Source organism: Bos mutus, chromosome 10 (genome assembly GCF_027580195.1).
Source record: "Bos mutus isolate GX-2022 chromosome 10, NWIPB_WYAK_1.1, whole genome shotgun sequence".
Classification (NCBI taxonomy): Eukaryota; Metazoa; Chordata; class Mammalia; order Artiodactyla; family Bovidae; genus Bos; species Bos mutus.
Window position 1 is genome coordinate 4,420,216 of NC_091626.1, and position 144,179 is coordinate 4,564,394.

At 42.5% G+C, this 144,179-nt stretch overlaps 2 protein-coding genes and 1 pseudogene across 7 annotated transcripts; all 3 read left to right on the plus strand.

The window, feature by feature from the left end:
* The first annotated feature begins 566 nt into the window (after positions 1–566).
* LVRN (laeverin) lies at positions 567–78,868 on the plus strand. 4 transcript variants are annotated; one of them, XM_070377206.1, is made up of 21 exons: positions 10,869–11,176; positions 22,526–22,668; positions 22,885–22,932; positions 23,965–24,104; positions 28,692–28,818; positions 38,100–38,254; positions 39,538–39,651; positions 49,219–49,362; positions 50,382–50,447; positions 50,541–50,606; positions 51,253–51,425; positions 52,986–53,062; positions 53,432–53,571; positions 57,971–58,026; positions 61,645–61,798; positions 63,278–63,372; positions 65,302–65,409; positions 66,580–66,747; positions 66,962–67,099; positions 75,229–75,304; positions 77,866–78,868. In XM_070377206.1, exons 1-21 carry the CDS (start codon positions 11,100–11,102, stop codon positions 78,004–78,006), a joined length of 2,406 nt encoding a protein of 801 aa, XP_070233307.1. In that variant the 5' UTR covers positions 10,869–11,099; the 3' UTR covers positions 78,007–78,868. The 4 variants fall into 4 exon arrangements, with proteins under 4 accessions (XP_070233306.1, XP_005902012.2, XP_070233307.1 ...); XM_070377207.1 differs by lacking the exon at positions 10,869–11,176 and adding an exon at positions 18,685–18,889; XM_070377205.1 differs by lacking the exons at positions 10,869–11,176; positions 49,219–49,362 and adding an exon at positions 567–1,395.
* On the plus strand, positions 53,580–61,738 carry LOC138989357 (large ribosomal subunit protein uL15m pseudogene; annotated as a pseudogene).
* A 154-nt stretch (positions 78,869–79,022) lies between the features above and the next one.
* On the plus strand, positions 79,023–116,481 carry ARL14EPL (ARF like GTPase 14 effector protein like). 3 transcript variants are annotated; one of them, XM_070377209.1, is made up of 5 exons: positions 79,023–79,591; positions 80,915–81,029; positions 106,471–106,572; positions 109,426–109,565; positions 115,357–116,481. In XM_070377209.1, the coding sequence occupies exons 3-5, from the start codon at positions 106,480–106,482 to the stop codon at positions 115,577–115,579; spliced, it is 456 nt and encodes a 151-aa protein (XP_070233310.1). In that variant the 5' UTR covers positions 79,023–79,591; positions 80,915–81,029; positions 106,471–106,479; the 3' UTR covers positions 115,580–116,481. The 3 variants fall into 3 exon arrangements, with proteins under 3 accessions (XP_070233310.1, XP_070233311.1, XP_070233312.1); XM_070377210.1 differs by lacking the exon at positions 80,915–81,029; XM_070377211.1 differs by lacking the exons at positions 79,023–79,591; positions 80,915–81,029 and adding an exon at positions 102,217–105,556.
* Positions 116,482–144,179: the final 27,698 nt, after the last annotated feature.

The following is a 144,179-nucleotide window of genomic DNA, read 5'->3' on the forward strand; positions in this document are numbered from 1 at the left end:
CACTTCCCAAGCTGGGAAGAGGCTCCGGGACACCCTGGACTTTGTTTCCAACCTCGCACTTGTTGCCTGGACCGCGTGAGTCCCGAACTTATCTAGAAAGCTAATTTAGGGCCAAAAATTTGGTTCCGGAAGTTAGTTCAGACAGAGGGACTGTCTCTTGGAGGATCATCTCAGAGCGTATCCTCTAAAGTCCCGGTCCTTAAGTCGCCACCTCGGCTCCTAGCCCTAGAATCCCCAGGTTGGGGGCGGCAGGTGTGCAGCCCGAAGCATCACTACTGTCAGGGAACTGAGGGTCCTCTGTAACTGTCTCTTTTGCGACAGCACTCGGTACCACACCGGGGCACCCTCAACAAACCCCATGAATCCAGATACCCCCGTCAGAGATGCCCCCTTTCCAGTCTGGTCCGACCGCGCCGATTCTAAAAGCCTCTTCTGCGGTGTCCTTCGCTGCGGACTCCAAGAGGCGCGCGCGCTTGTTTGCGCGCGTCCGCCTCCTCCCCCGGCCCTGGCAGGGGGCGGAGGGTGGGTGGGCAGAGGACCTGGATCCGATTAGCTGGGAGGGGAAGCTGTGGTCCCAACCACTCTCTCGTGTGTCCTCGAGGAGGAGGGAGGGACGGTGCTCGAGAGGAGGGGCAGGGGTCCGATCACCGAGCGCTCAGGCCCGGGGGTCTGAACGCTCACGTCTCCCCCACCCTGGGCCGCGGCCATGGGACCCCCTTCCAGCTCCGGCTTCTACGTGAGCCGCGCCGTAGCCCTGCTGCTGGCGGGGCTGGCCGCCGCGCTCCTGCTGGCGCTGGCCGTGCTCGCCTCGCTGTACGGCCACTGCGCGCGCGTCCCGCCGTCGGAGCTTCGGGACAGCGGGGCTCCGGCTGCCGCGCCCTCCCTCCCCGGCAAGCAGGAGCCGACCTCGCAGCCCGGCCCCACTCCGGAGCCCGACGTGGCGGCCACCCGGAGCAGCTGGCGACCTCCGGGGCCCTGGGACCAGCTGCGCCTGCCGCCCTGGCTCGTGCCCCTGCACTACGAGCTGGAGCTGTGGCCCCGGCTGCGGCCGGACGACCTCTCGGTGTCCGCGTTGCGCTTCACTGGCCGCGTGAACATCACAGTGCGCTGCACCACGGCCACCGCGCGGCTGCTGCTACACAGCCTCTTCCTGGACTGTGAGAGCGCGGAGGTGCGCGGACCCCTGTCCCCGGACGCTGGAGACGCCACCGCGGGCCGGGTATCTGTAGTGGAGATGTGGTTCGCGGTGGACATGCAGTACCTGGTGCTGGAGCTCGGAGAAGCCTTGCAGCCCGGGAGCCTCTATGAGCTGCAGCTCAGCTTCTCCGGCCCAGTGAGCCAGGACACCAGGGAGGGCCTCTTCCTCAACCTCTACACGGACCAGGGTGAGCGCAGGTAAGGGCAGACCGGCCTGGGCCTCGTCGACCCCCGGCTCTAGGGCCCCCGCGCAGGCTGCGGGTCTAGCTGCCTCGGGGTGCATCTCTTGGCCCTTCGCAAAGATCGCCAGCCCAGCCCTCACGACGTTTTCTTCTAGAGTCAGAGGGTGAGCGCCTCCTTCCTCCCATCCCTCCAGAAACTGCTCGGAATAAAAGGCTTTGGAGACTGTGGTGCTTCTTCCGGCCAGGTTTCAGCCCCCATCCTTGCCCATCCAGATTGTTCCTATCGTTGACCCTTTTAATTTTCTTGTTCTCTTCAGAGAATCCCTTTACCTGTAATTCAGGACGTTCTCTAACCCAGATTATCCTCAGGGCAATGAGTAAACCCTTTGCTACTCAAAGTTTGGTCCGCGGACCAGCGATAGGTGTACCGTCTGGGAGCTTGTTAGAAACGCAGACGCGTGGGCCCAATCTCACCCAAGGGGATATGCATTTTAACGTTGGTCCTCGGGTGATTCGCCCGCGTTAGAGTTGAAGCTAGGCGCTGGACCACCCTTGAGGCTCTTCCTCCTTAGCGTCCTTCTACGCTTTTTGTGCTCTGCCTCTGTTAACTGGAGGCGCCCTAACTGCTGCTCTTGCAACAGAGAGACACGTCCGGGCTGTTTGTGCATCGCTTTTTCTTTTTTTGCCAAGGTTCTCCCAAAACTTCAGAATCACCTTTCATTACTGCCCTCCCACCCCTGCCCGGCCCCCGCGTGTCGTTTTGCTGGTGAGCAGCGGGCATCCCCTGCTCTTTCACCGCCTCTGTGTCGGCGCTCAAGTAAAAACAATGACAGGGATTGCTTTTCAAATAAAAGCTCCCCTCTGAGCCTGCAAGCCCACAAAGTGTGCATGTGTGTTCTCTTTACACTCTTCTGCGATAGTGTCTCCCGCACGGAATGTTTCCAGCTTAAGAATTGCCTCTTGCCACGCTCTGGGACCCCATCACTGACCTCAAACAAGCACCAGAAACTGATTTTTTTCAAACTCGTGAGCTCCTGCTTAACTCACGTACTCGGGGAACATTTGCGGTTTACACAACTGCATGTACTTTTCCCTTTATTATTAGAGAAAATGTTCTCAGATGTTCTCTGAGGGAAAGAAACCCACTAAATTACCCCCTAAATCTTCTGAACTATTTTCGAAACTTCAGGGGTTTAAAATAAATTTAACAAGCTGGCCTAGGTGGGTGTGTAATCTCTAAGTTTTGTTTTTAAGGACAGCATGCTTGATTTTTCTCTTAAAAATGCATCAGTGCTTGAGGAAAAGTTCTGAAAAGTTTCTCCTGAGGATGCGTTCCTGCACTTACGGGGCTCTGGAAACCTTTTGAAATAACTGAAAAGGGGTGCTTTTTAAGCACACCTGTCTGCCAGTGTTTTGTGCTTCAGTAAATTTTCATCTGTTCACCACTCTCTTCCTTCCTCCTGTCTTAATGAGGCTATGGCCAGGACAAACGACCCTAGCAGACACAGGAAAGGAAAGTCCCTTTTCATTTTTCTGTGGTGCTGGCAACTCTAGCGGTAACTAGAAACCATATTTTGAGAGCATTCAAATTCAAATAAGCAGAAAATTAATGAAGTCCTACAGATGTTCATAGACCTATAGGTGGGGTTCTGGAACTGTGGCATCTGAGAAGAGCAGTTGCCTGGAAGTTGTTCTCGAGTCTCTGCCTCTGAAACCAGGAAGAAGATAATCCTGCAGTTGCACTTGAAACCAAGGTCACAAAGAACCTGAACAAAACGATGACTTGTGAGGGGGCACAGTTGGAAGCCCAATAGGCTTCAGTCTTAACTATGTGACTTGAGCTAGTCTCTTCACCTCTCTCAGTTGCCTCATTCATGTAATAGACATAATACATGTCAATCTTTAGAATGTTGTGAGAGTTGAATGGGAAAAGGGGGATCCTGACTGGTATATTACTAGTGTGTGAGATGAGTGCAATTGTGTGGTAGTTTGAGCATAGAACTGGACATGGAACAACAGACTGGTTCCAAATAGGAAAAGGAGTACATCAAGGCTGTATATTGTCACCCTGCTTATTTAACTTATATGCAAAGTACATCATGAGAAACGCTGGACTGGAAGAAGCACAAGCTGGAATCAAGATTGCTGGCAGAAATATCAATCACCTCAGATATGCAGATGACACCACCCTTTTATGGCAGAAAGTGAAGAGGAACTAAAGAGCCTCTTGATGAAAGTGAAAGAGGAGAGTAAAAAAGTTGGCTTAAAGCTCAACATTCAGAAAACTAATATCATGGCATCTGGTCCCATCACTTCATGGGAAATAGATGGGGAAACATTGGAAACAGTGTCAGACTTTATTTTGGGGGGCTCCAAAATCACTGCAGATAGTGACTGCAGCCATGAAATTAAAAAAACGCTTACTCCTTGGAAGGAAAGTTATGACCAACCTAGATAGCATATTGAAAAGCAGAGATATTACTTTGCCAACAAAGGTCCATCTAGTCAAGGCTATGGTTTTTCCAGTGGTCGTGTATGGATGTGAGAGTTGGACTGTGAAGAAGGCTGAGCGCCAAAGAATTGATGCTTTTGAACTGTGGTGTTGGAGAAGACTCTTGAGAGTCCCTTGGACTGCAAGGAGATCCAACCAGTCCATTCTGAAGGAGATTAGTCCTGGGTGATCTTTGGAAGGAGTGATGCTAAAGCTGAAACTCCAGTACTTTGGCCACCTCATGCGAAGAGTTGACTCATTGGAAAAGACTCTGATGCTGGGAGGGATTGAGGGCAGGAGGAAAAGGGGATGACAGAAGATGAGATGGCTGGATGGCATCACCGACTCGATGGACGTGAGTCTGAGTGAACTCTGGGAGTTGGTGATAGACTGGGAGGCCTGGAGTGCTGTGATTCATGGGGTTGCAAAGAGTCGGACACGACTGAGCGACTGAACTGAACTGAACTGAACTGACCGGTATATAAGCTATGTAGTGGTGGCCACTATCATTAGCTCGGGTATTATTATTAGGCACAATCTCCTGTTATCTAAGCATGAAACCTGCCACATTACTGATAGATAAAATTCTAAGACTATTTCTACATGTGAAAAAGTTGCCTACTGTCTTCACATTTTTCTTGGGTGTCTCTAATTCCAGCCTCAGTGATTGGGACATGTTTACTTCTGTTTCTAGATGGTCTCTTATCACAGTCCAGACAGGCTAATGTTTTTAAATAATTTTACTCAACTCTAAGGGAAGAGAGATGCGGCTTGGATCCCTAGGTCAAGAAAATCCCCTGGAGGAGGGCATGGCAACCCACTTCAGTATTCTTGCTTGGAGAATCCCATGGACAGAGGAACTTGGTGGGCTACAGTCCATGGGGTCACAAAGAGTCTGACACAACTGAAGCAGCTTAGTGAACACACACACACACACAAGGAAAGAGAGAAAGTCAATCCAGGAAGTACAAAGAGCATCACTATTTGATACTTGTAAAGTTTAGGGAACGATTTTCTAGCTTCAGAAGTTGCTGGGGATGCCTTCTGCTCATTCTCAGCCTTTTTCTACTTGACAGGTGACTTTACGTCTCTGCCAGAGGATCCATCTACTGCATGCCTTGGACATGTGCATCTTCCATGTGTGCAAGGTTGAGAGCAAGATCCAAACATTAATGTCCCTCTAAGCAGGATTTCCCAAGCTTCATTTGCTGGCATCTGACTGTGTTCAGATTTTGCTGTATTCACAAAACTCTGGCGGTGTGTGCTCAGTCACTTCAGTCATATCTGACTCTTTGTGACTCCATGGATGGTAGCCCACCAGGCTCCTCAGTCTATGAGATTTCCCAGGCAAGAATACTGGAGTGGGTTTGCCATGCCTTCCTCCTCCAGGCGATCTTTCCCACCCAGGGATCCAACCTGTATCTTCTGCTGCATTGCAGGCAGATTCTTTACTGCTGAGCCACCAGGGAAGCCCATCTATGCCCATATTATTTGCTTAAAACGTTTCTTGATTTAAGCATAAATGTTAACTAGATTTATTGAAGCCACTCTGTATCATTATTATAGATGAAAAACCACTTGAAATTTATAGAAAGGAATGGCACAAATACAAGAAAACAGAACATTGTTAATATGTTCCACCTATTATTATTGCCTGCTGAAGGATCTGAAGGCTTTGAATAGGAAGACTGTTGTCTCTTGGTTAAAAAGGGAAATTAGAATTAGTTATTCAAGACAAATAACACCAAGCCAATGCTTTCTCTTGACCAAATCAGAATGATTCGTAAAACTGAAAAAGGACTGACTTTATCATGTGTGAGCCTGATCTATGGAATAGTGTGTCTGAGGGTTACCAAAAATCTTTCTCCATCTATGCTTTGGGAAATCTTGCATTGCAGTGTGGTTCACAATTCAAGGTGTATCAGAAGCCCTAGAGGAGCTTGTTAAACATGCAGAATCCAGAGGTACACCCTCAAAAATGCCAGACCAGTATGATGATGTTCATAGCAACTGTTTTCACAGGATCTATAAGGTAGAAGGAACCCAAGTATCAATTTATGGATGAAGGGAAGAAACAAAATGTGGTATATACTCACAATGAAATATTTTTCAGCCTTAAAAAGGAAGGAAATTCTGACCCATGCTACTACACAGATGAGTCCTGAGGACATTATATAAGGACCTAGAACAGTCAGATTTATAGAATCATAAAGTAGAATGGTAGTTGCTAGGGGCTGGTGTCATGGAGAGTTTTTGTTTGATGAGTATAGAATTTTAGTTTTGCAAGATGAGAATTCTGGAGACTGGTTGTACAACAATGTGAATGTACTTAACACCACTCAATGTTATACTTTAAAATGGTTAAGATGGTGAATTTTATGTGTATTTTTGACCGTTTAAAAATTTCAAAAGCAAAAAATTTCTAGAGCAGTGAGTTTTGAGTGAGGGTTTGGAAATTTGTATTTTTTAGCAATTGCTGCAGATAATCATCTTTTCATGCTTATTTGCCATCTTTATATCATTTCAGTGAAATGGCTCTTCGTGTCTTTTGTCCATTTTCTAATTGAATTGTTTTGTTTCTTTACTCTTGAGTTCTGTTATTTCTTTATATATTCTACATCTGAGTCCAATGTGAGATATATGGCTTACAAATATCATTCTCCTAGTCTGTAGCTTGTCTCTTAATCTTCTTAGCAGGGTCTTTCAGAGAGCAAAAAGTTTTAATTTTAAGGAAGTCCAGTTAATCAAAAATGTTTAATAGAACATGCTTTTGGTGTCATGTCTAAGAATTCTTTTTTTTTAAGAGAGAGACTTTTTTTTTTAAGAGAAGTTTTAGGTTTAGAACAAAATTTAGAGGGAAGTATAGAGATTCTTCATCTATCCCCTGCCCCAACACATGCATAGCTTCCCCCCGTGACCTGCTGCTGCTGCTAAGTCGCTTCAGTGGTGGCTGACTCTGTGCGACCCCATAGACGGCAGCCCACCAGGCTCCCCCGTCCCTGGGATTCTCCAGGCAAGAACACTAGAGTGGGTTGCCATTGCCTTCTCCACCCCCATGATCAGGCAATCATTAAAATGACCCTATTTTTAAAAAAACTAAGGTTGCATCTATAGAAATACATAGTTTACCCTAGGGTTCACTTTTGGTGGTGTGCATTCTGTATGTTTGATCCAATGTATGACATATCCATCTTTATGTTATCACACAGAGTATTTTCACTGCTCTGAAAATCCTGTTCTCTGCCTGTTCATCTTCCCACCATCCACTCTGCCCAGCAACCACAGATCTTTTCGTTGCCTTCATAGTCTTGCCTTTTCCGTATGTCACATAGTTGGAATCATACAGAATATCAGCTTTTCAGCATGGCTTCTTTCACTTAGCAATATGCATTTAAGGTTCCTCCAAGTCTTTTTATGCCGCAGCAGCTCATTTCTTTTTAGTGCTGAATAATATTCTGTTGTCTGGATGTACCATAGTTTATTTATCCATTGACTTACAGAAGGACATCTTGTCTGCTTCCAAGTTTGGCAATCACGAAAAAAACAAAACTCTATGGCCAGGTTTTTGTGTAGACATACATTTTCAACTCCTTTAAGTAAATACCAAGGTGCATAATTGTTGGGTCACATGGTAAGCATGTGTTTAATTTTGTAAGACACTACCAAAGTGTCTTCCAGAGTGGAGGTGCCATTCTGTAATCCCAACAGCAGGGAGTGAGAGTTGCTTTTGCCCCATATTCTTGTCAGCATTGGATGTGCCAGTGTTCTGGATTTTGGCCTATATTCTAATAAGTATTTCGTTTTCATTTACATTTCCCTGATGACAAATGAGGTAAAGCATCCGTTCATATGCTTCTCTGTATAGTTTCTTTGGTGAGTTATCTGTTGAAGTCTTTGGCTCATTTTTTAATTGAGTTATTTGTTTCCTTTCTAAAATTTATTTTATTCAAGTATAGTTTATTTACAATGTTGTGTTAATTTCCGCAGTACAGCAAAGTGATTCAGTTACACATACATAGAATGGAGTTGTCTTCTTTTTCTTCCTTGGGTGTGGGAGGGACTGCGCTGAGAAGCTTGCAGGATCTTAGTTCCCCAACCAGGAATTGAAACGAGGCCAAGTCAGTGCAAGTGAGTCCTAACCATTTGGACCACCAGGGACTTCCCCCTTGTTTTATTATTGTTGAATTTTCAGGAGTTCTTTGTATATTGTAGATAACAGTCCTTTATCAGATGTGTCTTTTGCAAATATTTTCTGCCAGTCTGTCGCTTGTCCTCTTTTTCTCTTTATATTGCCTTTCACAGAACAGAAGTTTTTTACTTTCAGTGAAGTCCAGCTGATCAATTATTTCTTTTATGGATCTTGTACTTGGTGTAGTATCTTAAAAGTCATCACCATACCAGGGGCATTTAGACTTTCTTCTGTGTTACCTTCTAGGAGTTTTATAATTTTACATTTTACATCTAGCTCTATGAACACTGTGAGTCAGTTTTTATGAAGGGTGTAAGGCCTGAGTGTGGTTGTCTAGTAAGAGGTTTCCTTTGCTCCGTGGTTTTGTCTTTGCCTCTTTGCCAAAGATTAGTTGACTCTCTTTCTGTGGGTCTATTTCTGGGCTCTCTATTTTAGAAAGCCCAGAAATATTTAGAAGTATTTCTGTTGCTACTTCTGGGCTATTTTATGCCCTTGACCTACTTGTCTGTTCTTTTGTCAGTACCACACTGTCTTGATTATTGTAGCTTTAAAGTCAGTCCTAATATTAGGTAGTGTAAATTTTACAACCTTGTTATTTTCCTTCAGCGTTGTGTTGGGTATTCTGAGGCTTTGTTTGTTTGTTTTTGCATGTCACTGTAAACCTGAGAATCAGTTTGTCCTTAACTTGCTAGGATTTGAATTGGGATTGCATTGAATCTGTAGATCAAGTTGGGAAGAAATGATATGCTGATAATATTGTCTTCAAATCCGTGAATATGAATTTGTTTCATTTGTTTAGTTCTTTTTAAAATTTCACAATCAGAGTTTTCCATTTTTTCTCTACCTAGATCTTATACGTATTTTGTTAGATTTATACCTAAGTGTTTCATTTTTAGGGGCACTAATGTAAATAGCTGGGCTTCCCTGGTGACTCTCACACAGTAGAGAATCTGCCTGCAATGCTGGAGACCCAGGTTCAGTCCCGGGGTCAGAAAGGTCCCTTGGAGAAGGGAATGGCTACTCACTCCAGTATTCTTGCTTGGAAAATTCCATGGATAGAAGGGCCTGGCAGGCTACAGTTCAGTATTCTTGCCTGGAGAATTTCATGGACAGAGGAGCCTGGTGGACTACAGTCCACAGAGACTGAATGACTTAACACTTTTACTTTTTCAGTGTAAGTGGTATTGTGTTTTTAATTTCACATTCCATTTTTTCATTGTTGGTATATAGGAAACAAATTGACTTTTGTGTATTAACCTTGCATCCTGCAAATTTTCTATAATTGCTTATTAGTTACAGGAGGTTTTTGTCAATTCTTTTGGATTTGTAGAAAACCCAGATTATGATGTAATCTGCAAATAAGAGTGTTTTATTTCTTCCTTCCCAATGAATACACCTTTTATGTCCTTTCCTTGACTCATTGCATTTGTAATGACCTCCTGTACAGTGTTGAAAAGTGGCAAGAGGAGACATCCTTGTCTTGTTCCTGATCTTAGTGGAAAGCTTCAAATTCTCACCATTAATTGTGCTGTTAGCTGTAGATTTTTAGGACTGAGTAACACTTTCACTTTATCAAGATTAGGCAGTCCCCCTCTATTCCTACTTTACTGAAAAATTTAGTCATAAATGGGTGTTGGAGTTCAGCAAATGCTTTCTTTGCATCTATAAAGTGGTGATCACGTGATTTTTCTGTCTGTTGATGTGCTGAATTATACCAATAGATTTTTTTAATGTTGAAAGCAGTCTTGCATACCTGGGATAAATCTCACTTGATTGTGGAGCATAATTCTTTTTATGTTTTGTTGATCTGGTTTGCTAATATTTTGTTGAGGAGTTTTGCATCTGTGTTCAGGAGGGCCGTTGGCCTGTAGTTTTCTTTTCTTATAATGTTTTGTTCTAATTTTGGTGTTAGGGAAATGCTGGCCTCATAGAATGAGCTAAGAAGTATTCCTTCAGTTTCTTTCCTCTGAAAATGATTGTAAAAGAATTGATATTCCTTAGGTGTTGGTAGAATTTACCAGTGACTCCATCTGGGCCTGATGATTTCTGTTTTGAAAGGTTATTAATTATTGATTCAATTTCTTTAATAGATATAGGCTTTCTCAGATTGTTTCTTTTTGTATGAGTTTTGGTAGATTGGTTCTTTCTAGGAATTGGTCCATTTCATCTAGATTATCAAATTTATGGGGATAAATTAGTTCATTCCTTATTATCCATTTAACGTCCATAGGATCTGCAGTGATGTCTCCTGTTTAATTTCTGATATTGGTATCAATATAATGGGATAAATATATACCATGATTATTACTCTTTTCTATTTTTTGCCCTTGTTCTTTATACTTATTTTTCTCTTCCACTGTTTTTCTGCTTTTCTTTACTATGTTGGATTTTCCAATCTATGAACATGAAATAACAGTTCATTTATTTAAATCTTTAATTTATTTCATCAGCATTTTATCATTTTCGGCATATAAATCTTATACCTGGTTTGTTAGAGTTTTGCCTAAGTATTTATTTTTACTTGAACAATTATAAACCGTATTGTACATTTAATTTTAGTTTTCATGTATCTGTTTCTCCAACATAGAAGTGCTGAGTTTTGTGTACTTATCTTATATCGGAGGACTTGGTAATCTCACTTGAAATATCTAGGAAGTTTGTTTTTTTAATAGATTTCTTAGGATTTTCTGTGTAGATCATCGTGTCATCTGCATATAGAGGCAGTTTTATTTCTACCATTCCAATGCATATGCCATTTCTTTTCCATTCTTATCTTACTTTGCTGGCTGAAATTTCTAGCACTATGTTGAATAAAAGTGGAAAGAGTGGAGATTCTTTTCCCTAATGTTAGGGAGAAAGTTTTTAGCCTTTTACCATTAAGTATGATTTTAGGTGGAACTTTTTGTATGTGCTCTTTATTAAGATGAAAAAGTTCCTGTTGAGTCATAGTATTTCTGGCTTGCTTTTTTTTTTTTTTTAATCGTGAATAGGTGTTGGATTTTGTCACACATTATCATTAGCTGTCACAGGATAGAACGTAATGGATAATGGAGCACACAGCAAAATTAGCAAAAGGGCACCTGAGGATCTCAGAGCAAGACCCTTCTTCCCTTTATGGTGAGCATGGTTGGCAGTCAATGTGGCATCTAATTTATATACTAGAAATGGCTTAGGCCAATGGGCCCTGATTGTGCAAGTTATCTTTGTGATTGATTTGAGACCTGAGGAGATGTAGAATTGTTTACATGGGATAAGGATATTGACTAGGAAACTGAAGAGGAGCCACTATGCCAGGGATCAAAGTAACTGTGTTGCAGTGAATGCTGTGGAGTGGTTGTGCAAGGCATGGTTCCAGAGGGAGCTGCAGCCAGGCTCAGAGGACTGGCCTTGCGAGCAAGAGCCCAGATGAGCACCATGCTATCAGTGAGAACTACTGGACCTTGACTGTCATGAAGGAATCGTTTACAAGTCATACCAGTCAAGAGAATGCAGTTAAACCAGTATGGTAAATCCAAGAAGTCCTCTCCTTTCAAGAGATCTCCTCTTTCTCTGCTGACATTCGGGTGTGGGAGAAAGCATCTTAGTTCTCCTGGACTTAGGAAATAAAAGATCTCTGGAAGGTAATTTGGATTTTGAATGACTATCCCTGCAAACAAGACTGTTTTGAAATCAGTAATAATGAGTAACCTATAATTGGCAAACTTGCATTTTTTTCCTCTACCAACTTTTAGTACAGGGGTTCCAGAGTATGAAGTCATAGGACAAGATTACTTTACATGTCTGAGTTTTGGTAACTAAATTTCGACAGTTAGTTCCCTTCATGTAAAATAAAGGTTTCCTCCAACATGAATGAGTAGAGCTTATAACATTTGGATTCATCCAAGCTTTCTAAACTGTTCTTCTCCATAAAACAATATTTCATAACAGTTTCTTCTGACCTTTGGAAACTATTGCAGAGAATACTTATGCTAAATGCCAGTTTCTCAGCTCATGAAGCTTTACTTAGCCATCTGATAACAGGGATATTATGAAAATTGAAGTAAAAAACATATTCTTTTCTTGCCCGGTAAGTATGAGTCACTCAAATGGCCTTGGACTACAGAATGGCTAACAGGTTGTGTTTGGCTGTTTTAAAGATGTAAATTGGTCTTTTCTAAAATGTCTTTCTGAGGGCAAAATTGGCTACAGCAGTATTGAGAATATTAGGGGACCATGTTCCACTTATACCTCTTGAAGATGAACTTGGCCTTCCCTGAGACGCTTGCCCATAATCACTAATCCCAATTAATAAATATACACCTTTGGGGTCAATTTCATGGGAGTGATATTTTGCCACTACTAGTTATGAGAATTTTTAAATATGCATCTCTTCATTTACTGTGTGCAAGATTTATGTTAGGATAGGGTGGACATGAGAAGCATGGAATCTAACTCCATGAAAAGCAGTTTAAAACCATGACAGTACAAGAGCCACCTCCTTATTCGCATAAGTAGATTGAGAGGGCTTGCTGCTGCTAAGTCACTTCAGTTGTGTCCAACTCTGTGCAACCCCAGAGACGGCAGCCCACCAGGCTCCCCCGTCCCTGGGATTCTCCAGGCAAGAACACTGGAGTGAGTTGCCATTTCCTTCTCCAAAGCATGAAAGTGAAAAGTGAAAGTGAAGTCACTCAGCCGTGTCCGACCCTCAGCGACCCCAAGGACTGCAGCCCACCAGGCTCCTCCATCCATGGGATTTTCCAGGCAAGAGTACTGGAGTGGGGTGCCATTGCCTTCTCCGATTCAACTGCATAAATGTAAAGATGTTAGTGGCTTTATTCAGTGATGCATAAATCAGGCAGTATCCCATCTGGCAAATAGAGAAGTGCCCACAGGAGCGCTTAAGAATGAAAGGTGTACTGGCAGAAGTGGGCAGAACAAAGTTATCCTGGCAAAGAGCTGACTGTTTACGGCAAGGTCATCTTTCTTCGGGGAACAGCTAGGGTCTATCAGACACATAACCTCACTAGAGATAAGTAGGGTAATTCCAGGTTGAATGGTTTAAAATTCCATTCCTGGGAGAGGCTGAGACTGTAATTAAGTGTTCAAGTCTTGGTTTGGTAATGTGGGCATAGGACAATGACTCCATTTTGGGCCTGTTATCTTGTTTTCAACAAATAAAATCTTTTAAGTTTACTGTGAAGAAAATGGCCCCCTTTTGTTTGAAAAAATCTGAAGGTCAAATCTACATTAGAAATGACAACCCTTGCGTAACCTGCTCATGGCACTTTTGAGAGAATGTACCCTACATGGGCCATATACCAGTGATCTTCTCCCTGTATTCCCGTTCCAGCTTTCTTTACTATTTACATGATACATCTTTTTCTAAAGTTTTACTTTTAACCCATATGTGTCTTAATAATAAAAATGAATTTATTATCAAAACATAGTATTAGGTCCTTTTTTTTTTTAGTTCTACCAGTTTGTTGTTACCAAGCCATCTTCCTCCACCCTCTGCACGCATGCTCAGTCATGTAACCCCATGGACTGCAGCCCGCCAGGCTCCTCTGTCCATGGACTTTTCCAGGCAAGAATACTGGAGTAGATTGCCATTTCCTTCTCTTGGGTCTTAAAGTCTGACAATCTCTGCCCTATAATTGGGGTGTTTAGACTATTTGCATTTGATGTAGTTATTGAGTTGATTGGACTTAAATCAACTATCTTGCTATTTGCTCTTTATTGTCTAAACTGTTTTTTAATTCTGTTTTTCTCTTTTTTTTGCATTAAGTAGGTTTTAGTATTCCACTTAATATTAACTCAGCTAATTAGTTATGTCCTTTTGTATGTGGTTGAGGTGGGAAGTAGGGAAAGAGGATAGCTCTAAGGTTTATAATATGTGTCCCAAACTTACCACAGGCTAAAGTCAAATGAAATTACTTCTCATATTATGTATCAATTTTAGAAGCATATCCTTTCATTTTACCCACCCTCTACTTTGGGCTATAGCTGCTACACATTTTACTTTTACATAGGTTATAAACCCCGCCATATACTGTTACTGCTTTTCCTTTAAACAATTAATTGCTTTAAGATAAATTTTTACAAAAGAAAAAAATTCTTTTTATTTACTTACATATATACCATCTGCAGGGCTCTTCATTCCTTTGTACGTTTCAGTTTCCATGCTGTATTATTTTGCTTCCATCCAGAAGACTTTACTATTTCTTCAAGTTTAGGTGTACTGGTGATACATTCTCTTGGTTTGTGTCTGTCTGAAAATGTCTTATTTTTCCTTCATTTTTGAAAGATATTTTTGCTCAGTATAGAATTCTAAATTGACAGGTTTTTGTTTTTAATTTCTGCACTTTAAGGATGTTACTTTATTGACTTATGAATTAAATAGTTTCTGAAGAGAAGTCTAGAAACTTTAATTTTTATTCCTCTGTATAAGATTTGCTCACTGAGATAATCATATGATTTTTCTTTTTAAATTTGTTAATATGGTAAATTACACTGACTGATTGACTTTCTAATATTAAACTAACATTCTACTGCTGTGGTAAATCCCACTTGGTCTTGATGTATTATCCTTTTTATGTTTTGTTGCAGTTTACTAAAATTCTGCTTATAATTTTTTATCTTTGCTCATGAGACATGTAGACTTGTGGTTTTTTATGTTGTCTTACTTTTTTCCTTGCAATGTCTTTGTCTGGTTTTGGCATCAGAGTAACACTGGCTTCAAATAATAAATTTGGAGGTATTCCTTCTTTAATTTTCTGAAAAAATTTATGTAGGATTGGTATTATTTCTTTGTTAAATGCTTGGTTGCTTTCCACCAATGAAGCCACCTGGGCCTGGAGCTGCTTTGTGGGATGGTTTTTAACTACAAATTTGTTGTTGTTCAATGCTTAGTCATGTCCAGCTCTTCCTGACCCCACGGACTGCAGCATGCCAGGCTTCCCTGTCCTTCACCATCTCCCGGAGTTTGCTCAAACTCATGTCCATTGAGTCGGTGATGCCGTCCAACCATCTCAACCTCTGTCATCCCCTTCTCCTCCTGCCTTCAATCTTTCCCAGCATCAGGGGCTTTTCAAATGAGTCAGCTCTTCACATCAGGTGGCCAAAGTATTGGGGTTTCAGCTTCAGCATCAGTCCTTCCAATGAATATTCAGGACTGTTTTCCTTTAGAATTAACTGATTTGATCTCCTTGCTGTCCAAAGGACTCTCAAGAGTCTTCTCCAGCACCACAGTTAGAAGGCATGAATTCTTCGGTGCTCAGTCTTTTTTATTGTCTATCTCTCACATCCATACAACTGAAAAAAACCATAGCTTTGACTATACAGACCTTTGTAGGCAAAGTAATGTCTCTACTTTTTAATATGCTGTCTAGTTTTGTCATTAATTTTCTTCCAAGGAGCAAGCGTCTTTTAATTTCATGGCTGCATTCACAATTGAAAATTAAGATCTTTATTTGGACAAATTAAGATGAGGATAGCATGATCAAAATCAATCATTTTGTGCAGGTGTCTTATTAAAGAGTGAACTGTGAATTGAAAAAGACTCCAGTTATTTTTTATGCTAAGAAATCTGGCACAGTCCTCAGGGTATGACACACAAGAGAGAAATTGAGTAATATTAGGGAAGAATTTAAAAGTCTCAAGACAAGTGCCAGGCATATGATATGGTTGGTGTCACAGAGACAAGAGGTCACAGTTCATTATCCTATAGAGGTGTTGAACCCATGTATTTTCTGTGGCTGAGTTGTTTTCTCTGGGAGATGGTTTACTCTGCAGGGTTTTAGAGCTTGTATCTTTGAAAACAAGTGTAACTAGCATATTGAAAAAGCATACCTCATATTTCAGCAAAAATGCAGTCGTTTTTCTCTCACTCTCTCTTTACAGTTTTGTCTCTGGAGTATTATCTCCTGCCTGAATCCTCTAATATTATATATATATGAAAATGCAGGTATCCTCAGTCATGTCTGACTTGTTGTGACCCCATGAACTGTAGCCCTGCCAGACTCCTCTGTCCATGGAATTTTCCTGGCGAGAATACTTGAGTGGATTGCCATTTCCTTCTCCAGGGGATCTTCCTGACCCAGGGATCAAACCCACATCTTTTGTGCCTTCTGTATTGCAGGTGGATTCTTTCCCACTGAGCCATTGGGGAAGCCCCACATGAATACTCTAGCAACCCATAATTGTTTACTAATTCTTAAGTAACAGAAGATCTATGCTCACTAAGTTACAAACATTATCCAGATGCAAAAAAATTTAGAAAATCCAGTCTTGGATGATACTCAAAACTCTGAACTTCAGTTACTATTAAATCTCCCTTTTTCTCTCTCCAACCTTACTTCTCGGAGCTTGGGCTAACTTCAGGATGGAAGCCTGCAGTGAGATAGAGGGCGGTGGTCCTTCCTTCCCTCCACCTCCTATTTTGAGACCCCCACTCGACCTGAGAGCTGTTGTTTCAACCCCACCAGGTCCTGAGAGGAAGACAGGGAGAGGCAACACATGGGGCAGCTCTGACTCAAACCGGTACTCTCATTGTTTGGTCTCACTCTGGTCTAGCACAGGCCTTTTTCCCTGGAGATGTCATGTTCCCAGACTCTTCAGAGCTTTCTCACTGTTTCTTTTTCTCCTACAATTCTCTTGTCCTTGCAGGATGCTTCTTGTATTTCTCTGTTCTGATGGTCACTTGGGACTCCTTCCTCAGGCCCTAGATACACAGTACTGCATCTCCAAACTCCTCCAAGTGGCTCTATTGGACAGAACCCAGGCAGTCTTCATACTGGCTCACTGTGTGTGTCAGGAACCACAGCTCTTCCAAGGAACACTCATACATCCCTTGCCCAAGCCTGATGTGGGTGGCAAGACAACACTCTCCTAGTTTTGCCTCCAAAACAGTCGGTATAGATTCCTACCTGATAGGAGTTCGACTCCAGCCAGTGTCAATTTCAGCTTTCTCAAGAGTGAATTAGTCTCTCTCTCAGGGCTTTCCTGGTGGGTAAAGAATCCGCCTGCGATGCAGGAGACCTGGGTTCAATCCCTGGGTTGGGAACATCCCCTGGAAAAGGGAATAGCAACTCACTCCAGTATTCTTGCTTGGAGAATTCCATGGACAGAGGGGCCTGGTGAGCCGCAGTTCATGGGGTTCCAAAGAGTTGGACGTGACTGAGAAACTAACACACACACACACGAAGTCTCTCAGCCTTGGGAAGCACTTTCTCTGCTCTCTGAGGGATTTTTTTCTGCCTAGCTCAGGCTTAGAGAGTCGCTGCCTGAATGCAGGACGACTTGGCAGCACAATGTCCCTCCCCATCAAGGAATCTTTTCTCTGATCACTCTTGTCTGTGTTCCCTGACCCTTCTTCTGTGTCCTCAGTGGAGCTGAGAATCCCGAGATTGGCTCGGAGGCTCTTGAGGCCATTTACTTTCAAAATCTCCATAACACGGTTTGGTGCCTTTCTTTGAAATTTTACATCTATTATGTTCTGTCGTCTGGTGGAACCTTCAGTTTTAAGATCGTATTACATAAGTAATAAACAAACATGATTCATGGGCCGATCCTTGAACCACAGTCCAGTGGTGTACCATCTGTCTTTACTAAACATTCTGGTTTCTGAGTTGTTACTGTGTTTAAAAAAAAAAAAAAAATCAGGGCGGGGGAAAATGCTCCAGAGCATCTTATTTTATCTTTAACCAGCCATGCTATTTAGCACTTCTTAACTAGAGCTGTAGGCAGACAGCGTTCATGAAATAATTTGGAGTGAAATATTGTACTGAATGGGTGTGTTTTCTGTGAGAGTAGATGGATCCCCAAGGGCATTGCGTATCTTGCCTGCTAAGACTTTTTCCAGCACAAGAACGTGGTGAGTCCACAAATCTCTGGCTGTACAAGAGGGCAGGAGAGTGGCTTTGCAATACTGAGCCACTGGGAGACAAATCCTCCAAAATTAACTCTCTCCCCAGCTGACCACTGTAAACCCAGACTTCATAGGCACCATAATAGCATGGTTCAGTGAGGTTTGCAGGGAGGAGAGGGTGGTGGAGGTTCTGTTTTCTGAGACCAGGATATCCTCACAGGGTTGCTTGAATCCAAAGCAGAGAGAGAAGGGAAATAAATATCAACCTTGGGTCCTGATGTGGCATAACCAGATTGTGTGTGATGCTGGCTGGCACTGACCTTTGCGTTTAAGAATTAGCCAGAATGGCTCTACGTTGTAAGGCTTTCCCCCTTTTTGTTTGTTTGTATGAAACCAGGGAGGGAAATAATTGAGTAAAACCCAAGTGTTTTTCATTTCACTTCTCTGGAGACCTTAATCACGGAATTGGAAGGACTCCCTTGATGCTTGATTTGTTAACGCAGTGACTCCCTAAGCTTGTGTCTCCTAGTCTTTTTGAACCTGCAGCTCCTTCTGGTGAGCATGAAAGTTCCCCACCTCCTTGAAGAGTCTGATTTTCTCCCTCCTCCCCACCTTGCCACCTCCTTGAGATTTGCATGTTTTGGGAAGTCATGGCAGCAGAAGAGACGTTACCAAGCTGTATTTTCTATAGTTTCCATTACAAAAACAACAGGCATGTGTTGGCTTTCCAAATATATAAGCGTGTATTACATAACTGAATGTGCTTTTTCACCTTACGTTGCACTTTTCATGCTGACAGATCACCATTTGTACAAAGTATCCTGCTATTTCAGAAGGCTCATAGATCTTCTGAATGAAGGTCATGTGTGAAAGCTCCTGAGGGGGCTGTTTGTCACCATCCCAGATGGCTCAGTCATGGCCACCTCATGGGCTCTTTTTTCTCTCCCGTTGGAGTCTTCATCTCTGCTGGAATCAGTTTTAGAGCTGTAAGTGGACTTACGGACTCATCTAGTCCCATCCCTGCATTTTATAGAACTGGATGTTCAGAGCGTTTAAGCAGCTTTTCCAACATTACAGCACTACGTTTACACTGCAGGTCCTGAGCCATGACTCAGGTTGCTGAATCCCCTGCTCCATTTTTCTTTTTACTGTATTGTTCGGTACTTGAATCTTTCCCATCCTCTTTAAAGTTTATCCCATCCCCTTTAAAGATACCAACCAATACTACAAAGCAAATAAATGCCAATCTGGCATGTGGCAAACTCTACAAAAATATTTCATATTATTCTGTATATATTAATATCAAGTTTCCTTTACTTTGTAGTAACTCCAAGGCTGAGAAAATAGTTGCTGTGAACCCATATTTTTGCCAAGTTTTAAAAAATCGTACAAAGGAAAAATATATAATCCCTAATTTCTGGTAGTTTAAAATTAACTGGGGAGACAAACATGGTTTATATTAAGCTTATGGCCACCTATGATCTCTGGAACCCCCCCCTTTTTTTTTTAATTTACAATGTTGTGTTTAATTTCTGCTGTATGGGAAAATGATGGAACCTTTTTAGATACATTTGTAATTAGTGATTTCCAACTCTCCACCCCAATCTGTAATTTATCCCTCCTTGAATTTTTCTGTAGTTCATCTATATCAAGAACAGTTTGTGAGAGTAGAAGGAATAGAGGAGAATTCACAGATCATTTATTGCTAAATTCAGTTACTAATAATATAAAGCCTCAATTAATAATGAAACAGAGATAGTGGAATTATTTTCTAGAAGGGGAAACTGAGGTTCGGCAAGGGTAAGTAACTAGTTTAGGGTTATCATTACGTAGAGCAGAGTCTTGGAACCGAAGTGGCTGCTGTCAGAGCCTCAAATCCTTTCAGCCTGTGAAAGTAAGAGTGTAATAAAGTTGGAAAAAGCAAATAAAGCCAAATAGGCTTGTTGAAAATTACAGTTTTGTCACTGTGACGCTGGGAGCCCATCAAACTAGCTGATGTGAAACGTTTGAACGTGCCCCTGTTCTGTGCGCTCTTCTGAAAACTGTGTAAAGTTTCATGTGAACAGGGCTCTTTTCATGGTGGAGGAGGCATTTACAGAGGCGGATGATGGGTGGGCTGTGCTTTCAAGGTATCTGTGTTGAATTCACCCTTTTATTTATCTAAAAACTGGGCTGGAACTTCCCCAGTGGGTCCATTGGTTGAAACTTTGCCCTCCAAGGCAGGGAGTGTGGGTTCCATATCTGGTTGGGGAACTAAGATCCCCCAAGCCTAATGCCCTAAAAACCAAAACACAAAAACCGTTATCATAATGTCGACTACAAAATGCACAACTGGAGAGTTGCAAGTTAAGTTTTATTGGGGGCAAAATGAGGACTGCCGCTCGGGAGACAGCACATCAGAGAGCTCTGAGAGACTGCTCCAAAGAGGCAATGGTGGAAGGTCAATATATAAGATTTTGGTGAAGGCAAAGTTCAATACAATCAAGCGCTTACTTTACAAAAGGCTTTCTGCTAGTCATGAGGAGCTGATGTCACCATGAAGGGATTTAGTGATTTTCTAGATACGAAGAGATGCAAGGATTGGGATCATGAAATCAGTTCCTGAAAATATCTAACTAAAGATCTAAACTATCATAACTAAAGCTTTGACCAAGTTAGCATACTAAAAACAGAGACATTACTTTACCAACAAAGGTCTGTCTAGTCAAAGCTATGGTTTTTCCAGTAGTCATGTATAGATGTGAGAGTTGGACTATCAAGGAAGCTGAGGGCTGAAAAATTGATGCTTTTAAACTGTAGTGTTGGAGAAGACTCTTGACAGTCCCTTGGACTGCAAGGAGATCCAACCAGTCCATCCTAAAGGAAATCAGTCCTGAATATTCATTGGAAGGACTGATGCTGAAGCTGAAACACCAATACTTTGGCCACCTGATATGAAGAACTGACTCATTGGAAAAGATCCTGATGCTGGGAGAGATTGAAGGTGTAAAGAGAAGGGGACAACAGAGGATGAGATGGTTGAATGGCATCACCATTTTGATGGACATGAGTTTGAGCAAGCTCTGGGAGTTGATGATGGACAGGGAGGCCTGGCATGCTGCAGCCCACAGGGTCTCGAAGAGTTGGACATGACTGAGTGACTGAACTGAACTGAACTGAAAGATCTGTTCCACCAGATTCCCTGGAGCACAGAGCGCCTCACTCCACCCTGAACTCCCCCCGCAGTTGCTGAAGGTCAACAGCTGCAGCTGCACAGGGTTCAGTCTCCACATAGGCATTTGGCAAATGCTCTTGTTGTTCAGTCGCTAGGAGGTGCTCTTGGGAAGTGCCAATTTGTAGTTGACAGTAACAAATTCCTTAAAGACTTTAAAAATGGTCCACATTTAAAAAAAAAAAAAAGAAGAACTGGATCTGAAGCTGGAGTGACATTAGCATGAGAGACATTAAGTCTCAGCACCTTAGGAGAAAAAAAGGAATTTAGCATCCGTAATTGTCACCTGAAAGCAATTCCCAGGTCACAGAGTCTTGGAAAATGGGCTGATGAGACTTCAGATTTCTTTGGAGGAGAAAGTACCCATGGTCTTGTCAGCCTCCAGCAGTGTTTACAGAGGGTGAAACTGGCAACCTCCATATTTCCTCAGGGTACTCTTGTTCCTAAGCTTTTCCCCGTAAATCACCAGTCCACTGTGGGATAATGTCACTTTGGAATTTTTCCATGAAGATGCAGGAAGGAGCGGTAAGGATCCGATTGTTGTTCTTGTTGTTTAGTCTCTGGGTCGTGTCTGACTCTTTGTGACCCCATGGACTGCAGCACACCAGGTTTCCCTTCCTTCACCACCTCCCGGAGTTTGCTCAGATTCATGTCCACTGAGTCGGTGATACTATCTAACCGTGGCATCCTCTGACTGATGGAGACTGATGCTGAAGCTGAAACTCCAGTAGTTTTGCCACCTGATGCAAAGAGCCAACTGATTGGAAAAAGCCCTAATGCTGGGAAAGATTGAAGGCAGAAGAAGAGGGCAGCAGAGGATGAGGGATTCGATAAATCCACCCATATGCAAATGAAAGTTGTTTTGTTCAGTTGGGATATGTCTATATTGTTTAGCACCAAGGGTATGCAAAATAAAACCTTTTAAAATTTCCAACCAGGAAAAAGAAGGAACATGTGAGAAAAAGATAAAAATATAGACATTCTTCTTCTGACTTGCACTTTGGTGGGGAATGAAAGCTAGACCATCCCCAAAGAATTAATCCTAGTTTAAAAAAATCCTTGGTTCTCAAAAGCCTGGCATTGCATATTTGTTCCTATTTTGTTTGTAAAAGGTTTTAAAGGCATATGATGTAATGAAGTAAATGTTATTTTGTGGTTGAAAATTAAAGAGTTCTTTTGTATTTTAGGTCTTACAGGAAATCTCAGGGGTAGTGAGAACTGGAATTTGTGTATATTATGGGAAGGGGAATAAGGAAGATGAGGGGAAAACGTTCCAGCTCCTTTCTTCAGATAATTTTAAGCCATAATCCATCTCTCTCTCTCTGTGTGTATATATATAAGTATATATACACATTTGCTTCCCTTGGTTTAAGATAAAAATAAGTAGATTTGTCCCCCAAATATATTTCAGGGCCCTGTTAGCATCTCACATGGAACCAACATTTGCCAGGAATGTTTTTCCTTGTTTTGATGAGCCAGCTCTGAAGGCAACTTTTAATATTACAGTCATTCATCATCCACGTTATGTGGCCCTTTCTAACATGCCAAAGCTAAGTAAGTAATGTTTTCTATCATCTTGTATCTATATGTAATTATATGTTTATATAAATATATACTTATATATTTTTATATGTGCACGTATATTTGTGTATTACATGTTTTATATATATGTGTGTGTGTGTGTATTTAACTCTGTAATAGATTTTACAACAGTAGATTTTCTTGGCAGTGTATTGAGAACGTATTTTAATTATGGTATATTATAACCAGAGAGGGCGGCCACCCGGGATACGTGTCAGCACCCACATCTTGACGATGGTAAATCCTGATCCTTTTTGTATTAGGAGCTGGGAACATTGTACTGTTTTCATACATTGGTATCCTGTCTGCCCATTAATTTGGGTTTCAGTCTTGTAATCATTCATGATAGCAAGCTAGTGGACTTAGTCTAAATCTGGTACATAGATTTGGGTTTTTTGTTAGTTTCAGGTTTTTTTTTTTTTTTGCTGTTAGCTCACAGCACTTTTTTTTTTTCTTTTGGTTGAATTAGTATGCAACTTTTAAAAATTCTGATATTTCCCATAAAAGTTAAAATTCTTAGTTTTTTGGGAAGCTCAGACCACCTAACAGCACTGGCCCTGCACTTCCTACATGCCAGTCTGGTTGCAGGTGAGAAGAGGCTGCCCCTGTGGTCCCCACCCCGCCCTGTTCTGCACATCAGCCTGTTCACACTGAGCACCCGGCCTGCTCAGGCCTTCCAGTTTGTGATTTCAGGTTCAGAGACCCCAGTGGGACTCCACTGAGGACCTGCCCCAAACCTGAGAATGGCAGAATTATACCTTGCTGACCTGCCATGGAGAGGCCGGCTGGAGTAGCAAACAGCAGTGGATGGAAAGAGAAAGCAGCTCACGGGCCTGACTGACAGCTGCTCACGGATTTGCCCTCCACCCAGACCACATTATTCATGGTGCTAATTCAGAACCAAGAATCGAGTCCTTGGTGGTGATGGTTTAGTAGTCTACCAAGCTCCTCTGTCCATGGGATTCTCCAAGCAAGAATACTGGAATGGATTGCCATTTCCTTCTCCAGGGGATCTTCCTGATCTAGGAATTGAACCCTGGTCTCCTGCATTGCAGGCAGATTCTCTACTGACGGAGCTAGGAGCGAAGCCCGACACTGTCCTTAGGCCTTCCTAATAGATAGCTCGAAGGTAGAGAAATCCGAGCCACTGAACCGTGGGGAGAGGTTGGGAAGATGGTAGTTGAGTGGTCGTCGAACTTGGCAAATTGTTTCAAACTGTGTTCCTTATTGCTCATTTACAGTGATTTGGACTAAAATCAATTTCTTTAGGTCAGTCTGAGAAAGAAGATGTGAACGGAAGCAAGTGGACTGTTACCACCTTTCACACCACGCCCCACATGCCCACTTACTTAGCTGCCTTTGTCATTTGTGACTATGAGCACATCGGCAGGATCGAGAGGGGCAAGGAGGTGAGTGAGGGAGGCCCTCCAGGTGCGGGACGTTTGTGCTGGCTGCGGACTGTTCGCGCACTCCTTCGCCTCGGGGGCTGGGCCTGCACCCCCCGCGGACCTCTCCTAGTTCTTCCCCCAAGCCCTGTCACTGCTCTGAGCAAAACGCTGCGGAGCGGAGCGCAGCCCTTCCCTCTGGGGCGGAGGGATTTCTATGGAAGGTTGCGCCTCACGTCCCCTAGACGCAGGTTCTGAGCCCCCTCTTCCCAGGCCCTCGCTGCCTTTCAGAGCACAGAGAGAAGAGGGCAAGGGGCCACACCAGCATCTTGAAACTCAGGTTATGTGTTGTATACCTTGCCTACTTGCTCCTGATGCCAGCTGAGGCAGCTGCTCTGGCTGAAATGCTGCAGGCAGGTTAATCACCGTCCCTATGAAGGACCAGGCCTGCTGGGTATGAACACTAACCCAGAGTTGAGGAAGTAGGTGCTCTGTCCTGGAACACCTAGTTTTCACCCAGTTGTACCCTTGTTACATAATAATCCTTTGGGAAAATATCAACGTGATTGTAACAGTACTTTATGGACTGGAGAAGGCAATGGCACCCCACTCCAGTACTCTTGCCTGGAAAATCCCATGGATGGAGGATCCCTGGTAGGCTACAGTCCATGGGGTCGCTAAGAGTCGGACACGACTGAGCGACTTCACTTTCACTTTTCATTTTCATGCATTGGAGAAGGAAATGGCAACCCACTCCAGTGTTCTTGCCTGGAGAATTCCAGGGACGGGGGAGCCTGGTGGGCTGCCGTCTATGGGGTCACACACACAGTCGGACACGACTGAAGTGACTTAACGTAACTTAACGTCACTCCCTATGCTAGAGTGTGGAGGTAGGTAGGGCCAGTGCCTTAGGCCCAGTTCTTTCTAAGCAAATGGACCTCATCAGGCTAAGGCTGTCTCCTGGGCTGGTGAACTTCCCGGCTTGTGCCTTTGGCTTGTGCAGATAAGGAAGCTGTGGATGAACCAACTCTTATCACCAGGGGAGAATTGCTCAAAATTCCTTGTCCGAAGGATGAATGAATAATCTTGCATTAGATGCAAAGGACAGCTCATTATCACCCTCAGCTGTTGGCTCCAGCCTGATTTCCCTTATTGAGTAATCACTGGTAGATCCTTGATATTCACAGATAGAACTTGGGCCAAGTCAAACATTCATGACGTGTATTGATAAATGCACTCAGACACGGTGTGGAAGCCTATGCTTTGTACCTGACATGAAGGAGTGACTGGGGCTCGCGAGCGATGGAGATGGCTGTAAGCATCCGCATCTCCGTTGGCTTGTTGCTCTCAATGCTGCTGCACAGCATGAATAATTCTTACAAACGGATGGTGTCTGTTTCTTCATGAAAGGTCACCGTGAAAAGAAAGCTGCCATGGAAGCAAAGAGAAAATGGAACATGCCTAAGAAAGTAATGGTCTTAGCCAGAAAATTGAAATTTGGGATGAGTTTATCAGTGGAATGTTGTGTTTGGCTATGACTCAGTTCTGGAAAGCTAAGGAATTCACCATATACTCTACAAGAACCAGACTGTACTCTTGGAATAGCATCCAGACTCTACAAAAAGGACTCCCTAAATAAGAGAAAAAATTTAGCAAAGTTGAAAATGTGGTTCATGCGTGGCATGAGGATAAATATAAGACACGCATAACTAAGGTTGGAAATGAGAAATGGAATATTTTCTGCTCTATCAGTAGAGAGGGATGTCATAGTCGTCAGCAATTGCAGCCTTCCAGTGTGAGCTGGTGAGCCCTGAGGGAACTCAGGAAGGAAAAGAATAGCTGTCATCTAGCAGCCATTAGATGACAGCCATTCCCTAGAGTGAGCCCCAAGGAAGCTCAGGATGTGAAATACACAGGATGTCTGCCACAGATAGCTGAGGTACATATCAAAGGAATGATTCCAGTGAGCCCAGACTCTTGCATCTTCCCATACATAGAAAGTGCTAAATTCCTTAACTTGGGATGTCTGGGGCTTTTTTCTCTAATTAACAGTAATCTTTTGATGTTCAGACTACCTGCCCTTTGTTGCAGAACTTCTATATAATCTGACTCCTCCCCTCGCCTCCTCAGAGCAGTTCTCTCTGGTTGCTTGAGATGCTGTCTCCCGGGCTTGAAGCCCTAAAAATTTCTGCCATAACTCTCAACTTTTAGGTTGCTATATTTTTTCACTCGACAGTTACAGCAGCCGTGAAGGGACGTGAACCGTCAGCTACCTGGGACCGGTACCCTGTGGTTTTCACACCTTGAGCTTCCTGGGGCTGCTTCACCATGGGGAGTGGCTACAGTCTGATGGCTGCTAGCGGCCAGGTGCTCTTTACCTTCCTGTGTTCTCTCGGGGCTCCTCAGCTCGTTCGGGAGGGCTGCAATCATTGACGACTGTAACATCTTCGTTTCCTGATACAGCAGGAAATATTCTGTTTCTCAGAAATAACATTTTGAATTTATCACACATGTGCACGTGTAAAGAGATTTTTCCTTTAGAGGTTGAGGTCTGCTGGGTCTAATCAGGACCACAAGGACACACTGGTGGGCTAGATGTGATTTTGAAGGAACTTTTTCTTCAAAATGTTCCGCACGTATTTGTGATCCTCACTGCCCTGCCCCTCCCCAACAGCTTGAAATCATCATTTGCCTCCACTGTGGCTTAGAGTGGTCATTTGTGGGAGGAGGCTTGTAAACTGGAAATTTATATACACACTTTATGACAGCCTTCCCTCCCAAAAGGCTACAGTTAATATGTGTGTATTATCCTGAATGTGGTGACTGTTGCCTTCACTCAGCAGTGTGGGCTCTGGTCTAGATGTCCTCCTGGCTTTGCCTTGGAGGTGAGAGCTTGAGACAGGGCAGGTGCCGGTAGTGGAGGGGCAGGACTGAGGCCTTGGGGTGGGAGGAGGCTGGAAGAAAGGAGAGGATCCAGGCGGGAGGCTTCTAAAACACGTACCGAAGACCTCATGTCATTCAAAAGTCACAAAACGCAAGACAAACTTTCCAGCAGAAATAAAAGCAAAGACAAGTGAACGTCTGGTTGGGGGACAGCGATCTGCAGATATCGTTGTGCTGCTTTTCGTTTTCTTCACATTGTCTCTTGTGTTTTGTAGACAGCTCTTTCTCAAATTAACTGCATTCACAATCAGGACGAGTATCTTAATTCCCTCCTCGCTAACTTTCATTCTAGAGTTAGGTGTTTCAGATGTGTTTTTAAGCACTGACACCAGCAATTCCATTTAAAAGTGCTCAGATGGTATTGTTGAAGGAGTACCATGATTTCAAAATAAAATGACAATGGATGGTAAAACAACATCAAATTAGTCACCGAAATAACACAAACAAGTTCAAGCACCCAAATAACAATACAGTCACGCTAAACTAACAAAACATGGCAGAGATTTCTTTCCATCTACTGCTAACACGGAAGTGTCATATACAGAGGATATAATTTGCTTGCTTCAGTAACTGTAGAAGTCATGAGACTTTTGATGAACTTTTTAAAATTGAGGAAATTAACCTTATTTCAAATTTTGAAAATAAGATGGGACTATTCATGTTTTGGGAGCTTCCCGTGTGGCACAGTGGTAAAGGATCCACCTGCAAGTTCAGGAGATGCTGGTTCAGTCCCTGGGTCTGGAAGATCCCCTGGAGTGGGAAATGGCAACCCACTCCAGTACTCTTGCCTGGGAAATCCTATGGACAGAGGAGCCTGGTGGGCTATAGCTCATGAGGTTGCAGAGAGTTGGACATGACTGAGCACACTTGCACTCATGTTTTTTATTAACAAATCATTTTAAATTTGCATGATTCACATTTGTTTCATATTTTTATACTGTGTAACCCCTGCTAACTGCCCAACTCTGTTTTGAATCACTGGAAATATGTCCTGAAAAGGGAAGCTAGGATCCAAAGGGCCCTTTTGCTCTAATATAGAATCCATGTTTTCTGTGGGGGTAGATAGCACTCCCCAGGATTTTTTTTTTTAATTTATTTTTTATGTATTTTTGGCCATGCTGGGTCTCCGTTGCTATGCAGGCTTTTCTCTAGCTGCTGCTAGTGGGGCTGCTCTCTCGCTGTGGTGTGCGGGCTTCTCATCGCAGTGGCTTCTCTCGTTACGGAGCTTGGCCTCCAGCGCGGCTCCCAGGCACCAGAGCACAGGCTCTGTGGCACACGGGCTTAGTTGCTCAACAGCCTGTGGGATCTCCCTGAATCAGGGATCAAACCTGCATTGGCAGGCTGACCCTTTACCATTGAGCCACCAGGGAAGACCCCCACCCCCACCCCCTGCAACCAGGATTATTTTTGAATTATAAAAGTTTTACACATTATTGCAAAAGATTGAAATAACACACTTTCTGGAGAATCTCTGTTCCCAACTTAATGAATAGCCTCCAGGGCTTTTCTCATTGCATGGACACATGTAAACATTTTATCATGCAACTTCTTCTGAAAAGATAACCTTTGGCTCCAGAGCATCAGGAAATCCGAGCAAGCAGGCTGCCACTTTCCAAAATCACTGTACATATTGCTTTTCCTAATCACTGCTTAATTGTTTCTGTCTAGATACGCATCTGGGCCCGGAAAGATGCCATCGCAGATGGAAATGCAGATTTTGCTTTGAACATCACAGGTCCCATCTTCTCTTTTCTGGAGGATTTATTTAATATCAGTTACCCTCTTCCAAAAACAGGTGAGGTATCTTCCCTTACAATGTGTTTGATTTCCTATTATGGGTGCTCTAGGTTGAGATCAAAAGATACCTAGATGGGCCTCCAAGGACCGGTTGGCATTTTATTGTTTTTGCTGTTTTGGAGTCAGCCCTGCTGGCTTCCCATCATTGTGTCCTACACGTTCCTAAACACGCAGAGGCCTGTCTGCTCCTTCTCTGCATGGTGCCGTGTGACTAGCTGGTGCTCAGAGGGCTCCCGGCTTCAGATCCCTCCTGGGTGCTCACTGGTGGCTTACCTCCTCCAGACCTTGCCTTCTTCCTGGCTTTCTGCCCTTTCATCTCACACCGAGAGCATGCAGTGCAATGTTCTGGATCCTTTTAACCGCTTGCGTGAATTACTCCAGTTCCCTTTAGGAAGGTTTTGTTGTTTTTTTCAAAATATGTTCTTTAGCTGTGAGTCATTGGATTAGGACTTGGGGGTCCCATCAGTGAATTTTTATTGTATAAAATTGGAATCATGTGTGAACAGAATATGATCCTCAAAGGAATATGTAAACATTTTGTTTCTCGTAGATCGGTATGGAATGTCCTTAAAATTATGTGAGCTGCTCAGCTCAGAAAGTTGTTCCATGTTTTGTCTCTCTCGCTTGAGGGTATCATGTCAGTGTGTTTTGTTCCTCTGAAAGGCTATTTAGTTGAAGTCTTGAGGGAAAGTATACTTGGCCTTTACTGGCAGACAGTGGAAGAAGGTGGGGAGTAAAAATTAGGGCGCTCCAGGCTCCCGAATGCTGCATAGACAGGGCCTCTGCCGCTTAAGCCTTCTGGCTGAGGAGGGACGGGGAGTGAAGGAATAGGGGCCAGCCATGGCCTGCTCGTGGATCCCAGAGGTTATACCCATCATTTAGAGAGTTGGAGGCAGGGACTTTCCTGGCAGGCCAGTGGTTAAGGCTCTGAGTTTCTACTGCAGGGGGCACAGGTTCGATCCCTGGCCAGGGAACTAAGATCCTCGATTCCCACATGCCACGCAGCACAGCCAAAAAAAACTAGAAAAAGAAGGAAAGAAACAAAGACAGTTTGCAGCAACAGGAATCTGAGCATGGAGACCAAGTTTCTGGCACTTCTGTGGCCAGAAGATCTCAAGATGACCCTTGTCTAGGCAAGAAAATTTCTCTTTATCTTTATTTAGATAAGGAGAAGTCCAGAGTTATTCTTGATATCCTCGTCGGTCAAAACATCTCCTCCATCCAGTTAAGTCACCTCCTTATTATCTCCACCTCCACCCACTTCTTCCCCATCCCCCTCATCCTCCCTAGTTCACGTCACCAAAGTCTCTACCACAACTGACCTTGCTTTGACCACCGTCCCTCCTGTCTCCTCCAGTTCATCTTCCACACTGAGGCCTGAGGGATCTTTCCAAAGCAAAATCTGATCATGTTATTTCCCTGTTTAAAACTCTTCTGTGGCTTCCCAATGCCCTGGGGATAAAGTCCAAAGTTCACACCCTATCTTAACAGTGCATCTCTCGCCTACCTCTCGGGGCTTTTGACAGTTTCTCAGAGAAGAAGGGCTGCTCTAGCAGCATCTCTGTCCTCTTCTACACTTTCATCTTCTCCTCCTCTCGGTCAGGCTCTTGCACATTCAGTTTGCACATCCTGCCTTTCCTTTTACCCAACTTGTTGATTCTTATATTTCTCAACACAGTGCCTCCTCCTCCAGGAAGTCTTCCCTGACTCTTTCTCTCCCAAGCTTCCACAGCATCCTGTGCATCCCTGCATTCAAGTTCTTGAGCTGCTAGATCCTAATCATCTCTGCATTAGGTCAAGGGCAAGTTGAGGGTCAGGGTCTGGACTGTCCTTTTTAAGTACCTTCTGAGCCTGTGACTCTGCTTCTCTCAGAATTGTTGTTTAGTTGCTAAGTCATGCCTGCCTCTTTTGCAACGCCATGGACTGTAGCCCGCCAGGCTCCTCTGTCCATGGGATTCTCCAGGCAAGAATGCTGGAGTGGGTTGCCATTTCTTTCTCCAACGGATCTTTCCAACCCAGGGATCAAACCCACGTTTCCTGCATTGGCAGATAGATTCTTTACCACTGAGCCACAAGGGAAGGCCCTGTCTCAAACTAGTAAAGAGTAAGCTTTTTTTTTTTTTGGTGGGGGGAAAAATATGTTCAATGAGTTCCATAATTCCATGTAAATTCTGGCTAGATTACCAGCTCCTGGAAGTCAAGGTTATGTTGGCACTTTTTTTTTCTGTATCTTTCACAGCATCCGACCCAGTGTTGCTCTATGAGCTCGCGTAGGTGGTGCTTAGTCAAAACTGCCTTTTGATGGATAACTGATTACAATAGAGTTTCTCTATTCCTGGATCTTTAAGAGAAAGATGAACCAATGTCTCCTGATTACTTTGACTTTTGGTTGAGTCATTTAAAAACAAAACAAAAAAACTGTTACAGCTGCTGGTGGAGTTGGCTGTTTAGGTTGTTATAAGCTTTAAAAGAAAAAGTGACATCATGATGCTTTTAGGAGTAAGTATAGGTGTTTAAGATTTGCAAACTTATAAAATAGCAACTTCCCTTTTAAGTTTTTATTTTTTCTTAACTTGTAACCATCTGCTAAAGCTGAAACTCTAGTACTTTGGCCACCTCATGCGAAGAGTTGACTCACTGGAAAAGACTCTGATGCTGGGAGAGATTGGGGGCAGGAGGAGAAGGGGAAGACAGAGGATGAGATGGCTGGATGGCATCACTGACTCGATGGATGTGAGTCTGAGTGAACTCTGGGAGTTGGTGATAGAGAGGGAGGCCTGGCGTGCTGCGATTCATGGGGTCGCAAAAGTCGGACACGACTGAGCAACTGATCTGATCTGATCTGAACCATAGCAGGCTAATGATATATATTGTACATCTCAGCAAAGTTTGTATTTTTGAAGCAATAAAACTCAGTTCAGTTCAGTTCAGTTGCTCAGTCCTGTCCAACTCTTTGCGACCCCATAACTGCAGCACGCCAGGCCTCCCTGTCCATCACCAACTCCCGGAGTTCACTCAGACTCACGTTCATTGAGTCAGTGATGCCATCCAGCCATCTCATCCTCTGTCGTCCCCTTCTCCTCCTGCCCCCAATCCCTCCCAGCATCAGAGTCTTTTCCAATGACTCAACTCTTCGCATGAGGTGGCCAAAGTACTGCAGTTTCAGCTTTAGCATGATTCCTTCCAAAGAAATCCCAGGGCTGATCTCCTTCAGAATGGACTGGTTGGATCTCCTTGCAGTCCAAGGGACTCTCAAGAGTCTTCTCTAACACCACAGTTCAAAAGCATCAATTCTTTGGCGTTCAGCCTTCTTCACACTCCAACTCTTACATCCATACATGACCACAGGAAAAACCATAGCCTTGACTAGACGGACCTTTGTTGGCAAAGTGATGTCTCTGCTTTTGAATATGCTATCTAGGTTGGTCATAACTTTCCTTCCAAGGAGTAAGCGTCTTTTAATTTCATGGCTGCAGTCACCATCTGCAGTGATTTTGGAGACCAAAAATATAAAGTCTGACACTGTTCCCACTGTTTCCCCGTCTATTTCCCATGAAGTGATGGGACTGGATGCCATGATCTTCGTTTTCTGAATGTTGAGCTTTAAGCCAACTTTTTCACTCTCCACTTTCACTTTCATCAAGAGGCTTTTGAGTTCCTCTTCACTTTCTGCCATAAGGGTGGTGTCATCTGCCTATCTGAGGTTATTGATATTTCTCCCGGCAATCTTGATTCCAGTTTGTGTTTCTTCCAGTACAGCGTTCCTCATGATGTACTCTGCATATAAGTTAAATAAGCAGGGTGACAATACATAGCCTTGACATACTCCTTTTCCTATTTGGAACCAGTCTGTTGTTCCATGTCCAGTTGGAACTGTTGCTTCCTGACCTGAATACAGATTTCTCAAGAGGCAGGTCAGGTGATCTGGTTCCCATCTCTTTCAGAATTTTCCACAGTTTATTGTGATCCACACAGTTAAAGGCTTTGGCATAGTCAATAAAGCAGAAATAGATTTTTTCTGGAACTCTCTTGCTTTTTCCATGATCCAGCAGATGTTGGCAATTGGATCTCTGGTTTCTCTGGCTCTTCTAAAACCAGCTTAAACATTAGGAAGTTCACAGTTCCATTGCTGAAGCCTGGCTTGGAGAATTTTGAACATTACTTTACTAGCATGTGAGATGAGTGCAATTGTGCAGTAGTTGAGCATTCTTTGGCATTGCCTTTCTTTGGGATTGGAATGAAAACTGACCTTTTCCAGTCCTGTGGCCACTGCTGAGTTTTCCAAATTTGCTGGCATATTGAATGCAGAACTTTCACAACATCATCTTTCAGGATTTGAAATAGCTCAACTGGAATTCCATCACCTCCACTAGCTTTGTTTGTAGTGATGCTTTCTAAGGCCCACTTGATTTCACATTCCAGGATGTCTGGCTCTAGGTCAGTGATCACACCATCATGATTATCTGGGTCGTGAAGATCTTTTTTGTACAGTTCTTCTGTGTATTCTTGCCACCTCTTCTTAATATCTTCTGCTTCTGTTAGGTCCATACCATTTCTGTCCTTTATCGAGCTGATCTTTGCATGAAATGTTCCTTTGATATCTCTAATTTTCTTGAAGAGATCTCTAGTCTTTCCCATTCTGTTGTTTTCCTCTATTTCTTTGCATTGATCGCTGAGGAAGGCTTTCTTATCTCTTCTTGCTATTCTTTGGAACTCTGCATTCAGATGCTTATATCTTTCCTTTTCTCCTTTGCTTTTTGCTTCTCTTCTTTTCACAGCTATTTGTAAGGCCTCCCCAGACAGCCATTTTGCTTTTTTGCATTTCTTTTCCATGGAGATGGTCTTGATCCCTGTCTCCTGTACAATGTCACGAACCTCATTCCATAATTCATCAGGCACTCTATCTATCAGATCTAGGCCCTTAAATCTATTTCTCACTTCCACTGTATAATCATCAGGGATTTGATTTAGGTCATACCTGAATGGTCTAGTGGTTTTCCCTACTTTCTTCAATTTAAGTCTGAATTTGGTAATAAGGAGTTCATGATTTGAGCCACAGTCAGCTCCTGGTCTTATTTTTGTTGACTGTATAGAGCTTCTCCATCTTTGGCTGCCAAGAATATAATCAATCTGATTTCGGTGTTGACCATCTGTGATGTCCATGTGTAGAGTCTTCTCTTATAAAACTCAAGTTGTCTATAAATCATAAAGTGGTGACATAATTACCATAATTAGTGAGACTCTACTGAGTAAATGAAAATCACCTACTATTTTCTAGGTGCTCTCTGAATGCAGAAGCAGTAGATGGTAGAGGCTCTGTTCAGGTAGCTGAGTTCGCAGATAGCATCTACATGTTAAAGACAGAAGAAAACAAATGCGAAGGAGGAGACAGCACTGACTCATAAAGTCAGCATGAAGTCTCAGCAGAAAGAGGACTGTGTGGCAGAAACCAACATAGTATTGTAAAGCAATTGTCCTTCAATTACAAATATGTAAATTTTAAAGAAACAGTTAAACAAAAAAGAAAGGACAGTAGGTGGTAATGGGAGTAGCCCAAATATATAAAGAACACCTACAGATTAATAAGAAAAATACAATAGGAAAAAAACAAGTAAAAGATATATGAATAGATGTTATACAGAAAAGGTAAACACATGTGGCTAACAAACTTTTGAAGAAATATTTAACCTCATTAAGCAGTCTGAGAAATGAGTACCCAAGATCACAGTGACAACCTATTCAGTTGTCAAAGAGTAGACATTCTCACAAATACAAGTGTTAGAAAGTGACACTGTTGAAAGGAGTATCAGTTGTTACAACTTAAAAACCTGTTTGTTGTCTTACAATGTTGATCATCAGAATACCTTAAAACCCAGAAATTCCATTCCTAGATATATCTTCAAGAGGAATTTGAGCACATACATGCCAGAAGACATGTGCAAGAATGTTTGAAGCTACACTTTTCATACTAGTGTCAAACCCAAAGCAGCCAAAGTGGTCACTGATAGAATGGATATGGGTCATTCACACGATGGAAAACTATCCAGTAGAATGGGAAACCCAGGCTGAGGCAACTAAGTATGTCGAAAGATAATGGAGCATTACCTGTTGAGGATATATAATGACCTGAATGTTTCTTACTATACACTGTCAGCTTCAACCAAGTGTAAACTCAACTAAATTACTGAGCGTAGCATAGCGAAAGCATTCATGAGGCAAATGTAGCATGGACTATAGCGATGATATTTCTTTCACTAGCAAAGGAAAATTTCAAAACTTGTATTGTTCTAGTGTTAGAAGTAACAAATGATCACACTGTAAAAAATTTGGAAAGATAGGGAAAGCACAAAAAAGAGAAGCAAAATCGCTTGGAATGCTGCCATGCAGAGATGACCATGGGTAACATTTTGATGTCTAGTTCTTTGTCTCAATTTCCATCTTTCTCTGTATTTGCTTCTTTGTTTTTAACAAAAATGACACCATGGAATTGATATTGTTCTTTGATTAAAAAAAAATTAACAATATAAAGCAATATGATCCAGGTAACCGTTCTTTTTTATTGTCATTTTAACTCATAGGCTGCCTACATATCAATTTGACAAAATAATTTATTTAATCTTCAGTGGTTGAAAATTTGGACTGATTTTTCCTTTCCTGAGGGGGAGGGGGCTGCTTTTAAAACATGAAAGAAAACATAAGGATGTGTTTACAAATATCCATGCTATTTGGCTTAGTAGAAATTGCAAAATTTGAAAGGTTAGGAACATTTTTAAAAGTTACGAAGCATTTTGCTGGACTGCTCCAGAAAAATTACCAGTTCACACCCTCATCAATAGGCTATGTGTCAGTTTTCCTATACCTAATTGTAAATTCTAGCCAATACTAATTATTACATTTGAAAATGTATTTCATACATTTGAAAGCTTGTTATATCATTGTTTTAATTGTTGCTTTTGATACTAATGAAGCTGAGAATTTTAAATAAGATTTTTGGGTGTTTGAATTATTTCTTTATTGAATTGTTCACGTTTTCCTTTTTGATTCATCAAAGTTCTTTAAGTATTGAAAAAATATTTTCTAGTTGTGATATAGGCTGCAAATATTTACCCCAGTCTGTGTTTTGCCTTTCAAATTTGTTTGTGGTGTTTTTTTGGTGCACTAAAATATTTAATTTTAAATAGACTTAATTTTTTAGAACAGTTTATGAAAAAAGTGTGCCCAGAGTGTGAAGAGTCCTCATATATCTCCTCTCCCTCCCCTTCCCCCCACCCCTAGTTTCTCCTCTTGTTAACATCGTACATTGGTGTGGATTTTTAAAAATTATAATTGATGAATCAGTACTGATACATTTTTATAACTAAAGTCCATAGCTTACATTAGGGTTCACTCTTTGTGGTGTTGTACAGTTCTGTGAATTTCAAAATGTATATAGTAACGAGGGCTTCCCCCGTGACTCAGCAGTAAAGAATCCTCTTGCAGTGCAGGAGACACAGGGGACATGGGTTTGTTTGATCCCTGGGTCGGGAAGATCCTCTGGAGGAGGGCGGCAACCCACTCCAGTGTTCTTACCTGAAGACTCCGTGGACAGAGGAGCCTGGTGGGCTACAGTCCAGTGGGTCACAAAGAGTCAGACCTGATTGAAGTGACTGAGCGCATAGTAATGACATATGTCTACCGTCACAGTATCAGACGATAGTTTCACTGTCTTAAAAATCCCCTGTGCTCTACCTGCTCATCCCCTCTTTTCCCCCAATCCCTGACAGCCACTGATCTTTGTACTGTCTATATAATTTTGCCTTTTCCATAATGTTATGTACTAACTGGAATCATACCATGTGTAACTTTTTCTTTTTGGCTTCTTTCACTTAGTGGGCTTCCCTGGTGGCTCAGCTGGTAAAGAATCTGTCTGCAATGCAGGAGACCTGAATTTGACCCCTGGGTTGGGAAGATCACCTGAAAGAGGGCATGACAACTCACTCCAGTGTTCTTGCCTGGAGAATCCCCATGGACTATGAGGTTGCAAAGAGTCTGAGACGACTGAGCGACTTTCACTTTTCTTTCACTTAGTAACATTAAGTTTTATCCATGTCCTTTCATAACTTAATAGCTCATTTCTTTTTATCACTAAATAGTACTCTGTTGTATGGCTGTACTGAACTGAACTGAACTGAAGTCGCTCAGTTGTGTCCGACTCTTTGCAACCCCTATGGACTGTAGCCTACCAGGCTCCTCTGTCCATGGGATTTTCCAGCCAAGAGTACTGGAGTGGGTTGCCATTTCCAGTTTATTTATCCATTCACCTATTAAAAGACATCTTGATTATGTCCAAGTTTTGGCAGTTACGATTGAAGCTGCTATAAACATTCACGTGCGTGTTGCTGACTTCAGTTGTGAACTCATTTGGGTAAATCCTTAGGAGCTCAATTGCTAGACTGTATAGCCAACCTATGTTCAGCTTTATAAGAAACTGCCGAATTGTCTTCTGAAGTGGCTGTACCATTTTGCATTCTCACCAGCAACGGATGAGTGTTTTTATTGTTCCACATCTTCTCCAACATCGATGTTTTGTTTTGAACTGGTGTGTCATGGTATCTCGTTGTTTTAATTTGCAATTTCCTAATGACATGGAGAAGGCAATGGCACCCCACTCCAGTACTCTTGCCTGGAAAATCCCATGGACGGAGGAGCCTGGTGGGCTGCAGTCCATGGGGTCGCTGGGAGTTGGACACGACTGAGCAACTTCACTTTCACTTTTCACTTTCATGCATTGGAGAAGGAAATGGCAACCCACTCCAGTGTTCTTGCCTGGAGAATCCCAGGGACGGTGGAGCCTGGTGGGCTGCCGTCTCTGGGGTCGCACAGAGTCGGACACGACTGAAGCGACTTAGCAGCAGCAGTGACATATGGTGTTGAGCATATCTTCATCTGTTCATTTGCCATTTGTGTGTCTCTTTAGTGAAGTGTCTCTTTAGTGAACTATCTCTTTAGATCTTTTGCTAATTCTGTAAAGTTTTTCTCTTATTTTTGAGTTTCAAGTGTTCTTTGTATATTTTGGATATAGGTCCTTAATCAAAACTATTTAATTTTCATACAAAGCAATTTGTTTTCTGACTCTGTCTTCTCTATGTCTTTAATGCCTTTCTCCTGCCCCTTAAGTTATAGATATTCACTTGCATTTTATTTCAGTAATTTTATGATTTCATTTTGAGATGTTGTATCTGGAACACTCAAATCTTTAGAAAGAGATGATTCATTTTCCCTCCATTTAAATCCACTTAGATATAATTGCTTTGCCTACTTTTGACAACCGTGCAATGGAAAACTGGGGACTCTTGATATTTGACGAGTCGTTATTGTTGCTGCAACCAAATGATAAACTAACAGAAAAAAAGATCATGATCTCCTATATTGTCTCCCACGAAATCGGACATCAGGCATGTGGTAAAATGTTCTTTCTTATTTCACACGAGAATATTCTCCAGCTTCTGTACCAAAAGCAGCAAAAACTCCTCAAACTATACCATACACCAAATTTTAAAAAATAACTTGAAAAGTGGTCCAGTGAGTGAAAACAAGGAAGGATCTATGTAATCAGATCCTGGGTGGATTTGAACTTTTGGTGATAGATCATGGTGATAAGAAATCTCAGAACAGTAGCAGGTCGTATATTCAAAGAGTAATTGTGTGCCACAAAGTTCTCTTCAGGAAAAGTAAACCAAGCAGACCTGTGATCATCTGCTTTTCATTCCATCTTAAAATAGAGATATTCAAAGGAGTCACTAGAAGATATCCCATTTCATCAGTAGATTGTCACAAACTTTTTTTTTTTTTTTTTTTGCAAGAAGTTACAAGTTAAAGGGTTATAGTCAATATACTAGTATCACTGAGGTGACAGTCACCTAAACTGTGAAATTATCTTCTTGTTATATGGACCCCTAAGAAGTTTTGGAGAGGAGTGATTTCCTGTGATTAAATTATACCCTGTTACACAGTCAACACATATTTTCACAAGTCTTGATCATCACTCACAGTGTCATTTTTTATTATAGCCTAAGTGACACATTGTTTTAGAAAATAGGGTGCTAACTATTAGTACATCACAGCTATTATAAGAATTTGGTTAAAAACCAGGGTGTGGATTTGTTGGTTTTGGAAATTATTGTGTTTATCTTTCCTGATTCTATTCATCATCATTTGACACTTTCCTTCTGTTAAGCTCAAACAGAAAATAATTATAACTGGACCACTTTGCAGAAACAAATACTTGAGTGATTCTTACATGGTGCAGATCAAATCATGTCCTTAAAACATAATCAACTGCTTACAGCAAAATTCTGATGTAGTCTGTTTAGAGTATGAGATGCTGTCATTCAGTAGGTGTTAAGTGAACATTCAGGCCTTCTACTTTGACTTAACTTTGGAGTAAAGTGGACAATTTAAGAAATGCTATTCTAGCTTACTTTATTTCTCAGCATCACAGTTTTAAAGCAAAAATTGCTTCCAGTCATTGGATGTGAAATTTTACAGAAAAAAACGAATGACTTCATGTTATTAATAAAACAACAACATGATTTTGGAGTCCTGTTTTCAAGTTTTATCACTGATAGCAAATTACATTTAATTTTGTCTTTGACCTTACATTTATTTAACATGTAATTACAATAAATATTACTTAAATTGAAGTTAAGATTGTTCTTTTCATCCCCAACTCCAAAAGTGGTTTGGAAACTTGGTTACCATGAATTGGTGGAATAATATCTGGCTCAATGAAGGTTTTGCATCTTATTTTGAATTTGGGATAATTAACCACTTCAATCCTAAACTCCCAATGGTAAGTATGTCTGTTAAATTAATTTATAATTTTTCTTCTAATTATAATAGTAGTTAATTTTCATTGTTGAAAGTGTGTAAAATACAGAAAAATATAGAGATAATAAATTATCTGTAATATCAGAGATGCTCAATGTTGTGTTTTTGATTTGTTTTCTTTTGTCAGGCTTTTATTATTGTAAATATTCCTAGAAGAGAAAATTACACAGAAATGTGTAATGCCCTTTCTGCTTCATACTATATCAAGAGCTTTTCCACAGGTCATTAGATCATCCTTGAAAATAAGATTTTTAACAGTTTCCTAGTATTTTATCATATAACTTTATAAGATGTGTCTATATGAATGTGTGTGTGTATATATATATATAAAATATTTTCCCTACTGTTAGATTTTAGGTTATTTTCATTAATTTCTACCTAGACTGAATTTTAAAGCACTTGCAATCAGTAATCTACAACTTTAATAATAAGTAATATGCTATGTTATATTACCCATAATGTAGCTGATACTGCATATGATACTCATAGCTGACATTGTATCTGTTATAGCTGATAATCTTTTGCTATGTTGAGTAAATAGTAACATGGAAAATTAATTTATGTGTATGCAAATCTGAATTGAAAGTTATATTCCAATATTTTATTTAGAGTAGTTAGGTAATGCTTTCAGAATGGCATGATAAAGCTAAATTGATTTAAGTGTTTAAATGTTTAGATTTAATATGATCTTTTGACACAGACCTCATTTCTTCACACCAAGTAAGGGTTTCTTTCTTCCTCTCTGTTCCTGCCTCCTGCCATCTCTCTGATGCTCAGAGCTGCTCTTTCTGCTGCTTTTTGCAGGTCTTTTTTTCCTCTCCCCTCCCAAGTGTTTCCAAGGCTCTACTTCTAGCCTCTTTTCTCCTCTCCATACCCTTGCTCATTAGAGTGTATTGACGCTTGACATGCTGATTTCCACTGGTCAGATCCTTACAGGCTAAATTTATTCACTTTGAAGGAGAATCTAAGATTGTTCTTTCTATTATTATGAAAGTGAAAGTGAAAGTCACTCATTCGTGTCCAACTCTTTGTGACCCCATAGACTATATAGTCTGCCAGGCTCCTCTGTCCATGGAATTCCCCACTCAAGAATACTGGAGTGGATTGCCATTTCCTTCTCCAGGGGATCTTCCCAAACCAGGGATCAAACCCGGGTCTCCCTCGTTGCAGGCAGATTCTTTACTGTCTGAGCCATCAGGGAAGCCCATTAATATATTGGTTGTAAATTTTTCCCTCTTTTATGAAAGGAAGAAGATAGTAAGTAGATGATATTTATCTTTTGTTTATTAAAAATTTGGCAGAATAAAAAATTGACAGACCTCTGTTCGCCACACAGAAACTTTAAAAAAAAACTTTTTTTACCTATTCGTGAAATTGTAGCTTCTGAGGAGCACTGATGTAGCAGTCTTTTACTGCCCCAGTTCCATGCCACTTTGCAAGTTCAGTTCAGTCGCTCAGTCCCATCCAACTCTTTGCGACCCCATGAACCACAGCACGCCAGGCCTCCCTGTCCACCAACAACTCCCAGAGTCCACTAAAACCCATGTCCATCGAGTCAGTGATTGCCATCCAACCATCTCATCTTCTGTCGTCCCTTTCTCCTCCTGCCCTCAATCTTTCCCAGCATTAGGGTCTTTCCAAATGAGTCAGCTCTTTGCATCAGATGGCTAAAGTATTGGAGTTTCAGCTTCAACATCAGTCCTTCCAATGAACACCCAGGACTGATCTGCTTTAGGATGGACTGGTTGGATCTCCTTGCAGTCTAAGGGACTCTCAAGAGTCTTCTCCAACACCACAGTTCAAAAGCATCAATTCTTCAGCACTCAGACTTCTTTATAGTCCAATTCTCACATTCATACATGACCACTGGAAAAACCATAGCCTTGACTAGACAAACCTTTGTTGACGAAGTGATGTCTCTGCTTTTTTTAAATTTAATTTTATTTTATTTTTAAACTTTACATAATTGTATTAGTTTTGCCAAATATCAAAATGAATCTGCCACAGGTATACATGTGTTCCCCATCCTGAACCCCCCTCCCTCCTCCCTCCCCATACCATCCCTCTGGGTCGTCCCAGTGCACTAGCCCCAAGCATCCAGTATGGTGCATCGAACCTGGACTGGCATCTCGTTTCATACATGATATTTTACATGTTTCAATGCCATTCTCCCAAATCTTCCCACCCTCTCCCTCTCCCAGAGTCCATAAGACTGTTCTATACATCAGTGTCTCTTTTGCTGTCTCGTACACAGTTTGCTTTTTAATATGCTATCTAGGTTGGTCATAACTTTCCTTCCAAGGAGTAAGTGTCTTTTAATTTCATGGCTGCAATCACCATCTGCAGTGATTTTGGAGCCCCCAAAAATAAAGTCTGCCACTGTTTCCACTGTTTCCCCATCTATTTGCCATGAAGTGATGGGACCAGATGCCATGATCTTTGTTTTCTGAATGTTGAGCTTTAAGCCAACTTTTTCACTCTCCTCTTTCACTTTCATCAAGAGGCCCTTTAGTTCTTCTTCACTTTCTACCATAAGGGTGATGTCATCTGCATATCTGAGGTTATTGATATTTCTCCTAGCAATCTTGATTCCAGCTTGTGCTTCCTCCAGCCCAGCGTTTCTCATGATGTACCCTGCATATAAGTTAAATAAGCAGGGTGACAATATACAGCCTTGACGTACTCCTTTTCCTATTTGGACCCAGTCTGTTGTTCCATGTTCAGTTCGAACTGTTGCTTCCTGACCTGCATATAGGTTTCTCAAGAGGCAGGTCAGGTGGTCTGGTATTCTGTCTCTTTAAGAATTTTCCTCCTGCCCTTTGTGGACATCCTATAAAATGCCCACCATCACATAGTCCAGCCACTCTACAGTACCTCTGCTCTTCCTCCCCTGGGCTAGACATCATTATATAGATCTGCAGAATGAAGTACTGAAAGGTTAATTGACTTGGCCAAGGTCTTTTGCCTGGTTGAGGTGAAACTGTGATTACATTCCAGTGATCTGGGTCTAGGCTGAAGATGAGGATAATGATGATAATAAATATTAATAAATAATCAAAAATATTATTTAATGCCATTCACTGAGCACTTGGGACTCAACTGCCTGGTGGAGTGAGTCTTATACATACATCATCTTAATCCATCTTCAAAATAATCCTATGAGTATAGTTATTTTCTATCTTCTATTGAGGAAACTGAGGGTGTAAGTATTAGGTAAGTCGTTCAAGATCTCACAGTTGTTAAAGGTCAGAGATGAGATTCAATCCGAGGTTTCTTTAGCTGCAAAGCCCGTGTCTTTAACCCTAGGGAGAAAACTCCTGGTCGTGTCCTCATTCTCAAGGGGCTTATAGTGTGTGTGAGCGTGTTCATTATGACTCTTTTCAAATATGTAAACTATATATATATATAGTAAGTCTTAGTCCTTCCATATATGCTACACCTACAAAATTGTTTAAATCTCTTTTATAAAGTAGCATCTACACGTGGTTAGTGTTGTCTGTAACTATTTTGAAAGCATTTGGTTATACCCCAAATTACCTCTGTGTTGAGAGTCAATATGGAAAGACATTCCAGTCCTTAAAACAATTAGATTCAACTGTATGTCCTTTATAGACTATACTATAAATATCAATCAGTTACCTTTTAATGCAACAAAAATGGCTAAGATATTATCATTTCTGGGAAACATTGATGAAAACATGTTACCAATGTTTTTGAAGCTAAGATGATAAGATTATCCTCTCATACCATTTAGTTTTATTTCTTTTTATCATTGGTTCTTAATCACTGTTTTCTGAGTGTACATTTCTCAATCACTTGTAGAGCTGAGTGAATCATAACCCTTGCCAGAAGAGTATCGGATCTTGGAGCTTGAAAAAATTGCCATGAGCTTTGTTTTTGAAAAGCTTAAGGCTTTGTTTCAATGGTCTTTAAGAAATCAGAACTTTAGCTTCCTTTGAATCAGTTGTTAGATTGAAATTGAGTAAAGAGCATCACAGAAACATGCAGAAACAGATTTCCATTTTTTCTAATTCTGGTCTAAGTTCAGCTGAAAGTTATTAACATACAGGATGAATGGGTCATGATCAAGCATTCAGAACATTCCAATTGGTTTCTTGACCCGTGAAGCTCCAGCTCTAACATTGCTCAATTCAGTTCAGTCGCTCAGTCGTGTCCGACTCTTTGCGACCCTATGAATTGCAGCACGCCAGGCCTCCCTGTCCATCACCAACTCCCAGAGTTCACCCAGACCCACGTCCATCGAGTCAGTGATGCCATCTAGCCATCTCATCCTCTGTCGTCCCCTTCTCCTCCTGCCCCCAATCCCTCCCAGCATCAGAGTCTTTTCCAATGAGTCAACTCTTCGCATGAGGTGGCCAAAGTACTGGAGTTTCAGCTTTAGCATCATTCCTTCCAAAGAAATCCCAGGGCTGATCTCCTTCAGAATGGACTGGTTGGATCTCCTTGCAGTCCAAGGGACTCTCGAGAGTCTTCTCCAACACCACAGTTCAAAAGCATCAATTCTTTGGCGTTCAGCCTTCTTCACAGTCCAACTCTCACATCCATACATGACCACAGGAAAAACCATAGCCTTGACTAGACGAACCTTTGTTGTCAAAGTAATGTCTCTGCTTTTGAATATGCTATCTAGGTCGGTCATAACTTTCCTTCCAAGGAGTAAGCATCTTTTAATTTCATGGCTGCAGTCACCATCTGCAGTGATTTTGGAACCCAAAAAAATAAAGTCTGACACTGTTTCCACTGTTTCTCCATCTATTTCCCATGAAGTGATGAGACCAGATGCCATGATCTTCTTTTTCTGAATGTTGAGCTTTAAGCCAACTTTTTCACTCTCCTCTTTCACTTTCATCAAGAGGCTTTTGAGTTCCTCTTCACTTTCTGCCATAAGGGTGGTGTCATCTGCGTATCTGAGGTTATTGATATTTCTCCCGGCAATCTTGCTTCCAGCTTGTGCTTCTTTTAGTCCAGCGTTTCTCATAATGTACTCTGCATATAAGTTAAATAAGCAGGGTGACAATATACAGCCTTGACGTACTCCTTTTCCTATTTGGAACCAGTCTGTTGTTCCATGTCCACATTGCTACTCACTGGCTTTTCTGCATCCCTCTTCTGACTGGTCTAAGGGAGCAGCAGATCTCTTGGAGGGAAAGGGCACGTAGGGGCCTTGCAACCAGTCAGGTCTCGCTATGTTTTTATGATCACTGTCAGCTGAGGCAAGTAGTCGAACACTTCTGAGCTTTCATTCCTCATCTGTAAGAAAAAGTTTCACGCAGTCATTCAATAGATTGAGTATTTAGTGGGTACTGTTGTGACAGCCATCATTTACTAAGCATTCGTTATGTGCTTAGAGTGTATTATGTACAATATCTGATTCACTCTTCTGAAGAACTAATGATGATGATGATGATATAATTACAGTAGTGGTTAACCCTTATTGAGCATATTCTATTTGCCAGTCTCAGTGCTAAATATTCTATATAAATTAATTTAGACCTGATAATAATCCAGTGAGGACAGTGTTCACCCCATTTTTAGAGGTGAAACTGAATTTCCAGAGTGATGAAGTTAGTTGCCTTTTATGAGTCACACAATCCCTAGGAGGCTGCAGTGGGATTCAGACCCAAGTAGGTCAACTCCAGACCCTATGCTTTCAACTTCAGTGATGTTCCATACAAATTTCATAATAAATACTGTTACATTTCTTAGGATAATCATAGATATGATAGAAATAGGTTTGTCCTCTGGGATCTCACAGCTTGCATGAAGAAAGAAATGGAGAGTGTACAGACTTGCTTTATCCAATCATTATCTGCAGTAGCTAGATAATGTTTTTTAAAAAGCTGATATTGCTTTTTACATAGAGTTTCCCTTCCACAAGACCAGAACAGACTGGGACAAGCATCACCTTATGGAAGGCCCAGAGTAGAAAAACCCGAGGAATGTTGAGTAAGAGATGTTCGCCTCACTCATCACAGTTATCTTGTGTGATTGGGAAGAAACGAAGAAGATTATGTAAACCTTATGCCAGGCAGGCGCAAGAGAGAAAGACAATCCATTCTGAAAGAAAAATATGGAAAAGGTTATGTGTACAAAAGTATTCGTTAATACATTGTCTATAACAGGAAAAAAAAAAAAAACTGGAAACAACTTAAATGCCTACCCAGTAGGCAAATGATTAAGTCAGTTATAGTCCATCAACCTGAAGGGGTATTATGCAGCTGTGCATTTGTTTATTTTAGTGTTTTGCTTTTGCAAAAGTTATATCTTCCCTGTGAGAATCATGATTAAGTTTGGGGTTATTTCTTTCCAATTTATATTTGTTTCATTTACAATACAGCAGCCATTATTAGGAATAGTTATGAAGATAAGACAGCAAAATTTCTAAATGAATGTGATAATAAGTAAATGAACAAGACAAAAAGTTTTTACAACTGTAAGAATGAATAAATAGGGGGAAAGATTAGAAAGAGCTGGATTAACAGCATTCTAATGGGAGTTATTGCAGGGTGTGTACTTACGGGTGTTTTTTATTTTTATTATTTTCTTCATTCTGTTTATATGAACACAGGGATCGACAGTGCACACTCTCAAGAACTCTTAGGTGTTAAAATAATAAAACCTATACTTAACGAGTAAGGTGAGACTTTATGCAGGTGTCTCCTCTAAATCTTTGCTACTCAAAGTGTGGTTCTTGAGCTATATACCAACATCAGCATCACCTGGTCATTTAGTAGAACTACAGACCCCAGACTTCCCTGGTGATCCAGTGGTTAAGTCTCCACGCTTCCACTGGATGGGGCATGAGTCTCCATCCCTGGTCGGGGGAACTTAAGATCCTGCATGTCTCAAGGTGTTGCCAAAAAAAAAAAAAAGCCCAGCCCCAGCACGGACCAACTGAATTAGAATACAATTTGACAAGATCCCCAGGGGATCCTTATGGTCAGTAAAGTTTGACATGCGTTTCTCTAGATGACAGGCTTTCTCCTTGTGAGAAAAGCTCAGTTTGATGATAACGTAATCAAAGTATTCATAAATCTAAACATAATATGCTAACTAAAGAGGGTTGGTTGACACATTGGCAGATAGCAGTGGCGCAGAGTTTGAAAGCTCATCTGACACTGTTGAGGGGTGAGGGAGTCAACTTGGGACCACAGAGAGAGTGCCCTGGGAGCTGGGACTCCCGTGGTTTCCAGGTGCTCGCCAGGATATGCCTCGGCTTCCCCTGCAGCGTCTCCATGGCCCTTTCTTTGGCTCTGTTTTTGCATGCACCTCTTAACTCTTCTTTGGTTTTCCTTCAGAAAGAAATGGCCCTGGTCATGTGTCTAAGAGAGATCGAATCTTTTGGAGAGTTCTAGACCTTATTAAAATATAAATAACTGCCAGTTTCTCTGGTGGCTCAGAAGGTAAAGAATCTGCCTACAGTGCAGGAAACTGGGGTTTGATCCCTGGATAGCAAAGATCCCCTGGAGAAGGGAATGGCTACTCATTCCAGTGTTCTTGCCTGGAGAATTCCATGGACAGAGGAACCTAGTGGGCTGAAGTTCCATGGGGTTGCAAAGAGTCAGACATGACAGAGCGACTAACACTTTTACAGTAAAAAAAATTCCTAATGCATGAGCTATAAATTACTGTATCCAGTTTATAGATTTATTTTGATTTATTTCTAATAACTAATATTACTACATCATCATCACTGTGAATTTGTAAATTTGGCATTGCTTTTGGTTTACAAATGTCCATGTAAGAGACTGATACATTTTAAGGGATTACTAAAGAATGCTCAAACTACCGCACAATTGCACTCATCTCACATGCTAGTAAAGTAATGCTCAAAATTCTCCAAGCCAGGCTTCAGCAATACGTGAACCGTGAACTTCCTAATGTTCAAGCTGGTTTTAGAAAAGGCAGAGGAACCAGAGATCAAATTGCCAACATCCGCTGGATCATAGAAAAAGCAAGACAATTCCAGAAAAACATCTATTTCTGCTTTATTGACTGCCAAAGCCTTTGACTGTGTGGATCATAATAAACTGTGGAAAATTCTTCAAGAGATGGGAATACCAGACCACCTGACCTGCCTCTTGAGAAATCTGTATGCAGGTCAGGAAGCAACAGTTAGAACTGGACATGGAACAACAGACTGGTTCCAAATAGGAAAAGGAGTACGTCAAGGCTGTATATTGTCACCCTGCTTGTTTAACTTATATGCAGAGTACATCATGAGAAACTCTGGACTGGAAGAAACACAAGCTGGAATCAAGATTACTGGGAGAAATATCAATAACCTCAGATATGCAGATGACACCACCCTTATGGCAGAAAGTGAAGAGGAACTCAAAAGCCTCTTGATGAAAGTGAAAGTGGAGAGTGAAAAAGTTGGCTTAAAGCTCAACATTCAGAAAATGAAGATCATGGCATCCAGTCCCATCACTTTATGGGAAATAGATGGGGAAACAGTGGAAACAGTGTCAGACTTTATTTTTTGGGCTCCACAATCACTGCAGATGGTGACTGCAGCCATGAAATTAAAAGACGCTTACTCCTTGGAAGGGAAGTTTCCACCAACCTAGATAGCATATTCAAAAGCAGAGATATGACTTTGCCAACAAAGGTCCGTCTAATCAAGGCTATGGTTTTTCTAGTGGTCATGTATGGATGTGAGAGTTGGACTGTGAAGAAGGCTGAACGCTGAAGAATTGATGATTTTGAACTGTGGTGTTTGAGAAGACTCTTGAGAGTCCCTTGGACTGCAAGGAGATCCAAGCAGTCCATTCTGAAGGAGATCAGCCCTGGGATTTCTTTGGAAGGAATGATGCTAAAGCTGAAACTCCAGTACTTTGGCCACCTCATGCGAAGAGTTGACTCATTGGAAAAGACTCTGATGCTGGGAGGGATTTGGGGGCAGGAGGAGAAGGGAACAACAGAGGATGAGATGGCTGGATGGCATCACTGACTCGATGGACGTGAGTCTGAGTGAACTCCGGGAGTTGGTGATAGACAGGGAGGTCTGGTGTGCTGCGATTCATGGGGTCGAGAAGAGTCGGACACGACTGAGCGACTGAACTGAACTGAATAAAGTTACCAATAAAACTGTAGAGGATTAGAACCACCTAGAGATGCTGTTCCCTGGAGGACCTGTCTGGGTGGTCAGGGACCTCCTTACGTAAGGAATGTGTTGGGTTGGCTAAGAAGTTTGTTCCATCTTATGGAAAAATCAAACTTCTTGGCCAACCCAATAGATGGCTGTCTTGGAAACCACATTAACTTTTTAAATTGATTTTTTAAATTGAAATAAAAAAGGAAACCAAGTGGGAAGGAAAGTTTCACAAAAGTTTAGTTATTCAAGGACTCCTGACTTATTTGGCACATTGTAGCCCAAAGAGCACTTCTCAATTATTGATTTCTTCCGCTCTTCAATGATAGTTTTTCTGAAAATATTTTAGGAACATTGAACTTCCTGTTTCTGTGATGTCTCAGAAGTTAGTGTGTCTCAATGTTTTCCTTTTAGAATGAGATCTTCTTTTCTAACATTTTACATGGTGTGCTCAGAGAAGATCACGCCCTAGTGTCTAGAGCCGTCTCCATGAAGGTGGAAAGTTTCACAGAAACCAATGAAATAGATGAGCTCTTTGACTTAATTACTTACAACAAGGTAAAACAGTTTCACGTTTATATTTGTGCTGCACTCTTGCAGAAAGCTACATAAAATGGATTCTTTGGGTTCTAGACTAATGTGCTACTACACAATTTTGGTACAAAGACCTTAATATTATTCGGTAGATGGATTTCAGAAAACGTGGTTAAATCAGTTCTTATCTAGTAAATGTTAATCTGTAATAGGTGGTCAATGCCATCTACCTTTTTTAATATAGACAGACAGCTGGATACTTTTAAGGTGAACTCTTCTGCCTGGTGGAAATTTGTTCTTGTGTTACTGAAAGAGAAGTACACACCATAAAAGCTGTGAGTTAAGTTTTATTCAGGAACCTCACAGAGGACTATAGCCCAGGAGACAGCCTCTCAGAGTATTCTGAGAAACTGTTCCAAAGAGATAAGGGAGGAGCCAGGATATAGCTGAAGGCTTGGTTTTGTTTTGTTCCTGGGAAAAACACCCAGTCAGGTATAAAAAGACTACTGCTAGTCACAAGGAACAGACATCTCAAATGAATACTTTTCCTGCTTTTCTGTGTATGGAAGGATGCAAGAATCTGAGGCCATTGAAAATTTTCTTTAGATATGTATCTGAACTATCTTTGGATTAGCATATTCAAAACAAAGAATGCTTCCTAGTTTTCTCCATCCTGAATCCCCCTGCCTGCCCCCTACACCCACCCCGGGACATTGTCAGTAGGCAACCACAGCGGCTAATTGCTGATCCTTGTGGAACTGGAATGACAGGCAACATTTATTTATTTATACTTGTCGTGTGAGTATCTCAATTTAAAAAGTTTTCTGTACCCTGAATTCTTATACGTAGGGCATTTTCTCATCTTTTATCTAGTAACTAGTGACAGTTTATTTTATTAGCACATTTTGGGTTAACCCAGACATTCAACTGAGGTATACAATGCAATGAGGAGCACAGCCCAAAATCTTGCGTACCAAAATGGAATGTGTCAGTATTTAGATACTGAATTCTGTTCAAATGATGGACAACTTCTTATGTCTTAGGGAGCGTCTCTGGCCCGGATGCTTTCTAGTTTCTTGAATGAGAAAATATTTATCAGCGCACTTAAGGTGAGTTTACAAAATTGTTGTTACCTAAAGACGGTAAACATGAATTGCTTTGGCAGGTTATTCATCTTAACCTTACCTTTTCTATTTTAACAGTCATATTTGGAGACGTTTTCTTACTCAAATGCTGAGCAAGATGATCTATGGAGACATTTCCAAATGGTAATTCTCTCACTCTCTGCGATGTGCTTGCTGTGTTGTGCTGTAAGATCGTGAGGCCATGTGTGTGTGCTGATGCCACAGGAAAACCCCCTTCCCTTGTCTGCGACACTCCTTTAAGTCAGAGGTTACTTCTGTAGTCTTCACCACTGTATTCCCAGGCTTCCCTGGTGGCTCAGATGGCAAAGAATCTGCTTGCAGTGCAGGAGACCTGGGTTCAATTTCTGGGTTGGGAAGGTCCTTGGGAAGGTCCCCTGGAGAAGGGAATGGCAATCCACTCTAGTATTCTTACCTGGAAGATCCCATGGGTGGAGGAGCCTGGTGGGCTATAGTCCACAGCATTTTGAACACAACTGAGCGACTGCTAACACACACACTATGTTTCCAGTGCCCAGAATAGAGCCTGCATATATTAGATCCATAAAAATTGTGTTCAGTGATTGAATGAATGAGTGAAAGGATGAACTAAGGAACCACTCATATATACAGAGATGAACAGAATTAAATTTGGTGCAGAAATTCCCCACTGGGTTTTACTATATAAATGAGAAATACAATCACTACGTATTGATAGTTTCTTTTAGGAGTTGGCTACCTCAAAAGATTTGGATGGTAAATAACCGCTTTTGTGATGTTTTTTTTAAAACAGGCCATAGATGACCAGAGTAAAATTCTTTTGCCAGCAACAGTAAAAAGCATCATGGACAGTTGGACACACCAGAGTGGTTTTCCAGTTATCACCTTAAATGTATCCACGGGTGTCATGAAACAGGAGCCATTTTATCTTGGAAAGGTTAAAAATCAGACTCTTCTAACCCACAAGTAGGTAGATTTGCTCCTGTCTTCACCTTCCTTGGGGTTGAGCTCTGATCAAAAGGAAGCCAGCCTATGGATGAGGAAGCATAACTCCCACTGGGTGCACACCCTTCCATGAGATGACCTGGGGATGGTGATGCAGTGCTCCATGCCGGATGCTACTGTGGGCTAGGACGGGGCAGAGCCCCTGAGGCCCTGAGCAAGGCCAGAGGCCTGCCTTAGGCATTCTTGCAGTGTTCCTCCCCTGGGACTTAGGGCCACACCCACAACCAAAGCTTTGAGTGCTAGGCATTCTTTTTTGTCCTTTAGACAGAGGTAATGAATTACTCAGAATTCTGTGTGAAAGCCAGTAAAATAGAATCTGAATGACCTTATGTTAATTAAGAAAAAAGGGGATCTGGTTGCCAGGTCATCTTCCCTTCTCTAGAAATGGAACTGAATGGTAACCACATCCTTGAGGAATAATTCTGTGCATGTATGCCCACACGTGTGTGTGTGTGCTTTTGTAACCATACATAAAATATTAGTTATAGATCCCAAATTCAAACCTTAATCTTATTTAAAATCTCTGAGTTTCAGTTTCCTTATCTATAAAGCAAATGTAATAATACAAACCCCAGGGGATTGTTGTAGAAGTGAAATGAGATAGTAAGTATACCGTGGCTTAGCATTACCACTTTCTCCTTCCGTTTCCTTTTCTTCCTTAACTTCTTAGATAGTTTTCAACTGTTTTTGATAAAGGGTTTGATTCTCAGATCACATTGTATTAAGTATAAGCACAAATGAGTAATTTATTTTCATGTACCATCACCAAAAGTTTCAGGTTGTCCCACTCTTTCTTTAAAACTCCAGGGGAGGACATAGATCTGCAGGTCCCTTCTCCCTGTGATATTTCATGACTTTTGAGAAGAGGTGGCCTTAGCTATCATATGAACAAAGACTCTCAGTTCAAAGTCTGAGAAGCCAGACGTGCGAGCATTTGAGCAAGATTGGAAATATTGCCTAAATTCCAAGTGTGCCTTCAGATGACTAATGTCCTCCTCGTGGTCAGTGACTTCATCCAGGTCACATCCACCAACACGGGGAGAGTGCCAGCATTCAGTGAATATGAATAATCTGGCTGATTGCTGTTGAACACTTTTCAAACTGGGAGAAGACTTGAGGTGGAAAAGCATTTTGAAATGTTTGTCATGCTTTTTCTTCTTAAATGATTATTCAGTTTTCTTGGCACAGATAGCTTTGGGTATGTCTGCAGCATTTGAATGACCCCTGAGTAAGGCCAGATGGCTGTAATTGAATATAAACAGGCTTTGAAAGTTTCAGATACAGGAGAACCTTAGAAGCTACCCTGAGTTGCAAGAAGAAGCAAATCTGTGAGGCACAAGAGAATAAATAAATAGCCAAAGCTGGCTTGTGAAACAACAGTGAACAATTCTGAGGTCATATCCACAAGGAATGACTGAAGAATTTGAGTTCTTTTATTTTATCATCTTATTTAATATTGGCTCAAAGCTTTTATTCTTATGTGTGAACAATAACTGAAGTTTTCACTTTTTTTCCAAAAAGTGACACATGGATTATACCTATTCTTTGGATGAAAAATGGAACTACACAGTCTTTAGTCTGGCTAGATAAAAGCAGCAGTAAGTAACAAATGTTTAAAAATACCTTCACATATATATGCAAATATATGTGTGTGTATACACACACACACACACACACACACACATATAAAAGCAGAGAATAAAATATTAAAATGTCTAGCTTTTGAATAGCTTATTTAAAACTAAAATATTATATCATTCTTGTTGAACATAGTGCTTTAAAGAAACATTTCTAATCAAAAGTCATTGTATGTGAAAAAAATATATGGTAAGATCAATACATATTTTGGAATATCTTTACTTTTTGTTTTACTGGATTGTTGTTTAGAATTAAGAGGGCATAGTAAAACATGTAGTGAAATATTTTTTAAATGTACCAGTTCAAACTGTTCACGTATTTCTTTGTAGAAGTATTTCCTGAAATGCAAATTTCAGATTCTGATCATGACTGGGTGATATTAAATTTGAATATGACTGGATACTATAGAGTTAACTATGATAAATTAGGTTGGAAGAAATTAAATCAACAGCTTGAAAAAGATCATAAGGTAAGTTTTATTTTTATACCTTTTATTGAATATCATTAATACTGTACTCTCTAGACTTTATAGGCTGAGCTTTTATTAACCTGACTGGTGGGAACCTGACCTCTTTGCCACCCCTCATACCAAGGCATGCTGGATTTTTTTTTCTTAGAAAAGAGAGGTTTTGGTTGAATGTATTGTGTTTTTGAACATTTCTCTCACTTTTCCACAATAATTTTGCCTTTCTAAGTGAAAATCAAAATAATTTCCGATTAACTGTTAATTTTGTGATCTTAGGCAAGTTACTTAAATGTTCTGCTTCAATTTCTTCACTTTAAAATGGGAATAATATATCTTTCTTATTCCTTATGAGAATTAGAGATAATGTAAGTAAACAAATTGTCTAGGGACTTCCCTCGTAGTCCAGCGGTTAAGACACTATACTCCCAATGCAGGGGACACAGGTTCAAACCCTGAACAGGGACTAAGAGTCCCCCATGCCGCCTGGTGTGGCCAAAACAAAAAACTTTCTAAGCCCATAATAGGTGCCAGTACATAAATGCTAGAAAATGTGAATTTTCTAAAAATTGTATTTTCATCTTCTGGCCAAGGAGATAATTTAATTCACAAGATATCAATAATAATCCAATATCACTTTAAAGTATCAAATAGCTAAATTATTATACAATATATAAAAATTAAAATATTGGCTAGCTCTTATCAGTCAGACTTGACTTGGTTGAATTAAACCAAATCTCCGAGGTGCCATTGCGGCGTCTCGTGCAAGCGGGTCATGGTTGGCCCGGTGCGGGGCGCAGCAGGGCCTTGGGCCCTGGACCTGCTTTGGGCCCTGCCTCGTGTGAGCCTGGCTAACCTGAGGCCGAACCCGGGCTCCAGGAAACCGCAAAGACGACGAAGAGGTCAGAGAAGAGGTAGGAAGTGTGGCAGGGGCCACAAAGGAGAATGGCAGAGAGGAACCCGGCCCCGGCTGGGCTTTGAAGGAGGCCAGACTCCATTTTACCTTCAAATCCCAAAATACGGCTTTAATGAAGGACACAGCTTCAGACGCCAGTATCAGCCGTTGAGTCTCAACAGGCTGCAGTACCTGATTGACCTGGGCCGAATCGATCCCACACAACCTATTGACTTAACCCAGCTGGTCAACGGGCGAGGTGTTACCATCCAGCCATCTAAAAGGGACTATGGAGTCCAGTTGGTAGAGGAGGGCGCTGACACCTTTAAGGCAAAAGTTAACATCGAAGTTCAGCTGGCTTCTGAGCTGGCCATCGCCGCCATCGAGAAGAACGGGGGTGTCGTCACGACCGCCTTCTATGACCCGCGAAGCCTGGAAATTCTGTGCAAACCCATCCCATTCTTTCCCCGTGGACAACCCATTCCCAAGCGGATGCTCCCCGAGGCCCTAGTCCCCTACTACACTGACGCGAGAAATCGAGGCTATCTGGCGGATCCTGCCAGATTTCCCGAAACGAGACTGGAGCTCGCCAAGAAGTATGGCTATATTTTACCCGACATCACTAAAGACGAACTCTTCAAAATGCTCAGTTCTCGGAAGGATCCACGGCAGATTTTCTTTGGTCTGGCTCCCGGATGGGTGGTGAACATGGCAGACAAGAAGATTCTGAAACCTACGGATGAGAAGCTGCTTGAGTACTACAGCTCCTGAGCTCCTTCCAGGGGAGCCAGTGGTAGGGCACTGGAAGGGGTGCTGACACATGTTTCCCACTGCGTCGGCTCAGTTTGTGTTTGTGCAGAGGAGGATGTTTTCTGTGTAATCACACCTTTTTTTTTTTTTTTTTTAATCAAAATTAAAAATACAGTAAGCAATGACTGCGTGGAAGATGTGGATCTGTGTGTGTCTCAGCAACATGAGCTCGCTGGCACGCTGCCCGAGGGAGTAGGCAGCTCTTAGACCATTTCCCCTTGAGTTTTCCATCATCTTCCCATTCAGGTCTTGTCTTATTGTTGCAAATCAGAATGAATGCAGATGGGCTGGGCTTGCTTTGTTGTCCTCTCGGTGGGGGTCCGAGGGCTGCTGATGAGCTGGTGTGCCTCTTGGTTAGCCCTGAGGATCCTCTTACCCAGAGTCGAGACAGCAAGCCTTCAACCCAGACTGATGAAGATGTTGGATGGGAGTGTAAGGCTGGTGAATAGTTTCTAAGTATTGCAGTGTTTGCTGGCAAGATTGAAATGAAAATTCCAAGTGAATTCATTTTTCTCAACTCTGGCAAAGATGTCGAAAATGATCAAACCATTAACATTTTTTTTCTTTGAAGAAGGTAAATATTCCAATTGATATAATTTTACTTATTTCCTAGACTTTGGAAATCTTTGTTTTGCAGTCGTTTTAAATGATTTTGAAGAAAATGGTCAGTGGTTATATAAGCTATAAGAACAGTTGGTAACGTGAAAATTAAACTGTTAATGTAAAAGGTTTAGCAGTCAGTAAGCTTTTTTAGCTTTGCAAAGATCTGTTGTATCTAAACCACATGGAAGCTTAATTTATCCTGATGCAATTAAATCTTGAATAATTCTTGGTAATTCTTCTACAGTAGAATTAAAATGATTGCTGTTTATTTTATTAAATTTTTTTTTTAAAAACCTAAAAAAAAAAAAAAAAATAAAAAAAATAAACCAAATCTCCATTAGTGGAGATGGATACTGGCTTAGAAGTCTGTAGAGTTGGCTCTGCTATGAAATCTGGGGCAGTTCATTTAGACTCCATTTGTAAAACTCATGTGTTGAACTAAAAGATATCTTAGGTGTCTCTGACGTCAGAATTTCTGTGAATCGCCCAGTGAGTCTGGCAAAAGAGGCAGTGCACAGAGTTGGCAGAGCTTGGCTTCTGGGTCAGATCAACTTGTGTTTGTATTTTTGATCATCATTTACCAGATGTGTGACCTTGGGCCTCTTATTTAGCCAGTCATGCCTTGGATTCCTTGTCTGTATAATACTGGGTATAATGGACCAATGTTAAAAACTTGTGAAGATTAAATAAGATGATGTATGTATGATGTTTAACAGAAGCCTAATCTAATTCAGGCATTCAGAACATGATCAGTAATTTTAAAAGAGCTATCATTGGGCTTTTGAATAAAGGTACAAAAACCAGCTGTAGTAATACTTTATTTAAAAATCTTTTTCAGAGTAGCTAAATTTTTTAAAATTTCTAAGGGCAGTCTTAGCTGTGGAAACACTAGGTCATGCCATTATAGCAATGATTTCTTGAAGCCCTTGTGCTGCTGCTGCTGCTAAGTCGCTTCCGTCGTGTCCGACTCTGTGCGACCCCACAGATGGCAGCCCACCAGGCTCCCCCGTCCCTGGGATTCTCCAGGCAAGAACACTGGAGTGGGTTGCCGTTTCCTTCTCCAATGCATGAAAGTTAAAAGTGAAAGTGAAGTCTCCCAGTCGTGTCCGACTCTTCGTGACCCCATGGACTGCAGCCCATCAGGCTCCTCCGTCCATGGGATTTTCCAGGCAAGAAAGGAGTGGGGTGCCATCGCCTTCTCCAAAGCCCTTGTAGATTTTACTTATTGAAAAACTGAAGTCAGTTATTCCTACAACATAATTGCTGAGCAAACAAAACATTTCTACTATTAATATTAATCTAGAAAATGTAAGTATTATTATTACTTCCAGGAAAGATATGTGACTACTGCCAAGGAAAGAATTAAGCTTTGCTTGTTCAGATGCTCAAAGGGACGTTGTGAAGATGAATCTTCTGGGACCACATATATGAATATGCTTGGCGGGGGTCGGGGGTGGGGTGTTGCTGTTGAAGGAATGCTGTAGGAAGCTTTGGGACCCTTGGAACACAAGCTGAGACAGTCCTGTGGCCTGGCAGTGCCTGGCAGCTCAAAGAGAAGCCTGAGAAGCTAGGTTGGCAGTTGACTCCTTTTCATGATTCAAAGGGCTCTGTTGGTGGTAGTGTGTTGAATTACTAAACTCTTGAGAAGAGAGATACCACTGAAAAGAGTACCTCAGCATTGCCAAAATAGTGCTAAGTAATATTTATTTAAGGCTTTCTATGCCAAAAAGTCCCCTGACAACAATTTGGACATTGTGATACAATTAATGTATACTTTTTGTTTTGGAGAGGCCCTTTAAACTTGGCTTCCCGTTTTATTTTTTAACACGCTGTTTTTCACAGAGTATTTTGGCAGAACTCTCAGCCATACTGAAGCCATATGATTGATGTCCAAAGGGATCGCTTATCAAAAACAGATGTATAATAAATAAATTATGGAAATTATCCTTAGAAATGATCATTTCTCTGAACATGAGATAATGCACATGGAAGTGCTTTGTAAGCAGCAATGATCTTGAAATGTTGTTATTATTTTGAAAGTTATTCTACTAAAAATGTTCTCATCTTTTCCTGAGCGTTTTTGGATCTCATCTGCAGGCTATTCCTGTTATTCATAGACTTCAGCTGGTTGATGATGCCTTTTCCTTGTCTAAGTGAGTATATTTTCTTCTCTCATCATTTAACAGTGTAGCTTAAGAAATTTACAAAAACAATAACCTCATCCTTATGAAGCTGGCTCCTTAATTTATAAAAGCCCTAACTTATTAAGATTAGGGTCAAATTCTGTGGTTATTGTGAAATTTTATGATATAAAAGTTGCTGGACAACATGAATGGACCTAGAGAGTGTAATATTGAGTGAAGTAAGTCAGACTGAGAAGAAATATCATATTACATCCCTTACATGTGGACTCTAAAAAGAAATGATACAAATGAACTTACTTACAAAACAGAAAGGGACTCATCGACCTAGAGAAGGAACTTAACGGTTGCCAAGGGGAAGGATGAGGGGAAGAGATATGGTTTGTTTGGGACAAACACATACACATTGCTATATTTAAAATAGGTAACCAACAAGGTCCTACTGCATAGCACACGGAACTCTGATCAATGTAATGTGGCAGCCTGGATGGGATGGAGTTTGGAGGACAAAGGATGCATGTCTATGTATGGCTGCGTCCCTTTGCTGTCCACCTGGAACTATCACAATGTTGTTAACTGGCTATACCCCAATACAAAATAAAAGGTTTAAAATTTTTTTAAAAAGTTGATGGAATATGCAACAACATGGATGAACCTTGAGGACATTGCTGCTGCTACTGCTGCTGTTGCTAAGTCGCTTCAGTCGTGTCCGACTCTGTGCGACCCCATAGACGGCAGCCCACCAGGCTCCCTCGTCCCTGGGATACTCCAGGCAAGAGTACTGGAGTGGGTTGCCATTTCCTTCTCCAATGCATGAAAATGAAAAGTGAAAGTGAAGTCGCTTATGGGGTCGCTAGTCCAACTCCTAGTGACCCCATGGACTGCAGCCTACCAGGCTCCTCTGTCCTTGGGATTTTCCAGGCAAAAGTACTGGAGTTGAGGACCTTATGTTATGTGAAATAAACCAGTCACAGAAAGACAAACACTGTATGTTTCCATTTATATGAGCTACTTAGAGTAGTGAGAACCACAGACAGAAAGATTGGTGATTGCCGAGGACTGGGGTGGGAGGGGGCAGGCATGGGGAGACACTGTTTAATGGGTGCAGAGTCTCAGTTTCACAAGATGAGAAGAGTTCTCTAGATGGCTAGTGATGATAGCTGTACATTATGAATGTACTTAAAAAAATTTTTACTGGAGAACAGTTGATTTACAGTGTTAGTTTCTGCTGTGCAGCAAAGTAAATCAGTTATACATATGAATGTATTTAATACCAGGGGACTGTACACTTTAAAATGGTTAGGAAGACAAACTTTATGTTATGCGTATTTTGCAACAATAAAAAATTAGAAAAAAAGACAATTCAAAAAAGGTCATCATTGGGAAAGAGCAATAACATCTCCTACTAATAAAAATGAAAGCCACAGGACACAGTATTTTTTTATAACAATTTGACAAGAAGGAATATATGTTCTTTGTCAAGTCAAAATTTGGTGGTTAATTATATGAAAGTCCCGTGTATTTTTGATTAAATTAACTTTGGTAAAATAAGATTTAAACTGATCGTGGAGAAATTTTGAAAGGCTCTTAAAGGAGCAGCAAAGAAAATTTAATGTTTTAAAGGGAAGTCCTGAGGGGAAGGGAGGGATAGACTGGAGTTTGAGATTGACATGTACACACTGCTATATTTAAAATAAAATAAAATGCCTTTCCATGATAAAAAAAAAAAGGGGGGGGGAGCCCTTAAAGGAAAACCTTTAGAAGGATGCAGTAGAGACGATGTAAATAGGAAAAAGTAATAGTGTTTAAATATTTATAGGATTATTACAAAATGTATAAGAATCATTATTTTAAAATCTAGATCAAGAGTGAAAACTTAGGTAACATACACTTAGTTCAGACTTGCATTCGTAAAGACTGTTAATGTTCAAATGGATAAATTTAGGAAGATTATGAAAGATATTTTCATATTATTCCAAGATATTGGAAGTTAAGGAAATAAAGTAACGGATATATCCAAAATAAAGAGTTTCTGGAAATGAATAGACTACCAGTTAGGACTTTGAAGTGATTTTTGTTACCCAAAGGTAATACCTGTATGTGTAATTTTAATGAGCCTAAATTCTAATGTATTACAGAATTATTGATTTCATTGATAGTGGATTTACTCTACTGCTAAGTTTCTAACCAGGGAAATGAATGTATGATCAGAATTTAAATTTTTAGACAATAAAGTTAAGGAGCACACATAATAAATTATCCAGTGCATTCTCTCTTTCCTTCACCTGTTGTATTTCTTGGATGAATGTCTGCATATTTTTCCCTCCTTTTTTTCTGACTTTTCCCCTCTTGACGTAGAGCACATTTCCCCACCCACTACTTCACTGAAACATTTCTCTGAGATGACCATGAATTTAGTATTGTTAACCACATCCTCCTGCAAACTTCTTTTTTGACTTCCTGAGACTTCAGTGTGCAAATGTGGTTCTCCTCCAGTATCTGACTTCTTTTTCCAGCTGCCCTGAGCATCTTTAAGACCAGTCATGGTTGTCTTATTTTCTTCTATCTTTCCTCTGAGTAATTCTTGCCTTCTTATGGTTTCAGTGGTCATTTTATTATGTATATAATAATATAAGTGCCCACCAGATATAAGGTATTCAATAAACGTTTGTAAAGGATATGTCGATGACTTTTAAATCTATGTATTTACTTGTCTCCTCCTGTCTTCTGTTCATCCTGAGGTTATTTAAATTCAGTACCAAAAGCACTGAACTTTATTTCTGCCTCTAAATTGCTACTATCAATCTCTCTTTGTCAAAGGTACTACTGTTCTTCCCCCCACTTGAAACATTAGAGATATCCTTGACCCTCCTGTCTCTCTCCATCTCTCATCAAGTCACTGTGTCTTATCTATTCATTGTGGGGATCTGGGGAATGTCTTTTGGATTCTCACCTCACTTACCACCTTCATTGCTTCCTCGCTAAGTCAAATTTGCATCACCCTTTGCCTGGCCTGTCACATTAGCTTCTAGCTGTTAGTTCTTTAGAATTCTATTCTGTCTTCTGCAGCACAAATTGAAACAAAATTTTAAGGCATCAATTTCATGATGTTACCCTGATTGTTTAAATACCTTCCCACCAAATGTAAATTCTTTATCCTGATAGTCAAGCCTCTCCACACTTTTGATTACCTATTAGCCCCCATCTCTCAGTACACACAAAAGAAATTCCTTGCCTTGGTTAAGTTGGTCTGCTGTGAACCCCCTCTTTGTCCTAACTGCCTTCCTCTATCTTTCTACTTATTCCAATCCTGTCCTTCCTTCATTCTTTTTTCAAGTTCCTCCTCCAGAAAGCCTCCCCTGTCCCTCCCATCACATACCTATATTTTTCTTCTTTGCTACTTTATTGTATTCATTGACCTTGAATCTATCAAATTGAAATGGAGAGCCTGTCAACATTGCTTGGGTTCCACCTTATCAACGAGATGGGACCTTTGCCCTCTAGCTTCTCAATTTCATATACCTTCTTGAAATCAGGCACTGAATCATGTAACAAACATGGAAAGTGTGCAGATCATTTAGCAAGGAAAGGCTTTTTTGAATCTTTGTTGTTTTTTTAAAAACCAAACAGAAACGATTATATCGAAATTGAAACAGCACTTGATTTAACCAAGTACCTTGCTGATGAAGATGAAATCATAGTGTGGCATGCAGTTTTGATGAACCTAGTAACCAGGGATCTTGTTTCTGATGGGAACAACCATGACATATATCCATTGTTAAAGGTAAATTCATTCTTTGTGAGATGGTTTTTAAAAATAATTCTTTTGTTTCATCTTCCTTCCATATTTTAGGTAGCATCTGTGAAACTAGTCTTTCCCAAAATAAGAGCCTGTTAGTTCTGTATATATTCATTTTCTTAGGAACAGTTGCTTATTCTTAAAAGAAAATACCTTGGTTGTAGATCTGCCCTGGGAGTTGTGTATGAGAGAAGGTATTGAGTTCTTGCTGAGGTGTCAGTGTGTCTTAAGAAACCAGAAGTGGCTGGAAACGATATACTTTTCTTTTTTATATAAAGAAAGGATAGTGTCTATTAACAACTGTTTTCCTAAAAGATTGTTGGTAAACAGAATGACCTTTCATGGTTCTATATCCATAATTTATATACTCTGATTTATAGGACCAGCACTTGAAACCAGAGAGCAATGTTCTAGAAAAGTAAATATTTTGAAGCTGCTTTTGATATTGGGAAGAGAGATGTGGAAATTAGAGTTAATGAATGAAGAAATGACTGTGCCATCTTGTCCTTATAAAAGGGGAAAATAGCATCAGTAAAAGGGGAAATTTCCATTATTAGGTCTTTAACAGTGATCCAGTGATCATAAGATAGATGGCATAGGAAAAGCCTAAGTTTGGGTGCAGCCCCTCGGACATTTGGGGACCACAAACAAAGCAGCAGATGTGTTAGGTGATGATCTCAGGTGAGTTTCCAGGGCCCTCTGAGAGCAAAATCACAAGCACCTCGGAGTTCCAGACTTTCTTTCATCTAGTGTCTAAAGTGCTGATGTGAACATACTTGAATGTGGGCATAGTGACCAACAGAAGGCGCTTGGATGTCTGTGGGGTTGAGGTGGCTCATTGATGACATCTGATCCTTGGCCTGTGAGTAAAGAAGTAAAAGGTCACACTTGTATTTTTAAAGAATTTCAATGAATGATACTATTCTGAGGGATGTATTGGTAAATATATGACTGTAAAAAGGCTGTTATTTACCAGCCAATAGCTCAGTTGAAGAAATCTTATTTTGGATCCAGGGTTTACATTTGTCCAAGGCATAAATCAGTGTTCCTTGTTTTATATATATATATATATATATATATACACACACACACACTAAGCATGAAAGTTTGAGAGTTTCAAGGTAGAAAGTTTGTCTTATATTTTCCCCTTTTTTTCCCTCTATTTTAAAGACAACTAGAAATTCTGGGATGATAGTAAGTAATAAGAGTGGGTGATACTGATTAAGCTCCTACTATGTGCCAGGCACTGTGCTTACACACATTGTGTTGTTTACATATCGCTTTCTTATGAAGAAAGTGAACCTAAAATGTTAAAAAAAATCATCAAATATTTAGTAACAAATGAAGTTTATTTCTGAAGAAATACCTGTCACCTCTCTGTTAATGTCTTTTCAGACAAGGGAAAGGCAGTGCAAATTGAGTGTTGTGAGCAGAACTAACTACTATTCTCTTTATTGTTTATAGAAGTATCTGTTGAAGAGACTTATCTCAATATGGAATACTTACTCAACTATGATCCGTGAAAATGTGACAGCCTTGCAGGAGGACTATTTAGCTCTGTAAGTACTTTCTGAACAGTGACAATTGAATTAAATGATTCATATTAATGGATAGGTTTCCAGATTCATAAAATAAGATCCTAATAGTTAACGATTCACTGAGAGATCTGTGTGCAATTTGAGAATAGTAGCTTTGAGATTGGTGAGCTACATATATCTTAATGGGAAATAGTAGTTAGGGATCTTAATTTACTTGCAAAGCACATACGTGTACACACAGGAGTGTATAGCTTTATATTCTCAACTATTATGCTACTGGTTGAAATCTTAAGTAAGTTGTACTATTGGTGAAAAGTTGTGCTAAGCAAAACCAGCTAATGCAAATGAAGGGTATCGGAAGGCCACAGAAGAAAACTTTCCGCTCGGTGTGTTATTGATGAAACAGGGAAAAGTTTCATTACGTATGTCAAATAGAAATTCTAACATTAGCAAATATGATGAGGGAGGTTGATGACTAATGATCCAGTCATCAAACATCATACGGTGACCTGTATCAGTCACCGGTGTGTGAGCATGAGCAAGTATTGTGAATGACATTGGTTTGGTGGGGGAGTAAGCCGTAATGCTAGTCTGGGAAGTGGGTGAAGGGCAAGACAGGGCCGCAGGACCCTGTGACAGAAGGTAGGCGGGCCTTCCAGATTTAGAGAGGGGATTTGTGACCAACCATGAACGGTGCAGGAATTCCATCTCCAGCTCTAGTCAACATCAAGCTGAAGTCAATTAAACCAAGCAAAAAATACAAACTATACAAAAGGTGATTATTCTCTCTCATGGGTTTCCTTCTAAAAGGGGAGAGATTTTAGCCTAGAGAGTGTGACTAGAAGGACAGGGCATTGGATTTACAGATGGATGGAAGACAGGGGGAGGAGCTGGAATGGAGAGTGGATAGGCAAGTTGTCTGAGCGAGCAGAAGGGCCCAACCAGGCGGCACCTTTGTTAACCAGCTGTGGCCTTGGCTCTCCTACACTGGCCTGAAGCGACCTGTTTTTTGTAGCATCCTGGGGCCAACCTCGGGAGTTAGATTGTGCTTCCAGAGAATTCCTTCTTGCTGTTGCCAGCTTGGGAAGGGTGGGGAGAGGAGTGAATGTGTAGTGAGTGGTCAGAGCTGTCTCTCAGAAGGCTTCCACCCCTGGTCTTACTACTACTGCTTATCAGAAGGTCAGGCCAGGCAGAGAGCAAACCAGAGGGAGGGGGGAACAAAGGAGATTTGGCTCTTGTATTTTCTGAAAAACTTCTGACCCTTCTGAGTTCCTTTACCTCTGACTCCAAACTGCAGAGTGTGAGGAGTCACATGTCACACTTATCTGGATTTATCATTGTTCCTCTCCATGTTCTTTTGAACCTACTTTCTTTGCAGTCATAACATGTACCTCTGCTCAACTATAAAAACAAAACAGAAACCTCCATTCCTTTTCTGGGGATGACATTAATAGCCAGGAGGAACAGAAGGAAAAATGGGCGCTGAAGCGAGGGAAGGCATAGCGTCAGAGGAGAGAAATAAACCATTCCCTCTGTTTTCCTGTGTAGAGAAAGAACTTTATTTTTAAGTGTATTATATCAGATACTCTGAAGTCATTTTTTAAAAATCTGTAAGCCAATTGTTGTATGAGAGAGAAAAAATAAATTGATAACAGATGTGGTGTATGTGTATACCTGTGTTTGAGGGAGATGAAGGATGGCAGTAATTTATTTCTTACCTTCAAAAAAATATCCATCTGAGAGCTTATTTGGTGCCTGAGAGCGTCTCAGCAAATATTTCCCTGAATCTTAAATATAGTTGCCATCCACAGAGGCTATTTTTTAACAAACCTGATATTATTGGAAGGATGTTTTTAAAATACCCATCTTTTTATGAAACACATATTCTTGGAAGCAGAAAAAAATAAATGTAGTAATGAAAAATAAATGTTCTTTGACTTTTCCTTCAAGAATATCACTGGACAAAGTTTTTGGAACTGCATGTTTGTTGGGTCTTGAGGACTGTCTTCAGCTGTCCAGAGAACTCTTCAGAAACTGGATGAACCATCCAGAGAATGAGTAAGAGTCATATTGTAATTGCCTTTCTTTTTACCCTGTTTCAGCACCAACAATGTCTCTCAATGTTTCATGCTTTTACTCTAGGAAGGAACATTTTGTTTTTACTTACATAATCTCTTTCTCTTTTTATTTTTTTTCAAATATCCTTTAAAAACAGATACACGCACACAGAGAATTGTCTCATGTAGGTCTGTGCATAACAATCAGTTCAGTCACTCAGTCGTGTCTGACTCTGCAACCCCGTGGACTGTAGCATGCCAGGCCTCCCTGTTCTTCACCAACTCCCGGAGCTTGCTCAAACTCATGTCCATTGAGTCGGTGATGCCATCCAACCATCTCACCCTCTGCCGTCCCCTTCTCCTTCTGCCTTCAATCTTTCCCAGCATCAGGGTATTTTCAAATCAGTCAGTTCTTCGCATCAGGTGGCCAAAGTATTGGAGTTTCAGCTTCAGCATCAGTCCTTCCAATGACTATTCAGGACTGATTTCCTTTAGGATGGACTGGTTGGATCTCCTTGCAGTCCAAGGGACTCTCAAGAGTCTTCTCTAACACCGCAGTTCACAGTAGATCAGAAATTATACACTGGATTCTCACCCAGGACCTCTCATTACCAGGGCATTCCCTAATAAGTACCTGTGCTTATTTAGGTTGGTCTTTATGGTTATTTATTCATACATATAAAAGTGCATCAGCGCATCTCTAAGTTTTCAGCCTCACTGACAGCTGAGACCAATACTTTGTCATTTTGGTGTTATTATATTACCGTGAATATATGCCCTCAGATGGACTCTTAGAAAATGTGATAATAATATATGAAATTGAACAAAATTATCAACATACACTGTTTGTACTATTCTAATTTGTTTCTCCCTCAAATCTCCTTAGTTTCTAAACTAATTTGATGACTTCAAGATATTAGTGTGAATGACAGTTTTCACGGTTGCTTTTCTAGATTCCAGCTTTTGATATTCATATCTGAGATCGCAGACATTTTTTCTAGATTTATACTTCAGTGTTCTTGCCTGGAGAATCCGGGGGATGGTGGAGCCTGGTGGGCTGCCGTCTAAGGGGTCGCACAGAGTTGGACACGACTGAAGTGACTTAGCAGCAGCAGCATACTTCTAAATATGTGACAACCTAGATAACTTCATTGTATGTTGTATCTTACAGAATACCTAATCCAATTAAAAATGTTATTTTATGTTATGGCATTGCCTTGGGAAATGATAAAGAATGGGATTTTTTGTTAAAAATCTACAATAATAACACAGAGGAAGAAGAAAGGATTCAACTTGCTTATGCAATGAGCTGCAGTAAAGATCCACGGATACTGAACAGGTGATTATTGTAACTTAACTTGAAAAGGTTCTTGGTGGAGGAATGCAATTAATAAACTAAAGAGAGAAAAACAGACATGAGCTAATGTAAGAATTAATATGAAACATATTTATGCACCACTAACTTAGAACCATATGGGATTTTTAACTCCACTTATATTCTTTCTATTGAATAATTTTTACATATTTATTTTCTGCCAAATGTGCTTTTGCAGATACATGGATTATGCCATCACTGTGTCTCCTTTCACTTTTAATGAAACAAATGTCATCGAAGCTGTTGCAGCATCTGAAGTTGGCCGATATGTTGCAAAGGACTTTTTAATCAACAATTGGCAAGCTGTGAGCGAAAGGTGAGGAGGAAATGTGAAACCACCCTTTTCTTTAGGTCATCGATCTGGTGAATGGCTCAGGTTTAGTCTGGCTAGGTCCCTAAAGGCCTTCACGTTGCCTAGAAAAGTGGTTATTTTTCCTGCATTTAGTCTTACCACACACCAGCTTCGTGGAAGATAAGGTCACTTACCCTTGGTTTTGGTTTTCTCTGTGAATGTAGTTTTGCATGAGATACTTATCTACCTCAGTTTCCCCATTTTGCCCACCAAGAATCTTGTCTTCAGAGACACAGATTAGAGTAAGTCATGTTTTTCAGTATGAGTGTACATTTTCCATTTTGTTTTGTGAAATACATCGCCGTATCTTTAAGAAACAACATATGCAACATATTACTACATATGCTTGGATGCTGAGCTTGTGTCTTTTGTCAGATTCCCTTTATGTATTTGGGTTCCATATTATTGAACATTTTATGTTTTTCACCTTTTAAGATTAAATATACTTGCTTCACAGCCTGTCAGGTAGAATAGACATTGAAATGCACAGATCAAATAGCTTATTTTTAATAATTGCTCTTTCTAGAACATGACTTAACCATACATTCTTTTTTTGGAGGAGGGAATCAAGCTATTTTACTAATGGTCTTCGGCAGACGGTCAAAGGGCAGGAAGACAATGAGATTCAATATCCTTCTCCTGGCTGGGCTTTCCCCAGCTTCACAGTCATTGAAAGCCTTAATTAACCATGCCTTCTTAACCATGCCCAGAATTAAGACACAGCTTCACGTTACTTCCCAGGCTCAGTGCTTCCTAGTTCCTGGCACTTGTGTGTATTTGTAAGTGTATTCCAATCCCAAAGAAAGGCAATGGCAAAGAATGCTCAAACTACCACACAATTGCACTCATCTCACATGCTAGTAAAGTAATGCTCAAAATTCTCCAAGCCAGGCTTCAGCAATACGTGAACCATGAACTTCCAGTTGTTCAAGCTGGTTTTAGAAAAGGCAGAGGAACCAGAGATCAAATTGCCAACATCTGCTGGATCATGGATAAAGCAAGAGAGTTGTAGAAAAAACATCTATTTCTGCTTTATTGACTATGCCAAAGCCTTTGACTGTGTGGATCACAATAAACTGTGCAAAATTCTGAAAGAGATGGGAATACCAGACCACCTGACCTGCCTCTTGAGAAATCTGTATGCAGGTCAGGAAGCAACAGTTCGAACTGCACATGGAACAACAGACTGGGTCCAAATAGGAAGAGGAGTACGTCAAGGCTGTATATTATCACCCTGCTTATTTAACTTATATGCAGAGTACATCATGAGAAACGCTGGGCTGGAAGAAGCACAAGCTGGAATCAAGATTGCCGGGAGAAATATCAATCACCTCAGATATGCAGATGACACCACCCTTATGGCAGAAAGTGAAGAGGAACTCAAAAGCCTCTTGATGAAAGTGAAAGTGGAGAGTGAAAAAGTTGGCTTAAAGCTCAACATTCAGAAAATGAAGATCATGGCATCCGGTCCCATCACTTCATGGGAAATAGATGGGGAAACAGTGGAAACAGTATCAGACTTTATTTTTTGGGCTCCAAAATCACTGTAGATGGTGATTGCAGCCATGAAATTAAAAGACGCTTACTCCTTGGAAGGAAAGTTATGACCAACCTAGATAGCATATTCAAAAGCAGAGACATTACTTTGCCAACAAAGGTCCATCTAGTCAAGGCTATGGTTTTTCCTGTGGTCATGTATGGATGTGAGAGTTGGACTGTGAAGAAGGCTGAGCACCAAAGAATTGATGCTTTTGAACTGTGGTGTTGGAGAAGACTCTTGAGAGTCCCTTGGACTGCAAGGAGATCCAACCAGTCCATTCTGAAGGAGATCAGCCCTGGGATTTCTTTGGAGTGAATGATGCTAAAGCTGAAACTGCAGTACTTTGGCCACCTCATGCGAAGAGTTGACTCATTGGAAAAGACTCTGATGCTGGGAGGGATTGGGGGCAGGAGGAGAAGGGGACGACAGAGGATGAGATGGCTGGATGGCATCACTGACTCGATGGACGTGAGTCTGGGTGAACTCCGGGAGTTGGTGATGGACAGGGAGGCCTGGAGTGCTGCGATTCATGGGGTCACGAAGAGTCGGACACGACTGAGTGACTGAACTGAACTGAAGGGTCTTTCATGTTGTGTCTGAAGGTGACATGGTGCCTGTCAGTCCTGGGTCATATCCACACTCAGACAGGTGAGCATAAGCACAAACCTGACACTTTCTAATGTTGCGTGCTTAGTCTGGTCTGAGTCTTTGCAACCGCAGGGACTGTAGCCCACCAGGATCCTCTGTCCATGGAATTTTCCAGGCAAGAATACTAGAGTGGATTGCCATTTCCTCCTCCAGGGATCTTCCCAACCCAGAGATCAAACTCAGGTCTCTTGTATCTCCTGCCTCCCCACCCCACCCCCACCTCCGCCATCCCCCTAATCCCCGCAGCCCCAGGAGGCAGAGCTTTGTAATTAGCTGGAGTGTCTGAAACATCTAAAGGCTTCCAAGCCCACCTACTCCTTAAAAATCAGAATCTGTTAGAATAGGGTGCAAAATCTATACCTTTCGACAGTCCCCTGAGTGACCCAGGTGTAGTTTAACAAGGAACCAATTGGCACCAGATTAAAAAATTAACTAGGACACGACTGAAGCGACTTAGCAGCAGCAGCAGCAGCAGCATTGCTCAATACGATGGCTACTAGCTAACATATGGCTATTTAAATTAACTGCAATTAAATAAATTTAAAATTCAGTTCCCCAATTGTACTAGCCTTGTTTTAAGTGCTCAGTGTGGCCAGTAGCTACCGTAATAGATCAGAGAGCATTTCCATCCTGGAGAGAATTCGACTGCATAGCACTGCTCTGTGGGGCAAAACAGCCCCCCAGTTCATTTTCCCTCTCTTTCTATACCATACAAAGCACATCTAACTGGTGAAGCTCTTGCAAATGGCTTGAGCAACCTATGGGAAAGATTGCTCTTAATTTAAACGTGTTTTAATTTTTATCCCTCAGAAGAATTTTTTCTGCATTTGGAGAACAGAAGCGTGTTTGCATTACTCTAAAAAGTCCATTGTCTAGTAATTTATTTAAATGATCTAACTGTATTAGACATGAGTATAGAAGGACTTCCTTTGTTTAAAAAAAGAACAACTCTAAATGGATATTTCATCATCCCTAAGAAGTTCTTAGAATTATAAATGCATTCACTTTTAACCATGGCTTAAATTTTTTTATCTTTTAACAAAATGCTATGCTCATAAAATAGATGCTTTTCTTTTTTATTTATGATAAATTAATCTCAGTTCACTCCTCTTGCCCATTCTGCTACAAAACATCTTTGAGACTCAAGTAAATTTGCCTTCTACATCTAAAAGATTTATTTTTTAGGATTCAATTTATAGTCACCAGTCTTGCTGAATTTTGAAAATGATTTTGAATAGTAATAATGTATATGGATTATAAGAGGACATAAAAGTTCAAATTAATAATTCAAATGTTTTCTACATTAAAATGGCACCAGGATGCTTACCTTATTCGTTGTATAGTAGAATATTTACTTATCACTTATTAAAGTTGTATTTGACACAAATAGTTGTATGTCACCAGTCCTCATAAAATGATATGAGACGAGTAAACAAATGCTATCACAAATGTAACATTTATCATATTTAAGTGAAAAGGATTTATTCTGAATTTACTAAAATGTGACTGATCACTTGTGAGTTAGCTTTGAAACTCGTGTTTCTCCAGAATGTTTCAGTTCAGTTCACTTCAGTCACTCAGTCGTGTCTGACTCTTTGCAACCCCATGAATCACAGCACGCCAGGCCTCCCTGTCCATCACCAACTCCTGGAGTCCACCCAAAACCATGTCCATCGAGTCGGTGATGCCATCTCATCCTCTGTTGTCCCCATCTCCTCCTGCCCCCAATCCATCCCAGCATCAGGGTCTTTTCCAATGAGTCAGCTCTTCACATGAGGTGGCCAAAGTATTGGAGCTTCAGCTTTAGCATCAGTCCTTCCAATGAACACCCAGGACTGATCTCCTTTAGAATGGACTGGTTGGATCTCCTTGCAGTCCAAGGGACTCTCAGGAGTCTTCTCCAACACCCCAGTTCAAAAGCATCAATTCTTCGGCGCTCAGCCTTCTTCACAGTCCAACTCTCACATCCATACATGACCACAGGAAAAACCATAGCCTTGACTAGATGGACCTTTGTTGGCAAAGTAATGTCTCTGCTTTTCAATATGCTATCTAGGTTGGTCATAACTTTTCTTCCAAGGAGTAAGCGTCTTTTAATTTCATGGCTGCAGTCACCATCTGCAGTGATTTTGGAGCCCCAAAAAATAAAATCTGACACTGTTTCCACTGTTTCCCCATCTATTTCCCATGAAGTGATGGGACCAGATGCCATGATCTTAGTTTTCTGAAAGTCACTGAGCATTATTCATGGAAGATACTGACAAGCCTTCTGTAAACAAGGGAGGCAGTAGCCCAATCAGTTTGGAAACTATTTTAACTCCCTCAAATTCACAGTATATGTTAGCATCACAAAGCTCCGAGAAGCCCGTCAGAAGGAAATCTAGCATCTAGCCCAGTGTCTTGTCACTTTGATCCTGCTTTGTACTGTCTGTGCTAACATAAACTGTCATTCTGCCAGTAGGTCAGTTGTTCCAAAACAAAGACAGATGAGAAACTAAATTCTCTTACCCTCTCATCTGGAACTGAAACTAGACCAACATTTATTTATTGATGACCCACTAGTTAACTTTTAGGCCTCGGTTAAAAAGTTGTATAAAATGGAAGATGTTGTATGTGATCAACTGTAAGGTTCTTTCTGGTAATAAATGTTCTAGTTTTTCTATGCTGAGGCAGTTAGCTCAAGCTGTTGTAGGGGCTGTAAAGTGATGAAGACATGGTGTCTGATAAATGTTACAGAGGACAGATGGAAAGGGCTCTGGGGACTAAGAGAAGAAGGGGGCTTGAGTTGGAAGAAATCCCCTTCTGTGTGGAGGGGAGGACACCAGTAAATGCTGGGAGGGCAGGGCTGAGAGTCTGACTGGGGATGGGCCTTCATAACTGGCTGCAGCGTAAGGCCCTGGAAAGGAGCAGGTAGGGCTGGCCAAGCGAAACAGTTGAGACCCTGCCATTAGCGGTCCCAACTGAGCCCAAAATTCTTCCCAGGGAGCCTGATCTGAACGTGTATGTAGGACCATTTGCTTGAGCAAAATGGTTTGCTCTTGCTTCTCTCGCTCCCCTGTTCAGGGCTGTGCATTGTTAGATGAGAGATCTTTTGGATCCTGATCCCAGTGAAGGAGCGTCCATTAACCATAAAGACATCTTTCAGGTTACAGAGAAGTCACTATATATACCTGCAGCTGTGGACAGACCCTATGAAAGAGCGTGTAAATAGACGTAAGGCAACACGATTTTTTGGTGATGTTTTATTGGATGCGGTAGAAATGTTATTTGTATTATCCTTGTTACCTTGCTTTCGGCTTTTATAAAACACTGTAGACTTTGTGGCCTATAGGAAAACCCTAGTTTTACTTGAATATAGAATACAAAGTATCAGCTGTATCAAACTGAATAAATCTTACCCTCAGCAAATGCTTAATTTCTTCTCCAGATAAGTTTTTTAACTTCCCAAAACTTTGTGCTATTTTATTTACTTATTTAATTTTTTTGTGCCATTTTAATTGACAGCACTTTTCTCTTTCTTTTTTGATTGCTCCAGTTTATTATATATAACAAATATGTTTAATAATAATATATGAATTATAATAATATAAATTATATATATAGTGGCTGAGCTACACAGCATGCAGGATCTTTGTTCCCCCACCAGATATCGAACCTGTATCCCTTGAAGTGGGAGCATGGAGACCTAACCACCAGACCACCAGGGAATTCTCTCCAAATGTGTTATACTGGCTGAAGTCTTAAGCTTAAAAACTTACACTCATTTTTACTTTACTCTGTCCTATTTCATGATGGGGAACATGGAGCTGAAAGGGTTAGATTGGAACAACCGAGAGAATTAAGATGTTATCAGAGTGGTGTGCTGAGGCACTGGAGGGCCCATTCCCATCGCCTGTCACCGGGTCAGGCTAGATGCCTGGGTGCCTCTATGCTTGTTGCAGGAAGCCAGATGTGGCAGAAGGGATGGGGGGGGGAGGACGGATGCAAGAAAGGAGGGAAGAGGAAGGTGTGGAAGGTGAGATGGACTAACGTTCCAAATCACCCTGGCTAGCACTGAATATTATCAGTTTCTTGAAGGGGCAGCTGTACTGACAGACACTGGCTCCTGCCTCCACCTTAATACACTTGACTACTGGCAGGATAAACTATTTGTAACATATATTTTTTTGTTGAGTACGAATGCTAGAAAGGAGGGAACTGGAAGGTGTGGAAGGCGAGATGGACTGATGTTCCAAATCACCGTGGCTAGCCTGGAGAATCCCAGGGACAGGGGAGCCTGGTGGGCTGCCGTCTATGGGGTTGCACAGAGTCCGACATGACTGAAGCGACTTAGCAGCAGCAGCACTGAATGTTATCAGTTTCTTGAAGGGGCAACTGTACTGACAAACACTGGCTCCTGCCTTCACATTAATACACTACTGGCAGGATAGACTATTTGTAACATATTTTTTTGTTGTTGTTGAGTACTATTTCAGAGAGACTACTCTTTCAACAGGAGTGAGAAACCATCTGTCTCAAAAATATCTCCTCTTCAAACTTTCAAGAATAGGAAGGAATGAAGAATGTACCCTGATAGGTGCTTCAACACAAGTCATCACATTTAATCTCTACACCAATGCTTTGAACTATATCTGATTCCCCATTTTGACAATTTATAAGTTGTCCCAAGGTGTCTTCAAACCCAACTCAGCTTTTAGCATAGCTTTTCTCTTTATTTGGTAGAAAAATCATACATTTAGCAACGTAAGTAGTTTTCTTCTATTTCCTACCTTTTTTTTTTTTTTTTTGGAGCTCAGTTTCTTTGCAGATTTTGTCGAATTTCTTGAGTCATTTCACAGGCTTTTTATACCTGGCCAGCAAAAATGAAGAGCTAGGAAACATTTCTTCTTTCCCCATAGAAACAGGTTTGCTTGCCTGAATTATATGTAGCTGTCTCCTGTTCTCCACTGTGCTGAAGTAGATTCAGTTGACCTTACAGCTGGGAACTTAAAAAAGGACGAAAGCACTGTTCTCTCCCACCTTTGTCACACAGATGCCAATGTTAAGTCTCACAGATTTTAGTTTCAAGTATACATTTTGGGAGTAAGTCAGTTGTGTGAATCAACTATGAATAAGACAATGGTAGTTCAATCCTTTCTTGTCCATTCCATTATATTAACCTATTTTAATTTTCTTTCTCTTTTAATGCATCCAAAAGTCTTTCTTTACTTTCTTAACCCCAGCAGCACTCTGAGCAGGTATGTGTCTGCCGTCTTTCTACAGCAATGCTTCGTGGTTGTGTGTCAGGCATCTTGTCAGGCTGTCAGGGTCACTAAACTAAAAGGGGAGTTTCAGCGGCCAGGCCTCTTCAGGGAGCTCAAGGAAACCCAGAGTCCTTAGCCATCAGGGAGCACCAGCATTTTGAGAATCTCTGAAGATATGGATCCTCTTTCGAAAAAGCACAAATACGAAAGTTTCAGTAAGCTTTCAGGGTATTTAAGTCAGAGCTTCTGAAACTGATTCTATATTAACTACATTTTTAAGGAATGTACTTTGAATATTTCCTTGTTCTCTTTTAAATTTTCTTAATTTTGGGTGTGTGACATCTATTCTAACCACTTCATTTTAAAAGATAAAAGCAGTTGCTGTTACTGTTTTTAAGAAGAGCTTTTTACATTTATATGAAACTTTTAAAACCATGTGTTACACAAATCAGTACTTAACTGTAATTACTTCTTTGTGCTAGTAGACTTTTCTAGAGCATGAATTTTCTATTAAAAGATGAAGCTAAACTACTTTATATATGCTTTTGCTTAGATTTGGGAGATAGGGATTAATAGGGACTGTATACTTAGCATTCACCTGCTGTATAGCTTTGTCTTACAAAACATTTTCCACTCCTGATTAGCGGTTTGTTGCTTTGTAGGTATGGAACACAATCATTGGTTACCCTACTATATGTGATTGGGAGAACCATAAGTACAGATTTACAGATCTCAGAGGTAAGTAGTATAGACAGTGTGAATTATGATAATGTAGAAGCCATTTTTATGTAATCTGGAGTTGCTAAAATTAAAAATAATAAGCTTATCTGAACTGTTACCTTCTGTGCTCTATTGGTGCTATTCTTGCTGTGCAGGAAATGTCTTTAATTCTGCCTTGTTCCTGAAATAGAGACCATTCTTATTCTTGGAGGGCTGGATTTCACCATTTCCCATCTGAGTCATTGCAACAGACTGCGGCCTCCACACCCTGGTCCTGTCTTCCCTCCGTCCCACCCATCACAGTGCTGCCGCTCATTGCCCTGCTCATCATAGTTCTCACAAAAAATGTAGAAGTTTTTTCATTAGTGCACAAGACCCTTCATAATCTGGCTGCCTTACTCTCCGTCTTAATTTTTGCCCTCTTCACGAACCATTTCAGAGAATAAAAGACATAGGCACCTCTGCACACATTTCCTTTAGTTACACTGTTCCACTTAGAAAATGTCTTAAATTATCATGTCCTTGCACATTTCCTAGATTTCAGAAACACTTACCTTCTGTCTCATGGCCTCCTCATGCCTGTCTTTGGCTGGAAAATTCCTAATCATCCTTTTAGACCCTCTTTCAAACACATCCTCTAGGACACTTTTAATTAACTCATTGACACCCTCTCCTCCATGCACCCAAATCATCCTATGTAGCTGTTACTGTGAAAGAGAAGAACTGATAATTCCTGGAGGAATGATCTCTGCTTGAGTTTCGGCCTGCCTGAGACTGAGCTGTCAGGACCTAATCTTATCAGGGATTCCCCAGACAAGAGAGTGAGGGGCACCCCCAAAAATGCTGAAATGGCAGCTCCTAGAAGCAACACTGAGTTTGTGTGTTGATCTCTTCAAAAGTGCCTCAGTTCAGCTTTCTCTCTACAGAACCCAGAAAAGTGTTGCTGTTGTTATTGAATGAGTGAGTGAAGTTTGTGTAACTTTAGCTCTCTCCAAAGTTCCAAAAGTCTACAATCACTGATGGTTCATTTTTTTTAAAAACGCAGAAATGGATTTAGTAGTGGTTCAATTATTGCAATTTTGAAAACAAGTAAGTTAGCTCCCATGAATATCCTTATCAAAAAGCTGTTAATGCCCAACAGTCCTATTTGTATCAGTTCACATGGTAATATCGAAAATAATTACTAAAAAAGGAAAATGAAAGTCACATGAATCCCTTTTCCCTCCATACCGGCAGTTTTTATCCACTCTCACATCTCTTGATCTGGTCTTTCTTCTCTACCCTGCTGGAGCCTGGCCTCTCTCATGCTCTCAAGCACCTATGAAGCCCCCCACAGTCCCCAGACCCACACTCCCCTCCCGCCCGCTGCAGACTCCCAGTCTTGGGCAATGCTGTTGGCATGTGGCTCCTAATGCCTGGCAGGAATGCCCAGATGTGGCGGGGAGAGAGAGAGGTTTGCTCTTGTTCCCTTAATCTACTTTTTCCTAGAACCTTACTTATCTTCTGCATTGTAGTTAGGCATGACAACCCTACTGTTACTTAATTTCAAATATATTAAGTTTAAGTGACCTTTTGTGAAGTTTGTTGGCTCAGTGGTAAAGAATCTGCCTGCCGATGCAGGAGATTGGGGTTTGATTCCTGGGTCAGGAAGATCCCCTGAAGAAGGAAATGGAAACCCACTCCAGTATTCTTGCCTGGAGAATCCCATGGACAGAGGAGCCTGATGGACTTTAGTCTATGGGGTCACAAAAGAGTCAGATAGGACTTAGCGACTAAAAAACAGGATCAGTTCAGTTCAGTCGCTCAGTCCTGTCCTACTCTTTGCGACCCCATGGACTGCAGCACGCCAGGCTTCCCTGTCTACCATCAACTCCCAGAACTTGCTCAAACTCATGTCCATTGAGTCAGCGATGCCATCCAATCCTCTCATCCTCTGTTGTCCCCTCCCCTCCTGCCAGGAGGAGAAACAACAGGGTACACTATCATTTTATGGTAGCCCGTGTTCTGAGTTCTTATCCAGTGACACAGAAACAGACTTTTGACATGTATATTATCCATCACTTGGCATCCGGCTTGTATGTAATATTGGAACAAATGTTCTTATAACTGAGTGCTTGACCTGATTCAGTGAAGGAGTTGGATGATCCACTATAAATACTCTTAAGGATAACATTTGTAAAGAAACAGATGCTGTGTACTGGGTTTGAGCTTTGGAAATTACGTTATTTTTGAGAAGAGGGAAGGTCTCTCTGTCCACAAATCTGGTCTAATATCCAACATGAATCAGGAAATCTTTGTTGAACACCTACTGTGTGCTGCTGGGGGAATAGAGCAGCAAATAAAGTAGACAGATTTTCTACTTCCTGGAACTTCCTCTCTGCATCGGCTTCTTCAGGACAGGTGTATTCTTCGTCATATTTTCTCAGTCGCATTTCTCAGGGACACACATTTCTACTCATTCCAACTGCCATTCATCCGTTTGCAAGATCCCGATACTACCTAACATGAACTGTGTCTGACTGTGTCTAAGTAAGAAGTTCACTTACACCGATGGACTGACCATCTATTTGTTCTTTCAGCTGCAGCAGTTTTGCAGTAACATGTTGGAGGAGCACCAGAGACTCACAGTTCAGGCCAAATTACAGACAATAAAGAACGAGAATCTGAAAAATAAAGAGCGAAGTGCCAGGATAGCGGCGTGGCTGCGGAAAAACACATAATTTACTGGTGACTTTCAGCCTTTCGCTTGCGTATTATAATGTGCTCACAGTTTTGTCCTCCAATATTCTCTGAGTCTGGAAAACCACACGTTTTGTTTGCATTTCAGTCACCTTTGCTGCTCAGAGTCCTGTCCCTCCCATGTTGTCACATTTGGCTCAGCGACTGTTGGGAATTTGGCCAACCATGCTGTATTTCTGGGGAAGATTTTGCTTCATGTCAGGCTACGAACCACATAATTTACTTTAAATGCCTTGGAAAAACAAATTTACCTTGCAAAATTTCGCTCATTCTGTTGTGAAGGCCAGTGGAATATTACATCATTAGCTAAATGAGAGCATTCTTTTCTGAGGGAAACACAAATTTGCAATGCTCTAGGGTTTATTTAGTTCAATACCGAAAAGAGTAATAAGCAAATGACACAACAGTATAATGAAATAGAAACCAGAAAAATAATATTCACTGGCAGACAGAAAAGCCAAAGAAATGCAAATTTTAAAAAGAACAATTTTATGAGCCATTGTAAGTGCCCCAGAGGCAAGAAACGAGTCTCCTCCTGCCCCTGTCTCTCTCCCCAGTGTCTGCTGCATCGTCCCACACTTTACTGGCTACTGAACCTCCTGGTGTCACAAAGAGACCAGGGTCATAGCACCCAGGAAGTCCCTGTAGGATCGCTGTTGTGGAGACCAGATGGAGACCAAGGCTCTGCTGAAGCTCTGGACTGTATACTTCACCTGTGGGATGGACTGTCTTTCAGCCAAAGTATAGCCGCAAAAATAGTGATGTCAACAGACAAATAGCAATTATGGGCTCATCTCTAGTGCCAAGGAAAATGGTCAAATAAAGAGAAATAGAACTAACAGATTAACCAGAGCATCATCTTTACAACTTTGCACTCAGGGGGATTACGTTCGAAATGGGGTTTCAATTGGCCAAATTGAACCTGTTTGTAGTCTGGACAACTTTAAACGTTGTCATCAGTCCCCATGTACAGAATTAGCTCAGTTTTATTACCTCTGATTTAATCAGGACCGCTAAGGCAAATCACCCTACTCTAGACTTTGTGTGTCTACTGTTTAAATTCTTAATTTTGATTTTGTTTTTACAGAATGGGGGTAAAACTACAGATCTCCTATCTACCTCAGAGTGATGCTGTAAAGACTAAGGATTATGTCAATGAAAAGCCTCTATTTTTTAAAATTTAAAAGAAATTGGAATATAATTGCTTTACAATGTTGTGTTAGTTTCTGCTGTGTCACAATGTGAATCCGCTGTATGTATGCATATGTCTCATCTCTCTTGAGCCGCCCTCCCGCCCCTCTAGGTCATCACAGAGCTCCGAGCTGAGCTCCCTGTGTTATATAGCAGCTGCCCTTTAGAAAAAGCCTTTAAATATGTCGTATAAGCTCAAGGTAATGTGATCTAAGGGTTTTTTTAAGCTCACTTTCATATTCACCTTGCAGGAAGATTCTCCCTGTGAGGAAGTGGGAAACTATGGGGCGTGAGAATAAACCAAAGTCGTCTGCACAGACTTGATGATGGATTGTGGGTCCAGGAGACTGTTCTTTAAGTTCAGCAATTTAAAATGTAAGCAATAAACCACCTCCATGGCTTCGAATTATCGCTGTGCACTATCTCCCTGTGTGGTTTTTAACGTGCATTCTCTATTTCCTGTGTCTCTTCCAGTCGTCCGGCGCATCTCCCCATCACCGCGTCACGTATCTCCCCACTGCTCTCTCCTCCTCTCCTCCTCTTCCACCCGCTCTCTCCCCTTGGGTTCCCCTGTCCTTCTCCCTTTCCAGTCACCTTGGCGTCCTTCCACCTGCTTGTCCATGTCCCCTCTCCTTGGTCTTCCTCCCCTCCTGTGCTTACTCCACCAAGTGTACTTGGATGCTGGTGCCCGGGGTCCGAGCGGGCCCTGACGCTTGTTAGTAGGTGATGCCAAGCCCTGATCCTACCAGAGGAGCACATGGGGTTCTTCAGACCATTCGTTGACCAAGTCCTATTACAGTATAGCTTCTGTAGTCATTACACAGCACTGAAAGCGTTTATTCAAACCAAATGCCCAAATATTTTGCTGATAGTCCTTCCTCTAAATATGAACAAGAGTTTAGAACAATATACACTTTCTTGTACTTGGATGAAGCCAGTCACTCCAGATAAGCATTTTATTACATTTTATTAAATTGTACCTTATATTTAGTATAAAAAGAAGTAATTATTGGTTACTGTGATAGCAGTAAGTCAGACACACTATGGCAGATTTGTGTAAATGATAGAAATATTTTAATGACCAATGAGCCAGCTTATCTACTAGCACCACAGCTATAACACAATTTTTTGATCAGTTTGCTTTGTACTGTTCATCCTAAAACAGGTTCATAAGATATACAATGTATTCATGATTTTTTTCAATTTGACAATCAGAAATTAAAGTTTTCCTTACAATCTTATCCTTTTTTGCTCCTCAGACCCATTTGGTGACTTTCCATTGTTGACCTTAAGTGAAAGAACAAATGCCTTAGTCTTGAGGACTCTGGATGCTCTGTAACTTAGAGCTCTGGGGCCAGTTTGTACAGCAATTTATTTTGAAGAAGGAAGAAGCAAAACGAGCTTTTAAAAGCTCTGCTTGATTACTTTTCCTGTTTACTCCAGTAAATGCTATATTTTTTTCCCCATCTAGACTCTAGCAGGATTATCCCAAGCTTTAAGAGAGACTTAAAAATAAATATAACTGCTCCTTTGTATAAATGAATTATGTAGTGTAGTCAGCAGCATTAGAAACTACACATATATTGCCTCCAGCTCGATCTTCTGTCCAATTACACAACATTCAGCAAAGACGTTCTTCACTGCACATGTGTTGAAGAGTTATTAGGACTCTTCCTTTCCCCTTCCTTTCATAAACAGGTCAGTCCTAAGAGTGAGGCATCAACACCAGTGGGAGCTGAGGGGCAGCTGGAACAGGGTATAAGAGCTTGAGTAGGTGAAGATGGAGTCCAGCCAGCAGGGAGCAGCTTGAAGGGTGAGTAGAGTGGTCACAGGGTACAAGGAGCTAGCTTATGACACAGACCGTCAGAGCCCAAACAGGGTGAGAGTGGGGGAGTCCCATAGTGGGGTGGAGAGGACGTTCAGGTTGGAGGGGGGGTCAGCATAAGGTATCAGTGCCTGAGGAGAAAGAGGAAGGCATTCTGTGGGATGGGGGCAGGCAGAGATGGAAGCGTGGGTGGATCAAATGAGACAGTTTACAGATGACGGTAGGGTACAGATTTCTCACTGCTGGAGAAGGGAGTTGCAGATACTCAAAAGGAAAAACCAGAATGAACCCTTTGTTGTTGGATTGAAATGGAAGGTATTGATGTTAGCAGTTCTCAGTAAACAGATTTACACATATGGCTTTCCAGGTGGCGCTAGTGGTAAAGCGCCCACCTGCCAATGCAGGAGATATAAGAGATGCGGGTTTGATCCCTGGGTCGGGAAGATCCCCTGGAGGGGGGCCTGGCAACCTACTCCAGTATTCTTGCCTGGAGAATCCCATGGACAGAGGAACCTGGCAGGCTACAGTCCATGGGGTTGTAAACATCCATGGTCTCACATAGACATAGAATTAAAGAAGTAGAAAAAAATTTTTTTCTTGTGATGAGAATTCTCCATTTACTCTCTTAACTTTCATATATGATACATATAAAACAGTGTTAATTATATTTATCGTATTATATATTATAGCCCTAGTATTTATTATCTCTGAAAGTTGAGATAATTTATCTTTTAATCATATCTTTTGAATACCTTCAAGTAACCCCTCCATCCATGCCACTCTCCCTCATCCCCTACCTTTGGTAATCATAAAAATCTGATCTCTTTTCCAGGAGTTGGTTAGTTTGTTTTTGAAGTGTATGCTTAGTCCCTCAGTCGAGTCGGACACTTTTCCACCCCATGACTATAGCCTGCCAGGCTCCTTTGTCCATGGGGATTCTCCAAGCAAGAATACTGGAGTGGGTTGCCCTGCCCTCCTCCAGGGGATCTTCCCAACCCAGGGATAGAATCCAGGTCTCCCGCATTGTGGGCAGATTCTTTACTGTCTGAGCTACCAGGGAGGCCCATGAATACTGGAGTGGGTAGCCTATCCCTGCTCTAGTGGATCTTCCTGACATAGATATCGAACCAGGGTCTCCTGCATTGCAGGCAGATTCTTTACCAGCTGAACTACTGGGGGGAGCTCATGCTTTTAAAGTATAATTGACTTACAACACTATGAGAGTTCCTGGTTCACAACATAGTGATTTTATATGTCTGTACATTACAAAATGGCCACTACAATACACCCAGTTATGATGTCACCATATGAAGATATTATAGAATTATTGACCATATTCCCCACACTGTGCACTTCCTACCTGTGACATTTATTTACTAGCTGGTAACTTGTACTTCTTCATCACCTTTACCTATTATTCTCCCCTCCAGTATTTCCTTCCCTCTGGCAACGACGACCTGTTTGCTGTCTTTATCAGTGACCTTGTTTCTGTTTCTTTATGTGGGTTCATTTGTCTTGATTTTTAGATTCTTGATCTAAACTAAATCATACATTATTTGTTTTTCTCTGGCTTACTTGTCTTAGCATAATACCTTCGGTACACCCATGTTGTTGCAAAATGCAAGATTTAATTTTTTTGTAGCTGAGTAATATTCCATTATATGTATATACACCACATATTCTTTATCCATTCATTCAATAATGGGCACTTGGGTGTGTGCGCGCTCAGTCGTGCCCCACTCTTTGTGACCCCATAGACTGTAGCCGGCCAGGATCCTCCATGGGATTTTCCAGGCAGGAATACAAGAGTGGGTTGCCATTTTCTACTCCAGGGGTTCTTCCCTACCCAGCGATTGAACCTGTCTCTTGAATCTCCTGCATTGGCGGGCAGATTCTTTACCACTGCGCAGTTGCTTCCGTATTTTAGCTATTGTAAAAAAATGGGGCCCTAAAGGTAGCTCAGCTGGTAAAGAATCCGCCTGCAATTCAGGATACCCCCGGTTTTATCCCTGAGTGGGGAAGATCCCCTGGAGGAAGGCATGGTAACCCACTCCTGAATTCTTGCCTGGAGAATCCCCATGGACAGAGGAGCCTGGCGGGCAAAAGTTCATGGGGTCACAAAGAATCGGACATGAGTGAGCCAGTAAGCACAGCACACAAACATAGGGAGCATGTATGTTTTCTAATTAGCGTTTTTACTAATTAGAAAAGGGAGGAGCCAGGGGTAGTGCCTGTCCACCGATGGACACATTTGGGGGGTGGGGGTCGCTGGCTGTGGTGCCCTGGGGTACTGGGGGCTAGTGCCAGCTCTCAGGTGGGCGGGGCTGTGTCCTGACCTTGCTGTGACCCCCTGGGAGTTCAGGGGAGTCCTTCAGCAGCCAGCCTGCTAATGGGTGGGGCTGTGTCCCTTCCCAGCTGGCTGTTCCACCCCAGGCCATCAGATCCAGTGCAAACTGGCTGATGGGTGGGGCCTGGACCGGCACTAGTAAGCTGGAGGCAGGATTCTGAAACGGTGTTTACCACCTCCAGCGTCCTCGGGGTGGGACGAGCTCCCACAAGTGGCTGCTGACAGTGCTTGTGTCCCCGGGGTGAGTCCCAGCTGCCTCCTGCCTGTCCAGGAGGCTCTCCCGAGATCAGCAAGTGGGTCTGGCCCAGGCTGCTTTCCCATTACCGTCTCTGCACTGGGTCCCCGGGAGTGCGAGATTCTGTTTGCGCCCTTTGAGTGGAGTCTGTGACCCATGGCCTTCCGGCCCTCCTGAAAGTAAGCCCCGCTCGCCTTCAAGACACGCTTCCCGGGGGCTCCTCTTCCCGTGGCGTGGCCCCTGGCTGACGAGCCTAGTGTGGGGCTTGGCTCCTCAGCCTTGGGGAGAACCCCTGCAGTGGTGACTGCCTTCTCATGGGTCAGTTGCTGGGGCGGGGCCCGGGACTGCTAGTGCTGGTAGTTCTACGGGGACACGTTAGGCTGGGCCTTGGGACACGTTAGGCTGGGCCTCGGGACGGATCGTGGGGTGGGGGGAGGTCCTGAGAACTGGAACCCAACAGCCCCTGCCGCGAGAACGCGTTGCTGTAGAAACAGGAAAGAGCCAGAGGCGCACGCGCGCTCGCCCGCGCCAGCCTCCTGTCGCCCGCCGGCACCCCCTGTCGGCAGAGTCAAACTGTGGTCTGCAGAACCCGGGTCCTAACGTCTCACCGCGGGGGGAAGAAGGTGGATTTGGAGCTGGGCGACAACCGCTTAGTCACCCACTCAGGTCAGTCTAACTGTTCTGATGTTACCACCTGGGGAAACAGAGGCTGAAGGCCCCAGTGCTAGGAGAGGCGGGCGTGTGTGCTCAGTCGCTTCAGCCGTGTCTTAGACCGTTAGTCTAAACTCTGAGACTAAACTCTTTAGTCCCGTCTTCAGACTCTCTGTGACTTTATGGACTGGCGGCCGCCAGGCTCCCTCTGTTCATGGGACTCTCCAGGCAAGAAGCCTGGGGTGGGTAGTCATTCCCTTCCCAACCCAGGGATCGAACTCGCGGCTCTTCTGTGTCTCCTGCATTGGGACCGCGGGTTCTTTACCACCTGTGCCACCGAGAGCAGAAGTCAGTGGGTGGAGGGGGGGGGGATGTTTTTAAGGCCCTACCAGCGTCCCGGGCCGCACCCGAACTGGCAATAACATCTACCGGTTTTGAGGGGAAGCCTCGGCCTTGCTTGCCTAAGTATTCCAGATGCGGCCGACGCTGTGGTTGCCCTGTCTGTCAGGGAAGCACCCTTCCCCAGAAGTCAGAATTTAGGACCAGCTCATTTACTGCCAAACCCTGTTTACTTCGGTATTTTTGTTTTGACTGTCCGCTTGAAAGTGAAAGCGTGGGTAGCCTTTCCTTTCTCCAGGGCATCTTCCCAACCCAGGGATTGAACCCATGTCTCGTGCATTGCAGGCGGATTCTTTACCAGCTGAGGTATCAGGGAAGTCCCCGACTATCAGCTTGGAACATGGTTAATATGCTGAGAAGCCACAGGTGGAACGTTTTAATCCATGCTGTCCTCCAAGGGGTCTTCCCTAACCAGGTATCAAACCTGTGCTTTTATGTCTCCTGCATTGGCATGGGAGTTCTTGACCACTAGTGCAACCTGGGCAGCCCTAATCCACAACCTTACTATAAACCAGACAGCGTGGCTCAGACAGTCAAGAATCCACCTGCAATGCAGGAGACCTGGGTTGGGAAGATCCCTTGGAGGAGGGCATGGCAACCCACTCCAGTATTCTTGCCTGGAGAACCCCTTGGACAGAATCCCCACGCAAAAGTTCATGGGGTCATAAAGAATCGGACATGACTGAGCCAGTAAGCACAGCACACAATAATAGGGAGCATGTTCAGTTCAGTCGCTTAGTTGTGTCCGACTCTTTGCGATCCCATGAATCGCAGCACGCCTGGCCTCCCTGTCCATCACCAACTCCTGGAGTTCACTCAAACTCACGTGCATCGAGTCGGTGATGCCATCCAGCCATCTCATCCTCTGTCGTCCCCTTCTCCCCCAAATCCCTCCCAGCATCAGAGTCTTTTCCAATGACTCAACTCTTCGCATTAGGTGGCCAAAGTATTGGAGTTTCAGCTTTAGCATCAGTCCTTCCAGTGAACACCTAGGACTGACCTCCTTCAGAATGGACTGGTTGGATCTCCTTGCAGTCCAAGGGACTCTCAAGAGTCTTCAACACCACAGTTCAAAAGCATCAATTCTTCAGCGCTCAGCTTTCTTCACAGTCCAACTCTCACATCCATACATGCATGTATGTTTTCTAATTAGTGTTTTTACTAATTAGAAAAGGGGCCAGGGGTAGTGCCAGTCCACCGATGGACACATTTGGGGGGTGGGGGTCGCCGACTGTGGTGCCTTGGGGTAGTGGGGGCTAGTGCCAGCCCTCTAGTGAGCGGGGCTGTGTCCTGACCTTGCTGTGATACCCCCCGGGAGTTCTAGGGTCCTTCAGCAGCCTGCCTGCTAATGGGTGGGGCTGTGTCCCTTCCCAGCTGGCTGTTCCACCCCAGGCCATCAGATCCAGTGCAAACTGGCTGATGGGTGGGGCCTGGACCGGCACTAGTAAGCTGGAGGCAGGATTCTGAAACGGTGTTTACCACCTCCAGCGTCCTCGGGGTGGGACGAGCTCCCACAAGTGGCTGCTGACAGTGCTTGTGTCCCCGGGGTGAGTCCCAGCTGCCTCCTGCCTGTCCAGGAGGCTCTCCCGAGATCAGCAAGTGGGTCTGGCCCAGGCTGCTTTCCCATTACCGTCTCTGCACTGGGTCCCCGGGAGTGCGAGATTCTGTTTGCGCCTTTGAGTGGAGTTCAGACCCATGGCCTCCGCCCTCCTGAAAGTAAGCCCCGCCTCGCCTTCAAGACACGCCCGGGGCTCCTCTTCCCGTGGCGTGGCCCCTGGCTGACGAGCCTAGTGTGGGGCTTGGCTCCTCAGCCTTGGGGAGAACCCCTGCAGTGGTGACTGCCTTCTCATGGGTCAGTTGCTGGGGCGGGGCCCGGGACTGCTAGTGCTGGTAGTTCTACGGGGACACGTTAGGCTGGGCCTTGGGACACGTTAGGCTGGGCCTCGGGACGGATCGTGGGGTGGGGGGAGGTCCTGAGAACTGGAACCCAACAGCCCCTGCCGCGAGAACGCGTTGCTGTAGAAACAGGAAAGAGCCAGAGGCGCACGCGCGCTCGCCCGCGCCAGCCTCCTGTCGCCCGCCGGCACCCCCTGTCGGCAGAGTCAAACTGTGGTCTGCAGAACCCGGGTCCTAACGTCTCACCGCGGGGGGAAGAAGGTGGATTTGGAGCTGGGCGACACCGCTTAGTCACCCACTCAGGTCAGTCTAACTGTTCTGATGTTACCACCTGGGAAACAGAGGCTGAAGGCCCCAGTGCTAGAGAGGCGGGTGTGTGCTCAGTCGCTTCAGCCGTGTCTTAGACCGTTAGTCTAAACTCTGAGACTAAACTCTTTAGTCCCGTCTTCAGACTCTCTGTGACTCTATGGACTGGCGGCCGCCAGGCTCCCTCTGTTCATGGGACTCTCCAGGCAAGAAGCCTGGGGTGGGTAGTCATTCCCTTCCCAACCCAGGGATCGAACTCGCGGCTCTTCTGTGTCTCCTGCATTGGGACCGCGGGTTCTTTACCACCTGTGCCACCGAGAGCAGAAGTCAGTGGGTGGAGGGGGGGGGGGATGTTTTTTTAAGGCCCTACCAGCGTCCCGGGCCGCACCCGAACTGGCAATAACATCTACCGGTTTTGAGGGGAAGCCTCGGCCTTGCTTGCCTAAGTATTCCAGACGCGGCCGACGCTGTGGCTGCCCTGTCTGTCAGGGAAACACCCTTCCCCAGAAGTCAGAATTTAGGACCAGCTCATTTACTGCCAAACCCTGTTTACTTCGGTATTTTTGTTTTGACTGTCCGCTTGAAAGTGAAAGCGTGGGTAGCCTTTCCTTTCTCCAGGGCATCTTCCCAACCCAGGGATTGAACCCATGTCTCGTGCATTGCAGGCGGATTCTTTACCAGCTGAGGTATCAGGGAAGTCCCCGACTATCAGCTTGGAACATGGTTAATATGCTGAGAAGCCACAGGTGGAACGTTTTAATCCATGCTGTCCTCCAAGGGGTCTTCCCTAACCAGGTATCAAACCTGTGCTTTTATGTCTCCTGCATTGGCATGGGAGTTCTTGACCACTAGTGCAACCTGGGCAGCCCTAATCCACAACCTTACTATAAACCAGACAGCGTGGCTCAGACAGTCAAGAATCCACCTGCAATGCAGGAGACCTGGGTTGGGAAGATCCCTTGGAGGAGGGCATGGCAACCCACTCCAGTGTTCTTGCCTGGAGAATCCCCATGGACAGAGGAGCCTGGCGGGCTGCAGTCATGGGATCACAGAGAGGACAAGGTTGAACTACTAAGCCAGCTAACCAGCCAGGCAACTCTTAGGAATAACAAGCAGTGCTTCAGGTAGATATGTTGTTCAAAACAAAGGGAAACTTTCTAAAAATAATTTCTTAAAGCTAAATTTAGACTTGTATTGAAAAGAACTTTAGGCGAATGCATTTAAATAGGTTTTACTTCTACTTTGTAAACATTAGTCAGATTTTCATGGAATCCAAAATTTCTAAAAACTAGTTTCTTGCTGTCAAATCACTATTTGTTATGGTTTATAATTGCATTTTGCAATATAGATGGTACACAGAGTACAGCTTAAGAATATTTTATTGATACAAGTAAACCTTATTGATACAAATGAATGTGCTTATCCAAGAATATGGTTATATTTCTCAGGAAAACTTGCTTTAGCTGAAATATTGACTTCCTGTAGTTTGCATAAACCTAGGAAAGGATTGAAAAGGATTTTAAATCATAAAAAGGATTTAAGTGAATCCAAAGTTAATTTGGATTTGCAAAAAAGCAAAATGGCTGTCTGGGGAGGCCTTACAAATAGCTGTGAAAAGAAAAGAAGCGAAAAGCAAAGGAGAAAAGGAAAGATATAAGCATCTGAATGCAGAGTTCCAAAGAATAGCAAGAAGAGATAAGAAAGCCTTCCTCAGGGGTCAGTGCAAAGAAATAGAGGAAAACAACAGAATGGGAAAGACTAGAGATCTCTGCAAGAAAATCAGAGATACCAAGGGAAGATTTCATGCAAAGATCGGCTCGATAAAGGACAGAAATGGTATGGACCAAACAGAAGCAGAAGATATTAAGAAGAAGTGGCAAGAATACACAGAAGAACTGTACAAAAAAGATCTTCACAACCCAGATAATCACGGTGGTGTGATCACTGACCTAGAGCCAGACATCCTGGAATGTGAAGTCAAGTGGGCCTTAGAAAGCATCCCTATGAACAAAGCTAGTGGAGGTGATGGAATTCCAGTTGAGCTATTTCAAATCCTAAAAGATGCTGTGAAAGTGCTGCACTCAATATGCCAGCAAATTTAGAAAACTCAGCAGTGGCCACAGGACTGGAAAAGGTCAGTTTTCATTCCAATCCCAAAGAAAGGCAATGCCAAAGAATGCTCAACTACTGCACAATTGCACTCATCTCACACGCTAGTAAAGTAATGCTCAAAATTCTCCCAGCCAGGCTTCAGCAATATGTGAACTGTGAACTTCCTAATGTTCAAGCTGGTTTTAGAAAAGGCAGAGGAACCAGAGATCAAATTGCCAACATCTGCTGGATCATGGAAAAAGCAAGAGAGTTCCAGAAAAACATCTATTTCTGCTTTATTGACTATGCCAAAGCCTTTGACTGTGTGGATCACAATAAACTGTGCAAAATTCTGAAAGAGATGGGAATACCAGACCACCTGACCTGCCTCTTGAGAAATCTGTATTCAGGTCAGGAAGCAACAGTTAGAACTGGACATGGAACAACAGACTGGTTCCAAATAGGAAAAGGAGTACTTCAAGGCTGTATATTGTCACCCTGCTTATTTAACTTATATGCAGAGTACATCATGAGAAACGCTGGACTGGAAGAAGCACAAGCTGGAATCGAAATTGCCAGGAGAAATATCAATAACCTCAGATATGCAGATGACACCACCCTTATGGCAGAAAGTGAAGAGGAACTCAAAAGCCTCTTGATGAAAGTGAAAGTGGAGAGTGAAAAGGTTGGCTTAAAACTCAACATTCAGAAAACGAAGATCATGGCATCCGGTCCCATCACTTCATGGGAAATCGATGGGGAAACAGTGTCAGACTTTATTTTTTTGGGCTTCAAAATCACTGCAGATGGTGACTGCAGCCATGAAATTAAAAGACGCTTACTCCTTGAAAGGAAAGTTATGACCAACCTAAACAGCATATTCAAAAGCAGAGACATTACTTTGCCAACAAAGGTCCATCTAGTCAAGGCTACGGTTTTTCCAGTGGTCATGTATGGATGTGAGAGTTGGACTGTGAAGAAGGCTGAGCGCTGAAGAATTGATGCTTTTGAACTGTGGTGTTGGAGAAGACTCTTGAGAGTCCCTTGGACTGCAAGGAGATCCAACCAGTCCATTCTGAAGGAGATCAGCCCTGGGATTTCTTTGGAAGGAATGATGCTAAAGCTGAAACTGCAGTACTTTGGCCATCTCATGCGAAGAGTTGACTCATTGGAAAAGACTCTGATGCTGGGAGGGATTTGGGGCAGGAGGAGAAGGGGACGACAGAGGATGAGATGGCTAGATGGCATCACTGACTCGATGGACGTGAGTCTGAGTGAACTCCAGGAGTTGGTGATGGGCAGGGAGGCCTGGCATGCTGCGATTCCTCAGGTCGCAAAGAGTCCGACACGACTGAGCGACTGAACTGAACTGAAAGTTAATTTAATTCAACATAAATTTTAATTGCGGATGTCAAATGTGTGGAATGTATGAGTATTGAATTTATTGATGCATTTTGAATGTCCTTATTGATTTTTCTTTTAAAATCAATTAGTGACTTTTTGGTTTGTTTTTATGCATGTTTCCATTTCAAATTGGAAACTCTACTCCTCTGAGGAGGAGAGTAGTTAAGTAAAAGTATTGCACTGCCCTTAGGGGGTTTCTCTAGGGCTTCTTAGAAGTATTTTATGGATTGCATAGCTGTCGATTAAGTATAGCCAGTGCTTGATTATGCCAGCTCCGGGTACGGGGGTGAGGAAACTTGGACAAAAAGAGTAGGCTCAGAATGACTCTTGTCCCTAACCCCCACTCCAATTAGAATAGCTAGAGTGTTATTGGCTCAATATATTGGGGTTTACTCTGAGAAAAATCTAAAAAACAATGTTTGAAAACTGATGGACTCTACAACCTGCAAAACCCTTTGCAGGTGTGACATCATGTTGACACTCTATAAATCATCTTGTGTTGCAGCTTCTGGAAGTTCCATATGCCCCCTCTTTATAGTCTTCTTCCTTTTCTTTGCAATGACTCGCCTTTGGCTGTAGAAGAGGTCAAACAGATTACCTTCGAGGAACACAAATTCTAGAGCCAGCGTGCACGTTGACTGATCCGTGGCCACCAGGAAACGTCCCCTCCACATGCGCTTTCTTGGAGCAGTAGGGTTATCATTTTCTACGAGTCTGTTTTAATTCTGGATTGAGATTGTGCGCCATCTGCTGGACATATGTTGCTACACTACAAGAGAACATTTATTCTCAGAAGTGTTTTTTGAAATATTTATTAATACTTAAAAAAATTGTAAAAGTCATGTTTATTATAGGAAATGGATAAGTGTAGGAAATAATATAGCATAAGACAAAGATCTAGAGATAACTACTACTAATATCTAGCAGTTTTTGTTTTTTGTTTTTAAATACACGCAAGTATAAGTCCCTGGAGTAGGAAATGGCAACCCACTCCAGCTCTAGTATTCTTACTGGGAAAATTCCATGGACAGAGGAGCTTAGATGGGCTACAGTCCATGGGGTTGCAAAGAGTCGGACACGACTAAGCACACACAACGCACGAATATGTCATCATTAGGTTTGATTTGTGTTTTCAGGGGTTTTGTTTTGTTTTTATTGAAGTGTAGTTGGTTTACAGTGCTGTGTTAGTTCCAGGTGTACAGGTGTGTATACATATACACACATATATATTGTTTTTCAGATTCCTTTCCATTATAGGTTATCACAAGCTTCGGAAATAGTTCTCTGTGTTATACAGTAGGTGGTACTTGTTTATCTATTTTCTGTACAATAATATATATCTGTTAATCCTAAATTCCCAATTATCCCTCCCACTTCCCCTTTGGTAACCATAAGTTGTTTTTCCATGTCTGTGTGTCTGTTTCTGTTTTAAATAAGAAAACATTTAAGTTTGAGGTCCACACTCTGCTCATTTGGGTTGCAGCTGTAGTAAAAGGAGAGGGCACTTTGCAGATATGAGGTTCATGGGGTGGGAGTGCACTTGGGTTCTATTGTGTGTGAACCTTAAGGTTTGCTTTGCGAGTTGTGCAAGACAGGGATCTTACTACCTTCGAACTTACCTGGGCAGCGTGGGAGGAGGTACGGGTGGGGGTGTGGGTTAGACCCTGGGGAAAGGGTCTTTTATTGCTTGGATTCCTAGTCCAGAGTCGCACTGCTCCTTTATGTCAGTGATCATGTACTGAGCCCCAGTGTGCTCATGGCTATGACATATGCTACAGAACTGAAGAAGTCTTACTCTCTCCTTGCTTCCAACTGTTCTTGTATTATGTCAATATTATGTTATTTATTTACATAAAGCTCCGTTATCATCATAGCTATATTGGGACTATATATCTTTTATAAATATAAAAAATGATGCTCTCTTGTCGTTCCTAATTCTTTTCATCTTAAAGTTTGAAATTAAGATTGCCAACTCTATGTTTTTTGTTTGAATGTTTCCATATATTTTTATTCATTCTTTTGTTTTTAGCCTTTTTGATATATAATTTAGAATATTATGCTAGCAGATACAATAGAGTTTGTTTTTTTAATTAAATTTGTCAGTGTGTTAAAAAGAAAAATAAATGAAGAAATCTGTTGCTTTGAAATGAGGTAAGTCCAGTACCAGAGAACAGTATATAGACAACTAACTATAACACAGGGCTTTCTTGGTAGCTCAGTGATAGAGAATCTGCCTGCCAATGTAGAAGACCCAGGTTTGATCCCTGGATCTGAAAGATCCCCTAAGGAAATGGCAACCTACTCCAGTATTCTTGCCTGGAGAATCCCATGGACAGAGAAACCTGGCAAGTTATAGTCCATGGGGTCACAAAGAGTCAAACTCACCTTTGTTTAGCAACTAAACAACAACTATTACAACACAAGCTTGGAAACATAGAAGCAGGGTGCTGACTCTAATTGTGCAACAGGACTGAGGAAAGGACAGTGACATTCAGTGACAGGCTCACGGAAGGATGCAGTGACCGTGAGGCTGGGAAAGCAGACTCAGGTCATGTATCAAGGCTGAGGATCACAAAACTCCACCGCCGTGTTGGAGAAGGAAGGTGACACAGTGTAAGGCGATTTTAGGAGGATGACCATGGTAGTCATGTGTGGAGATATCAGGATTAAAGGCACATAAACCAGGCTAGGGCCCCAAGCTGTCCTGTTAACTGTGTGGAGTATGAAATAGAGATGAAAATGCCTTATTCAGTGAACTTAGGAATCAGAGTAAAGTAGAAAATCACATCCCATGACTAATTACTGCTAAATAAAGTAAAATTTGGACCCAACTGTAAAAGAAATCTGAGAGCAGATATATGTTCTGTGGATCTGGCCTCCCCAGTGGCTCAGGGGTAAAGAATCTGCCTGCAATGCAGGAGACCTGGGTTCAATCCCTGGGTCAGCAAGATACCCTGGAGAAAGAAATGGCAACCCACTCCAGTATTCTTGCCTGGAGAACTCCATGGACAGAGGAGCCTGGCGGGCTACAGTCCATGGGGTCACAAAGAGTCAGACACAACTGAAGCGACTGAGCACACAGCGCTGATGGATCCTTAACAATATGCAGAGCCTTCCAATACAAAGTAGCAGACCCTAGGGGAAACTGGAAACCCTTCCCTTAGAATTGAAAGCCTTCAATAGACTTCCAGTACATCCTTGGCACCTGAGCGACCAGGAAAATGGGGCAGAATGTGGAGACGCACAGAAGCGATGCTTGCTGTTGGAGTGGTAGGATTGGGGAGACAGGGTGGCAGTCAGCCGTGCAGCTCCTTGTCTTGATCAGTAAAAGGACCAGGGACACTCCAAGTCAGAGGAGTTGCAAGCCAGGAGCACACGCGAAGCCGGAAAGAATGGCCTCCATGCTATGACCAGAGATAATCAGAAATTATTAGAATGGGACCTCTGCAAAGGCACTGGGGAAAAAACCCAAATAACTGGTGAAGAATACACAGCAGAACAAATACACCATAAAGAAGAAGAAAATATGAACAAATTTCTCCATGGAATAAAAAAAGATTTGGGAGCATTCCTCTTTGAAATGAGAGGTCAAATCAGAGATAGGACTCTTTTAAAGAGATGAATCATGTCTTATTTGTCTTTTTATCTTTCACAGGGTGCCTCGCCAGTAAGGTATTTAATCAGTGCTTGCTATGTGAATGATTCAAAGAGCAGTCATAATAGATCCCAGTGAGCACCTCCAGTGATCAAGCCACTGGTCCTAGTTCAGGTTATCAGCTTCATTCACTTCTAAACCTTTATGTTGATTCCCACTAGGAAGTCTGTCCTTTCAAAAGTACGACTCATAAGAGTTTCACAACAGAACAGTACCTTAATCAAATGATAACCTGCAGTAATGGTACCCGACAGTAAGGATTCATCTCATTGGGATCCTTGCAGTAGAGGCTTAGATAAACCCACTGAAATCCTGTTCAGTAGCTGCTGAGAAGGATGCTAATGCAGTTAGGAAGTTAAACTAGAGAGTTTCCTACTGCAGCCCCTTCCTCGATGCTCCTGACTCTCAAAATCAGTGACTTTAATTACTTTATAAGCCACATCCTATATCACATTGGGTTTATTAAAATTATTTGGCTTCAAGTAACAAATTTTCTTATATACCCTTCTTTCTCACAGGAAGGGTAAATACTCATTTGTGCTATTTTCAGTTAATAGAATATTCTGGAAATTGTGTCATAAAGATCTTCCTCATTCTTTTTCACAGTTGCATAGTAGTCTATGTTTACAGTACATGTGGCTACATCATACTTTGTTCAACCACTCTTGTATGTATGGGCATTCCAATATTTCCCAGTTTAAGAAATACTACAATACATAAGTTTATGAGTGGTGTTATTTTTAAAGTAACAGTTGAACTCTTGAACAGTGTGGGGGTTGAAGTGCTGACCTTCTACAATGGCAAAATTCTGATCATAACTTGTAGCCAGACTTGCATATCCAGAATTCCTCTGTGTCCAAGGTTTCTCAGAATCCATGGATTCAATCTCCAGCAGGTTTAGCTATCTGTGAATCATGTGTGTGCCTGCGTTCTAAGTTGCTTCAGTTGTGTCTGACTCTCCGTGACCCTATGAGCTGAAGACCAGCAGACCCTTTGTCCATGGGATTCTCCAGGCAAGAATACTTGAGTGGGTTGCCGTGCCCTCCTCTAGGGGATCTTTCCAACCTAGGGATCGAACCCTCATTTCTTACATCTGCTGCATTGGCAGGTAGGTTCTTTACCACTAGCATCACTTGGGAAGTCCGTGGATCATGTAGTATTATGGTATTGAAAAAAAAACAGCTGTATAAGTGGACCTGTACAGTTCAAACCCATGTTGCTCAAGGGTTAACTATGAGATGGCTGAATGGCATCACTGACTCGATACACATGAGTTTGGGTGAACTCTGGGAGCTGGTGATGGACAGGGAGGCCTGACGTGCTGCGATTCATGGGGTCACAAAGAGACACGACTGAGCGACTGAACTGAACTGATATAGTTTGTTACAAATTCGTATACAGATAGCTGCTGCTGCTGCTAAGTCACTTCAGTTGTGTCTGACTCTGTGCGACCCCAGAGACGGCAGCCCACCCGGCTCCCCCGTCCCTGGGATGCTCCAGGCAAGAACACTGGAGTGGGTTGCCATTTCCTTCTCCAGTGCATTAAAGTAAAGAGTGAAAGTGAAGTCACTCAGTTGTGTCCAACTCTTAGCAACCCCATGGACTGCAGCCTACCAGGCTCCTCCATCCATGGGATTTTCCAGGCAAGAGTACTGGAGTGGGGTGCCATTGCCTTCTCCGATTCAGGTAGCTACAAACTGACAAATGAATATAACTTACAAATATAAAGGATTTTAAACTCCAAGAATTAACAGGTAACTGAGGAATGTTTTTCTGTGTGAATTCTTAATTTTAAAAAAGCAGCCAATTTTGAATTACGTCCACTTAAGCTCTAAAAAACCTGAGAACATCTGAAGAGAGAAAATTATTTTCTTAGTCAAAGTCATGTCAAAGTGCAATATATTCAGGACTAGGAACTTTAGCAAAGTATAATTAACTTTACAAAATACTATCTTCCATCTTTTAAAGTCATATTGTTATCTTTTTAAAAAATGATGTGAAATTCCTCTGAAACTTTGCTAGCTACATGATTAGTTTGCAATGCTTTAGATTTTTTTAAGCAGATCTCCCCCCCCTTTTTTTTTTAATTGAGGTGTGGTTAATTTACAATGTTGTGTTAATTCAAGTGCACAGTGATTCAGTTATGCACATATATATTCTTTTTCAGATATTTTTCATTATAAGCTATTGTAAGATATATAGTTCCCTCCGCTATTAAAAATATCATTAGAATTTGCTTGAGAAACTTGAAAATAATACAGGAAAATTATTTTGTGTAATTTATATCTTTTTAAAATTGAAGAAATAAGAGGAAGCAATAACTTTGGAACTTGTGGCACACATTTCTTAGCACTTAAATTTTTAAAAAAGATTTTCAGTTGGGACTTTTCTTGGTTGACCATAATCCATATCCTTTAGAGGATTTTCCTTCAGTTTTACAGGATAATCCCTTGTATTTGGACCTTGATGTATGTGCTTTCTGTAGCATCTTGTGTGGTCAGATCAGTGAAGAGTGCATTCTCCTGTTATGCATGTAAGAACAAAGCCAAACATTGGCCAAAGATGTGTTTTTGTAAGGTGTGATTGCCTGTGAAAAAATCTGGCAGGATTTTTACCTGATTTGAGGATTGTTAATCCTTAACTGGCAAGATGGAATTGGCAGTTCTTACATGACAAGATGATGTATTTTTGATGGGCAGAATTTACTATGTAATCTTAAAAATACAGCTTTTGCCTTATGGTTATAAAATTCAGGTCAAACATACTTAATTCTGGTACCACCTTAAGGTTTTACATCACTGCCGAAGGAATTACAGGCTCTTATGACTAAGATTTTGTTTCCTTTTTCCTTGTTTTTGTGGCAAAAGTTATTAGGAGTGAAATGGTTTTTACCGTATAATTCAGAAATGAATGAGGCAGGTGTTAATCTCTCTGAAAAGTGGTTTTAATGACCCACATCACAACATCTGAGTCCTGGTGACGGAGGAGAATGATTAGAGGACTGTAATTTAGAGATTAATGTATGTCTTAGGCACAGCTTATAAACATGGTTTAGTTTCTCATTGAGAAGTAGGCACTCACATCAGTTTTTTTCTAAATGGTTTTTAGCTTAAATGTGTATGTATACATCTTTATATTTATATGCAATACTTACTGTGTAATCTCAAGAATACAGCAGTTACTTAGTGGGTATAAAATTCAGGTCAAATATACTTAATTCTGGCACCACCTTCAGGTCTTGTATCCCTGTAAGATACAAGATACAAGATGGGTTGGAAGCTCCTGTAACTTGACAGTTTTGTTTCCCTTCTTTGTTCTTTGCAAGATTTCTGTGTGTGTGTGTGTGTGTGTGTGTGTGTGTTGTGTGTTAGTCACTCAGTCACAGTCCGACTCCACAATCCCATGGACTGTAGCCCACCAGGCTCCTCTGTCCATGGAGTTCTCCAGGCAAGAATATTGGTGTGGGTAGCCATTTCCTTCTCCAGGGGATTTTTCCCACCCAGGAATGGAACCTGGGTTTCCTGCATTGCAGGCAGATTCTTTGACCATCTGAGCCATCAGGGAAGCCTTTACTACATATATGTATCTATAATATATATATTGGGCTGTTTACACTGAAGTGTAAAAATAGCTAGCAAACAATTTGCTGTTAACATTAGTTGAATATCTGAAGTTGAGATATAACATTGAGCAGTAGAGTTAAATTGTGGATTCTAGATTCGTTGCTTATTGCAGATTGAAGATGGGTGAGCAAATGAAATGATCATTGCCTGATTTTACATGATTTTAGATAGACACATGGTGGAAGAGATAGGTAACAATTACACCCACTCTCCAGCCCCTCTGTTTTTCCACCTCTCCTCCTCTCAGCCACTCTGACAAAGCGTTAAATTGTAGGAACACCTTAGGGGCCTTCTGACTTTTCCCCCCAGAGGGTTCTGCGGTTTCTCAGCAAAACAAAGGAAACCAGGCAGTACAGTTTCTCTTTGTCCGGTATTCTTCTCCTCTTTATCATCCAAACATAAAGGTATGTGTGCTTTCTCTTTCCCACTGCTTCGGCTTGGCAAGGCAACTTTCTTTGCAAAGTAGGCACTCACAACATTGTGAAAATCATCACTGGAAAGACCCTCCTTTTCAAATGATGCTCTTGAGTCCCTCTGAGGCTGGCAGAGAGAGGATAGGTAAAAGCAAGCCACAGGATGTCGATTCTGAATAGATACCATCACAGTCAATGTGGTGCAGGTAAGAGCAGAAGAAAATTGGGGTGCTTTTGTTGCAGAGCATCGTAAAACAAAAACAAAAACTAAGAAATGAGCGTACAAGGGCCTTTGGAAAAAGGACCTCCACGCTTGAAATTTGGGATGAGTGGTTCTGAAGTATGTTTACCAGGACACATTTGAATGTATACTTAGCAGCATCAGGCTGAAGTGGCCCAGGCTGTTGGTCTCATAAACCAGTTTTCTTCTTTCTTTGCTTTGCATTGATGGGGCAGACTCATCAGGCAGACATTTTTTTTTTTTTAAATAATCCTTAAAATCGCAAGGAGGAATATAAATGTATAATTGAAGAGATCCAGATAATGAGTGAGGTGTGAACTCGTTAGGGGCTTTGGTTTCATTCAGAATGACCACAGAATGCAGCCTTCCTGGCACTAACAAAAAATAGAACAAAAGCAGCAGTATGGTTGCACAGCTTATCGTATTCTCTTCTGAATGCATTTCAAATTACTTTATGATAGCTGTTTTCACATTATTTTATACCGGGCCATTTTACATGTGTATGTGTGGTAAATCCAGCAATAAAAATGTTCCTAGGAATCATTATACATTGCAAATAAAGGTGTTTCTAAAGCATTAACGTTGCTTTAAAAACAGGCTCAAAGACTTGGATCAAGATAACTTTTAATTCTTATGGAAGAATGGAGATTTCGTTGGAGATATCCAGCGATTTTGTGGCTTTGAATACAACTGAGTCAGCCAGGAGGGAGCAGCAAGGGGATGGCCTCAATTGACTGCCAGCACCAAAGTTGTTTCTCTTCCCAAATGGGTCCCTGGTGGGGTTTGGCTCACCTGTTATCTGAGTGATCTGTCATTTTCACCAAGAATGGGAATTGAAGCTAGAGACAGAATGAGATTAAGATAACTTGACTCTCTTCTTCAAGGGCATTGAATGAAAACGTGTGTGTGTTTTACTTCTAAATGTTTCCTGAGGAGTGTCTGAGTGTCTGAATAAACCCCTTTATCTGCTACTGAGTAAAAGTGGAGACCAACTTTTGAGCTAGAGCTTAAACTGAAGACTTTTCCTCCCTTGAAAATGTGAAAATATCCTTAGGGATAAAAGTAGAAAAAGGACTTTACCTTGTGCAAGATACCATCAGCTGACTTTAACTGTACCGTGCTGGAGGCAACCTGAAGAGAGAGTTAAGTGCTTATGGTTGTGAGTCATTTCACTGCATTTCCCTCGATGACGGGTACCTGAGAGTGAGCAGAAATGCGGGGTTCAGGGCCCAGTGCTGTTTCTGGGGTGACCTAGTTCTGGAGCCTCCACAGGGTGAGAAACTTGCCCTGGTGTATGGATCTGGAGTTTAAAGGTAAACACAATTCCGTCATGCTGGCTCTTATGTACGCACAGTAGTAGTGTGTGTGCGCTCAGTCGTGGCCCACTCTTGCAACCCCACGGTCTGCAGCCTGCCAGGCTCCTCTGTCCATGGGATTCTCTAGGCAAGAACACTGGAGGCGGTTGCCATTTCCTCCTCCAGGGATCTTCCCAACCCAGGGATCAAACCCCTCTTGTTCCTGCATTGGCAGGCAGAGTCTTTACCACTGGTGCCACCTGTACATATAAGTCAACTTTAATACTTCATCTGATTCCTAACCTGAGAAACTTGGAGAAAAGCCTGTCTGTCCAGGGCTCTTCCCAGTCAGCATTTTCTGAAAAGATTTTTAAGAGTAATCTTATCTGTATGTAAGAACTATACAAAAAAGATCTTCACAACCCAGATAATCACGATGGTGTGATCACTCACCTAGAGCCAAACATCCTGGAATGTGAAGTCAAGTGGGCCTTAGAAAGCATCACTACGAACAAAGCTAGTGGAGGTGATGGAATTCCGGTTGACCTATTTCAAATCCTGGAAGATGATGCTGTGAAAGTGCTGCACTCAATATGCCAGCAAATTTGGAAAACTCAGCAGTGGCCACAGGACTGGAAGGGGTGTTTTCATTCCAATCCCAAAGAAAGGCAATGCCAAAGAATGCTCAAACTACTGCACAATTGCACTCATCTCACACGCTAGTAAAGTAATGCTCAAAATTCTCCAAGCCAGGCTTCAGCAATACATGAACCGTGAACTTCCAGATGTTCAAGCTGGTTTTAGAAAAGGCATGGGAACAAGAGATCAAATTGCCAACATCTGCTGGATTGTGGAAAAAGCAAAAGAGTTCCGGAAAAACATCTATTTCTGCTTTATTGACTATGCCAAAGCCTTTGACTGTGTGGATCACAATAAACTGTGCAAAATTCTGAAAGAGATGGGAAGACCAGACCACCTGCCTCTTGAGAAACCTACATGCAGGTCAGGAAGCAACAGTTAGAACTGGACATGGAACAACAGACTGGTTCCAAATAGGAAAAGGAGTACTTCAAGGCTGTATATTGTCACCCTGCTTATTTAACTTATATGCAGAGTACATCATGAGAAACGCTGGACTGGAAGAAGCACAAGCTGGAATCAAGATTGCCGGGAGAAATATCAATAACCTCAGATATGCAGATGACACCACCCTTATGGCAGAAAGTGGAGAGGAACTAAAAAGCCTCTTGATGGAAGTGAAAGAGGAGAGTGAAAAAGTTGGTTTAAACCTCAACATTCAGAAAAAGAAGATCATGGCATCTGGTCCCATCACTTCATGGGAAATCGATGGGGAAACAGTGGAAACAGTGTCAGACTTTATTTTTCTGGGCTCCAAAATCACTGCAGATGGTGACTGCAGCCATGAAATTAAAAGACGCTTACTCCTTGGAAGAAAAGTTATGACCAACCTAGATAGCATATTGAAAAGCAGAGACATTACTTTGACAACAAAGGTCCATCTAGTCAAGGCTATGGTTTTTCCTGTGATCATGTATGGATGTGAGAGTTGGACTGTGAAGAAGGCTGAGCGCCGAAGAATTGATGCTTTTGAACTGTGATGTTGGAGAAGACTCTTGAGAGTCCCTTGGACTGCAAGGAGATCCAACCAGTCCATTCTAAAGGAGATCAGCCCTGGGATTTCTTTGGAAGGAATGATGCTAAAGCTGAAACTGCAGTACTTTGGCCACCTCATGCGAAGAGTTGACTCACTGGAAAAGACTCTGATGCTGGGAGGGATTGGGGGCAGGAGGAGAAGGGGACGACAGAGGATGAGATGGCTGGATGGCATCACTGACTCGATGGACGTGAGTCTCAGTGAACTCCGGGAGTTGGTGATGGACAGGGAGGCCTGGCGTGCTGCGATTCATGGGGTGGCAAAGAGTCGGACATGACTGAGGGACTGAACTGAGCTGAACTGATCTGTATGTAACTTTCTTCTTTTCAGCTGACTTCTGAATCCAATCCTGAGGTCAGTTATGGCTCATGTGTCTGAGATGGGACCCCTTTCCCAGCACATCTTGGAGGTGTGTGCTGGGACAGAGAGGTGGGAGGAGGCGGACTTGAGTTGATCTAAATGCATCTTCCCCTGTTCCTAGTCCAGCTTCAATTGAAAAGGCTCCGTGTGGCTCAGGTTGATTATATCCGATCCCTAAATGATACCCTGTGGTCATCATAAAAACAAAGCTTGAAGCAGTGTAACTTTCTGAAAAGGGCTTAGTTTAGGGAGTCAGACAAATCTGGATTTTAAATCCATGTGGCCTACACGATCTTTCTGGGCCTTAGTTTCCTCATCTGTAAAACAGGGATAGCAGTATCTAGTTCAGAGTGCAGTAGTGGAATTAAATGAAATAATATATGTAGAATGGTGTAACAAAGTGCTTGACACATAGTAGGAGCCTAATAATTAGCATTATTAGCATGATATTTATGAAATATTTATTGAGTACTAGCTATGTACTGGAGAATGCAATGGCACCCCACTCCAGTACTCTTGCCTGGAAAAAATCCCATGGACGGAGGAGCCTGGTGGGCTGCAGTCCATGGGGTCGCTAAGAGTTGGACACGACTGAGCGACTTCACTTTCACTTTTCACTTTCATGCGTTGGAGAAGGAAATGGCAACCCACTCCAGTGTTCTTGCCTGGAGAACCCCAGGGACAGGGGAGCCTGGTGGGCTGCCGTCTGTGGGGTCGCACAGAATCGGACACGACTGAAGTGACTTAGCAGCAGCAGCAGCAGCAGCTATGTACTGGGCTTACCAGGTGGCTAAGTGGTAAAGAATCTGCCTTTCATTAAAGATTCAGAAGATGCAGGTTCAATCCCTGAGTCGGGAAGATACCTTGAAAAAGAAAATAGCAACCCTCTCCAGTATTCTTAATCTTATTTGTGTCATGGATGCCTATAGGCCATTTCTCAGAATGTTTTTTTTTTCCCCAGAATGATGTTTTTAATCATACAGAAAAAAATTTATAAGGTTACAAAGAAAACCAATCATATTGAAATACACTTAGCAAAATGTTAAAAAAACAATTTATGTTGGTGATATATGTTTTATTGGGGCTTCCCAGGTGGTGCTAGTGGTAAAGAACCCTCCTGGCAATGCAGGAGACATAGGAGACATGGGTTCGATCTCTGGTTTGGGAAGATCCCCGGGAGGAGGGCATGGCAACCCACTCCAGTATTCTTGCCTGGAGAATCCTATGGACAGAGGAACCTGGTGGGCTACAGTCCATAAGATTGCAAAGAACTGGACAAGACTCAGGTGACTTATCATGCATATTTTTTATTATTAATGTGTCAAATGAGATCTACCATCATTTTGAAGAGATGGTGAGTCTCAATGACATTTTGACATATCCCCAACTATAATGAGTTATAAAAAACTTGTGTCAAAAGTGTGACTAACACTACTGTGGTTTGTTGGTTTCTTTGTAATAAAAGGAAATATCAGAATTTCAGTTAAAGGTGAGTAAAAATAAATAGATATTCTTTATTCATCCCAAGTTCAAGGGTCCCCTGCTTTCCTTCTCTGGTTAGGAACCCCTGCATGGGAAATGCCAAGCAGGGGAATAAATGGAGTTCTGAACCATTTTATTACTTTTCCTGGGACAGGTATTTTGGACTCCTACTAAAATCCAATTACAGTTTTAGGATCTGGTGGAATTCTACTAAAAATTCCTTTTGCTTTATTCAGAGTAAGAAGGAGTAAGTTTTACCCCTAATCTAATCTATTTGTGGAGACCTACATTTCTGTTGGCGAAGACTCTTGAGAGTCCCTTGGACTTCAAGGAGATCCAACCAGTCCATCCTAAAGGAGATCAGTCCTGGGTGTTCATTGGAAGGACTGATGCTGAAGCTGAAACTCCAATACTTTGGCCACCTCATGCGACGAGTTGACTCACTGGAAAAGACCCTGATGCTGGGAGGGATTGGGAGCAGGAGGAGAAGGGGACGACAGAGGATGAGATGGCTGGATGGCATCACCAACTCGATGAACATGAGTTTGAGTAAGCTCTGGGAGTTGGTGATGGACAGGGAGCCGGGCATGCTGTGATTCATGGGGTCGCAGAGTCGGACACGACTGAGCGACTGAACGGAACATTTATTTCATGAAGGACTTAAAGACATGTTGGATCGAGGATTTGCATAAAATATTCATTTTTCCCAATGCAGTTAAATGGATGCTCTTTCAGAAGATGTTCTTGCTTGCAAAGATGATCATAAAGTCATGACTATTCCCATATGGAAGAAAATTTGTTACATGAAGAAGCTAGAAGGTTTAGGACCCCTCTGGGGGCAATTTTCTTGAGGAAGCTTCTAACTGAGCCCAAGAAAGAAAGGACTCTTTGAGGATGAGAGTGATGGGGAGGCTTCTTGGAATAAAGAGATAAACCAGGGTTCAAAGGGGAAGGCTGGAATTAGGTAAGCGATGGGAGGGATGTTAACAGGAGCGGGTAGCTCAGTAGCTTTGGGCCAAGGGAAGGAATGTGGGGAGGTGAGCCTAGATAGGTCACCAGAGTCCATTTCGATGAACCTTCACTGATATGCCAGGGATGTGGGATGTAATTGGCAGAGAGGAGTCACTGAAGTCTTCACAGGAATCAGATAAAGACGTTTCTGATTTAAGAATATCAACATGACCACAATGTTCTGGGTAAATTTAGAGTAGGAAGAAATTGTGGGCAGTCGTTATAGGATGAGATGGCAAAACTGAGTGAAGAAAATTATACCTATCCTAACCGCCTGTAATTTCCTAAGGATGATTCATCTGGAGAACTTATTAATTATTGCCGATCATCACGATTTTCCTCCACAAGTGGTCACCCCAATAGGGTTGGCATCTGACAAGGAATTGATCATTTTAAAATAGCTCCGTATGGTTTTATCTCCAGATAGCTTGAGAAATGCTCCCTGGGAATGTCTGGCTGATGAGATGTGAAATTGCATGGGATAGTGTCAAAGCAAAAACTGCACCTGACCAAGTGAAACAGGCAAAGTAGATTTTATACCATGCTATCATAGAGAAGGAAAGCCAGAACTCAGTCTGAACTCAACTCCACTGAAATAAATGTGGGAGTGAAATATTAGAGGATTTTAGGGGCGAGATCCATGGGATGTGTTGAGCACATTGAGTAATTCCAAAGCTTGCAAATGTTCTCTGTGATTAGGCCACCTGTGTTTACTAACTGGTGCTCACTACTCCACCATTGAGTGAGTTAGGCTTCTCTACCTTCTCTCAGAGACTGGCAAATGGGTGCCTGGTCTTCTGGCTGATAACATTTCAAAGGGATAGTTCATAGTCCTTGAGAAAGACCTTCTGGGCTTGTAAAACTGGCCTTAGGAGGCTGGGAAAAGATTTACATCTCAATGGAGTAGAGAAAGAATTCACAATGACACATTTTCTGAAGAAAGGATGTAAGAAAAGGGAGATCAAGGCATAGAGTCAGAAAAAGGTGGAAGTTTAGTCAGACTGAGGTGAACATTATGCTCATCTTGGTCATTATTGCTATTACTGTTATTGCTGTCTTTTGGGTAGCTTCTACCTGACTCATTGGAAAAAGCCCTGATGCTGGGAAAAAATTGAAGGCAGAAGAAGAGGGCTCAGAGGATGAGATGGTTGGATGGCATCACTGATTCAATGGGCCTGAACTTGAGCAAACTCCAGGAGATGGCAAGGGACAGAGAAACCTGGCTGCTGCAGTCCATGGGGTCATAGAATTGGACACGACCTGGTGACTAAACAACAACCACCTGATACAGAATGGAAAGGAAGAGTCAGTGTTAGGAATGTTAGGAGAGAAAAGTCAACATGACTTCTAACCTACCTTGGGACCTGGAGAGGGGATACAAAAGAGTGGACAGTCCACATCTAGTGGCCCCGGACATGGGAGAATGCAGAGGTATTGGTGGGATTGGAGTTTCTGGTTGGCAGGCAGAGTGGTGGTGAGGATGGACTGGTCATAACTGAGCATAACGCTCAGGTCCTTTGTTAGAAACAGCGCCCTGCTCCAGCATGGGAGGTTGATAAGAGAGGCGGGAGCCCGCAGGGCGGCAGTACCATTTCTGGAGCATGGTCCTTTCTGGCAGAACACTGCAGAGAAGCTCAGAATGGGCATTTGTCATTGGCACTGTGTGTGAGCTTCACCTAAGACGCGCGCGTGCACACATACACACACAGGTGTGCCTGCAGAGACATCTTGTACATATATTGAAGTATTTCAAAGTAAGTTACAGGCATGTAAACAGCTGAGTTGTATGGAAAACTGATTGCTTCCATTTACCACAAGTTGTGTTAGAAATTTGTCAGAAAACTTGAGTGAGAAAGTTAGGGCTTTTGGAGGCAACCCGGGTAATGATTTCGGAAGATGTAATAATGAAACCATCAGAGCAGAGATGTTCGCAGAGTTACTGAGGATGTGTGCATGATAACACATCTTACTGTTTTTCAAGGAAGTAAGCGTAAGTGGGGGAAGAACCCAGGTCTAAGAATTTCTAGTCCTCTTGAGCAGGAGTAGATGGCCCTAGGGTTGCCTGCTACTGCTAGGTCTGCGATGCTAAGAACTGTCAAAGGTACTTTGCTCATTGAACACCCGGCCAAGAAGACGTCAGTAAAGCATTCTGGAGAAGTCAGATGCAGGATTTAAGAGTGAGTGGTAAAGAAAAATTAAGAGCCAGGAAAGCAATGGTTTTTCCAGTAAGTCTGGCTTTGAGAAGAGAGTAAGATGTAGGGAGAGAGCAGGAAAGTCACAGGGTTAAGTTACTTGGAATATATGATGTTAATGTGTTTTTATTTTTTCGAATTACTTCTCTTTAGTGATCAGAAATGACTGAACAATCAGGAAAAACCAATTCCATGCGAGAGAGACCTGCAGGTCAAACTTCTGAGAAAAACTGTCAGATTGGACAGAAGCAACTGGTATGGCACATGGATACTATGATTCCGTGGTATTTGGGGAATTCTGGACGTGTGGAGTCTCTGAGTTGCCTTGGATTTGGGTGGGAAGGTGGCCCCATCAGGATTCCATGGGAAGAATCTCTGCTCCCTCATCCACCTCCTGCTCACTGCCAGGCTGCTCTCATCTCACCTGTCCCCTCTGTGCCTCTCAGTTCCCAGTGTCCTATGTGATAAAGTCCTACCCTTGGAGTAGAATAATTGCAGAGAATATGGTCAAGTATTTTCATTTAACAAATCCTTGTGTTTTTTTCCCCCAGGATAATATGCTATCCTGGCTCGAGAACTTGGCCCATGTTAACACACCTAACCCTTAACACAAGATACTATTGTTAATCCATTCTGCAAAAGGAGAAACTGAGTCTTAGAAGAAGTAGGAATGTTCTTAAAGCACCCCAGTAAGAGTGGCAGAGCCAGGGTTTGAGCAGAAACATCTAATTCCTTGTTGTGCTTCAGAGAATAGTAGATCATGCTAAGCTGTGTTTATTACACACCTATACCTAAATATCGGAGAAGGCAATGGCACCCCACTCCAGTACTCTTGCCTGGAAAATCCCATGGACAGAGGAGCCTGATAGGCTAGAGTCCATGGGGTCGCTAAGAGTCGGACACGACTGAGTGACTTCCCTTTCACTTTTCACTTTCATGCATTGGAGAAGGAAATGGCAACCCACTCCAGTGTTCTTGCCTGGAGAATTCCAGGGACGGGGGAGCCTGGTAGGCTACCGTCTATGGGGTCACACAGAGTCGGACACGACTGAAGTGACTTAGCATAGCATACCTAAATATGGAGAAGGCAGTGGCACCCTACTCCAGTACTCTTGCCTGGAAAATCCCATGGATGGAGGAGCCTGGAAGGCTGCAGTCCATGGGGTTGCTAAGAGTTGGACATGACTGAGCGATTTCACTTTCACTTTTCACTTTCATGCATTGGAGAAGGAAATGGCACCTCACTCCAGTGTTCTTGCCTGGAGAATCTCAGGGATGGGGGAGCCTGGTGGGCTGCCATCTGTGGGGTCGCACAGAGTCAGACATGACTGAAGCTACTTAGCAACAGCAGCATACCTAAATAGAGAATTGTTTCCTAAGGTTGTTTGTAAGAGAAAGCCATACACACCAACCAAAATGAAATTTAAAGAAACATACCTATGTTATTTTAGAATGACTAGACTTATTTCTAAAAAAAAGCCTGAAGTTCTGTTACTAATTTGTTACATTGAAAGTTTCCCCTTGGTTTAGAAATGTTCTATTTCATATATGTGTTAGCCTGAGTGTTTTGGGGCAACTCAGATTACTTTCTTCTAACAACTTTTGAAAGAGCATGGCCTTCTCTCCTGATATGTGTGCTGCATGATCAGAACTAGTTCTCAGGATTGATTGAAGCATGTTTATTACTTGCCTTTCCAGTTTGTTGTTGTTTAGTCAGTAAGTTGTTTCTGACTTTGATCCATGGACTGTAGCCCACCAGGCTCCTCTGTCCATGGGATTTTGCAGGCAAGAATACTGGAATAGGTATCTGTCCCCTTCTCCGGGGGATCTTCCCAACCCAAGGATCGAACCCATGTTTCTTCATTGCAGGCAGATTCTGTTCCTGCTGAGCCACCAGGGAAGCCTCAGTTTCAAATTATGTGTTTGTGTTAGTCACTCAGTCATGTCTGACTCTTTGTGACTCCATGAACTGTAGCCTCCCAGGCTTCTCTGTCCATGAGATTTCCCAGGCAAGAATACTAGAGTGGGTTCCCATTTCCCTTCTCCAATTCAAGTTATGCTGCTGCTGCTGCTGCTGCTAAGTCGCTTCAGTCGTATCCGACTCTGTGCGACCCCATAGACGGCAGCCCACCAGGCTCCCCCATCCCTGGGATTCTCCAGGCAAGAATACTGGAGTGGGTTGCCATTTCCTTCTCCAATGCATGAAAGGGAAAAGTGAAACGGAAGTTGCTCAGTCGTGTCTGACTCATAGCGACCCCATGGACTGCAGCCTACCAGGCTCCTCCATCCATGGGATTTTCCAGGCAAGAGTACTGGAGTGGCAATTTAAATTATAAATATCCCCAAACAGGTATTTTGAAAATTTCTACTAACATGCTAGAAAGTCATTCAAGCCAGAGTCGTCTTCTTGCAACCTGGCTTTGACTGAGAGAGGATCCCTCAGGTGGCTGTATTCTGCATCGGCACCCTGGTGGGGTCCACACCCCCAGGGCAGTGAGTTTGGAGACATCCCTAGAGCAGCAGTCCCCAACCCTTTTGGGACTCGGGACTGATTTCATGAAGACAGTTTATCCATGGACTGAGGTGGGGGAGGGACTGGGTACAGGATGAGTCGAGTGCATTATATTTCTTGTGCACTTTATTTCTGTTATTAATGACATCAGCTTCACTTCAGATCGTCGGTTATTAGACCCCAGAGGCTGGGTGCCCCTCTGCTGAGCTTGGGGATGGAGGGCTCTGGTGCTGTGCTCTCACTATGTTCTGGACACTTTGCCTGGGGGAAGGGCTTTTACTTCATCCCCACCAGTTTTTGAAGCCAAGGGGTGTTTTCCAGGTTTAAAGGAAATTCTTCTGTTCCCCCTTGTTTTTTATTTTTCAATTATATGTAGTTTTACACTATGTATTTGTTTATTCAGAAAGAATGACCTAATATGAAAAATTCTACATCATCTTTTGAAACTAATCAGATTAAACTGTTTATTTCTCTAGGTAAAAGAGCTGAACTGTCATGCTATTATGGTAAAAGTTACAGAAACTTGATCTTGATGCAATGTAAAACAGATAAAACTATAAGATTCTTACTACTAATACATTTTATTTGTTTCATAGCAACAGATAGAGCGGCAGTTAAAATGCTTGGCATTTCAAAATCCTGGACCACAGGTAGCTGACTTTAATCCTGAAACAAGGCAGCAAAAAAAGAAAGCACGAATGTCAAAGATGAATGAGTATTTTTCTGTAACCTCCAAGTAAGATCAAGATTTATTATATTTGATCTGTGGGATTATAAAATGCATGCGTTCTCCTTGACAAAGTAATTACAGGTTGCCTCTTTCTTATGATTGAAAAATGTATTTTCCGTGTTCGCTTCAGTAGCATGTATACTAAAAATGTATTTCTAAAGTACAGTATCACCCCATATGTCTGGAAGTTAGCAATTTCAAGAAATAGCCTGTGATCCCCAATGAGGCATCAATTTTTTAAAAACATGCTTCAGAATTCCTTGCACTGGAGTAATAGATGTAGTATGGAAGATGATTAAAATTAAGAAAGTTATATAATTATGAAGGGCTTCCCAGATAGCACTATCGGTAGAGAGCCTGCCTGCCAGTGCAGGAGTCATGAGAGACATGGGTTCAACCCCTGAGTCAGGAAGATCCCCTGGAGGAGGGCATGGCAACACCCTCCAGTATTCTCGCCTGGAGAATCCCATGGACAGAGGAGCCTGGTGGGCTACAGTCTGCAGGGTTGCAGAGAGCTGGACATGACTGAGGTGACTAAGCACACGCGTATCATGCAACCTCGAGGTGGTGTTTCAGGGGCTCCATGGAGCTCTGGTCCTTTGTGTCTCAGTGCAGGAAGAAGTCAGTGAGAGGCAAAGAGATAGGTAAGAAGTGATTCATTAGAATAGGATGCTTGGAAGGGTTACGGGCAGGCGAGAGGGTGCCAGGCCCCGAGAACTTAGTGGGGTACCGTTTTATAATCAAAGGAAAAGTGAGGAGGAGGGAGAGACCACCTTCTTCCTCTTCCTTAGCTGTCTCATCAGCTCCTCCTCCAGGCTGGGCAGGGGAGTGTTCTTGTCCCTACAGGGTCAAGCCAGGACTGTCATGGCACTGTGGAAAAATTATGTCAGGTCTCAGTGCAGTGAGGGCCTTTCATTTGGAAATGTCATCTTTCCATAAGTCATTGCTTTTTATGTATCCAGAGAGCACGTGCTAGGGATCATCAGCTTCCTGCACTCCCTGGGCAGGATGCGGGTCTCGGGCCACCACTGTTTTATTGTTTGGGGGCGTGTCTCATGCTGTTGTTACATGGTGGTAGTCTAAGCAAGCCTGCTTGGTTTTGTGGGTAAGCCAACCTGCTTCCTCTTCAGTGATCATTAACTTACAGGGGTCTTCCATACTTCTTTCTTCATTACAGTCCTCTAGTGAGGTTAACAGTTTAATCACCTACTTTGTCCCTTTACTCCATCCCTTTCAATTAGGAGAAATAATATACCCATAGGAATGAATTCAAGTATCAGAAGGGCACAGAAGTATCATAAATTCAATTATTGCTAGCACATCAGAGGCATAAATTAAGAAGACCATAAAGAAAAAGGTTGATATATTTGACTACATTAAAATTAACAGTTAATGCCCTTTGCAAGATACCCTAAAAATAACAAGAGAGATATCACACCGTAGGAGAAGTTATTTCTGAAGGAAAAGATAACCATCCTAAGAGAAAAATGAACCAAACAGTGAATAGAAGAAAAGGCTTTGTCAGCCAGTAAAGGATCCGTCTGCAATGCAGGAGACCCCAGTTCGATTCCTGGGTCAGGAAGATCCCCTGGAGAAGGGATAGGCTACCTACTCCTGTATTCTTGGGCTTCCCTGGTGGCTCAGTTGATAAAGAATCGGCCTGTGATGCGGGAGACCTGGGTTTGATCCCTGGGTTGGGAAGATCCCCTGGAGGAGGGCATGGCAACCCATTCCAATATTCTTGCCTGGAGAATTCCCATGGCACAGGAGACTGGTGGGCTACAGCCCATAGGGTCACAAAGAGTCGGACACGACTGAGCGACTAGACACACACACACACGCACACGCGAAAAGGCTAGTGAACACTCGGGATGCTGAAGCCTCTTTATTGGTACTGTGTGGGCAGTGCTGCACTTCCCAGGTGGGTAAAGAGTTTAGTCTTCTGAGATCACTGTTGATGAAGCCATGGGACATGAAACAGTGTGAAATAGGACCACCACTATTTTAAAACAGCTTGCATTGCTGCCTACGTACCTTATGACCGAACACCTTCACTCCTGGGTGTATATCCTGGAAAAACCCATCCACGTACAACAGGATACATGTTCAACAAACTTATCTCTGCAATAGCAAAGAGAATAAAGCAGTAATAATCCAAATGCCTATCCATTATGGAAAAGATGAGTAGCTGGTATAGTTGTACAGTGGAATACATATAGACGTAGAAATATTTGAATATGGCTACATGCACTACCATGAATCTCAAATCATGATATAGAATTCAAAAAGAAAATACAGAAGGGAAAACGCAGAGTGCTTGGAGATACATACACATATGGCATCAGTCAGGCAGTCAGTTCAGTCACTCAGTTGTGTCCAACTCTTTGCACCCCCATGGACTGCAGCACGCCAGGCCTCCCTGTCCATCACCAACTTCCGGACCTTGCTCAAACTCATGTCCATTCAGTCAGTGATGCCATCCGACCATCTCATCACCCTCTGTCGTCACCACCTTCTCCTTTCCCAGCATCAGGGTCTTTTCCAATGAGTCAGTTCTTCACATGGCCAAAGTATTGGAGTTTCAGACTGGTTGGATCTCCTTGCAGTCCAAGGAACCCTCAAAAGTCTTCTACACCATAGTTCAAAAGCATCAATTCTTCGGCACTCAGCTTTCTTTATAGTCCAACTCTCACATCCATACATGACTACTGGAAAAACCATAGGTTTGACTGGATGGACCTTTGTGGGCAAAGTAATGTCTCTGCTATTTAATATGCTGTCTAGGTTGGTCATAACTTTTCTTCCAAGGAGCAAGCGTCTTTTAATTTCATGGCTGCAGTCACCATCAGCAGTGATTTTGGAGCCCAGAAAAATAAAGTCAGCCACTGTTTCCACTGTTGCCCCATCTATTTGCCATGAAGTGATGGGACCTGATGGCATGATCTTAGTTTTCTGAATGTTGCATCTGAATGATGCATATGGCATCAGAAAAAGTAATATAAGGAGATGAGATTCCTTTTGGCCAAGTGGAGGGATGCAGCCGGTGGGGCATGAAGAAGACGTCAAAGACGCAGCACCCCTTCATTAAGCTGGGCAGTGGGCACGTGTGTTTTATTGATCTGTGCATGTGTGTCTTGTACAGTTTGTACATAGGCTAGCTTAGACTCTTAGAGCGGATAGATAGCATTGGTGGGCAGGCAACTAGGATCCGTCTTGACGTCTGAGTCGTGGTGGGGAGTGTTTGGGTGAAGGCACAGGGAGGACAGAGGCTGAGCTGGGCTTTCTGCCGGCTGCGTGACTCCCCATCCCTGTCGTTCCCATAATAGATTCTCCATCTTCTTGGCTGCTGACACCTGAGTTTCCTGTTGGGGGTAGGCGCTCTGATTCCTCAGATGAAATGCTTCCAGTGTAAGTCCTCATTGGAAGGCTGTCCTGCTAAATTGAGATGGTCAGGCAAATCTGTGTAGTAACCCTTAACCTTCTCCGCTAACAGGAAGCAGAGGTAATGCTTGGGGACCATGGGTGCAGAAGGTCAGAGTTTCATAGCCTTGTCTGACTTCAGCTGGGAATAATGGATACAGGCCCTACATAGGTACTTCTGTCATTCTCAGGGTTTCAAGCAGCTCCATATTGCAGGATTTATTTCAGAATGGTTTGGTTTTGAGAGGGTGGCAGAGTCCTGGTGGAAGATTTTTGCTTCCTGGACTTGTAGAGGCTGAAGGCATCAAGCGGATGCAAATCACGAGGTAGCTCTCTAGTGTTCTCCACTCATATAGAATGTCCTGCCTCCACCCTGGGTGGAAAACGGAATGAGACAGGGACCGAAGCCATGGCCTCAGGAGACGGTTAGCAGAGGAGTCTTCAGTTTGCCTGTTTTTTTTTTTTTTTTAACTTTACAATATTGTATTGGTTTTGCCATATGTCAACATGAATCTGCCACAGGTATACAAGCGTTCCCCGTCTTGAGCCCTCCTCCCTCCTCCCTCCCCATACCATCCCTCTGGGTTGTCCCAGTGCACCAGCCCCAAGCATCCAGTATCGTGCATCGAACCTGGACTGGCAACTCGTTTCATATATGATATTATACATATTTCAATGCTATTCTCCCAAATCATCCCACCCTCGCCCTCTCCCACAGAGTCCAAAAGACTGTTCTATACATCAGTGTCTCTTTTGTTGTCTTATATACAGGGTTATTGTTACCATCTTTCTAAATTCCATATATATGCGTTAGTATACTGTATTGGTGTTTTTCTTGCTGGCTTACTTCACTCTGTATAATAGGCTCCAGTTTCATCCACCTCATTAGAACTGATTCACATGTATTCTTTTTAATGGCTGAGTAATACTCCATTGTGTATATGTACCACAGCTTTCTTATCCATTCATCTGCTGATGGACATCTCGGTTGCTTCCATGTCCTGGCTATTATAAACAGTGCTGCGATGAACATTGGGGTACATGTGTCTCTTTCAATTCTGGTTTCCTTGGTGTGTATGCCCAGCAGTGGGATTGCTGGATCATAAGGCAGTTCTATTTCCAGTTTTTTAAGGAATTTCCACACTGTTCTCCATAGTGGCTGTACTAGTTTGCATTACTACCAACAGTGTAAGAGGGTTCCCTTTTCTCCACACCCTCTCCAGCATTTATTGCTTGTAGACTTTTGGATCGCAGCCATTCTGACTGGCTTGAAATGGTACCTCATAGTGGTTTTGATTTGCATTTCTCTGATAATGAGTGATGTTAAGCATCTTTTCATGGATAACTGCCTGTTTTTGTTCTTAGTGATGTCAGAATAGTAACTAACAGTTCTGATGCTTATCTTGAGTCATTCGAAATGTGATTGTGTTCACTACAGTGCTTTTTTTTTCTTTCTAAAACCTATTTATTTCTGGCTGCACCGTGCCTTTGCCGCGACACACGGGCTTTCTCTGGCTGCAAGTGGGGCTGCTCTGCAGCTGCAGTGCCTCTCCGGCAGTGCCTTCTCTCGTTGCGGAGCGCAGTGCTGCAGTGCTCAGGCCCCGGTCGCTGTGACTGGCAGGTTTAGTCGCCCCACAGTGTGTAGGGTCTTAGTTCCTGGAACAGGGATCAAACCTGTGCCCTCTGCACCGGCAGGCAGATTCTTAACTACTGGACCGGTCACCAGGGAAGTCCTTTCCTCCTTTTTTGTAAAAGTTGACCACTATTTGAAAAAAAAAAATTTTTATTTGATGTATTTATTTGGGGCTATTTTGGGTCTTGGTTGCTGTGTGGGCTTTTCTCCAGTTGTGGCGCTCGGACTCCGCAGCTGCGGCTCGCAGGCTCCAGAGCACAGGCTCAATGACTGGCGCACCATCTTAGTTCCATGACGGGGAGTCTTCCCTCATCAGGGAAGGAACCGTGTCTCCTGCGTTGGCAGGCAGATTCTTTACCACTGAGCCGCCAGGTGAAGCCCATTTAGGTGTATGGAGTGCTTCTTGTTAAGAAAGAAAAAAAAAGAATATAATGTAGTAGGAAAAAATCCCATTAAGAATGGTTATATTTCTAAGTGAAATTTTGTAGACGAAAGCTTTCTGTCAGTTCTTCCTCACAATTGGCTTCAGTTGGCTATCACGCCCCCCAGCATGCTGGAAGGATGGAGCATCACTCTCAGTGACAGCCTGACTGCGTTGGTCAGGCAATGTATGGACTGAATTTCCCAGGACATACTGCCTTCTAAAGTTCTGAAGTGTGGCTGGGTCATCTTTAGGGTTCTGCTTCTTCAGAACAAAGGGAGCTTGTTTCGGCAGGTTGCTAGCGCCATTCTTTTCCTCTGCAGAGTCATGAAGAAGTACGACAAAAGCGGCAGGCTCATCTGCAATGATGCGGACCTGTGCGACTGCCTGGAGAAGAACTGCCTGGGCTGTTTCTACCCCTGCCCCAAGTGCAACTCCAACAAGTGCGGGCCTGAGTGCCGCTGCAACCGCCGCTGGGTCTACGAAGCCATCGTCACCGAGACCGGGGAGATCATCAGCGCGCAGCCGTTTGACATCCCCAACTAGGACGCAGCCCTGCAGGCGGATCGGTTTTCTCTTCTTTGCATTTAAGCCAGCTTCTGTCTCCTGGATGAATTTTAGGGCTGGGGGAAACAGTGTTTAAAAACGTAACTTAAGACTCATGTTCTCTGAAGCCACAGAGCCGTGTGGAACGGGCCCCTCTTCTCCAACCTTCCTGCTCTGATGTCTCAAATTCCTCCCCTGGTAACCCAGGAGCGAGGCCTGGGGTAGTTATCAGTACCAGCACCTCCATCACTACTCCTGCTTTCAGATTAAAAGTCCCTTTCCCCTTTGCTGGGACCTTGGAAGATGGAGTGTGAGGATTTTCAGAATTCTGTAGCTGAGAGCTTGTCTTGACATAGAACGTAGAGTCATACATTTATAATAGTTACGCTTAGTTAGTTACACATCGCCAGTTCTAGATCAGAACTGCTCTTTGGATTGACATGGCACTGCATACCCGTAGTCTCATTTTTTGTTGTTACTGTTTTAATAATAACATCTGTTACTACTTGGCAGTATTTGTATTAAAAATGTGTATTTTACTTGTAACGTGGAAACAGGGCTTGAATATCCTAAAGGTCAGTAGTTTACACTGTTTTTTCATTTCAGGATCAGTATTTCAGAATATTTTTTTCAAAAGGAGACTAAAGTAACAAAAATCCTGCAAGTCAGGCTGGGACGCCAATATTCCTGTATATGTAGCCAGAAAACTGACTCTTTTTCACAGAATTTACTGGGTTTTCCAGACTCAACTTTGTGCTCTATGCTTCCAATTCACTGCCTTTAACCATCACAGCCCTGGGAGGAAGAAATCAAATCACTCAAGTCAGATCCTTTGAAATGCCCATCAGGAGCACATGGCCCTGAGACCAGTCAAAAGAAATGGGGTCCTTTTTTTTTTTTGGCTTAGATTATGTTTTTCTTTAAGAATAATCGTTATTTTGTAAATGACTGACCAAGTGAATTGTTTCATTACTTATTTTAGGATAATATAATTTTAAAGTCTAAAAGGAATCTTCCAGGTTGTCTAACTAGGGGTTTGTCAGCAGATTATAACCAAGAGGCTGTTCTGTGCGAGGCACGGAGATGGAGCCATGCGTAGAACTCAGCTGGTCCTGTCTTCAGAGTCTAGAGACTAAAAACAGTTTTTTTTTTTTTTTAATACAATTGAGGAAACTTAGACCCAGTGAGATTAAAATGACTCGGTTAAGGACAAACAGAAGCCCTGGCAACCTTGGTGTTTTGCACCTTAAGACTAGTGAAGTGAAGTAGCTTAGTCGTGTCTGAATCTTTGCGACCCCATGGACACCAGGCTCTTCCGTCCATGGGATTTTCTAGGCAAGAGTACTGAAGTGGGTTGCCATTTCCTTCCCCAGGGAATCTTCCCGATCCCTTCCAGGGATTGAACCCAGGTTTTCTGCATTGTAGACAGACGCTTTACTGTCTCAGCTGCCAGGGAAGTCCATAACATGATACCAGGACCCCCTAGATTCCACCACCCTCCACTCCACTCAGCCATCCAGGCATGTAGCCAGAGGAATTCCTTTTTTGTTCCTTTTAGGGTGCCTCCCTAACATGCCCACACCTCCCCAGATAACAGGTGATCAAATTTCCCTTTCAGTTCTTCAGTTTGGACCCAGCCATTCTAGGGGCTCGCCTAGGGACTGTTCCTGGAACAAGTGCAAGAAAGGGGAGTGGGAGACGTGCAGAGCTCTCACTACCCTGCACACCCCCAGTTTCCCATTTCCAGGGGGTGGGGGCTCCAGGCCACATCCTGGAGTGATCTCCCTCCCCCTGTAGCTCTTCTCTCCGAGTATGCCACCAGGGCTGGAGGAGTCTTGGGTGTGAGGAACACTACTAGTCTGCTAAGTCGCTTCAGTCATCTCCGACCCTGTGCGACCCCATATGGCAGCCCACAAGGCTCCCCCGTCCCTGGGATTCTCCAAGCAAGAACACTGGAGTGGGTTGCCATTTCCTTCTCCAATGCATAAAGGGAAACTGAAAGGGAAGTCGCTCAGTCTAGTCCGACTCCTAGCGACCCCATGGACTGCAGCCTACCAGGCTCCTCCATCCATGGGATTTGCCAGGCAAGAATACTGGAGTGGGTTGCCATTGCCTTCTCCGACTACTAGTCTAGACGGCTCAGATCAGTTGTTCAGTCATGTCTGACTCTTTGCAACCCCATGAATCGCAGCACGCCAGGCCTCCCTGTCCATCACCAACTCCCAGAGTTCACTGAGACTCACATCCATCGAGTCAGTGATGCCATCCAGCCATCTCATCCTCTGTTGTCCCCTTCTTCTCTTGCCCCCAATCACTCCCCAGCATCAGAGTCTTTTCCAATGAGTCAACTCTTCACATGAGGTGGCCAAAGTACTGGAGTTTCAGCTTTAGCATCATTCCTTCCAAAGAAATCCCAGGGCTGATCTCCTTCAGAATGGACTGGTTGGATCTCCTTGCAGTCCAAGGGACTCTCAAGAGTCTTCTCCAACACCACAGTTCAAAGGCATCAATTCTTCGGTGCTCAGCCTTCTTCACAGTCCAACTCTCACATCCATACATGACCACAGGAAAAACCATAGCCTTGACTAGATGAACCTTTGTTGGCAAAGTAATGTCTCTGCTTTTAAATATGGTATCTAGGTTGGTCATGAGTTTCCTTCCAAGGAGTAAGCGTCTTTTAATTTCATGGCTGCAGTCACCATCTGCAGTGATTTTGGAGCCCCCAAAAATAAAGTCTGACACTGTTTCCACTGTTTCCCCATCGATTTCCCATGAAGTGATGGGACTGGATGCCATGATCTTCGTTTTCTGAATGTTGAGCTTTAAACCAACTTTTTCACTCTCCACTTTTACTTTCATCAAGAGGCTTTTTAGTTCCTCTCCACTTTCTGCCATAAGGGTGGTGTCATCTGCATATCTGAGGTTATTGATATTTCTTCCAGAAATCTTCACCAGCTTGTGTTTCTTCCAGTCCAGCGTTTCTCATGATGTACTCTGCATATAAGTTAAATAAACAGGGTGACAATATACAGCCTTGACGTATTCCCTTTCCTATTTGGAACCAGTCTGTTGTCCCATGTCCAGTTCTAACTGTTGCTTCCTGACCTGCATATAGGTTTCTCAAGAGGCAGATCAGGTGGTCTGGTATTCCCATCTCTTGAAGAATTTTCCACAGTTTATTGTGATCCACACAGTCAAAGGCTTTGGCATAGTCAATAAAGCAGAAATAGATGTTTTTCTGGAACTCTCTTGCTTTTTCCATGATCCAGCAGATGTTGGCAATTTGATCTGTGGTTCCTCTTCCTTTTCTAAAACCAGCTTGAACATCAGGAAGTTCACAGTTCACATATTGCTGAAGCCTGGCTTGGAGAATTTTGAGCATTACTTTACTAGCGTGTGAGATGAGTGCAGTTGTGCGGTAGTTTGAGCATTCTTTGGCATTGCTTTCTTTGGGATTGGAATGAAAACTGACCTTTTCCAGTCCTGTGGCCACTGCTGAGTTTTCCACATTTGCTGGCATATTGAGTGCAGCACTTTCACAGCATCATCTTTTAGGATTTGAAATAGCTCAACTGGAATTCCATCACCTCCACTAGCTTTGTTCATAGGGATGCTTTCTAAGGCCCACTTGACTTCACATTCCAGGATTCTGGCTCTAGGTCAGTGATCACACCATCGTGATTATCTGGGTTGTGAAGGTCTTTTTTGTACAGATCTTTTGTGTATTGCCATCTCATCTTAATATCTTCTGCTTTTGTTATGTCCATATAATTTCTGTCTTTTATCGAGCCCATCTTTGCATGAAATGTTCCTTTGGTATCTCTGATTTTCTTGAAGAGATCCCTAGTCTTTCCCATTCTGTTGTTTTCCTCTATTTCTTTGCATTGATCGCTGAGGAAGGCTTTCTTGTCTCTTCTTGCTATTCTTTGGAACTCTGCATTCAGATGTTTATATCTTTCCTTTTCTCCTTTGCTTTTCGCTTCTCTTCTTTTCACAGCTATTTGTAAGGCCTCCCCAGACAGCCATTTTGCTTTTTTGCATTTCTTTTCCATGGGGATTGTCTTGATCCCTGTCTCCTGTACAGTGTCACGAACCTCATTCCATAGTTCATCAGGCACTCTATCTATCAGATCTAGGCCCTTAAATCTATTTCTCACTTCCACTGTATAGTCATAAGGGATTTGATTTAGGTCATACCTGAATGGTTTAGTGGTTTTCCCTACTTTCTTCAATGTAAGTCTGAATTTGGCAGTAAGGAGTTCATGGTCTGAGCCACAGTCAGCTCCTGGTCTTGTTTTTGCTGACTGTATAGAGCTTCTCCATCTTTGGCTGCAAAGAATATAATCAATCTGATTTCAGTGTTGACCATCTGGTGATGTCCATGTGTAGAGCCTTCTCTTGTGTTGTTGGAAGAGGGTGTTTGTTATGACCAGTGCATTTTCTTGGCAAAACTCTATTAGTCTTTGCCCTGCTTCATTCCGTATTCCAAGGCCAAATTTGCCAGTTACTCCAGGTGTTTCTTGACTTCCTACTTTTGCATTCCAGTCCCCTATAATGAAAAGGACATCTTTTTTGGTCTTGTAGGTCTTCATAGAACCGTTCAACTTCAGCTTCTTCAGCGTTCCTGGTTGGGGCATAGACTTGGATTACTGTGATATTGAATGGTTTGCCTTGGAAACGAACAGAGATCATTCTGTCGTTTTTGAGATTGCATCCAAGTACTGCATTTCAGACTCTTGTTGACCATGATGGCTACTCCATTTCTTCTGAGGGATTCTTGCCCACAGCAGTAGATATAATGGTCATCTGAGTTAAATTCACCCATTCCAGTCCATTTCAGTTCGCTGATTCCTAGAATGTCGACATTCACTCTTGCCATCTCTTGTTTGACCGCTTCCAATTTGCCTTGATTCATGGACCTGACATTCCAGGTTCCTATGCAATATTGCTCTTTTCAGCATCGGACCTTGCTTCTATCACCAGTCACATCCACAACTGTGTATTGTTTTTGCTTTGGCTCCATCCCTTCATTCTTTCTGGAGTTATTTCTCCACTGATCTCCAGTAGCATATTGGGCACCTACTGACCTGGGGAGTTTCTCTTTCAGTATCCTATCATTTTGCCTTTTCATATTGTTCATGGGGTTCTCAAGGCAAGAAGACTGAAGTGGTTTGCCATTCCCTTCTCCAGTGGACCACATTCTGTCAAATCTCTCCACCATGACCCGCCCGTCTTGGGTTGCCCCACGGGCATGGCTTAGTTTCATTGAGTTAGACAAGGCTGTGGTCCTAGTGTGATTAGATTGACTAGTTTTCTGTGAGTATGGTTTCAGTGTGTCTGCCCTCTGATGCCCTTTTGCAACACCTACCGTCTTACTTGGGTTTCTCTTTCCTTGGGCGTGGGGTATCTCTTCACGGCTGCTCCAGCAAAGCGTAGTCATTGCTCCTTACCTTGGACGAGGGGTATCTCCTAGCCATTGCTCCTTACCTTGGACGAGGTCAGAATTCAAGAGAACTGTATTTTTTGCCAGCGGGGAAGGGGAAGTGCTGCTAGTGTGGCCAGAGGGCAAAAGAGTGGAGCAAGGGAGGCTAGGATGGGAGGGTGGGCCAGGGAGCAGGAAGATGGAAGGCCTGTTTTCTGGAAAGAGGATAGGGCAGGGTGGCAGAGAGCCAAGAGCACAAGCCGGGAAGCCAAAGCCTGGGTCCCAGAGAGCAAAACTCGAGCCCACCTGGCTTCCCCTGCCTCATCCCCGCCTCCAGGTGGGCAGGACGACAAACCGAGGGAAGACGTCCATTCCTCGCACCCCCCGAACGATCCCCTCCCACACACCGCCCTCCCCGACGGCCGCCGCTCCACTCTGGGCTGCAAGTGGACGGAGGGTCTCGGACACCCGCGATCCCCGGCGATCCCCGCCGCCTCCGTCCGCCAGCAGGCCCCCGAGCCCCCGTTCCTTGAGCGAGTTCCCTGCAGCAGTGATTCGAACCCTGAGATCGCGACCCGCGTGCTCCCCCTGGTTCCGGACGGTCTCGCCACACCCTAGTCACCTCCCTCTGGCCCTACAAATGCGCCCACTCCCCGTCGCTTCTCCCGAAAGCCATTTCCAGCTGCTCTTCCTTCTGAGGCCTGCTCGCCCACCTGCCCAGGTAAGTGAGGTTAAGGTTATTTCCATGACATCACATACGTTCCTAATTGGCCTTATTGTAAACTCATGCGGTGCTTTTACTAGTGTGCATCCCTGAGCGCCCCCCATACCCCCACATACCGTATAGGAATCAGAACCCCAGGGAGAGGAGGCTTGGGAATCCACACGTTAAAACGAAGGCCCCCAAGTAGGTCTCATGATCAGCTGAGTCTCAGAAACATTGCTTTACCAAGTATACACACACACACATAATTTTAAAAATACTTTTTATTAATATACACGTATTTGGTAACTTCAGATTTAGAACACTTTGAGTCAGCATAACAAGGTAAACTACTCTTCAATGATAAAGATTTGAAATGGGGAAAGAGATTCTGAACTGGTTCATATTAACCTCCCTGTTCAATTTGTATCTGTATCTTGTCCAGTGACAACTCATTTTCATATTAAAAAATAATCAGGCGAATTGACATTAAACTGTCTTTCCCTTTTATCTCCTCTTGTCCTATCGTCTTAAACATTAGATGAGAGAATCTGATTTAAAACATGTTGGCAGATTATGGTGGCAAGTTTTCCAAATAAAGCAAAAAATAAATACACATATTTATTAAGCAGATATCTCATACTGCTCTTATGGAAGCCTAGTAAAGTCTTTGATGAAGTCCTTTTTTTGTAAAGCAGTTTATTTCATCTTGATCCAATGCCAATTCAATATATTTTTTAAAAGCCTTTTGCAGTCGATTATTGCAAAAATAAATTGATGTGAATTGTCAGAAACTTATTTTGTAAGTGTCTAGTTCTATCACAGACTGAACAAAGCTCTTTAGTTATTTGAACTAAATTCAAATTAACAAGGAATAGAGCTGTACCATCTGATTAAGGAAACTGTCTTGTCAGTGTAATAGGATTTTTTCTCTTCTTGGGGATCCTTCATTGTTGACCAGTGTGTCTTCATGAATATGTATAGCAATTGTAAGGAAAGCTATTTCATAGGTTGTTTAAAATATAAACTGAAGGATTTAAAGTCACTCAGTATTCCTTTACACAAGGATTTATTCCATGCAAGTAGAATGGCATATCACATTAATTTGCATAATAGTTTATCTGAGTTTAACTTGTAAGAGAAAGAATCCGTACCTCCCCCCACCCCGCAATATGAGTCCTGGATGCAAACTCTCAGAAAAATCACTTGAGCTCTCCTTTATATATTTATGTACTTGTTGTGGAGAGTGAACAATGCCAAGGTGGGTATTTTGTGGTTATCGTGGATTGTAGTTCTCTAATGCCTTGGGAACGTGAACACACAGGCAGGACTGCAGTGTTTGGCCACGCAGGCTGTTACACAGGGTGCTTTTCATGGGGACTATCCTATAAAGAAGAGACTGAAAAAGTTGGCTTAGAGCTCAACATTCAGAAAACGAAGATCATGGCATCTCGTCCCATCACTTCATGGGAAATAGATGGGGAAACAGTGGAAACAGTATCAGACTTTATTTTGGGGGGCTCAAAAATCACTGCAGATGGTGACTGCAGCCATGAAATTAAAAGACACTTACTCCTTGTAAGGAAAGTTATGACCAACCTAGATAGCATATTCAAAAGCAGAGACATTACTTTGCCAACAAAGGTCCGTCTAGTCAAGGCTATGGTTTTTCCCATGGTCATGTATGGATGTGAGAGTTGGACTGTGAATAAAGCTGAGCGCTGAAGAATTGATGCTTTTGAACTGTGGTGTTGGAGAAGACTCTTGAGAGTCCCTTGGACTGCAAGGAGATCCAACCAGTCCATTCTGAAGGAGATCAGCCCTGGGATTTCTTTGGAGTGAATGATGCTAAAGCTGAAACTCCAGTACTTTGGCCACCTCATGCGAAGAGTTGACTCGGAAAAGACTCTGATGCTGGGAGGGATTGGGGGCAGGAGGAAGAGGGGACGACAGAGGATGAGATGGCTGGATGGCATCACTGACTCGATGGACATGAGTTTGAGTGAACTCCAGGAGATGGGGATGGACAGGGAGGCCTGGCGTACTTTGATTCATGGGTCGCAAAGAGTCGGACACGACTGAGTGACTGAACTGAATTGAACTGATACTATATATACTATATTATAATATATACTCTACTATACTGCCACCACTCCCCCAGGAGCACAGCAAAGTGGCTCTTCTATTATAGCAGGTGCCCTCGATGTGTGGATTTATCTGGTATAAAATAATTAACAGAATAGCCCTACATCGTGCTTTTTCCCCTTGAACTGTTTCTTTTACCTTCATCCTCTGTGGTGTCTTTTAAGAGCAGACTACAGTTTTCAGGTTAGTTTGAACAGTACTCCAAATATATTATCTGGTCAAACCAGTTTTCATACTTTGTTTCTCATAGTCGACATATTAATCCTAGATTGGATTATTCTTTTTCATATTCACACATTTCCTACAATTTTGCTTTTTCCGTAATCTTTATCACTCTGTTACCATCACTGTCTATGTGTGTCTAACAAGTAGTTTATTTTGTGTTTACGGTTTGTAGTTTCAGCAGAATTTCCCTCCTCACTTTGTATGGTTCTTTTAAAATTGGCCAATGCTTAAATCAGATATAATAAATTCAAAGAGATGACTGGTTTTAATTGTTATTCCTTGGATAGTGAATTCAATAGCCCTGAATGCTTAATAGATATACTACTTAGTGACCGTTCATTCATACATTCGAGTACATCCTGTCTACCAGCTACTTTACTGGGTGCTAAGGAGACTGGTTCCAAATAGGAAAAGGAGTTCGTCAAGGCTGTATGTTGTCACCCTGTTTATTTAACTTATATGCAGAGTACATCATGAGAAACGCTGGACTGGAAGACACACAAGCTGGAATCAAGATTGCCGGGAGAAATATCAATAACCTCAGATATGCAGATGACACCACCCTTATGGCAGAAAGTGAAGAGGAACTCCAAAGCCTCTTGATGAAAGTGAAGGTGGAGAGTGAAAAAGTTGGCTTAAAGCTCAACATTCAGAAAACGAAGATCATGGCATCCGGTCCCATCACTTCATGGGAAATCGATGGGGAAACAGTGGAAACAGTGTCAGACTTTATTTTTCTGGGCTCCAAAATCACTGCAGATGGTGACTGCAGCCATGAAATTAAAAGACGCTTACTCCTTGGAAGGAAAGTCATGACCAACCTAGAGAGCATATTCAAAAGCAGAGACATTACTTTGCCAACAAAGGTTCGTCTAGTCAAGGCTATGGTTTTTCCTGTGGTCATGTATGGATGTGAGAGTTGGAGTGTGAAGAAGGCTGAGTGCTGAAGAATTGATGCTTTTGAACTGTGGTGTTGGAGAAGACTCTTGAGAGTCCCTTGGACTGCAAGGAGATCCAACCAGTCCATTCTGAAGGAGATTGGTCTGGGTGTTCTTTGGAAGGAGTGATGCTAAAGCTGAAACTCCAGTACTTTGGCCACCTCATGCGAAGAGTTGAGTCATTGGAAAAGACTCTGATGCTGGGAGGGATTGAGGGCAAGAGGAGAAGGGGACGACAGAGGATGAGATGGCTGGATGGCATCACTGACTCGATGGACGTGAGTCTCAGTGAACTCTGGGAGTTGGTGATGGACAGGGAGGCCTGGCGTGCTGCGATTCATGGGGTCGCAAAGAGTCGCACACGACTGAGTGACTGATCTGATCTGATCTGATCTGAAGGATACAGTGGGTAAGAAAAAAATTCATAAACCTGGGATATATGAAGTAGAAAGAAAATGCAGGCTACTTAAACTGTCATTCCTCAGATCCAAGCTCTCTATCCAATCTGCCTTCCTCTTTTCAGAGTCATCCTGTGTTTGTCTAACCTTTTTACCTGTACTTCCTCAGAGAAATGGGAGAATGTCTGCCCTGCCTTTTTGGAGGTGGGAGTCCCTTGTGGTCTTTGGTACAGAGATAGTGCTTATCTCACAAAAGGAGTTGTGGATCCCTCTCTCTCTTTTCCTTCTCTGGGGAGGCTTTGTTTCAGATGACTGTGGTTTCTATAAATGTTTGCTGGAACTTGCCAGGGAAACCACTGAATCTGAGGTTGGTTGGTTGGTTTTTATAAGAAGGTGTTTAATAATATATACATTTGTAAAAACAGTTATATTCTATCCTAATGTCAATTTTGGAATTATCCATTAAATCTGAATTTTCACATTTGTGAACATAAGTTTGTTCAAAATAAACTCTTATTATCATTTTTCACTATAAAATATTTCCCCAGATTTTAGTTATAAACTGCTCAAAGGGTGGTACAGACCAATATCATTCAATCAATTCCTTTCTCCTAAGTTAGTCAAGGAGAAGGCAATGGCACCCCACTCCAGTACTCTTGCCTGGAAAATCCCATGGACGGAGCAGTCCATGGGGTCACTGAGGGTCGGACACGAGAGCGACTTCACTTTCACTTTTCACTTTCATGCACTGGAGAAGGAAATGGCAACCCACTCCAGTATTCTTGCCTGGAGAATCCCAGGGACGGGGGAGCCTGGTGGGCTGCCGTCTATGGGGTCGCACAGAGTCGGACACAACTGAAGCGACTTAGCAGCAGCAGCAGCAAGTTAGTCAAAGTTGAATTATAAATATTCTAACGCACACAAGTATGATGCAGAAAATGGAAACACATGTCTATTTAGTGGCAGCAATTAAAAAAAAAAAAAAACTGCCACCAGAAGTGTTTCCCATCTCTTTCCTAAGTTTTATCTGAAGCCTTACCTGAGAGGTCTGAGCCAGACCTGTTTCTTGCTCTGTTTCTTCACCTATAACCAGTATGCTCCCTGCAGCAGTAGCTGAAAAAAGTGTTGATACAGCTCACAGAATGCCTGCACTGAAATAGAATACAAATGAGCTAGCTTTGGGGACCTTCTACAAACCAGCCCCAGAGAGAAAAGAGAGAAAAGGAGGAAGGGAGGCAGGGAGGGATGCTGCTTTTTGAACTAATTGAGATTCAGAATCCTTCTAGCTTTGAAATATCTCCAGTGTACTTGGCATCAGAGTAGCATTAAATTATAGGATTTCTACAACTTTTGCATATATTCTTGGAAGATGAGGTTCATTTGCATTTTGCAGTTTTTAATAGTCCTGTGTCCTAAAAGCTTTGTAAAGTTATATGCATGGTGTTGGCTCCCTCTGCTGGCCAGTCCTATGTTCTTTGTAAGTTTTACACCGAGAAGAAAAACACCACTATGGAAACAGATTTGGGTTTTTCCCCTGCAAAGTTTATTGGAATTTTTCCGTTTAATGCTTCCAAATCTATGACAGTCTTTCAATTTTGTAACCACATTTTTATTCTGGTGCTTTCTTTTCCTTCAAAGTTATAATTGAAAACAAAGGCTACATTTAGCAAAAACATAAAGTTTAGAAAGTATTTCAAATAAAAATGTGTGGCTCTGTTTATCTTGACTTTTTCTCAAGCTATCTGTGGTGAAGGTACCAGTTATGCAGACTGATGCCATTGCATGTACCCATGGCAACGCGAACAGGTTCAGCAAACTCCTCAGCTGCTCGCCATTTAAACTTTAGCCATTGGAACTCACCACCTCTTCATCATTTGAGGAATGTTTCTCTCTCTTAGAAAGGATAGAGGTCTGCCAACACAGATAAGTTTGACATTCCGTCTCCCCTACCCCAAATTTTCATTACAACTTCTATTCTTTTCTTGCCTCCATGCCTCTAGCTTCTCTCCTGCCAAAGATGTGACCTCTGGATCCCATCTCCCCTGATTCTTCTGGATTCCCACTGTATTAATTGTTGTTATTTCTCTTTCTTTTCTGTATCTCTGCACTCTTATTCTTTGTTAGCTTTTCATGATCAGCATATAGACATGCTTATATCTGTTACAGTTTTTGAACTGCAAACAGTCTAGCTAATTTAAGCCAAAAAAGGATCCACCATGCGTGAGGTAATGTATAAGAGCCCACTTTGGAAAGAGCAGGTTCTTTGTGGAGCTGGGGAGCAGTGCACAGAGGAAAGTGACCTCAGGACCAATTGTCAGGAGCTCGCTGAGCTGGGAGAAAGAGCTGAGTTGTCAGGAGTTATAGCAGCCAATTAAGGGGACAAAAAGGAAAGAATTAAGTCTTTAATCACTTACTGAGATGGTAATATGCAAGGGGCTAAAACCAAGCAAAGTACCACACCCCTGTCACCCTGTTCTCTTTTCTCCATAGTAGAGGGTCAGGTGGACTGGGCAGTCATTGGAGGGCATCTTATGGTCCACAAATCCTAAACAAAAGGTTCCTGAAGGTTTATGGGCCCTGGGATGGGGTGTGAGAGGACTAGGAGTGGATGAATATTGGATATTGAGTCAGAGTGGGGGAAGATGTCTTCAGTTCAGTACAGTCACTCACTTCTGTCTGACTCTTTGCAGCCCCATTGACTGCAGCACACCAGGCCTCCATGTCCATCACCAACTCCCGGAGTTTACTCAAACTCACGTCCACTGATGATGTCCATCGGTGTCCATCATGTCCCCTCATGTCCATCGGTGATGCCATCCAACCATCTCATCCTCTGTTGTCCCCTTCTCCTCTCGACTTCCATCTTTCCCAGCATCAGGGTCTTTTCCAGTGAGTCAGCTCTTCGCATCAGGTGGCCAAAATATTGGAGTTTCAGCTTCAACATCAGACCTTCCAATGAACATTCAGAACTGATCTCTTTTAGGATGGACTGGTTGGATCTTCTTGCAGTCCAAGGGACTCTCAAGAGTCTTCTCCAACACCACAGTTCAAAAGCATCAATTCTTCGGTGCTCAGCTTTCTTTTTACTCCAACTCTCACATCCATACATGACTACTGGAAAAACCGTAGCCTTGACTAGACGGACCTTTGCTGGCAAAGTAATTTCTCTGCTTTTTAGTATGCTGTCTAGGTTGGTCATAACTTTTTTTCAAGGAGTAAGCTTTTTTATTTCATGGCTGCAGTCACCACCTGCAGTGATTTTTGCGCCCCAAAATAAACTCCCTCACTGTTCCCACTGTTTCTCCATTTGCCATGAAGTGATGGGACCACATGCCATTATCTTCATTTTCTGAATGTTCAGCTTTTAGCCAACTTTTTCAGTCTCCTCTTTCACTGTCTTCAAGAGGCTCTTTAGTTCTTCACTTTCTGCCATAAGGGTGGTGTCACCTGCATATCTGAGGTTATTGATATTTCTCCCAGCAATCTTGATTCCAGCTTGTGCTTCCTCCAGCCCAGTGCTTCTCATGATGTACTCTGCATATAAGATAAATAAGCAGGGTGACAATATACAGCCTTGATGTACTCCTTTACCTATTTGGAACCAGTCTGTCTTTCCATGTCCAGTTCTAACTGTTGCTTCCTGACCTGCATACAAATTTCTCAAGAGGCGGGTCAGGTGGTCTGGTATTTCCATCTCTTTCAGAATTTTCCACAGTTTATTGTGATTCACACAGTCAAAAGCTTTGGCATAGTCAGTAAAGCAGAAATAGATGTTTTTCTGGAACTCTCTTGCTTTTTTGATGATCCAGTGAATGTTGGCAGTTTGATCTCTGGTTCCTCTGCCTTTTCTAAATCCAGCTTGAACACCTGGAAGTTCACAGTTCACGTATTCTTGAAGCCTGGCTTGGAAAATTTTGAGCGTTCCTTTGCCAGTGTGTGAGATGAGTGCAATTGTGTAGTAGTTTGAGTATTCTTGGGACTGGAATGAAAACTGACCTTTTCCAGTCCTGTGGCCACTGCTGAGGTTTCCAAATTTGCTGGCATATTGAGTGCAGAACTTTCACAGCATCATCTTTCAGGATTTGAAAGAGCTCAACTGGAATTCCATCACCTCCACTAGCTTTGTTCGTAGTGATGCTTTCTAAGGGCCACTTGACTTCATATTCCAGGATGTCTGGCTCTAGGTGAGTGATCACACCATTGTGATTATCTTGGTCATGAAGACCTTTTTTGTACAGTTCTTCTGTGTATTCTTGCCACCTCTTCTTAATATCTTGTGCTTCTGTTTGGTCTGTACCATTTCTGTCCTTTATTGAGCCCAGCTTTGCATGAAATGTTCCCTTGGTATCTCTAATTTTCTTGAAGAGATCTCTAGTCTTTCCCATTCTGTTGTTTTCCTCTATTTCTTTGCATTGATCACTAAGGAAGGCTTTCTTATCTCTCTTTGCTATTCTTTGGAACTCTGCATTCAGATGCTTATATCTTTCCTTTTCTCCTTTGCTTTTCACTTCTCTTCTTTTCACAGCTATTTGTAAGGCCTTCTCAGACAGCCATTTTGCTTTTTTGCATTTATTTTTCTTGGGTCATGGTGTAGAGTTCTGACAAAATGTGGTCCACTGGAGAAGGGAATGGCAAACCACTTCAGTATTCCTGCTTTGAGAACCCCATGAACAATATGAAAAGACAAAAAGATATGACACTGAAAGATGAACTACCCAGGTCAGTCAATAGGTGCTGAATATGCTACTGGAGATCAGTGGAGAAATAACTCCAGAAAGCATTAAGGGATGGGGCCAAAACAAAACAACACCCAGCTGTGGATGTGACTGGTGATGGAAGCAAGTTCCGATGCTGTAAAGAGCAATATTGCATAGGAACCTGGAATGTTAGGTCCGTGAATCAAGGCAAATTAGAAGTGATCAAACAGGAGATGGCAAGAGTGAACATCGATATTTTAGGAATCAGCAAACTGAAATGGACTGGAATGGGTGAATTTAACTCAGATGATCATTATATCTACTACTATGGGCAAGAATCCCTTAGAAGAAATGGAGTAGCCCTCCTAGTCAACAAAAGAGTCTGAAATGCAGTACTTGGATGCAATCTCAAAAACGACAGAAAGATCTCTGTTCGTTTCCAAGGCAAACCATTCAATATCATGGTAATCCAAGTCTATGCCCTGACAAGTAATGCTGAAGAAGCTGAAATTGAGCGGTTCTATGACGACCTACAAGACCTTCTAGAATTAACACCAAAAAAGATGTCCTTTTCATTATAGGGGACTGGAATGCAAAAGTAGGAAGTCAAGAAACACCTGGAGTAACTGGCAAATTTGGCCTTGGAGTCCAGAATGAAGCAGGGCAAAGACTAATAGAGTTTTGCCAAGAGAACGTACTGGTCGTAGCAAACACTCTCTTCCAACAACGCAAGAGAAGACTCTACACATGGACATCACCAGATGGTCAACACTGAAATCAGATTGATTATATTCTTTGCAGCCAAAGATGGAGAAGCTCTATACAGTCAGCAAAAACAAGACTGGGAGCTGACTGTGGCTCAGATCATGAACTCCTTATTGCCAAATTCAGACTTAAATTGAAGAAAGTAGGGAAAACCACTAGACCATTCAGGTATGACCTAAATCAAATCCCTTTTGATTATACAGTGGAAGTGAGAAATAGGTTTAAGGGACTAGATCTAATAGACAGAGTGCCTGATGAACTATGGATGGAGGTTCGTGACATTGTACAGGAGACAGAGAGCAAGACCATCCCCAAAAAAAGAAATGCAGAAAAGCAAAATGGCTGTCTGGGGAGGCCTTACAAATAGCTGTGAAAAGAAGAGAAGCCGAAAGATGTCTTCAGGATTCCCTAAATGCTGGATGAAGCACAAGCTGGAATCAAGATCACTGGGAGAAATATCAATAACCTCAGATATGCAGATGACATCAACCTTATGGTAGAAATCAAAGCGGAACCAAAGAACCTCTTAATGAAGGTAAAAGAAGAGAGTGAAAAAGCTGGCTTAAAACTCAACATTCAGAAAACTAAGATCATGACATCCGGTCCCATCACTTGATGGCATATAGATGGGGAAACAGTGGAAACAGTGACAGACTTTATTATCTTGGTCTCCAAAAGCACTGCAGATGGTGACTACAGCCATGAAATTAAAAGATGCTTGCTCCTTGGGAGGAAAGCTATGACAAACCTAGACAGCATATTAAAAAGTAGAGACATTACTTTGCCAACAAAGGTCCATCCAGTCAAAGCTATGGTTTTTTCCATAGTAGTCATGTATGGATGTGAGAGTTGGACCATAAAGAAGTCTGAGCACCGAAGAATTGATGCTTTTGAACTGTGGTGATGAAGAAGACTCTTGAGAGTCCCTTGGACTGCAAGTAGATCAAAGCAGTCAATCCTAAAGGAAATTAGCCCTGAATATTCATTGGAAGGACTGATGGTAAAGCTGAAGCTTCAATACTTTGCCACCTGATGCAAAGAGCTGACACATTAGAAAAGACCCTGATGCTGGGAAAGATTGAAAGCAGGAGAAAAGGGGGATGACAGAGGATGAGATGGTTGGATGGGATCACTGACTCAATGGACCTGAGTTTGAGCAAGCTCTGGGAGATGGTGAAGGACAGGGAAGCCTGGCGTGCTGCTGTCCATGGGATCACAAATGGTTGGACACAACTGAACAACTGAACAAAAACAACAGGGGCATTTACATTATGGAAGTTGGAGACAGGTTGCCCTGAGAATTGGAAGTGACCTCGAGCTGTTTAGGTAAGGAGATCCATGGAGAAGCTGACAAGCTTCCCAGCAGCTGGGGGAACATCGCCCTCCTTTGTGGGGAGGAAATGGGCTGCACAGCACAGCATCCCCCCTGCCCCGGTGATCTAGAGATGCTGATCTGAGAAAGCCCAAGGAGATGATGATATTTCTAAGTTTTATACCTGTCATTTTAACAGCCATATTTCCTTTATAATTCAAAAAGTTGCAAATAGTTAATTTTTTTTTTAATAAACCTCTTCTAGAACACTTTTAGAAAACAGAAAAATTGCAGATACCATGCAGAGAGTACCCCACACCCAATTTCCCCAGTTATTAACATAGGTTAATACAGCATATTTGTTACAATTAATGAACCAACTAATGTTACAGTTAATGTACCAATACTGATACATCAATATTAATGAAAACCCATACTTTTTCAGATTGCAAAGGAGAAACTACTCAATTCTAGATATAGAACTGAGAATGGGCAGATGAGATTTGATTGGATTGTCCTGTATGGATACAACAATGAGGAAGCCGGGTGAAGGATCAGACAAAGCCCGTGTTGTTATGCGTGGCTCTAAGGGGGCAGGTGAGGGCCTCTCTGGCTATTTGGCTGGTTTGAAGCACTGCTTTGTCTTTGGTAATGCTACTCCGACTGTTCCTGGAGCATAATAACTATGCCGTCTGGCCAATTTATTAATCTAAGCACACAGTATAGAGAAAGCCTTTAAAAACCTTGTGTAAATAACAGGGAGTTACACTGAAGAGACATATGATTGCATTCGCTTCAAATGCAATTAGTATTCATAACTTATTTTGGACTTTTCGTTGAACACAAAAATATCTTAAGTAAATTTGATAATAATTAATAAATTAATATTACAAGTTACCATGAGAATGATGTTTATACTTGGATCAAAGTATTTTTATTGATATGTGACCCTTTCAGTAACATATTAAAAAATAACCTGAATGTGTAACCAGTTCACTTTGTTCTCATATTTTTAATAATAACTTTATTGTTTTTATATTATTAGAAATTCAAGCAGTACAGAGAAGTACAAAGTAGAGGGTAAAAAATTATAGAAAATCTTACCAACCTGAAATAATACTGAAAACATTAGCCAAACCAAATTCCAGTAACCTCTGCTGCTGCTGCTGCTGCTGCTGCGTCGCTTTAGTCGTGTCTGACTCTGTGCGACCCCATAGACAGCAGCCCACTAGGCTCCCCCGTCCCTGGGATTCTCCAGGCAAGAACACTGGAGTGGGTTGCCATTTCCTTCTCCAATGCATGAAAGTGAAAAGTGAAAGTCAAGTCACTCAGTCGTGTCCAACTCTAGCGACCCCATGGACTGCAGCCCACCAGGCTCCTCTGTCCATGGGATTTTCTAGACAAAAGTACTGGAGTGGGGTGCCCCCAGTAACCTCTAGATGGATATTTTTCTAGATCTCAGTCTATATGCAGTTTTTGAAAGCTATATATGCTATACAGAAATAGTTTTATCAAAGTGGATAAGGAAGGAAGAGAAATGGAAGAAATTTCAGATTGGAAAAGTTGTTTCTTTGACAAAGTCAAATATTCCTCTAAGGCAGAGGTCACAAACTCAAGCAGCTTTAGGACCAATGAACCAATGACAACATGACTTGTGAAGTAAGCTGTGGATATTAAATTGCTGGTATTATTTTCAAAATAAAAAGTCTCTCTGATTACATTGGCAATGTCACCACTGAGTAGGTCAAAGAAAATGAAGAAGTAAAATATTTCCGTAGTCCATTAGCCATATTCAGCCGACAGCTCCCTAGGCTGTTACTCTTACAAAGATTATTGAAGGCAGCAGGAGAAGGGACGGCAGAGGATGAGATGGTTGGATGGCATCACCGACTCGATGGACGTGAGTTTGAGTGAACTCTGGGAGTTAGTGATGGACAGGGAGGCCTGGCGTGCTACACACCATGGGGTTGCAAAGAATCGGACATGACTGAGCAACTGAACTGAGGAAGTTACAGTCAATTTATCTTTTAAGTAATGTATTTCACTTAAGATAGAATTGACTGATACCATGCCATGAAAGATTAAGAAACCAGTACTCTTAAAATTTTATTTCACTTATTTTGTGCATTATATAAATTAGCTCTTTTATCTATAGATTAAATTTATGTTTTCAAACATTAAAATATTTAGATTTAATTTCATAAACATAATTCCCACTTTAACTCTTGGTTCTAAATGGACTTAATGTTCACTGCATGTTATCGCATTTTCATTCCTGTAACTCTTTATTTTGATAATCTCTTGATTGGCTTGTTTCTAACTATCAGGTTTCCCAAAAAGAGCTCATGAAAACTACAAGTACGATTATATTTGAGAATATCTGACTTTTGCTTTAATAACTGAATAGCATTGTGGCTGAAAATTATATGCTTTTCTCAAAATTTGCGGACATTGCTGTGGAAAAGTCTGAGACTTGTTGACTTCTTTCCTTTTGTGACTTAGTTTTTTCACCTAGATTCCTGAAGCATGTATTCTTTATCCTTGGAGTCTGGTAATTTCAGCAGAATTTTTCCCAGCATCATCATTCTATATCAGGTTCTTCCAAAATACAATTTTACTCTTCCATCAAAGTACAGACTCAGTTTTCCCCACATTATAGGAGTATATATTCACTGTGATCATCTCATAGAGGGGAGATGGGCTCCCCAACCCAAATTTGGTTTTCTGCTGAGACTGATGGTATCCCACATACACTCCAAGAAGACAGGAAAAGGCTTCTTACTTACAACACGAGGCTTTCTGGGGTGAGCAGGACACGCTCCCAACTAGTCCAGAAATGGAGATAGCAGGGGAGGTGGCTGGCTTGGGGCTGTGTGGTGTTTAGGGAGGGGAGACCAGGAGGAGAGTTCTGTACAGTCAGGGGCTTGTGCAGTTTGAACGCCCCGCCAGTGCCAACGGAGGGACGGATGGGCCTCCCTCATCAGTCTGCCCAGATGTGGGTCAGAAGGGAAGGGGGTGAAACGGGGCTTGAAAACTGTCCCCAGTCACAGAAAAAATGGAGTCAGACTATTACAGAGACTGAATGTATCTGTGTCTGTCTTTACTGGGCTCTTGCTTTGGGGACACAGTTATCCTCAGGTTGACTTTTCTTTGCTCTCAGCATCTCCTTTGTGTTTGTCTGTCCTTTGCATTTGCTATGAATAGCCCTTCCTTTCTGTCGATAATTCAATTTGCAATTGTATCTAGTCTGTTTCTTCCAGTTTCTGATTTACATTTTGGGAAATGGTGTGCTTTCAGTCCTCCATTTCTTTCTTTGATTTTGCAATGCCTTTTACACCTAATTCTGTTGTTTCATCAGGTTATATTTTAGCTCTTGTTCCACTGAGTTTATATTCGTAATTAAGTTCTGTCTTGAGCAATCACGTGGCAGCTGGCACGTGATTTTCTTCTATTAGGGTATATTTTATCCTAGACGGAATTTTTCATCTGTTCCTTGTATGCAGTATACCTGTTTTCCCTGCTTTATTGGTCTACTTCTCCCCTCCCCGAGGGTCACTAGAAGACTGCTTCCTGGGGGTTCCTCCATCCCCCATGGAGCCCTGCATCTGCCTTCACAGATGTATCTTCTCTAAGGCTGTCCCACGATTCCCCCTGGCTGACAGTTGGCACAGTCCCCACACCCTCTGCTCCTCCCCAAGTTGGAGACTATAAAGAGAATTCTGGCTTGTGGATGCCTTCTTTTCATAGCACTGTTTCAGCAGTTTGGGGATCATCTCTAGGATGCATGTTACGCAATACAGATGCTCGTTCTTGTCTTGGCAGATGCTTATTTCAAGTGTGTTATTAAACGCGGCGTGGTGCTTCCCTGCTTGCTTGCTGTTGATGGGTGGATTTTTTTTTTTCTGTCTCCTATTTGTGGTATTTACTGTTTTAATATCCTTTACTAATCATTGAGTAAAGGGAAGTCGGCAGTTGTGCCTCTGTGGGTGTGTCTGTAAGGGAAGCATCATCCAATTCTTTTCAAATTGTGCTCACTGATGAAAATTACTGAAGAAACCACTCAAGGTTTCACACATCCTATGTGTGAATATCTGTCCTGTTAACGGCACAGGTCTCTGAGAGGTTGAGTGGAGGAAATTCGGTGCAAATGAAAATGGAGAGGTGATAATTTGAAGTGGTTTTCAACTTTAAGTTTGAGAATAGACTAGAAAGGGGATCTGTTCATATATCACAAAGTATATATATATATTTTAAGTTTTAATAAAAATTTCCCTCCTGTTCCCTTCCCCACTCTCCATTCAGGTAAAGGTGGGTGAACATAAATACTGTTTGTGTGAACAAATGTGCCCGCGCCCTTGATACTGTTCCTTCTTTTTTAAAAAAATCTAATTAATGAATTTATTTTTGGCTGCACTGAGTCTTTGCTGCTGTGTGTGGGCCTCTGGGTTGCCGCGAGCAGAGGCTCCTCTGTTGCAGTGTGCGGGCTCCTCGTTGCGGTATCTTCTCTGAGTCTTTGCTGCTGTGTGCGGGCCTCTGGGTTGCCGCGAGCGGAGGCTCCTCTGTTGCAGTGTGCGGGCTCCTCGTTGCGGTATCTTCTCTGAGTCTTTGCTGCTGTGTGTGGGCCTCTGGGTTGCCGCGAGTGGAGGCTCCTCTGTTGCAGTGTGCGGGCTCCTCGTTGCGGTACCTTCTCTTGTTGTGGAGCACGGGCTCCAGGTGCGGGGGCTTCAGTGGTTGTGGGACCTGAGCTCAGCAGCTGCGGCGCGCGGGCTTCATTGCTTCACAGCATGTGGAATCTTCCCAGGCCAGGGATCGAACCTGCTTCCCCGGCACTGGCAGGCAGAGTCAGTTCCACTGTACTACCAGGAAGTCCAAAACTATTCCTTCTTTTCTTTTTTTCCCTAAGCTTCCTGCTTGCTTTTCACCTCACATCCTGGTATGCAAATACTCAAGGAATAGTTTCCATTTATGCTTTCTTGATTCCTAATGTATCTCACATTAAATAGGAACATGCACAAAACCAACTCATAAATTAATATATGTGACTTTAAAACTTCATTCCCCTGAGAGTCTGGGGAGAAAACATGGAAACATTACATGTTTACCATCTAGAAGGTTGTTTTTCCCTTACACCCAACCGACTCACTTTCACTTATGAGGCAAATGCTGACGACAGAGCTAAAAACAGGTCTAGAAAGTGTGACTGAGGCTGGTGTGAAAATGAGGAGGTGGCGGGAAGGAGGAAACCTGGGCCAATGGCTTCTGCAAGCGACTGTTCCAAGCAGCCAAGTGTGGCTTTTGTGTTTGCTCGTCATCTGGGGATGGGGCATGGGTGGCGGGCAGTTCTCGTCCTCTGCCAGGATGTGACTCTAAACAACCTTTGGTCGTGAGTTGTAGGACTACAGGCTTTCACATTGTTAGGGACCTGGGCCAAATCCTTAGCTAACCCATAGCCAGAATGACCTGGGTTGTAACAAAATGCCTGTACCCCTCAATTTGATGATATATATCAAGAGCTTATTTAAACAGTCATTTCAGCTAGACTGGGCTCCTCAGGCTCAGATACTGTTCTAATGGCTGAGTAGGTATTATTCTTCCTCCAAAGATAATCGTTCACATCTGTGGCTGGAATGGATTTGGACTGGATTCTTTGATGTAGCCAAGGTTGACTTAAGTGTTGGAGGAGACTTCTTAGGGGAAAAAAAGGCCCCCACTTTGGCTCTACTTCACTGAGCATTGAAAATATATATCATGCCTAGTGGGGAGAAGGCAGTTGCAGACTAAGGCTACATTGCAGGACACTGCCATGGGGACCTTAAGAAGGAATTCATCAAAAAGGAGGGGCTCCGAGGTCTTCCCTGGAGGTCCAGTGGTTAAGACTGTGCTTCCAATGCAGGGGACGCAGGTTCGATCCCTGATCAGGGAACTAAGATCGTATGTGCTGTGCAGCCTGGCCACGCCACCTCCCGCCCACCCCCACCCCCTGCCAAAAAAAAAATGGAGGGGCTACTGGGACAAAGGTCATACTGAGTTCTCAGGATGCAGGGCAGGGCTGTAACCAATCTCACTCCAACCTGTGCTCTGATACATTTTGATAAAACAACTAAGCACACGTGAATAGAAAAGTTGCATCAATCAAAAATCAAAAGAGCTGAAGCACTCAAGGCCAAGCAGCTCTTGTGCTGAGATTCCGCTCTAAGAGTAAAACTGTCTTCAAGTTGTATACCTCCAGAGAAGGAATGCTTACCCCACTGAGTCCCAGGCTTCGGCCTGCTGCTGACTTTCTCAATAATGTGACCCCGGAAATGCTGAATTATTCCTGTGATCTTAGAGCCCCTGCAACTTGCTGCCAGGCTTGGCGGGGCAGGGATTGGAAAGGAGACCTCTGAGGTGAATGTGGGCAGGCTTTGGGCCACGGGCTCTTTTGTACAGCTCTAGGACTCACTTTCTACTCTACCCAACTGGTGGGAGCTCTAGATTTTCCAGTGGCTGCCTAGATGCTCCAGGTGACATATCTTAGGGTTCAAGGGAGGTGTGAACCATTGGCTAAATCTGGACCAAAATAAGACAGCAGATTGGAGAGAGTTTGCAGACAAAAATTTTGCCTCCACTGTTCTCTCTTGGCTATTGCAATATACAGTACCTTGTTTCAGACGGTGAAGAACCTGCCTACAAGGCAGGAGACCCAGGTTCAATCCCTGGGTCAGGAAGATTCCCTGGAGAAGGAAATGGCAGCCCAGTCCAGTATTCTTACCTGGAGAGAATCCCATGGACAGAGGAGCCTGGCAGGCTACATGGGGTTGCAAAGAGTCGGACACGACTGAGCGACTAATACTTTGAACTTTTTAACTTTCAAGACAGCAGAATGGAAAGAGTTTGCAGAGAGAAAATTTTTCCTCCACTGCAATCTCTTGGCTATTGCAGCATACAGTGCCTTAAGATAGTTTCTCTCAGAAATAAGCCAAGTTTTATCCAAGTCACGACATCAAAAAAGAAAGAAGGAAACAGAGAAGCTAGGTTTTGAAGCTGGGATAAGCTGGATAACATGCCACCTTGCATTTGCTTGCTTCCTTCCTTTCTTTGTCCTCATTCCTGGTTCCCTACAGGCACAGCCCCCAGTGAAACACCAGCATGTAACTCACGTTGCTTTCTAGAGAACCCAGGCTAACACAGAATATAAAAAAGAGGTGAGTTTGGCAGAAGTCTGCAATAGAAGCAAGAGTATGGAAGAAAATTTGGGGCACTGAGCAGGTTTAATAGACATAATAGATCAGGCGCAGCAGATCTAGACTCTGGGTCCATCATAAAGATGAATTGATGAGTTGTGGGGTTAGGATAAAGTGTGGTTACGGAGTTATGCCTCCAAGAGGTACACTTCATTTTCTCCAGCAGGTGGCAACAGGAAGATAACTACCAGGACTTTTCCATGTAGTTTTGGATATGTATGCCTATACTCCAGAGATTACAGAAATATTGGCTGACAGTCTCATTTTGGGGGTGGAATTATTCACTGCATTAAGCCTTTATAGGAAAAAGAAGTAATAAGTGATCACTCCATCAGTGAATATGAAGAGAAATAATATGAGAGTCTTCCGTGTCCACTGGACACTCTTTTGCTAAAACCTTGGAAGTCTGTGCTTCGTTTTATAAGGGAAACTACAACGATTCTCGCACATACGAATCAGGCTGTTTAACTTTCACCACAGCCCGGGGCGCCGAGGTTTTTCTCACCTCCCGTTTGCAGATCGGGAACAGGAAACTTGGTGCGGTAAAGTGCTCTGTTTCAGGTCACACAGGTTCAGGGCTCAAGCCACCCTGAGGCTCTTTGGCTCAAAACCCCTACTATGGTTTCGAAGGGAACTGAGGAGGAGATTAACCTCTCCTCCTAGAGATTCAATATAGTTTTAGCTGGTTAGCGGCTCACCTTCAGGCAATGAACCAAGACATAAGGGAAATGATTCAAAAGTTGATGGAATTGGGACTCTATTAAAATGGTGTTAGGTAAGGTATTCTGTGTTTGTGTCAGAGACCTATAATTTATGTAGATTCACATGCACTTTTTCTTTTTTTCAGATACTGCATAAATTGGGAAATGTGTGGAGTGTTGTGGAACCAAATGTATTTCCATGTGTTCAACACACTGTACCATTGACTCAATTATCCATGTGGGGATTGGTGGTGTTGGTCGCTCAGTCGTGTCCAACTCTTTGCAACCCCATGGACTATATAGTCCACCAGGCTCCTCTGTCTGTGGGGATTCTCCAGGCAAGACTACTGGAGTGGGTTGCCATTCCCTTCTCCAGGGGAATCTTCCCGACCCAGGGATTGAACCCAGGTCTTTGGTATTGCAGACAGATTCTTTACTGTCTGAGCCACCAGGTAAACCCATGTGGGGATTATTCACTTTTAAAAAATTGAATAATTTAATTGGAGGCTAATTACCTTACAATATTGTAGTGGTTTTGCCATACATTGACACGAATCAGCCATGGGGGTACATGTGTTCTTCATCCTGAATCCCCCTCCCACCTCCCTCTCCATCCCATCCCCCAGGGTCATCCCAGTGCACCAGCCCTGAGCACCCTGTCTCATGCATTGAACCTGGACTGGCGATCTATTTCCCATATGGTAATATACATATTTCAGTGCTACTCTCTCAAATCATCCCACCCTTGCCTTCTCCCACAGAGTCCAAAAGTCTGTTCTTTACATCTGTGTCTCTTTTGCTGTCTAGCATATGGGGTCATCGTTCCCATCTTTCTAAATTCCATATATATGTGTTAATATACTGTATTGGTGTTTTTCTTTGTGACTTACTTCACCCTGTATAATAGGCTCCAGTTTCCTCCACCTCATTAGAACTGATTCAAATGTATTCTTTTTAATGGCTGAGTAATATTCCCTTGTGTATATGTACCACAGCTTTCTTATCTATTCTGCCAATGGATATCTAGGTTGCTTCCATGTCCAGGCTATTGTAAACAGTGCTGTGATGAACATTGGGGTACACGTGTCTCTTTCAATTCTGGTTTCCTCAGTGTGTATGCCCAGCAGTGGGATTGCTGGGTCATAAGGCAGTTCTATTTCCAGTTTTTAAGGAATCTCTCCACACTGTTCTCCATAGTGGCCATACTAGTTTGCATTCCCACCAACAGGGTAAGAGAGTTCCCTTTTCTCCACACCCTCTCCAGCATTTATTGTTTGTAGACTTTTGGATCGCAGCCATTCTGACCGGCGTGAGATGGTACCTCATAGTGGTTTTGATTTGCATTTCTCTGATAATGAGTGATGGTGAGCATCTTTTCATGTGTTTGTTACTTATCTGTATGTCTTCTGGGAGAAATGTCTGTTTAGTTCTTTGGCCTATTTTTTGATTGGGTCGTTTATTTTTCTGGTATTGAGCTGCATGAGCTGCTTGTATATTTTTGAGATTAATTCTTTGTCAGTTCCTTCATTTGCTATTATTTTCTCCCATTCTGAAGGCTGTCTTTTCACTTGCTTATAGTTTCCTTCGTTGTGCAAAAGCTTTTAAGTTTAATTAGATCCCATTTGTTTATTTTTGCTTTCATTTCCATTACTCTGGGAGGTGGGTCATAGAGGATCCTGCTGTGATGTATGTCGGAGAGTGTTTTGCCTGTGTTTTCCTCTGGGAGTTTTAGATTACTCACTTTTAATTTGCAATCTGGCTTCTCCTTTCAGTTAGGATGTTTCAGGGCTGCTCTTGGAATGCCAACTAATTAAAATAATTTAAGTAAAACATAATTAGTACAAAAATAAAATCCAATCTTTTCTCAGCTCCTGAAGATTCTGTAGCTGAAATGTAACTCTAATTCATCCACTATCTTTTCATTCTCCAGCACCATTTTACTGCAGAGAACTTTATTGCTTTTCATGGGTTATCGCAGTAGTTCCCTTATCTGGCTTTACTGCTTACCTCTTCCCCATCAATAATCATTCTGCTGACAGTAATCTTCAACAAACAAACACACCTCTCAACACAAAACTTTGCTTGAATACATTTAATGACCCACCATTTCTCATCAGATTGACTATACATACCAAACCGATCATTTAAGGCTTCTTCATGCCACCTGCCCCAGGAAGTTTGCCTGATCAAACCTCCATGTCTTATCATTCTTCCCAGCTCTGAATCCTCTTAATGCACTAGATGGTTTTCTCTAAGGGAGACTAAAGTATTCCTGAACTCGTGTTGTCTTTCTGCTCTCCTGCCCTTTTATTAAAAAAAATTTTTATTTTTATTGAAGTTTAGTTGTTTTACAATGTTGTATTACTTTCTGCTATACAGCCAAGTGAATCAGATACACACACACACACACACACACACACACACACACATATACGCGTGTCCCCTTTGCCAGCACAGAGCACTGAGCAGTGTTCCCTGTGCTGCACAGCAGGTTCTCCTTTGTTTCCTATTTTCTTACATAATAGTGTATATATATCTATCTATCTCAATCTCCCAGTCCATCCCAGCCCTCACCCACTTTCTCCCTTGCTGTCCATACATTTGTCCTCTACCTCTGTGTTTCTATTTCTGCTTTGCAAATAGGTTCATCTGTACCATTTTTCTAGATTCCACATATATGCGTTTATATTAATTATAGTCTCCGCAGGAATTCATCTCAGCTACTATGCAGTACAGTAGCAAATAGATGGGGAAACAAGGGAAACAATGACAGGCTTTATTTCGGGGGGCTCCAAAATTACTGCAGATGGTGACTGCAGCCACGAAATTAAAAGAGGCTTGCTCTTTGGAAGGAAAGCTATGACCAACCTAGACAGCTTACTGAAAAGCACAGAGATTACTTTGCTACAACACTCTGTCTAGTCAAAGGAAGTCTACCCTGAATACTTGTTGGGAGGACTGATGCCGAAGCTGAAGCTCCAATACTTTGGCCACCTGATGTGAAAAGCCGACTCATTGGAAAAGACCCTGATGCTGGAAAGATTGAAGGCAGGAGGAGAAGGGGACGACAGAGGATGAGATGGTTGGATGGCATCACCAACTCAGGGGTCATGAGTTTGAGCAAACTCTGGGAGTTGGTGATAGACAGGGAAGTCTGGTGTGCTGCAGTCCATGGGGTCGCAAAGAGTCGGACACGACTGAGGGACTGAACTGAACTGTGCAGTACCTAGCTTGGTGACTGACCAAAAGAGGTGCAACAAATACTTGCCTACTTAACTAACGGCTCTAGGTGACTCACCTAGAGCCAGACATCCTGGAATGCGAAGTCAAGTGGGCCTTAGAAGCATCATTACAAACAAAGCTAATGGAGGTGGTGGAATTCCAGTTGAGTTATTTCAAATCCTAAAAGATGATGCTGTGAAAGTGCTGCACTCAATATGCCAGCAAATCTGGAAACCTCAACAGTGGACACAAGACTGGAAAAGGTCAGTTTTCATTCCAGTGCCAAAAATGTTCAAACTACCACACAGTTGCACTCATCTCACATGCTAGTAAAGTAATGCTCAAAATTCTCCAAGCCAGGCTTCAACAGTACATGAACCATGAACTTCCAGATGTTCAACCTGGATTTAGAAAAGGCAGAGGAACCAAAGATCAAATTGTCAACATCTGCTGGATCATCAAAAAAGCAAGAGTTCCAGAAAAACATCTATTTCTGCTTTATTGACTATGCCAAAATCTTTGACTGTGTGGATCACAACAAACCATGGAAAATTCTGAAAGAGATGGAAATACCAGACCACCTGACCTGCCTCCTGAGAAACCTGTATGCAGGTCAAGAAGCAACAGTTAGAACTGGACACTGGAACAACAGACTGGTTCCAAATCAGGAAAGGAGTACGTCAAGGCTGCATATTGTCATCCTGCTTATTTAACTTCTATGCAGAGTACATCATGAGAAATGCTGGGCTGGATGAAGCACAAACTGTAATCAAGATTGCCTGAAGAAATATCAATAACCTCAGATATGCAGATGACACTACCCTTATGGTAGAAAGTGAAGAAGAACTA

Excerpts from the sequence above, each read along its gene's own strand:
- LVRN (XM_005901950.2), top strand. The coding sequence starts at position 707 with ATGGGACCCCCTTCCAGCTCCGGCTTCTACGTGAGCCGCGCCGTAGCC. Across the intron at positions 28,819-38,099 it reads TTACCCTCTTCCAAAAACAG|ATATAATTGCTTTGCCTACT; the intron begins GTGAGGTATCTT and ends AAATCCACTTAG. Across the intron at positions 61,799-63,277 it reads ACATATATCCATTGTTAAAG|AAGTATCTGTTGAAGAGACT; the intron begins GTAAATTCATTC and ends TATTGTTTATAG.
- ARL14EPL (XM_070377209.1), top strand. The coding sequence starts at position 106,480 with ATGACTGAACAATCAGGAAAAACCAATTCCATGCGAGAGAGACCTGCA. Across the intron at positions 106,573-109,425 it reads AGATTGGACAGAAGCAACTG|CAACAGATAGAGCGGCAGTT; the intron begins GTATGGCACATG and ends TTTGTTTCATAG. Across the intron at positions 109,566-115,356 it reads TATTTTTCTGTAACCTCCAA|AGTCATGAAGAAGTACGACA; the intron begins GTAAGATCAAGA and ends TTTCCTCTGCAG.